Consider the following 144,179-nt stretch of genomic DNA (forward strand, 5'->3'; position numbering starts at 1 on the left):
GCACTGTGAAAGAAGAAACAACTCCCCAAAGTAGGGTCCTTTTTCAAAGCCTACACTTAGCAGTGTCCTATACAAGAAGTGACTCTGAGTTCCAGTTTCATGAAACTTGCACAAATCTTTTATATACATTTATTCAGATGAGGTCATTGATAAAAAGAGCGATCGGTTACACAGTAAAAGGGAGGAGAAACTATATACAGCATTTTACATAAGCGTACAAAGTGGTATCATATTAGAGACTAATGATTTGAGAAAAGATGATGCAGTGTGAAGTTGTACCTTCCGGTATATTTTACATCTAGGGTAAAATAAATAACTTTACTTCCACACACAAAAACAAGGATATAATAGTAAGATATTTAGGTTGGCTGTGTATTTACGATTACAAACAATTTCAGGGGACGGATGCCATAGTGCCTAACTGGAGCAGCTTCGATGCTCTCGGTGTATGAATGAATCGTGGCAAGCCGATATATTTTATCCTGCTCGAGGATAACATTTTTGGATTTTTTTTATAGTTATCAGATAAAAATTATTAGTAACCACCAACAAAAACAGTAGGTTAAATACCCCGGGAAGAAAAATGTGATAAATAAGATGTCCCTGCATTCAAAATGAGCAGTCCTTGGGAAATCAAATTCGGCACTTTACGCTAAGGTTTTCCTCGCTGTACCCATTTAATAAAAGTTGCTTCCAAGCAGATCCGACTGTCCGTGCTACATATACGTCACATGTCCCTTCTGTTGATGACTTGCTGAGCCGCCACGCGTGCCAAGACTGAACGCCAGGGAAGGCGCGCACCGTCAGCCACTCTTCTTTTTTTTTGTTCACGATACCGAACAACCTCATTTTCGTCCAGATATACAAGATGCACGCCTTTCAGTTTCTTTGATAGAACGCTCACCATTGTCCTGGCCGTCTGAATTGCGCTTACTGAACGTTCTCTCAGGTTGTTCAGCGTGGCCTGGTGCTTCACGAGTCCGCCAACTCTGTCACATGCATTTTTCCCATGTCCAGATGCAGAAAATAACCACTGGGCTTGTGGGCAATCGTCCTATGCTAATTAGTGAAGCTGGTAGCGATTCTTGAAATGACTGGCGGCGCCGTCACTTACGTACGTCACGTACGAGTATACCGCAACGTTGTCTTCAACCCACTCCTTCACTTTTTCTAGAGCCAAGCAAGCGTGAGCGGCGTCGTGACACAGGTCCTCACTGATGATGGCAAAGCTGTTTGTAGATTTTCTTGTCATCACTACACATGTAAATATTGAAACTTGTTTTTTTTTTTTTCCAGTGATATGCTTGCACTTCGTCAGGAAGCACGATGGTCCAGTTTTCAGCAAAGTCAAAATGAAAGACAATGCTCCCGCGTTGCATGCATGTTTTTCATCGTAGATCGCTTTACCTTGCGTTTGCCGGATATGGTTGTGAAGTACCCAACTTCCAACCGTCACTTGGATGACTTTTAGGAAAGTCTCAGGTTCCAAAGTTTTTTTCACAAGGTCGCCGGACTCCCATGTTGCAAGCACAATCTCTTCATCCTCCGGGATATCAAGTTCCTGGAGTGTAAGAAACTGGCCTTTTGGGCAGTGATCACAGTCTCCTTGAAGGCACAGTTCTGTTGCTGGGTCACACAGAAATGCCGAGTTCATTTCACCAGTGTTGAATGTTGAGCCTGTAACGTTCTCTAGAGCGGCAATACAAAGATAATAATTGGCGCAGCGCACATAAACGCACACTTCCTGGTGTGGAATACATGAGACCCATCTAGGGCGCAACGAATAAAATTTCGTTAGCCAACGCCGGAATCGGGATGCTTGTCTTTGTATATACGGAAGGCCTCTCGTATTGAGCGTGTCATGAAGCGCTTTGGCACGAACGTTTTCTCTCCGTTGAGCATGACAGAGATGACGTCCTTCTGGTTGGGACTTTGGCGCGAACATTGTAGCTCGTCTTTCGTGAACTACTCTAGGGCAGCAGACAGGTTCTCAGGGCTCACCTTGCACCTCGTGTAAGGATCCGGCTCATACCACACGCCATGCTTTTCCTTGAGTTTTCGGGATTTACTGATGAGGTACATTGAGGCCTGTGGAATTATCTTTTGAACCTCATTCTTCGTCAGTGTTGACGGCGGGAGTGTAAGCAGTTGACAACGTTCCCGGAGAGAGGTGGCGTAGAGTTCCTGTATAGGCTCCCTACGGGAGCCAGAGTTGCGCATTTGTTTTCCCCGCGCCGCCACGCCGCTATTCGCCGAGATCCATCACGTGAGGAGCAAAGCATCCGTTGACGTGCAAGAAAGCCACCTTTACGGTCGCTCCGCCGACGTTTCTCTTACCCCGGCGTATGTTTCCCTGCTTTCCGCCTCCTTTTCCTCCTCTCCTGTTTTCCATGCGCGGCGGCGCGGGCGGCGCCGCTTTTCGCCAAATTTAGTCACGTGAGGAGCAAAGCATCCTTCTCGTGCGGGAAAGCCGACGCTACGGCCACGCGCCGAGGCTGAATGCGCAACTCTGCTACCGTAGGTAGCTATACAGGAACTCTAAGGTGGCGGTTTCAAAGGCCTGCCGAAAGTTGTCCACCCACTCAGTGCATGTGGAGCATGTTGGTTCGGACGACCCCGATGGTGCGTCCCTGTCGTACGCAATACGTAGCCTTGAGCGTATATTCTTGACAGCAACCTGCTCCAGTTCTGTCTGCTTTCTCTTGACATAGGCAGGCCTGTCCCGACTTCTTACGACGCTTGGTTGTCTCAGCGGCGACACATCTGTAGGTAGTATGCTGCGATTTAGATCTTCAATTGCTTCTTCAGCTGGCACAAATATGTCAGGGCACTGCTCTGAGCTTCGCATCGAGATCTCCTTAGTGATGTGCATGAAGCAATGGTATCACAGGTAGTCCGTCGCACTCACTTTGGTGGAACAGTAAGGCGGAAGAATTTGCTTCAACGAGTTTAGGTCCAACTCTCCAACACTTCGAAAATTCCGCTGCTTTGGTATAGTCTTTTTGTGTTTGCAAAGTAATCTGCACAAAACACTCGTTCGGAGCTCCAGGACGTCTTCATAATGTATACATAAAAAATAGAAATTAAACCCCAACTGATGGCATATAATTGCCAAGTGAAAGAACTACTGGGTGCACAAGTGACAAGTCCGAGGCTGAGGAGCTCACTCACTGCAAACGTACATTTGAAAAGAGGTCACAACTGAGGCTGTCGGCAAAGCTTGATCCACGTCAAAGGAAGAAAGAGGGAAAGTCTCCAGACAAAATATTGTGGTCAGCGGCCTTCGAAAAAGACTTTCCAGAATCGCACTGTCGTCCCTCCACGCGCTGATATGAAAGCACCCGAGCTTCTACCACGTGGTTCATGACACAGCCTGAGCCATGTCGGCGACCGGTTCGCGAGGGGTTGGCGGTGGGGTTACGTTGATGGTCACTCGGATTAGCCCTTGCTGTACTGAGCTACCGCCTGCAGTGCCTTATCGCCGGCTGGTGTCAACAACGAGAACACACACACCCTGTCTACACCAAAACTACAAGCGTTCACCGCACACGCGTCGCCGCCGCTTTTAAGCTTTTGTGAAATTGCTTTCTTTTGCCGCGGAGAACCGCCTTATCTTAACTACGCGCCTGAAATCCTTCCAGGCGGGCGTACACAATATCAAGCGTTTCGAGAAATGCCCGTGGAGTAGAACTATGGGAAAATTCGGAGCCCGCGATGTCGATATCGTCGCCGTTGTGTTAGTACGCCGTCGCGTACTGCAGTCCCCCGTTGGGGGAGGGGGGGGCGGTCTTACTACAATAACATGGCGACAGCGTTTACACTCTATGTATTTACGCGAGGCTCGAGTATTTGGGGATAATGCTGCCGGTTGGTGTGCCCCTTTGTGCCTGATATTATCGCCCGTTACGCCAGCGAGTGAGATGGCGACAGGCATGACTGCTCAGTACACAGGCGTCGGCGGCCATGTTTTGCTGGGTGAAGCGAACCCCCTTGTCCTTGACAGCGAGCGGGGAAATGCGAAAAAAAGAATGTATCGGCCGTTTTGCCAGAACTAGCGACGAGTGTCGTCTGCGGTTTCCGGCAACTATTTTGCCATAATCGTGAGCTTAGCGAGGAAATGATTTTTGCTAGCCACAGAACACTACCACGCAGAAAGGGAATGCTTGAACATGTTTTTGTTCTGGATATATATCAGGGATATATATGAGAGAGAGAGAGAGAGAGAGATGAAGGTAGAGCGGAAGAGGGAATAGCATATAGTGTCGCAGGAGAATAAAGTAAACAAAGTTCCTAATGGCCGATGGCTGCATGATCTTTTCTCGGATCACTAGTCCGTAATATGATACCTCTTTGTACACAGTAGTTTCTCCTTAATTTAAGTGTGTGAACGATTTCTTTAGTTATCATTGGCCTCATCTGAATAAGAATATATAAAAGATGTGTGTTGGTCTCATGAAACTGGAACTCAGAGTCAGTTCTTGTATAAAACACGGCTAAGTGGAGGCTTTGAAAAAGGACCCTAATTTGGGGAGTTGTATCTTCTTTCTCAATAAAATGATGCAACATGTTTTTAATGCAAATGAATGCCGAAATAGAGTGTAACAGGTTACCTAAATTTAAAAAAAATCGAGGGTGGTGTTTTTGTTTTATTCGCATCGGAATTTTTCTTTGTTTGATTTTTTTTCCATGTTTGACTAAATATATCCTAACTATTGTATCACACAGATACCTTAGTTATTTTTTAAATATTAGCTATATATTAGTAGAATAATATCTGCAAATTATATCATAATGATTAAATTATTTCATGAGATACAGACCTCCAAATTTGCCATTTGTCGTTCGAGCAGGCATGTTTGTCAATTTTTAGAAAAATAAATAAATTTTAAATAAATATGATTACTTTATATTACAAGCAAGCTATACCCATAGTTTGCGCCTAAAACGTATTAGAGTTCTCCTAATGTTATCGCTTTAGTTATTCACTCTCAAACGGGCCCCCTCCATCAGTGCGCGTTAATGCAACTGTCCACCACCTCATGACTTACGATTTTTCCTGTCCCCAAGTATTTTTTCTAGTCAAAACTAAGTTTGGATTCGTTCATATCAGACACTAGACAATAACATATAAAAACATCAGTTGATTTGAAAATGTCGACTAGCCATCCTTTGGTCGATCTTATCTGAAATCACCCCACTTTGGTACTCAAAGTGTATTCTATTCGACAATAAATCAACGGACTACTACTTGGTTCGCCTTTGGCTTCATTGTGAAAATAATAGGCATCTGCGAATCATGGATTTTGGCTGAAAATGGATAATAATTTGAGCTTGTTATCTTTTCAGTTGAATGTCACATAGTTTCTGCACCTCTCTCCAAGCCCGTGAATTCTGGGTCCATTTACATGAAGTCATCCAGCAGCCGCTGGTTACCTTTTGGGCCACCGAGATTGCTCTTCTCTTGACGCAGACAGCTTATTGTATATTTTGTCAGAACACCTTTGTCTGTCACGGATTCGAGGGGTGCATTGAGGTGCAAACGCAACAATGTATCATAAATAGCTGTAGAAATATATTATCACGAGCACCTTTTAATGTGTAATCACCCCCTCCACCGTTGAAAACCGCAGCCGTCAACCTCGACACGCTGCATGCTGGATTTTTGCTGCACCGGTTGGTGTTTGGACGGGGGAGTTCATATGACCGGCGACTGTGCATAAAATGTAGCTCTTGAAAATTAATTTTTACAGCTACATGCGAAACATTTTTATGTTGGCTGTTTTCTGTAACCTTTATCTTTGGGTTTTTCAGTGTAGAGGAGGAGGCAAAAAAATTAATATTTGCCGAGAGACAAATGTTAGCATGTACCGTTATGGTCAGTTGCAGCCCTATACAGTTCATAAATGCAGGGTGGCGAGGTGAGAAGGGTGCGTCTGTGGCAAACATAGATTGTAGCACCTAAGCTCCCCGCCTTCTGTCGGCGTTTGTCCCTTTTTTTTTGCAACTTGACTTCCCTTGGCTATGTTCGCTGATACCGAAAAGAACCCATTATCGCACCCAATGAACGCTGGCGACCGATGACACCGCCTGACAAGGCGTGTCTGCCCAAACGTCCCTGCGTTTTGCCTTCTTCTTTCAGACATATTGTTTCTCATCTGTGCATTTGTTGGTGGCATCTTACCCATACAATAACCTCAAATTTACACAATAAGACTGCTGTCAGCGGAAAGAAAACCGGCCGCTGTAGAAGTTAAAAGTGAGAGCAAAGCAAAAAATCACTTATTGCAAAAATAAACCAGTGATGCGTCGAATTTTCGAGTGGCTTTTTTTTATCTCCAAACCTGTCACCTCATTTCTAACAATAAATGTAACAAGATACATAAGCCTAGCAGCGTATCATAATACATCGCAAAAGTACTTCACTACTGAAACAGAAATAGATTTCGGAAATGCATTTCGGTACAGAAATAGAGATGCTCACGAGTGCCCCTAAGACTACATCGCAATGCTTGCATGTTGTGACGTTGCCCCAATTGTAATTCTTCATTCGTTTTACATTACTGCAGACGCCGGTTACTTGTTCCAACATAAGCACTGTATGCTTCTGTGGAGGCTGATGCTCATGGCCTTAACTGCAGCGAATTATAGCAGTTGACAGGAGCAAACAAGTTTTGGCCTTCTACATTAAAATATGTTTTGCTTTATATTTTTACCTAACGCAGGACGAGAACACCCCACCGACACTATGTATCCTCTAAAACAAGCAAGAGCTGGACGATGCAGACTTTCTTCACCTTGTTGAGGATCGTGAGCGCTTGTTTTTCGTTTTTAATGCAGAAGGAAGGGGCTGTGCATGTTGTTGGCAGCATATTGGCTTTTCAGCATCCAGTACGAATGCAAGGCCTCCAACACACTGGTTGCTCTGGAGAGGATTTTCCTTGGCTTGAGCGACGCCGATCCAAGGACAGTCGTAATTAAATTTTTTAACAATGTTTTCAGAAAGGTATGTGGTTAAAGAGACGTTTTGTGAGCCGTTTTCAAAGTGTATAATCCACATTTCTCGCCAGTATTATCAGGTTAATTTTTATTTTGCTTCCAGAACGAATGATAGAAGGTTTTATGGAGGCATGTTTTTTTTTTCTTTCTTTAAATGTTGGGCACTTTCTGTGATAACTAATGCTGACCTCCTGTAGACGAGGTGCTTAGAATTTAGCTGTACGAGTTCCTTATCCATAGTCGTCTTCCAGAACTTTATAATTTCCTTTGTACGTGAGCAAGAGGATAGCGTGTTCTACTGAAACGTTTGCTGTTTCGCCGTAGAGTGCAAGTTCATTCTGTAATATTTTTCATTACATATTTGCAGATAGCATTCTTTATTTCATGGAATGGCATACATCGTATTTTCCATTTCTGAAGGTTCAATAAATGTTCAATTTAACACATTCTAATTTATGTCATAATGAGCTTCACCTAATGAAATACTGCTGTGGTTCAGTCAAGGGCTAAACTACCCCCCTCTACCCTGCTTCCAATTAGTAAACAGATGCGCGTAGGAGACAAGTGATAAGCGAAGCGTGTTGCCTGCAATCCTCTGAGACAAACAAAACATGTCACTTAATCTCCAAACAGGAAAGCTTTGCATGCTTCGTTTGTGGCACCATGATGTTCACAATGGTTCAGCCGTGCAGTGCGATGCTTGGGGCCACTGCTTGCTCACTTAGTGTTCGAGAAAGGGGGGTGCCGTAGCACTTCCCAAGTGCCCACGGGGTTATGATGTGGCTTGCAAGGAGCTCTTTTGTATTACTTCTTCATGAAGTGAGTTGTGTTTAGTGTGACTCATTATTTCTTTATCACGTGTCTCGTATGTGGTGATCTGGCAATCCCTCTAAGTGAAAAAAGTGTAAATGTGTTCAGTACACATGATAAGCTGTCAATCATATAATAATAATATAAGAATATGCAATATTATATATGATTTCCGTACAATTTACAAGTTCTGATATGTGTATTGGACACATTCCAATGAAATGTTCACTGGGGTCCATACTTCATTTCACCCTTCGTCCGAGCGCGGCGGACGCTACCAGCCAATCCAGCGTCAAGAGAGCGTCATGTGACCTTGAACTCCACATAACCAAAACGTCGCATGATACTCTCCCGGCGCCAGATTGGCTGGGGTGGCCCAGCATCCAATGGGCCACCCCAGCAGGTGCCCATTTCATGCCAAGCACCCTTCACCAAGGGTGTTAGCAAGCACCCTTTGTGAAGGGTGCTTGCCTGAACGCCATAAGGGTGTTAGCCCAGGGACAAGCTGATTTACACCCTTAAGTGTGTAAAAACCTTTACGGTGTACTCAAAGCTTCTCTTTCCCATTAGTGCCAGTAAGCTTGTGTAAAGGGAAAAATAGTGTAACTGAACAGTAGAGAGCTTTAGTAGATCGCTCCCATGACTCCGATAACGATACCCGATACTCCGCCACCGCCTCCCTTGCGCATGCATGGTATCGTTATCGGGGCTATCGGAGGTATCGGAACGATCTACTAAAACTCTCTATTGTTGCACTGTCCCTTCACCTAAAGTTACTTCTAATTTTTTTTTACTATCGGGGGATCTTAATGGTGGGACAACAAACCATCCCTGAACCTACGACGATCGGAATGGTGGTCGCAACCAGCGTCGTAAGACTTAGTACTCAAAAAGTCCAATAAATATTGAACAGCCTTGCAGCAGCTTCGCGTGTCATTACTATGTAAGAGTTTCTGGGGTTGAGTTATAAAACATGACCTCCCGAAACTCTTGACAGTCTTCTGAGGAACACTGAGGCAGTCTGTGATAAATTATGTATTAAGTGTATAACTACAGCCACTTTCGGCCAGTGACTGGAAGGAAGTCAATGGCCAGTGGCTGGCCGAAAGTGACTGGCCAAAGGTGAATGGCAAGTCACTGGCCTAAAGTGAATGGCTACTCACTAGCCAAATGTGAATGGCCAGTCACTGGCCAAAGGTGAATGGCCAGTCTCTGACCTAAAGTGAATGGCCAGCCACTGGACAAAGGTGAATGGCCAGTCACTGTCCTAAAGTGAATGGCCAGCGACTGGCATAAAGTGAAGGGCAAGTCACCAGACGAGGACGAAAACACTTCTATTGCCGAGCACTTTGGCCAAGCTTGGGCCATCGAAAATCTGGTTGGCCATAGTACACTTGCCAGCGATGGCCCATTCACAACGTGCTGCTTGGGAAGGGAGGAACGAGACGTTTTTCCCCTTCTCCAGGCGTACTTGATAAAGCTTCCGCCCTCCCGACTCATCGTCTTTCGGTTTCGTTTTCCCAGCACGTCGCGCACGTTATTTATTGTATGTTGTTGAGTTGATTGAGCTTGAGCGGCAGTGAATGCCGCCTGTAATTCCGTCTCCCAGTTCAAACATTTCGGTTGCATTGACGTTTTTACCACTAATTTTATCAGAAGAGCAAACGAAGCTGCTAGAAATAGCAAAGTTCCGGAGCAGTGCCAGCATCACTGGGCATCTCCGGATTGCGGAACCCACGATGTGTCTGCAGTGGACGTGTCGACGTTAACGACGATATGGAAATCGCGGAAACTGCGTCCAAGATAGGCAGGTTTTGCAGCCGGGTGCCTGGGTGCCTTCTGTGCAGAGTTCGGTTCTGTTTTCCGATTGCGAGTGCCAACCGGCAGTTAACGTGGTTCTCTATTTCTGCTTGTCAGCAACATAGCAGCAACATCGCGATGGCAGTGTTGTGCACTGTGAACAGAAGATTAAAATTATCGCCGATGTGACCGTGTGTTCGCGTATCAGTTGTGTAACAACAAGATGAGATGACGTAAATTGTCGGACATTGGTGCCGCTGGTCGGGCCGTGATCGGAGGGGGTGGGGTGTTGTAGCTTCACATTCCGCTTTACATTTGAAGAGTTGAAGACCACTTGAGAAATTAGGTGCAATCGACCGACGTGCGGATAGTCATGTTGAAACGCTGGTCTGAACCGTAGCTTCTATCGTACAGTGGCCATTGCGACTGTCGGTAGTTTCCTCCCCGGGAGCGATTGCGCTCTGGGGAAAGGAGTGAACACTATAAAAACGATACGGAAACTACGTATATTTGCAGTTTGGAATTTTAGCATTAAGGAAGAATCGTAGGCAAAATCGAAAAAAAACAAAAACGTTCAGCTGTTCCAGTCTCGTGAAGAAAGAAGACCAGCGGAGCTCTACTCGATACACTGCCTCAACGCGCACGCGCCCATTTCCCGTTTCTTCTCGTCCGATACGCCGCCGATCCTGGATACGTCTCCGGCGACCGAGAGTCGGCCGCATACGGCGCACGTGACGCCAAATGGGTAACCCACGAACTCCCTCCAGAACCTCGTTGTCGCGCCCGAGAACTCTTCAGCCGGCGTGGAGTGCAGTCGTCGCCGGGCCTCGCGCTTGCGCTTGGCTTCTGTGGTACGATCGTCGTCCGTGGCGTTGGCCTGCCGGCGCCCTTTACATCGCTGGTTCTGTTCTCGGCGGAGGCTTTCCAGGCGAGCGATGTTCTCTTCTTTGGCAAGAGAATCTGAAGCGCTGGACGCAGTGGAAGTCGAGGCGAGAGCGGCTTTGCGGCGGTTGTGGACCCATTCGCGCTGCTGCGTATGTCGCCGCTCCTTCCGCAGCCAGTCTTCTTTCTCCGAAAGGACGCGCGGCCAACCCATCCTAACTCCAAACCAAAACTGATAAGAGCGTAGGAAACGGCGCGCAAAACAGACGAGGACGAAGAAACACGTGACAAGCGCGCCCGTTACGTGTGCTTCTTCTTTGTCGTTGTCTGTTTTTCACGGTTTCCTACGATGAATTCCCACTAACGCGCCCAACTATTCATTCTTCTATGATAGCTGGAAAGGCTGCCGCAATCTACCAGCGACGGCAGCAACCAGACTAATTGTGTGCTTGCCGCCGTCGCTGATAGATGTCGGTAGCTGCCCAGGTAGGTTTGTGTCGACAGGCGTTTGATACTAAACACGATCCTGGGGAACCTAGCCCTTAACAGCTCTGCTGTAAAAAAGAGAAGCTATCTTCTATTTTGCTGCTTATAAATACTACAGTTCCTGAATAAACTGCCCTCCAAGCAGAGGTCGGCATTTTAGGTCGCCCTCACTCATCCTCACCCTCACAGCCACACTCACCTAAGCCCCGCACTCACCTTCACCCTCACAGCTGCACTCACCTTCAGCCCCTCACTCACCCTCATCCTCACAGTCACACTCACCTTAAGCCCTTCACTAACCCTCACTGAGCCTCACGGCCCTCACGCCCCTCACTCACTCATGGCCCTCACACCCCTCACGGCCCTCACGCACTCATACCCCTCACACCCCTCACGCACTCATGGCTCTCATGCCACTCACCGCCCTCACCCACTCATGACCCTCACACCCCTCACGCACTCACCGCCCTCACGGCCCTCACGCCACTCATAGCCCTCACGGCCCTAAGGCACTTATACCCCTCACGCCCCTCACACATTCATGGCCCTCACACCCCTCACGCACTCACCGCCCTCACGCCACTCATAGCCCTCACGGCCCTCACGCACTCATACCCCTCACGCCCCTCAGGCACTCATGGCCCTCACGCCACTCAGGCCCGCTTCAGATGGGGCAATTTCGCCCAGAAGCTTGACGTCGCAACACCAGCAACACGGGCCGCTCGCATTCACACGCAGCAACCAATTGCTGCAAATTACCGTCATCATCATAAAATTTTATTTTTCTCGCATTATTTAGACACACAATTACGCGCTATGAACGTGTCTTTCTGCATTTAAATCTCGTTGAGAATACTAACGCATCTTTCTGAAACAGTTTATTTCCAAAAGCGATAAACTCCAAACCAGAACCAAGTCCTTTGTTGTCATCATCAGCCGCATGATGTATCACGTGAAAACATCGCGTCCCTGATTAGATGCAGCCGCTTCAAACGTCTTCGAATTGCTCCGAGTTGCCCGCTTGTTTCGAGCCGGACCCGATCTCAGCAATTTGTGTCGATTTAGGGCACGGTGATCTAGGGAAAGCTAGGGAACAACTCACCAGCAACGCATAAATTGCTGAGGGAGTTGCTCCGTATGAAAGGGGCCTCACGCACTCACCACCCTCACGCCACTCACACACTCACTGCCCTCACGGCCCTCACACCCCGCACGCCCCTCACGCACTCATGCCCCTCACGCACTCACCGCCCTCAATGCCCTCACGCCACTCACCGCCCTCACGCCACTCACCGCCCTCACGCCCCTCACCACCCTCACGCCCCTCACGCACTCATGGCCTTCACGCCACTCACGCCCCTCACGCACTCATCGCCCTCACGGCCCTCACGCACTCACGGTGCTTACAGCCCTCACAGCCCTCACGGCCCTCACTCACCCTCACACTCATGAATTTTCCTGATTCAGAAACTCACTTACCCTCACCTCACCTTTGAAGCTGAGGGTGAATGAGGGTGAGTGAGGTCCCTCATGAGTGAGGTTTACCGAGATATGCCTCCGAGTGGCGCGCTAAGATGATCGCTAGAAGTCTTCGAGCTCGCCACGGCGTAGCTCCGTAAACCTAACACCTGCCGCAAGTCGTGGCTTTGACGGCATTCAAGTTGATCGAAAAGCGATTTCTCTGCCCGAGAAGCATCACTTCCAGCTGAGGAAATATCCGCTCGACAGAGATTAATTCAAATTGACAATTCCAGCCGTGCGTGAACAGCACAAATAGAAAAACAAACACTACAATAGAAATACTGGCTACAACGTACCTTGCGAGGAAACAAACACATAACTTGGAACCGCATGGGAGCGCCTTGGTTCATTGGTTTTCAAATAATGACGGCATGAGCGTTTACTTTTCAATAAAAGATTCATCCGCTGAGGCGTTCAGAATACTCTCGGAGGTGACATTGCTGGAAAAAAATCAACATGCTCGGAATATGTTTCATTGCTTAGGCTGTCACTGAGAAATTTCGTACGTTCAAAACCAGTATAAAAGACGGAAACGCAGAGCTCGGGTGTAGTGTTTCTGTTAGTGTGCCGTTGTATGTGTATGTTCAGTTGATTCTTTTAGTATGCTTAATGTGTCTACATGTGTGTGTAATGAAGGTTCCCGACGATCCCGAGGCGCAATAGTGGCGCGAGAAAATGAACTTATTTTTTGTATAACATGATTTGGGCGGTACCTAGCGCCGCCTAGCCCAGCTACTTGCAATTACTCTGCTTGTCCTGCCATCTGGTGGCAAGCGATTTAACTTTCTTTCACGCTACGCGATAACTTCTGGTTACCGTGCAACAGCGGCTTTTGGTTTCGCGAATTTAGTTTGCCATTCCTCCGTGATGTGGGGCTGACAAAGGAATTGTGACTCGAGGAATAGCAAGGGTAAGACGCAAATACCGCGAGGTAACTGGGTATTAGTTGTCTCCGTTTAACATCGCAGTGCTGACGACACAAAAACTGAGTAAACTTCTTGTGAAGCGCAAGTTTCCTTACCTGCGGAGGGTAGTTGGGTTCGGAAATAAACACAGTTCGCGGAAAGCTCCTGTTACGCTTTTATCTTCTGCTCTTCTCGTCTCGTACAAGAGGCGTAGCGTCCTCGTTAAGCCTTATTGAGCTCGATTTCCTCAATTCAGGGCCGTCATAATGAGATGCAGGTGACGGAGGAACTTGGTTCCCCTGCTTCAGGGACGGACGTTTCTCTTTCTGAAGCAACATAGATTGTATAAAAATTCAAAAGCGCAAACACCAAGGAGAAGAAGAAGGGACAGGACAGAGCGCTTACTCCAACTGGAAGTTTAATGCATTCCCCGAGGAAGACATAAAAGAAGAATTAGCCATGTGAAGGTAAAAAAGAAGAAAAATAAGAAAAATTATTATTATAGTTTATAGATGCATTAAAAAAATTTTTTAAACTAAATCTGACCCCTTGACACAAGCGAAAAAAGAATGTGATAAAAATTCAGAAGTATAAACAAAATCAGCAGGTCAAAGATAAGGTTAGAAAACATTAGAGTGACCCGCGTTAAGAAAAAAGGTCGAGGTATCTCATCTCTTTCTCGGACAGCGCTATTGACGGTGCGCTTATGCAAGCTTCCCCGAGAGACAATATTGCTTTCGCTTCATAGAGTTCTCGGGATCTTTTTTTGTGGTAATGCTTGAGGATCTTAGTCTGTTGGAATATGGGTGTGCAGTGGCAGTCGCCACAAAAAAAGATCCCGAGAACTCTATGAAGCGAAAGCAATATTGTCTCTCGGGGAAGCTTGCATAAGCGCACCGTCAATAGCGCTGTCCGAGAAAGAGATGAGATACCTCGACCTTTTTTCTTAACGCGGGTCACTCTAATGTTTTCTAACCTTATCTTTGACCTGCTGATTTTGTTTATACTTCTGAATTTTTATCACATTCTTTTTTCGCTTGTGTCAAGGGGTCAGATTTAGTTTAAAAATTTTTTTTAATGCATCTATAAACTATAATAATAATTTTTCTTATTTTTCTTCTTTTTTACCTTCACATGGCTAATTCTTCTTTTATGTCTTCCTCGGGGAATGCATTAAACTTCCAGTTGGAGTAAGCGCTCTGTCCTGTCCCTTCTTCTTTTCCTTGGTGTTTGCGCTTTTGAATTTTTATACAATGTGTAGCCAACTAGCCCAACAGTTAATTTTGATGCAACATAGATTACAAGACCGTTTCTCCATTTAGGGACGATTATAAATACCCTTCTTTCTATGATTGTATCTTAAGAACAACCGCTGCCAGACACTTGAATTGGTTCAAAAATCCCCAGGACGTTTCGGGTAATGAAACGATCACATAGTCTGCGCTCAAAGCAAAAAGACAGTGTAAGGGTTCTGGATAAGACGGCCGGTTTCTCGATCGGCCGGGCGACGGTCGTCTTGTCTGGCGGCGTGTATGATGCTCCCTCCCCGGTCGTTTTGTGTGGGTTTATTTCTCTTACGAGGGACCGGGTGGACCTTTCCGCCGACGCCCCCCCCCCCCCCCCCCCCCCCCCGGAGACCGTCTTCCTGTGTCTTTTCCATTGGGATGAACCCTCAGGAAAATATGTTGTTTTTCTTTTGAATCTGAAGGCTTGCGCATTTGACGGGAGTTCTTGGGTTTCAACCTGGGGGTTCCGGAGAGGCGACGCTGTTTCTGAAACAGGATGCATGCGCAAAGCTACGGAGCTGTCGGCTGTAGTCCGTTGGCAAGTTAACGAATGTGTATCGACGCCCTTGCCGACTATTGGACAGTGGATATCACGTGGCTCCAGCAAAACTTTAAAATGATTGGTAGTTCCTCGCCCAAGAGTGAGGGGCTCAGCGCCCTCAAAAAGCCCGTGACTGGGGAGTGAGAAGACTTTTCTGGCTTGGGCTTGGACTAATTTGGAGGACGCGGATTTTCCCTTGCTTTGCATATACCTTGTACAATAGCTCGTAACGTCTAAATAAACGGTTTAGACGAAGTCCTCCCGCATCTGTCGCACTCTTCCGATCACCCACCAAACCACCCTCATCAAACGCTTGGCCCCGAAAAACACTGCTGGGCAGTCATGATCTATTCACCCAAGGAATGAACCTTTACTGGCGCAGCTCGACAGGATGAGCGAGCCTCGGTGAGGATCGGAGGATAAAGAAAGCGACAGTGGTGGTCCAGCCGAAGCTTCCTGGCTGGCCAGGTGCTTGATCGGAGCGACCTACGGAATCCGTCGACAAGCAACGCTGACCGTCAGGGAGCGGCACTGCCGAAGCGGTCTGGCCGGTGGAAAGCGGCGCTTTCGGCACAACGACCGAGAGAAAACCACCTGGGTCTTCGGACAGTGACGCTGAAGGACCGGTGGCTGAAATCAGGAACCTCAAGGGTCAGGAGTTCCGGCGCCGAAACCAAGGAGGACCACTGAGGACGCAATATCCGGGCTCTAAGCGTCAAACTGCTGCAACGTTTACGCCGGCTGAGTGGGATTTATTGTGTTGGGTCGAGGCTGGCAGGGGTGTTAGCTGGCGGAACTTAGGGTTTTGACGCGTCAGATGCTAGCCGACATAAAGAACGGGTTAAATGGAGAGAACTCACAGGGGACAGGGGCCTCTGGTCAGGGGCAGGAGTCGCCACAGGGTGTGACAGAAAAAGAATCGGAGGCGGTCACAATTTGGAGGCTCGAACTAGAATTTGAGTTGCGCAGAGCGCAACTACAGATTGAGTCCGAAGAGCGGATCGCGTTGCGCATGGCAGAGTTAGGAAAAGTGGGTGGTCGACCTTCATCCTCTGGGTCGGAAACAGGCGATGAACGGCACGCAGGCTTAGACCCGGTTGCACAATGCGCAAAAGTTCTCAAAGGGTACAGCCTGCCATGTGACGCGGACGTTCCGCTATCGTTTGTTGAGGTGGAAAATTTGTTTACCACGCACTAGGTGCCAGATGCCCAAGCAGCACGTTGTGAGTGGGCCATCGCTGGTAAGTGTACTATGGCCAAACAGATTTTCGATGGACCAAGCTTGGCCAAAGTGCTCGGCAATAGCAGTGTTTTTGTCATCGTCTGGTGACTTGCCATTCACTTTATGCCAGTCGCTGGCCAATCACGTTTGGCCAGTGACTGGCCAATCACGTTTGGCCAGTGACTGGCCGTTCACCTTTGGCCAGTGACTGGCCATTCACCTTTCGCCAGTCACTGGCCATTCCCTTTTGGCCAGTCACTGGCCATTCACGTCTGGCCAGTCACTTTTGACCAGCCACTGGCCACTCGATCTTGGCCAGCCACTGGCTAGTCATTTTGGCCAGCCAGTGGTCATTCACGTGTGACCAGCCCCTGGCCATTCCCATTTGGCCAGCCACTGGCCATTGACTTTCGGCCAGTCACTGGCAGAAACTGGCTGTAGTTGTATACTTCATATATAATATATCTCAGACTGCCAGAAAATTTAGGTGTTCCTCAGACGATTGTCAACAATTTCGGGCGCTCAAGTTTGAGAACTCAACCCCAAAATCTTTTACATATTAATGACAAGCGAAGCTGCTGCAAGGTTGCTCAATGTTTATTGGACGTTTTGAGTACTACGTCTTACGACACTGGTTGCGACCACCATTTCAGTCGTCCGTGGTCCCACCATTAAGATCCCCCGGTAATGCAGCAGTAAAAAAAAAAGTAACTTTAGGTGAAGGGACAGTGCAACGATATTCAGTTACAATATTTTTCACTTTACACAAGCTTACTGGCACGAATGGGATAGCGAAGCGTTCATTACACAGTAAGTTTTTACACACTTAAGGGTGTAAATCAGTTTGTACAAGGGCTAACATCCTCACAATGTTCAGGCAAGCACCCTTCATAATGGGTGCTTGATAACACCCTTGGGAAAGGGTGCTTGGCATGGATGGGCGCCCGCTGGGGTGGCCCAGTGGATGCTGAGCCACCCCAGCCAATCCGGCGCCAGGAGAGTATCACGCGAAGTTTTGGTTATGTAGAGTTCAAGGTCACATGACGCTCTTTCGACGCTGGATTGGCTGGTAGTGTCCTTCACGCTCGGACGAAGGGTGAAATTAAGTATAGGACCCAGTGAAAATATTATAGGAATGTGTCCAATACACATATCAGAATGTGTAAATTGTACAAAAATCATATATGGTATTGCATCATCTTATAATATTATTATGATATGATTTACAGCTTATCACGTTTACTGAACACATTTACACTTTTTTCACTTACGGGGATAGCCACACCACCACGTACGAGGCACGTGATGAAGAAATAATGAGTCACGCTGAACGCAACTTATGAAGTAATACAAAACAGCTCCTTTTATGCCAGGTCATAACCCCGGGGGCAATTGGGAAGTGATACGGCGCCCCCCTTTCTCGAACTCTAAATGAACAAGCAGTGGCCCCAAGCATCGTACTGCAGGGTTGAACCATTGTAAGCATCATGGGTTGCCACAAACGAGGCAAGGGAAGCTCCTTTTAGGAGATCAAGTGACAGGTTTTGTTTGTTTCAGAAGATTGCAGGCAACACGCTTCACTTATCACTTGTCTCTTTATGAGCATCTAATTACTAATTGGAAACAGGGTAGAGGGAAGTGGTCTAGCCCTTGACTGAACCACAGCAGTAATTCAGTAAGGGAAGCTCATTACGGCATCAATTAGAATGTGCTGAATTGAACATTTATTGAACCCTAAGAGACAAATGAAAAATACAATGTATGCCATTCCATGGCATTAGGAATGCCATCTGCAAACATGTAATGAAAAATATCACATAATGAACTTGCACTCTACGGCAAAACAAGCAAATGTTTCGGTAGAAGACGCTATCCTCTTGCTCACGTACGAGGGAAATTATAAAGTTCTGGAAGACGACTTTGAATAAGGAACTCGTAGAGCTAAATTCTAAGCATGCCTTGCCTTCAGGAAGTCAGCATAAGTTATCACAGAAAGTGCTCAACATTTAAAGAAAGAAAAATAAAACATGCCTCCAAAAAACCTTCTATCATTTGTTCTGGAAGCAAACTAAAAATGAACCTGATAATACTGGCGAGAAAAGTGCATGACAAACTTTTAAAACGGCTCAAAAAACATCTCTTCGTCCCCATACCTGTCTGCAAACTTTATTCAAAATTTTGATTACGACTGTCCTTGGAGTTGTGTCACTCAAGCCAAGGAAAAGCCTCCCCAGAGCAACCAGCGTGTTGAAGGCCTTGCATTCGTACTGGATGCTGAGCAGCCAATATGCTGCCAACAACATGCACAGCCCCTCTTCTGCATTAAAAACGGGGAACAAGCGCTCACGATCCACTACAAGGTGAAGAAAGACTGCATTGTCCAGCTCCTGCTTGGTGTAGAGGACACATGGTGTCGGTGGGATGTTCTCGCCCTGCGTTAGGTAAAAGGATAAAGGACAATATATTTTAATGTAGAAGGCCAAAACATGTTTGCTCTCGTCAACTGCTATTATTCGCTGCCATTAAGGCCATGAGCATCAGCCTCCACACAGACATACAGTGCTTATGTTTAAACAAGTAACCGGCGTCTGCAGCAATGTAAAACGAATGAGGAATTGCAATCGGGGCAACATCACGACATGAAAGTATTGCTATATAATCTTCGACACTTTTCAGTATCTCTATTTCTGTAACACGATGCATTTGCGAAATCTATTTTTGTTTCAGTAGGGAAATACTTTTGCGATGTATTATGATACGCTGCTAGATTTATGTATCTTTTTCTATTCTTTTTATTCTTTCAATTTTATGTATCTTGTTGCATTTATTGTTGGAAATGAACTGACAGGTTCGGAGGTAAAAACGAAATAGAAGCCACGCCAAAAATCCGACGCGTCACTGGTTCATTTTCGCAATGAGAGTGGTTTTTTGCTTTGCTCTCACCTTTCGCCTTTACAGTGGCCGGTTTTCTTTCTGCAGACAGCAGCCTTCCATGTGAACATTTGAGGTTACTGTTTGGGTAAAAGGATGCACACCTGAGAAACAATAAGTCCAAAAGAATCAAAAGACAAAAAGCAAGGACGTTTGGGTAGACACACTTTGCCAGGCGGTGTCATCGGTCGCCAGCGGTCATTGGGTGCGATTATGGGTTCTTAAAGGGGTACGGAAACAAAAATTTAAATATACAAATTTCGTTCGGAAATGAGTCAAGCATGACGGATAACCGTAAATGATAATCGCACGGTTGTATTTTGAACTACTGGCCATATTAGGGAGTTTTCGTAGACCGCGTTTCCCCCTCCGCTAAGCGCTCCGCAACGAAGAAGCGGCTACTGCGCCGGCGCGCCCATGGCCTTGACTGTAGAGTTCCGGCTAGCTTAGCTGGTTGCGGAGAGCGTTGCGGGAAAGCGGAAACGATATACGAAAGCTCCCTATTTTTCGTTCTAAACAGTGCACTCGAGCCAGCGCTCGAGGAGAAGCAAACGGAGAGCGCGATGCGTCATGGGATATCGAGCGCAAACAAAAACGGAAAGAAAAGATTTCCCGCGGTCGTGGAGTAGCAAAGCAGGCGTGGTTATGAGCTTTGCCCTTGGTGGCGTCGTCAGCGATGTAGTGGTGTCAGTAGCGTCAAATGTAGCTTCCACAACAGTGTCAGCTTAGGGCTGCACGGGGTGGGGAAAGCAACTTTTGTTCGAGTTTTGAGGGAGGGGCTAATCTTCTAGGGGGAGAATGGCTGTGGTCCGGTTGCACGAACGAGGGTCCGAGAAAGAGGGGAGTCCTTCCTTTCCGTCTTCTCGGACCGTTTAATACAATGCGCGATTTGGGAGTTGAGCTATAGTCGGTTACAAGTCAAGAAGGTAGGAGAAGCTCCTCCCGCAAGTGTGATGCGCCCGTTTCAAATCTCTCCGCAGTCGAAAGAAGAGTTCACTGGAAACGCTCCTTGTTCCGCTTCAATGGATTCCCACTTGTCTCCGATCCCACTTTTAAGAAAGCGACCTTTGTATTCATCGGAGAGGGAACCGAGCCCCTGAAAGCAGCCTTTGTATCCATCGGGGGGGAAGGTAATCCCCGAAAGTCGTTTTTGTTTCCGTCGGTGGGGGAGAACTCTAATCTCCTCTCGTGGCTTTCACAATGCTAAGTCAAAGTCGAAAGATAAAGCAAATATGTACAGAAAGGCAAGGCCCTCCTCGCGCGTTGGCCGCGACGTCACGGAAACGGTGGGACGCTATTGGATGCGGAGGTGGCGGAGGGATATCCAATTCCCTTTGAGGGGCATTTGCCGCTACACTCTCAGAAAAAAAGGAGCCAAATGAGCAAAAAAGGGGTCTTTTCGCTAAACAAGATCCGACTTTGGGGAAGATCCTTTAGAAGCGTGCTTTCTCAACCAAAAGCACCCCTCGCAAAGTAAAAAAAGAAATGCAGAGCTAGTTTCCGGCCTGGAGAGAGCGAAAAGGGTTCTTGTTGCAGCCAGGAAAGAGATAAAGCGATCTTTGGAAAAAGGAGGTCACTTAAGTCTTCTACCGGATAGAGGGACACAATGACCAGGCTCGAAAGGCTTTGCACGCGAGAAATTGGGTGCGCCATTCTGTGGAAACAAAGCTGCCCGTGCGAGCTGTCAAGTCCTTGAAAGCTTAGAGAGGTGGAATGTCGTAGTTATTTACCAAGTCGCGTTGTGTTATTTACCAAACCGAGATAATCTTCGCCTCGGATCACAGATGAACAGGCTTCGATGCCTTTGACTCCCGGGCCACCTGCTTCAGCGGTTTGAACACTGGCGTTCGTTTGCAAGCGTAACTGCTCGCCGTGTTTTATTTAGTAAGAAATGTTAGTATAAAGCTACTCTTAGGTACTCATTTGTATAAACCAAACGGGTCATTGAATTAAAGTTTATTTGAAGAAATCTGTACCTCCGGAAATCGATTGTGTAGTTTATTTCCCCCCAACCCCCCAAAAATGCATACAAATTTTCAAAGGTGCAAAACTTCGATGAATGAGCAACACACACAAAAAAGTGCATGTTGCGATGAATGAGTGATACGGTGATTAAGCGGCGTCGTGTTTTTTAGTAAGAAAAGCTATTTTTTAACTTGCTTTCGTGTTTAAACAATATACGTATAACTGCGCGTATGAATGAAAAAAAAATAGAACATAGAAACGTTTTTTTTTTTTTGTTGTTTTAGTATAGAATGAAGTTGTCCTAGCTTGTGGTCATGAGTCATGACACCACCCGTCTCCCAATACGGCGCCTCTGATTGTTTCGCGGCACGCGTCAAGCCGCAAAAATAGAGTTGGGACCCATCCGCGAGGGGCATCAAAAATCCTGCTGCGCGGAAGGTTCCAGTGATGTGTTGCAGTCATCTTTATCTTCAAAAATAAATCAGTCTGTAAATGGTGGTTTTTCGATTTCAAGGAGCAGTTATGTCTAGAAGGATACCCCGAAATAATCCCATAGGCATATTCTATAAGTGCGTTTTGAGTGAAGCAAAACTAAACTTCGATATGTTGTGCGTTCAAATTTATGTGCAGTGTAAGAAATGAGTGCTCCGTCCGCCGTTGAACCCCGCTCGCTACTTTGAGGTCGCCCACCAAGAGTTAGGAGAATGGGATGGCATGAGGAAAAAAAAACAACACAGAAACGTGGTCGTTGCTGTTCTCGTAGTTTTCGCGAGCAATATGGCATGGTAGGATGCAGAACAAATGGCCTCGGACGAAATGGCCCTGGACGAAACGGCCCCGGACAAAATGGTCCCAAGTGCAATCCCGGAGAGAATGGTCCCAAGTGATTTTTAGACACTCATCTTTTAATAAGGTGCTACTCTGAAGTTCTGTTAAGTACATTCAATGCTCTTATAATGCAACCTTTGTAGAGACTATAAAAAAAAAGAAGCTCAATATAGACGCGACAATGTTGGAGAAACACACACACACAGGGCAGGCACCTGTCTCGTGTGTGTTTTCTTCGACTTTGTACCGTTTATTTTGCACTCTTTTTCATTATGCCGATCAACCAACTAGCCCAACAATCTACTTTACTGCTTGATACAACTCTTTCCGATCTCCCGCTCGAAGCTTTAAATTGATGCGGTACAGTTACATTTTGTGAACTTAATGTTTTACTTTAAAGGAGTTCAATCTTGTAGCTCTGTTCAACAGAGCTACAAGAAGACATTTTGAGTGAAGCCAAACGTAGCACACATTTACAACTAGTTTCTTTGTGTAATGAAATGTTTATTTCACGAAAAAAAAAGGTATTGCATTATACGAATATTTATCTTTTTATATGTTGGGATTGTACCAATTAAAGCTAATAAGAATAAGGAGCAAGAAAAAATACGAAAAAAATTTATTTGAACCATTTTGTTTTCGATTCCCATTTCTAGTGTAAAAGGGATAAGCGCCGCCTGCACGCCCAGCATTTGCGTGAGGTGGCGCTTAACTGAGCTAAAATTTGTTCAGAAATGGCAATCGACGGTTGGGAGGTGGCTCCGATTGGAAGAAAAATTCTTTGTCAGCGACATCAATTCGCTCTCTCTGATTGATTTATTATCACTTCTCCTTCGAGTTGCAAAATAGGCTCGATTATCATTCAATCTTGTTTCCAAGCCCTCTGTTTTGATAAATTCCTATAGAAAACACGTCACTGACCGGACACTGAATCATCGAATCTAGGTGCGTTGTCGTACTGCCGGCACAAAAGTCGCTCAGCCACCAAATAGGCCTACACGCGTTGCTCAACACGGTGTGTTGATTGTTTCCGTTGCCGGAAGGTGTCACGCCGAATCGAGAATTTCGCTCTTGTTTATTTTGTGTTTATTTTTGGCAAGAGAGTGAACTGCCAACAATTTTACCGGCGGCTGACGGACATGCTTGGTGACGTGATCGCCGTGTTTCCTGGCAGACAAGGACGGAAAAGCGATGACATCTGCATATTATCTTCGCCAGCGAACCATGGTTCAGGCAGCTCAACGGCACCCCAGAAGATAAGCCGTAATGTGTTCAAAAGCGACGTTTCGGGGGCTAATCTGCTAACCACTGGGCTCACAGTTCGTTGGGAACGTCATGCTCGTTTGACCAGTGAACCTTCTGCCTTGCACCATGTGATCACAACCGCAGAGAAAGGTGTCAGGTGATAAAAACCAGGCGACTAATTGGTCCGGCAAGCACGTAGCTTCCACCGCGCTGTCAGCTTAGCGGTGAACAGGAATGGGTCGCTGAAGGTCACTAGAGCCAACAGGATCTAGTTTCGTTGCTCGAGGGAGTGCCACACTCGCTCGTACGAGTGGCGGATCGGAACAATGTTTGACCTCCTCTCCCTTTGGGTTTGAAGCTCTAGAAGGAAGCACCTTCCTCCCTTTCCTCTTAGCCATCACTTGCAACATGTCAGCGGACGTGAGCACATGGACGATTGGAGACGTCTGCTGGTGGCTTTTTGAAAACGAACTGCAATCGGCCTGTTCACCATTTCAAGGTAAAACTTCTTCTAATCAGGCAATATTTATAATTTATCTTGAAAATTGTTATAAGTACAGTAGTGCTCAATATGGCCGGAAATTGTTTGATGCATAGGTAAAATAAGTAGGACAGGGGGCGGCTTCTTATTAATTAAGCTACTTGTCGTTTGAAATTTGTTTTTATGCTATTTTAACTTGGAGTTGTCCAACCAAGCACGTTGCAAAAAAAACATTATTTTACAGTCTTGTATGTTGAACTACACAAGAAAAAAACGTTTTTGAAGCGAACACTGATTTCATTACTACAATACTGACTATATATAATATGACAAAATACTGAGCTCAAGCTTTCCGCCAGAAAGATCTCAAGAACAGAACTTCGAGTTTACAGCGCGAATGAAATGAGCAATGATATCTCTTCGTAAATGTAAAAACGTATGTTACCGGGCTTTAATTAGCTAATGTATCCGTATTTATGGCCCCAATAAACGTGAGCGAATAGGTGCTGTAAACGTTTTTGTTTTTTGACCGGCCAGGGACATGGCACTCTGAGAGCTAATCACTGCAATTTACGGCACCGCTCACTAATGAGGATGCCGAACATTTGATTAGACCCAAAGATGCTGTCTGCGACATCAGGGAATGCAAAACGTCCCGCTTGCTTTGCTTAATGTAACAGCGCAGATTGCATTTCTTGGTCTAAACGTATGTTCCACGTCGTCATTCGCTGAGGGGACTTCGCAGGTTGCAACGATTGGCTCTCGGAGTGTTGTGCGGAAATTGACAGGCGCGAACTTTTTGTGTTGGCACAAATGTGGATGTATGTTTGATAAAAATAATTGTTTTACTTGGTCCTATATTCAGTGCTGCAACTATTATGTCAATAGCTTAGATGCGTAAACGACGCATAAACGTGACAAATTGCTTTTGTTTTAGGGATTCGTTGATACGGACAAATGTGAAGACGCCGTGAGCGTTCGCCGTCATGTCTTGCTCATGAAAGAAGAGATAACTAAAGTGCCCCTGAACGTCGACCTGATACAAGACCGCATGATGCGGACGTTTCAGTCTTGCCAAGAATTGATCCTCAGCGAGGCTGGAGTCCTCACAGTCCTTGGGGAATTTCCAGCAATGACGATTCCCGGAATGGTAATTCAATATTGTCTTCTCTATATTTAGACTTAAAGTTTCGCGATTTTTACAGGTCATCAGGACTTCAAAAGTTTCTTACTACCCGTTTTATCGCCTGTGAATGAGATAGGGGCTTTTGATACGTGCTAAATTAAATAATTTTACCTCGTAATAAGGCTAGGCAATCAATTAGTTAACATTCCGATTAGTTGACTATTGTTTTACTCTGAATCAAGTGAGTTTAACTGGCATATTGGTTGGATTTAGAGTTACGAAAAGTCTTATAAACAAAAAAGTAAAAAGAATATTCATTTAATTGTTTTTGTGTGTTTATAACACAATTGTCTCTCATGGCTACTTAAGTGTTTTATATGATTATTATCTAGAGTGGTTTTGAAGTTTAAATAATAACGTACAAATATTTTATTTTAAATGTTTTCCATGCTTTTCTTGTGTATGAGCATAGCGGCAAGTTGATATTTGAACTTGGTATTGTACAAATATGTACATATATTTTATTTTAAATGTTAGCCATGCCTTACTTCTGTATGAGGCGCAATGACAAGTTGTTATGTACTAAGCCTTATAAGACGTAGTAAAAACTTGTCAAAGAAAAAATCGGTTGTTCTAGGCCTTTTCTGGGCACAATATCTTGCCTCGAGATCAGCGCGACCTATAAATTGATTAACTAGTCAATATAAAAGAGAACGTAAATCGAAATTATTTTAATTGATGCCAAGCCCTACTCCACTATAGTGACAGTAAGTGGTCATTTAGTTAATATATATATATTTTTTTTTTTTTTTTGCGGGCGTTTTAGTTTATGGGCTAAACGGGCAACCCAGAATTCAGTCCCCCGTTCTCCACCCGACCTCGTCTTCTTCTCCTTTTCTTCCTTTTCCTTGTCCGTTACACTCGCCCCTCCCCGTTTGGAAGTCCGTCCCGGACGATGCTAAGATAGTCACCACGTGTGACATAAAGTTTCAGATGGCTTGAATGGGCTGTCAAAGTGCGGCGTCGCCCACGCTGAGGCAGGCTGTCAAGGTGTTCGAGACGGTATGTTACGGGTCCAAGTTGCCTGCTAATCTTGAAAGGTCCACAGTACCTGGGCAAAAGCTTTTCCGAGTGCTGTGGACATCTTAGGTTCCTTCGAAGAAGCACCACATCACCTGGTGAAAACGACGGCAATGAAGTTTCTCTGTTGTGACGTTCGGCCAACTTTGATTGCTTATTTAGAATAGCCAGCCGAGCCAGTTTTCTGGCTTCACTTAGTCGTTCAACGAAGTTCTCTCCATACTCTCGCGCCCGACGGGTCCATGCAGCGCCCATCGATGATTCCTGCGGAAGCGTCGGGAGTCTTCCGTAAACAAGCTCAAATGGAGATTTGGCGGTCACTTCCTGTTGTGACGTGTTCAAAGCGAACGCCGCTGTACCAATGAATGTGTCCCAGTTCTTGTGAGATTTATTGACGAACGCAGCTAATATATCTCCAATGCTGCGGTTGGTGCGCTCTACTAGGCCATTCGTTTGAGGATGGTAGGGTGAAGCGGCCGCATGTTCAATTCCGTAATCTCGCAAAGCACAACTGAAAGTACGGGACATAAATGACGTTCCCCTGTCAGATATTATCCGGCGGGGTGTGCCATGCCTCAATACAAGGTTTGTTGACGAAGGCGACGAGATGCACAGCTGAAGTGTCGGGGACCGCCTCCACTTCGACCCACTTCGTCAGGTAGTCTGTTGCGACAATGACGTACTTGTTTCCATCATCAGATTTTGGAAAGGGCCCCAGGTGATCGATTCCAACTACCTCAAACGGGCTGCCTGGAGGTGGTATTTGCTGTAGTTCGATCTTCGCCGGGTGCGGTGGTGTTTTCCGCAGTTGGCATGTTGCGCAAGACGCCACATCCGTCCTGAGGTGCGGCAACCAAAATCTCTTGGCGACTTTGTCGAGCGTCCGGTGTTGCCCGAGGTGACCCGCAGTTGGAGCATCGTGGCACATCTCAAGAACGTTCCGACGCATTTTGGGGGAACTACGGGGAGCCACGCTCCTGAGGGATGTGCTCGATGACACAGCAGACCGTCCCGAAGCTGGTAGTACGCTCGTAGACGCCGTAAGCGACGTTCTGAAAGTCGCGGTCTCCCGTTCACTTCGTCAGAAAGCAACTGGATTATGTTGTATGTGTCACATTCTTCTGCTTGCGCTGACTGCAAATCTAGGAGTGCGAGTACAGGAGCAACTCTGGCGTCTTCGATGGGGTGCCGTGAGAGGAAGTCGGCGTCTTGGTGCTGTTTCCCACTTCTATGAACGATCGAGAAGTCCAACTCTTGCAGTTTCATTGCCCACCGAGTCAATTTCGGAGTTAGATCGTTTTTTGACTGAAGCCAACGGAGAGCAGAGTTATCTGTCACGACTGTAAAATGCTTTCCGTAGATGTATGGACGGAACTTTTCCACTGCCCAAACAACAGCGAGGCACTCGAGTTCTGAAGAATGGCATCGACTTTCTGGTTCGCTAAGTTTGCGGCTTGCGTATAATACGGGATGTTCTACTCCTGCACTGTCTCTCTGGAGAAGAACAGCGCCAAGCCCATCGCCACTGGCATCAGTGTGAATGAACGTCGGTGCTTCTTCTGAAAAATGAGCCAGGGTTGGTGGTTCAAGAAGTGCTCTTTTGATATCAGCAAAAGAAGCTTGTTCTTTTGTGGACCAACGCCACTTGGTGTCTTTTTTAAGAAGCTCAGTCAGTGGAGCTGCTCTTAGAGAGAAGTTTCTTACAAATCGACGAAAATAGGACGCAAAGCCTAAAAAGCTTTTCAACTGCTTTGTGGTAGTGGGCTCAGGAATATTGGCTAGCGCTGCCAGCTTGGTTGGATCCGGGCGAATACCCTCTTTGTTGACAACATGCCCTAAGTAAATGACTGTGTCGCATCCGAAGAAGCATTTCGATGGTTTCAGACGGAGATGCGCATTGGTGAGGGCATTCAGCACTAGACGCAGACGGTGCTGGTGTTCTTCAAAAGTGTCAGCGTATACGATGACATCATCAAGATAAACTAACGCCATCGTCCACTTCAGGTGTCCAAGCACCCTATCCATGAGGCGTTGGAAGGTCGCAGGTGCATTGCAGAGTCCGAATGGAAGACGGTTAAACTGGAACAATCCGTCAGGAGTCACAAAGGCAGTTTTTTCGGAATCTTTCGGCTCCAGCTGCACTTGCCAATATCCGGACATGAGATCCAGAGTAGTAAAGTAGCTGGCACCATGAAGGCGATCAAGGGCATCATCAAGTCGTGGCAAAGGATACACGTCTGGTTTTGTTATGCTGTTAAATTTTCGGTAGTCCACGCAGAATCTTGTAGAACCGTCCTTTTTCCTAACCAGGACAACTGGTGACGACCAAGGACTTTTAGAGTTAATTATAATGTCCCTTTAAAGCATGTCGTCTACCTGGTGGTTTATCTCCTCCCGTTCTCTCATCGAAACACGTCTTGGATTGTGATGTACTGGAGCTGATCACCAGTATTGATGGTGTGGCGCACAAGTGGTGTGCACCCTAGCTCTTCTGGTGTAATAGCAATGCACTGTCGAAAGTCCAACAGCAGTTCTTGTATCTGTGCCTTTTGTTGTTCTGTTAAGTTGTGGCCGAAATTAAATTCCGACCATGGAAGGTCACTAGCTTTTTCAAGGCAATCTTGCGGGACAGACATTGTTGGTGCCGCACTAATTGTTGCGACAGTGGCATGTGACAGGGCAAATGTCACAGGTCCGAAGTCTTCACCGGATTTCAGGAGCAGGTCACCATTCGTTAGGTTTAAAACTGGAAGCATCAAACTCCCCTTTTCGCAGGAAACAAGGCAGCGAGGTATAGCAAACTCCATCCCAGGACGAGATTGTAACAGTGATTCAACTAGGATATCTCTTGACGTCATTGAACCTGGAATTATTGCTGTAGCCCAAACTGCAGATAACTTAGGTACAACAATGTCCGATGCTGCGACCATACGGAAGACCTTCTGTGGTTTTCGATTGACCATCGGTGCCATTAGTATAGACACAAATGTCGTAGCAGTTGCGACGGTAGAACACACTTGGGCTGCAGCGGTCTTCGTCAGGTTTTTCAAGCTGGACACCGCTAGGATAAATCCATCGAATAAGCTCTCAAAATTCCAGAAAATTGCTTCTTTGCTTCCCCCGCTATCTCCTTGAAGCAACTCTGCCGCAGAACAACTGGACTGATCGCCAGTGCTGAAAGTTGGTACGGCTGACAAACAATGCTCATCTCCTCGAAACGATAGGGAGAGTTGGACGTTTGAACACCAGTCACGGCCGAGTATCATTGACCATTGTAACTTGCGCACAATTACAAAGGGGAGGTTGACTGTTGTTCCTAAAGTTTCTACAGTCAACGAGATCTGTCCTTCTTGTTCGATTGTAGAACCGTCGGCTGATATAAGACAGACGGTACCAGGAAGTGTTTTGGGCGTGGTACACTTTGCTGATTGCAGTAATGCATAATCGATTAGACTTACTGCAGCTCCGGTGTCCACGATAGCATTCACATGTTGTCCCAACTCATGAATATGAACTGAAAGACATGGCGTTGGCGAGGTGCGCAGTGGCGTTGTCACCAGAGGAACATGATGCACTACATGAGACTCAACCTTGCCAGTCTCACTGTCACTTGAAACGTTTGGCGTTGGTATAGGTTGCATTTTGCACGGGGCCAAGTGATTTGGGCAGGATCGAGCTAAGTGCCCAATGTCACCACACGTGAAGCAACGACGTTTACTTGAACGTACCGGAGAAGATCGGTGAGCCACCCGCGAAAGCTTGATTCCAGATGTCGACACCATGTCCATTGCTTTGTTGGCTGCTTGAACTTCGAGTGCGCGGGCCAGTGCTGCACGAGTCGTGGTTGGGTGGGCGAGTCGTACAAGAAGCTGGATGTCGGTGTCTTCGATTGCGTCGATGAAAGCAGTGGTTACTATCTGCTCCAAGTCGACTTCCGTACATCCGACGAGCGCTCTTCTCGCCATCCCCTGGATTACGTCAGCTAGCTCCTGGAGTGTGTCCGTGCCTTGGCGGTGGTGCTTTAAAGCAGTCAGGTGAAATTGCTGGAGATGTTCATCACCAAAGCGGGACTTTAGAGCTTCTATGAGTAGTTGATATGAGGAACGACTTGTGGCTGACATGCTCTCCAAACATTCAGCAGCGTTCCCCCTTAACTGGGCCACCATTGCACGAGCTCTGGACGTTGAGTCGAACCCGTAAAAGTCCGCAACCGTTTCGAATTGGATGATGAAGGCTTGCCATGACGACTGCCCATCGAATGTCGGCAGCTTGAGTGGCGGTCCGTGGTGCACAGGCAGTCGAATTCGAGATTCTACGGACGAAAGGCCGTCATTTAGGCGTTGCCCTACATCGGCAACCTGACGTTCGACTGCAGATTCCAGCAGAGACAGACGGGTGGCGAGGCAATCGTCGAGGGTTCCAAGCGGGTTCAGAATGTCCGTAGCACTCCTTTCGGCGAGCAGATTAGCTAACCGCTCCGTGATTTGCATCGCCGCGGAAGTTGAGATGACGCCACTTGCCTCCGATCGGGTTGCCATTTCGTAATCCCACCGCTGCCACCAAATGTTGCGGGCGTTTCAGTTCATGGGCTAAACGGGCAACCCAGAATTCAGTCCCCCGTTCTCCACCCGACCTCGTCTTCTTCTCCTTTTCTTCCTTTTCCTTGTCCGTTACAATATATATATGTGTGTGTGTGTGTAAACAATCCGTGTGTACAAATTCATAGCGTATAAATGTACTTTTGTAAACCAGCAACACTGTCCATTCGTTTATTTTTCAGTTACTACAAGACGTTAAACTGCCGTTCGGCAAAGACATCCGGAGGACATGGGAGCCAAGATTGAGGCATTTACAGCTTCTACACAGGTGTTCCTCAAAGGAAAAGAACGTCACTCTGAACCTCGAAGAGCTGCTTGAAGGTATACTTTAGTTGGTGTTTTTGTAATCTATCACAAGTTTCAGACTGCGACGACGCAGAGGTTTACCTTCGTCCACCATAAATATGCTGGGTTAACTTACTACCTCATTACGAACTGATGACCGCTTATCGGGGCCATTCGTTTAAGACAGGGTTAACTTATACTCAGAAACAACTTTCTGTGGCGTTTCTGAAGTGAAGAGTGCGTGTGCCTAGCCTTGATTGGCGCTTAAGATGCGCGGGCGTTTTTAACTTCGACTACATAGCCAAAAAAGTTGCCCAAGTCACCCCCGAGTATAGTGCATTGTCACAGATGGTAATGCAAACTTGTCAGGGTTATATCTTCAATATACGAGCTAGTAATATAAAACATATCCTTGCTTTATTTTCTAAAAATAATATAGAGGAAATATAAGCGACTAAAGTCAATGACAGGTTAAGAAAAATCTAAAAGAAGAAAGCCGATGGACGCTTATAATGGAGAGAAGGTTTCTCCTCTCCGCTACAAGCTTCTGTCCGCTTCCTCCTCTCCAGCTCGTAGATTTTTTCTTAACCTGTTACTGACTGTAGGGCAAGAAGGATTAAATATGGGTAGAACCAACGTTTCTTGAAACATGCTTAAAATTCCTGTGCATCTACTTCCCGCAGAACACTCAAGAAGCCAATCACACCAATCCACGAAGAGAGCTCGGCGAATAAAAAGGCCAAAGCATGTTTAGACATATGAATGAAGCGAGAGATGTCACTGAGCATGACGGTTCACGTACTGACTTCACGCTCAGTGTCACGTTACAGACTTCATTTTTAAGTCAAACATATTTTCAGCTTCTCCATTGGCCGAGTTTTCTTCGTAGATTGCATTGATCGGCCCCTCGAGTATTCTCAAGGGAAGTGGACGCACGGGCATTTTTAAAAGCAGAGAAAATGCGGTGGCACGTTGGGCATTGTTTTACGTGTGTACCGCACATATATTGTAATTCATTGACTTCCGATTTTCTTCCTTTACTACTTCTTGGATGGAAAGGGAACGCTTGATGCTGCGTACCATTTTTCGCTTTTACACATTGTTGTAGCGAAGGGGGCTTCGAAGGGGACGCTTCGTCTTCCGCTGGTCGCGCTCTCTAGATGGCACTGATTGACACACTAAATGTTTTGAAGGAAATCATATCTGCGGGTATGTTTTAGAGCGTAAGGCTAAACGAGAAATAAAATGCTTAGTGAAACCTATACAATTATAATTGATCTGAAAGCGCGGCGAATGAGCAACTCGCAGCATAATAATACAGAGGAAAACACATGTGTTCATATATCTTGTTTTCTTGTTGTAGGAAGTCCGGACACTGATGCCACTCATCCATCTCCAGGAAAATGAATTTGACATCTTTTTGGACGGTGTCCTGACAGTGAGCGACATCAGAACGACAGTAGAAGCTGTGTGCACATTGCTGGCAGTGATACCCGTCTCGTCTTGAAACTGTTTCGAATTTTGTTAGCTTTTTTACTGCGAACAGAAGAATTAATTTTTGCTACTCCAATAAAGTATATGATTGGACATGATGTTTACTGTTCTGCCTGTCACCTAGTTAATTACGTACAGGAATGAAGTGTGTTGACTCTGGCCAGACTGATGTTTGTCAACCTGTCGAAAAGGCCAAATGCTAGCGATTAATGAACAATCTAAAGACACTTTGGTTGGTAGAAAAAAATGCACCTTGTGGAGCAAGAAATACAAAATACGATTTACTAAAAACTAACAAGGAATGTAAAAAAAACTCATTTGTCATAAGAGAGGGTTAGAAGTACAAAATATGGTTTACTAAAATAACGCCAACATAATCTAAAGAACTCGGGATTTATTGAAAGAACCAAGGAGGGTTCCGAATAAAACATGAAATAGGGTTCATAAAGAAAAACCAAAGAAGGATCCGTAAAGAACCTCGAAATAAGGTTCATTAAGAGCATGAAGAAGGGTTCTGGAAAGAACCCAAATGGGGTTCATTAAGAACCAATAAAGGATACGAAAAGAACCCTGAAATAGGGTATATTAAGAGCACCAAAAAGGGTTCTGGAACGAACCTGAAATAGGGTTCATTGAGAGCACCAGAAAGGGTTCTGGAAAGAACCCGAAATGGGGTTCATCAAGAGCACCAAAAAGGGTTCGGGAAAGAACCGAAATAGGGTTGATTAGGAAGAACCAAAAAAGGATCCTAGAAGAACCCCTAAATAGGGTTCGTTAAATAGAACCCAGAAGCGTTCTGAAAAGAACCAAAATAGGGTTCATTAAGAAGAACCAATGAACGATCCGAAAAGAACCCCGAAATAGGGTTCATTAGAAAGAACCCTTTTTGTGGGTTCTTTTCTGCACCTTTAAGGGTGCCGCCCATTGGACAAGCGAAAGAACCCTAAAAGGTGCTAGTTGGCACGCTTTTTTTTAGAGTGTACCTTCTTAACCTGTAACTGACTATAGGAGGAAAGCTAAGAAGGAGAATGTTGAAATTCCAAAGGGCGGCGCTGCTCCGAAGGAATCTGCTACGTCACGACTACGCAGAAGGTTCCACAACGTTGCTAGACTACCTCCCAAATAGGCTCCGCATGCATCCACCAGGTGCACATTGAAAGATCGTTTATTTAGCTTTACAATTAGTTTTCTTGCGCCTTTCAACAGAAGACTGGGGTTTTTGAGGTTAGGGTGCAACATGCAACAGATTAAAGCTAAATAACGAGCGCTGAAATTTCGTTTCCCTACCCCTTTAACGGTATCAGCGGACATAGCCAAGGGAAGGCAAGTAAAAAAAAGGACTAACACAGACAGAAGGTGGGGAGCTCAGGTGCTACAATCTATGTCTGCCACGGACGCACCCTTCTCACCACGCCACTCTGCATTATGAACCGTATAGGGCCGCCGACTGACCATAACGGTACATGCTAATATTTGTCCCTTGGCCAATGTTAATGTTTTGCCTCCTCTTCTACATTGAAAAACCCAAAGATGAAGGTTACAGGAAACAGCAAACGTAATGTCTCTCATGTGTAGCTGTAGAAATTAACTTTCACGAGCTACATTTTATGTCTAGTCGCTGGCCATATGAGCTCCCCCTTCGAACACCAACCGGAGCAGCGGAAATTTAGCGCGCAGCGCGTCGAGCCTGGTGAGGTTGACGGTTGTGGTTATCAATAGGGATGTCGCGAACCACCCTAGGTTCGATTTCGAAAGGTTTCGTTATTTGCGAAGCGAACTGAGGTTCGATTTCGAAAAATTTCTATATTTTCGTACCGACCGAGGTTCGATTTCGAAAAATTCGCAACTTTTGACCACAGCGGAGTTTCGAATTCGAAAATTTCGAAGCTTTCACGGTTTCCAAAATTTCGAATTCGAATATTTCGAATATTTTTTTACTTCAGGTTCGATAAATTCGAAGATCTCGAAATTCTTTGTAAAAAAAATTCGAAAACTTCGAACGCTTCGAATTTTTATAGACATGAAGTTCGAACAAATCGAAGATTTCGAATTTCTTTTTACATAAAGTTCGAAAAGTTCGAAGGTTTCGATTCTCTTTTAACGCTAAATTAAAAAAAAACAAAAAAAAAAAACTTCGAAGATTTTAAATTTTTTTCTAATCCAAGTTTTCAAAGTTCGAAGTCCGATTTTCAAGTTTTTCCACAGTTTCAGTTTCAAATAACGTTTTCACGACTCACTGGTTTTCACAAAATCAAGTTTAGAAAAGTTAGGGTGTGATATCTAGATTCTGCGAAGTTGGTCAGGCAATTAAATGAGACGATGAGTGTCCCGGACGTGCTAGAATATTTGCCAGTGCAGAATTGTGACCGCCAGCCCCGGGGGGGGGGGGGGGGGGGGGTTTAACCTGCATCACGCAGTAGTGATTGCACGAACACACTGTTTTACGAGACTCATCCAGTTCGAAACGGCCAGGGGCGAGCAGGAGGTTGAGGCTCAGAAAAACCTTGAAGCGAGCTGGCAAACTACCTCGCCACCCCTTGCACGCTGGTAGTAATCCGATCCGGTGAAGTTTATAATTGTCCTGGAGGTTTATTTTCTGGGACGGAGGAATCGCCTCGCAGAAAGCACAAAAGCCGACACAACTCGAGGTCGAGGAGCGTTCTACCATACAAGTGGCGTCGGAAGAGGAAAAACGGGGGGAAAGAGGGTAGCGGGGGGGGGGGGGGGGGGGGGGGGCTTCAGCCTCCTTCTCCCCCTTGCAGGAATTTCGATCTGTTAAAGAAAACAATACGGGGAAAGAGGGCGTGGTCGAGCTTATTTTAATCTGAAATTATTTATGCATATGTATAGCTACTGTCGCTCTTCACTGCATAAAAGGTCATTGTTAGAAACTCGTTGTCAGAAGGCACTGCTCGTCACATGCTTAGTGGTTCAGAAGTTCAAAGCTGTCTTTTCGACCTAAACACCTGTGCCGATAGTAACAAAAAAAAAAAAAAGAAGAATAAATGCGGAAATAAAAAGCAGGAGAAAAAAAAAAACTATCAAGAATTCGTCGGAAGTGTTCTATTCTTGCATATTCAGAGGTTCAGAACTTCGAAACAAGTTTCTTTTACCAAAATGTGTACAGGCTAAAAGAAACACGTCCAAGGAACGTGAAGCGAAAAAAAAAAAAAAAAGTTTTCTTTTAATGACGTGTTGAACTTGAACACTATTAGAAATCTTCTCCCATGAGTTAATTTATTCCTTAACGTGAAAAAACAATAAATATATTATTTCGTATTCTGCAGATGGCAATGATATGTACTGTCTGTGATGTTAATTTAAATGCGATACCTCAAACAACTTAGACGAAAATAAATATCAAGTTTAGGTTATAATTGCATGCAGATACATGTTTGGACATTTCTTCGAAACTCACGTTGAATAACAATAATCACATCTTAAGACGGCACTTACCTAGGCTATACATAGATCATTCTTAAAAAAAAGTATAACATATCTACCATAAATAGCTCCGGCTGCAGCGTGCTTCAAATCTGGCATAAACGATAATCGTCAAAAACCCGTCGTCCTTCCTCGCCCCTTCGGAGATTTCTTTCTTTAAACCTAAGCATGCCAGAACATTGAAATAAACGACATTGTCTTTCGTAAGGAACGCAGCACCGCGTGTAAAAGTTCGAGAAAAAAAAATTACGAATGTACCCCACTACTTGAAATCAAATGAAACCGTCCGCCGGTCTTTCGAAGTTCGACGAACGTCGAACTTTTACCCTAAAAGTTCGAAGTTCGTCGAACTTCTGACTTTTCAGAATCCGAAAGTTCGAAACTTTTCGAATTCTCTTGATAAATAAATTCGAAAGTTCGAAATTCATCGAATTTTTTTGTCAGTCAAGTTCGAAAGTTCGACAAGCATCGAACCTTGCAGCGCAATAAGTTCGAAAGTTCGAAAAAGATCAAATTTTTTAGCGTAATAAGTTCGACGGTTCGAAAAGCGTCGAACTTCTTAGCTTAACAAGTTCGAAAGTTCGACCTCCGTCGAATTTTACGATATAGACAATTCGAAAAATCGAAATCTTTCGAACCTTTCGAACCGCTTGATTCGATCATCGAAACTTCGATTCGAAAAAAGTTCGCGGCATCCCTAGTTATCAACGGTGGAGGAAGTGGGGGGGATTGCACATAAAAAGGTGCTCGTAATAGTTTCTTTCTACAGCTGTCTATGAGACATTGTTGAGTTTGAACCTCGCTGCACCCCTTGAATTCGTGACAGACAAAAAGTGTTTTGACAAAATATAAAACGAGCTGTCTAGGTCAAGAGAAGAGCAATCTCGGAGGCCTTAAAGGTAACCTGCGGCTGCTGGATGACCTGCTGTAAACGGACCCAGAATTCGCGAGCATAGAGAGAGGTGCAGAAGCTATGTGATACTCAAGTGAAAAGTTAATAAGCTCAAATCATTATTCAGCTTAAGCCCAAAATCTATGATTCGCACATGCCTATTATTTTAAGTATGAAGCCAAAGGCAAACAATGTAGTTCTCTGTTGATTTATTGCCAAATATAATACATTTTCAGTAACTGGATGGTTGGCTTATGTTTCAAAGGTTGCGATAAAAAATACAATACTTAATTGGGTGAAAAGCAAACCATTGTAACAATTGTGTGCATGATCATATTCTACAAGTCGTTTTACATGCATACACAGCACTCTATTTGAAAGCTAATAGAATTTAAAAAAAAAAGGACGTGAGAGTTACGTTGATGCCTTTTTCACTGCGTGTTCGTAAGACTCGGCGGACATTAGTAAAGTGAATAATTGTCACAGTATGTTGACTAATGGACGATAATCTGTTAGCTTTGAAATTAATGGCTTCATGGACCATGTTGCAACTAGAGTGTTAAAAGCCAGTCAATATGAAAAGCTATACCGATTCAAATCAATCACGAAAAGCCAAGCGGCTTCGAGGTATTCATTGTCAAACTTTTGCATTTTTAATGTCGGGTGCAAAAATCGCGCTCAGCTTTAGCTCAAGAATTCGTGCCGTTAAGGGTGGGTAGAACAGTGAAAAAAGTCGTACCGGGAGGTACGTCGTCACTATCTCGACTGTGTGTCCTTAGTGGAAGCATCGGCGTCATACTTCCAGAATAGTGAAGGTGCGTCCGAAGCAACCACGTCCGCACGACATCCTGAGGCCTTCTGAGCGCAAGAGTTTTAGAGCGCAGCTCTTAGGGGCCCGTTTCCGGCTTGAGCGGCGTCGGCGTCGGCGTCGGCGTAACCGCGCGGTGCATCATGGGAAATGTCCCATAATGCACCGCGCGAGCCCCCACCGGGGTCACGTGACCTCGTGGGGGGCACGTGACCCCCCCCCCCCCGAGGTCACGTGACCCCGGTGCATCATGGGAAATGTCCCATAATGCACCGCGCGAGCCCCCACCGGGGTCACGTGACCTCGTGGGGGGCACGTGACCCCCCCGAGGTCACGTGACCCCCCGAAGTCACGTGACTCCCCTGAGGTCACGTGACCCAAGCCGATGTTGCGTGACCCCCCAATGCCGGTGACGTCATCGTCACTGATGACGTCATCGGCATCCACATCGTCATCGCCATCATCACTGATGACGTCACCGGCATCCACATCGTCATCGTTATCATCACTGATGACGTCACCGGCATCCGCATCGTCATCGTCATCATCCCTGATGACGTTACCGACATCCGCATCGTCATCGTCATCATCACTGATGACGTCATCAGTGACGTCACTGATGTCGTCACCGGCATCCACATCGTCATCGTCATCGTCACTGATGACGTCACCGGCATCCGCATCGTCATCGTCATCATCACTGATGACGTCACCGGCATCCGCATCGTCATCGTCACTGATGACGTCACCGACATTCGCATCGTCATCGTCATCATCACTGGTGAAGTCATCAGTGACGTCACTAATGACGTCAGCGGTACCCGCATCGTCATCGTCACTGATGACGTCATCAGCGACGTCAGTGATGACATCATCGGCATTGGGGGTCACGTGACCCCCAAGGTCACGTGACCCCCCAAGGTCACGTGACCCCCCCCTGGTTAGTTTAACCCCCCCCCACCCCCAGTGCCCTTCCCTCCTCCTCCTCAAGAGCTGCGCTCTAATTCGGCGTTACAGGGAGTTGTAAGCAGCTTTCATTTTTTTTATTGGGCGACAAAAAGGCAGATGTTTAGGATTGAATATCTCAAAATTGTTGCCACTCGCAAATTGTGTCAATTGGGTGAGTGTTCAATATTCACTGCCTTTGAAACTAGAATTGAAAAATATCCCATAAAACCATTATTTAAAAATATTATTAAAATTTTGGTTAAATAGTTTTGAATAACATACTGCGAACGGTTTTCCCCTTATGTAATGTCCTCAGAGCCCCACAAAGATACGGTGAAGGCGGCATCCAAGTAACACTCACGCCGTTTATTTTTTTCTTTAATTTTGTTTGAATTGAAGTAGAAAGCTTTGTATATATGTATATAAAAATATATATTAATTCCGGGTGCATGTGCATGCAGCCGTGCTTCATCAAACTATAGAGGTCAACTTTTTCGTTAAGAAACACTGGATCAAAGCGGACAAGGCCAGTTTACATAAACCCCCAGCACAGCATGTGCCATGGACCGCTAGAAATGATCGCTCACCTCATAGAACACTCTGCGCGTCTTGAAGATAGCGGCTTGCGGTCTTTGACGGTGAGTCTACTCGCTTGGTGCAGCTGGGACCTGCAATAAATTCAATACCGCTTGCCATATCCCACAAAGTAACAAAGAAAAGCCAGTAATACATAAGTCTACAGCGCGACATGTCCCAAGGACCGCTAGAAAGTCTCACTTGATTCATAGAACACTTCATGCGACAAAACCCCAAAACCATTGAACTTAGTAAAAATGTTGCAGAAAAGTAAGGATCTGTATTCAGCTGTGTCAAAACACGTGATCTTATGTAATAAGTGTATGGCCTTATAGAACACTACTTAAAACATTTTGACTAGCGAGAGTGACCACAAGTGTATACTGAAAGAATCAATAACAATGATGAAACCCAGATATTAGTCGAATGCCTTCCCTGTGTTTTGCCATCGAGTGGAAGAAGTTTCTTGGCCTCTATTTTTCATTAGAAACAGGTGTGATGTCCGTCTGTGTTTTGAAATCTTCATGTTGTGCTTATCCTTTATTTCCTGTTGAAAGCTCAAGGGCATTTCCTGTTGTTTGTTTAATCAGACTTACCCAGATGGTTAGTAGGTTGCTTCTTTGCGTTTACTGTTTTTGGGTATGTTAGGAGTTGTGAACAGCATTACGCTCTAAGGTCCACGAGGGAATTCCCCTTGTAAAGTGGTGGTAAGCAGACGACAAAATTGTAAAGGGTGACTTCATGTCTTCCCTTTTGTTTCCTCTTTTGGGTCACCTATTCATTTTTTGTCAATTAAAACTCAGCTGTGATGGACACTTTTCTGCGTTTGTATTATCTTCCTGAGAACCCGTCTTGAATAAGTTGTTTGTGTTTAGCCTGTATAGCTAGCTTGTCCCTCGTTTTTATTTTTGTTCATTAATGAATGACTAGGATTCAAGTGTAAGCACAGTGTTAATGCATACTAATAAATAGCAGCATACTTTTATTGAAGATAGTCCATAAAAGCACGCTGCTACTGGCTACCAACTAGTTCAAGCATCAGCACTATAGTGCTGATGATTGAATTAGTTGGTAGCCAATCATTAAAAGAAATTATGAAGAATATGGAAACACAGGATACCAACACAACACAGCGCTGTGTTGATCTCCTTCTTGTCCGTGCCCTTCACACTCCATGTTTTTAATAATACATTTTTCAATAATTGTTTGCATGGCATAGGGGTTCACTGGAACGGCCCACCTGCCAGTGCATTCACTTTAGGGCAGTTCCCCGTTCCTCATGGTGCCATCGTTGAGGAAGTGCAAGGCGGATGTCACTCTCACTCTTGTGGTTCGGTTCCCCAGGTTCCCATAGGTCTCATGCTGCAGCTTGCCAAATTGAGTGAGGCCTTCCAGCCCTGCAGGTAAAGTCAATTCCACTCTTTTAGACCTAGGCACCCATATTTTGTGTATACCTGAAAGAAGCTCTAACAGAGAAGAAACAAAATGATTGGCGCTTTTTGAATGCATCTTTTTCTTTCGCTGAGAACATACATACAAGGCACATGCTATTGTACATTCAGGGCCGGTTGCACCAACGCCGCTTAGCGTAAAGCGGAGCTTAGCCGGGAACATAAGCTTAGTTTCGGTTTCGTTCGGTTGTACCGAAATCGCGTATCGCTAAACCTAGCACTAAACTACGCTTAACTTGAGCGCTCAACATTGGGCGCTTTGCTTTTGGTTGTTTCTTAATCCTGGATTTAAAGCATGGCGGCTGGTTTGTCGCGGTCGACGCGGTGGACGAAATTGGTAGTGCAAAATGTTTTATTTATTTATTTTATTTCAAAATACTATCAGTCCCTACATGGGACTATGAAAGGGAGGGCATGAAAAAAAAAAAACTTGATAAACACTGAAGGAACAAAATAAAAAGAACACAGCAAAAACTTCACAACTGCAACAACATCAGCGTGAAAGTCTCGACTGAATGACCTTCGATTGTGACAAGGATGCATAATATTGTCGCATGAAGTGTTTGGCTCTCCACTCTCAGGGCGCGTTAGCCCTAACCGAGATACGTACGGAGCTGTAGGGCTCACGTCTGTCTTCCCGTTTTTTCTTCTCTCAACGAGCTTATTCGTATGTACTTACTAATTTTCGCATAACTGTAACGCATTGTTATTTACCACCTTGTTTATTTACACTTGCAGCGCGTATCCTTCAATCCGATCAGCGCGTTGAATAGTGGCAGTACATGATCTCGGTGATCAGCTGATTGTCGACACCTCTGCCGTTTGCATTCGATTGCGGCGCTTTTAAGTAATAAAACAGCAAAAATTCAATTTCTTTAGTTTTCTGAGTTTTGAAACAATCTTCAGTGAATTTTTCTAATCTCGCGAATAGAATCTTGGCTTCAGGAAACTGTATCGTTCCACAACCGTAACCTTTTTAGTGATCGCGATTTTTTAGGAATATTTTGCTTTATATCTTTCATTCGTGGCGACGACAAATCGTAACGACTACTATGCTAGATTTGTCTATTGCTGTGTCGGGGCAGGCTGGGGCAGGTGATGCGAAGAGACGACCGTTCTTATCGGCACGATGTGTTGTATTAGTGGGAGTATTTTTTTTTAACTCGACAGTGTGAAACTGATGTCCGCTTGAGGCTGCAGCGGATGTTTAACGACGCTACAGCGCAGTTCTGTCACCTTGCTGATAACAACGAGTACCGTCGATGCAAGGTCTCGTGACCTGACCTCTCGACGACTTCTATTCGACGATTTCCGGGCATTTTCGCAGCTGCCGTGGCGAGTTCGTCACTGTTTTGTACTTCATCGGTCTCAGGCATGACTTGATTTTAGTAGTCATCTTACCTGCCTACTTATTCTCGATGATGTTTTGTCTTCAGCGAGTAGAGTGTCCTTCTCGCGTTCGGTGAGATTTGGGGCCCCCGATGGCTCCTTCACCTCAAAACGTGAGCACGAAAACTACTGCCACTGTCAAAATATCCTGTTATCAACCGATATTAAGCAAACAATCACAGATGTAAAGAGCATTCGTGTTTATTTAAAGCTTTGACTTCTGTTATTGAAAGTTAAGCGAAAAAAATGACTGAATTTAGAGACCTTTAATTTGTTAAGGCGCGTTCCCACCGGCGATGCGATCTAGTCGCGGAGCGGCTGAGCCAATCAACGGCGTTCGGAGCGAGAGTTTTCGAAAAACGACTCGCCAACGAAGGGATTGGACTCGCTCATCGCGCACGCCGGTGTGACCATCTAACTTTCAATTCGTATCGTGCGGCTGCTTACATCGCCGGTGGGAATGCGCCTTTAGTCACCGAAGAAATACAGTGAAAAGCAGACGCCGACGACGACTACTACGGCAGTTTTTTTGTTTACATCACGTGTTTCCTCTCCGCCAATCGTATTCGTCCCTCTGAGCGTTCCCTAGTTTGCTCTGTTTGTCCCTACATTCCCTACGCAAATCCAGCGTTTAACTAGGGACGCGCCTGTAAAGCCGGGTTTACGTTGGCGCAACCGGAATTTAAACCCGTGCTTATCCGAGCTCGGTTTAGCACGCTAAGCCGACTTAAGAAAGAGCCGCTTTGGGTTAAGGTAAGCGACGTTGGTGCAACCAGCCCTCAGTGGTGCAGCTTAATTCATGAAGAACACTTTTTTATATAACTTCAAGCTCTTAGAGAAAAGATTCAATATAATGGGTCGGACATAAATGGTTGCTAAGAACTGTCCTATACATTTACACATTATCTGATATCAAAAAAAGAGTAGCGCAGGGTAGGGCTGCACTGCATCATTTACGATTTTTGTAACCAATTAACAGTTGGCATTTATTTATTTATTACTATTGGCTATTATTGTTTGACAGAAAGAATAACCGGGCGAGTTGGTACGATGGTAGTCTTCCGACTCCACGCAATAATCAGATTGGACATTAGACGTTTAAGTTCATTCTTTTCTACATTTCTTTATGTTTTTGCTATGAAGAAAGCTATACGCACTTCGGAGTGCACTTCCGACGGGAATGGCTATACGCACTCCGCTAATCTCGTATAGAACAAATGGTCACAACGAGTTTTTCTGAGCGGTGGCATAGCATAGGGTTCCACTTCCGGCTTTCAGCCAGAGCGGACGGCGCTATGAATCGCTCCCCGAAAGAGGCGATGGGGCCGCGGTGAAACGAATGTTTCTTCTCTGCCAAATGATTACCGTCTACTTTTGCCTGCTCTGCCCACCGGAGATGCTGCTAAGCTCAGCGTGATTCTTCAGGCTGATCTTCAAAAAAGACCCTACGGATTGAAGACTTCCGTGAACCGTTAGACAAGGTGGGAGTTTTGCCAGGCTTGGCTGGTCTGGGGGCCTTCCAGATGAGCCACGTCTGGCTGTTGAAACTTCATTGACTGGAAGCAAAGACCATGCTTTTGGAAGCAGGCAGCTTACAAGTAAAGGGCCGCTTTTGCCATCTCGTAGACCCGAGTCGGAGGGAACTGCGCATCAAGCTCCACTGGGTCACGTTCGACGTCCCAGTGGACACGGTGCGTCGTGCCTTCGAGCCCTTCAGCTTGGTCAAGGAAATCATCCGGGAAAAGTGGAAAGTGCCAGGCTTTGTCGGCGTCGAGTCCACCACGCTGGTGGCGCGGATGACGTTGAAGGACGGCGTTTCCCTGGAGAACCTCCCACACCAGCTGCGGACCTGCGGGGGGAACGTCCTGGTCGTCGTCCCTGGTCGTGCGCCGATCTGCCTCCGGTGCCACCGAGCGGGGCACATACGCCGAGACTGCAGGGTGCCCCGGTGTAACCTGTGCCAGGCCTTCGGACACGAGGCCTCGTCGTGCGTGAAGACGTACGCCCGCGTCACTGGCAACAACACCGCCGTGGCGTCGGACGACGCCGAGTGCATGGACGTGTTCGTGGCCGAGAGAGCAGCAACAGCGACGACGCCGACAGACCAGCAAACCCAGGGTGGGCCCGCAGAGAACGACAGAGTCTGTGATGAGGCGAAACCAAGACCCTCGCCCTGGGCATCACAAGTAAAGGCGGCCCCCGAGGTACTCGAAGAAGTCGCGGCTGAAAAGGTGACAAACACTCCAGACCTCCCAGCGGCAACCGCCGTGCCGGGGGACGATGACGGCAAGGACCATGTCGACGAAGACGTCGGGACAACCGTTCACGACGAAGTCAAGGGCCAGGGTGACGACGACGGCAAGCCCGAGGGCGAAGGTGGCGTCGACGCCAGGCTCAAGGACGCGGAGACTGGAGCGGCGAGGCGACGGCACGAAGGCGTAAGCTCCAAGATCGCCGACAGGGAACTGCGACGCCTCGAGCGCGTGTGGGCTGGCAACGGGGGACTTAACCCTCAACGGTTGAGGTCTCGCCAGCGCAGGGAGGAGCAACCGAAGTGAGTTGTCACGTCTACTGTTGTAAAAGGTTTCTTCACAGTTATTTTTTTTTTCTTTTTTTTTCTAAACGCAGTTATTTTCCGTTGGTCCTACCTAGTATTTAAGCATGCTAGAAAAGTCTTTGCCCGTAGGCACTTCAAATGTACGGGGACTGTGTTCAAGGCGCCGGCAGTGCCAACTAAGCCGCCTGTTTATTGAGCACGACCTCGATATTGTGGCGGTTCAAGAGACAAAGATGGAAGGCGAGAGACAGACGGAGAGAATGGTGCAGATGTTTGAGTCGCGGTACGACGTTTGTGTTAGTCACGCTGTCGGAACGTCTGGCGGGTGTCTTTTGTTTTTTGCGCAAGGGTTTGTTTACTGTAGTGCAGTTTATTAGTGATGAGTCAGAGCGTTTTGTCCTTTGTGATTTTTTTTTCTAGTAACATTTTCCGTGTTTTGCGCATTTACGCACCGAATAGAATCGATGAAAGAGTGCTTTTTTTTAAGAGTTTTGAGAAGTATGTTCGGACCAATCGGCGTGTCATTTTGCTTGGGGACTTTAATTGTGTGTGCGCGTCGCGTGATCGGTTGAACAGCAGAAGGTTTCATGATGAAAGTGCTTTACTTTTGGGGAGTATGGTCGAACGCTACGGCTTAGAAGACGTTGCCAACCGCGTGTCTGGTGGAGGGGTTCTGCTCTTTACACACTTTCAAGGAGCAAGTCACGCTCGCCTTGACAGAGTATGTTTCTTTTGAATTGCTGAGAGTGTGTAAAAAGTATGCTGTTGATCATGTGTCATTTAGTGACCACTGCCTCGTTTCTTTTATGCTATGGGCATCTAAGGAAAAGCCGAAAAAGTTTGATTGGAATCTTTGGAAATGTAACACTAAGCTCCTTGGCGATGAATATTTCGTTAATTTAGTTCGTCAAACTCTAGACGAGTTGGCAAGGGCCAAGGGGAACGATTTTGGTGTAAAGTGGGAACTTTTTAAACAGGATGTAAAAATGATAGCGCTTGAACGCTCAAGTATTTTGAAACACAAGAAGGAAAAGGCAAGGCAGGAACTAGATGGCCGGCTGAAAGAGTTATTGCACGAAGAATGTTTATCGCCTGGGCTTTTCGCTGATGATATTGTCAGTCTAAAAAAACGTCTAGAAGCGCTAGATACTGATCAGTATCAGGGGGCTGTTGTACGGGCGCGTTTGAAACGCATATCTGATGGGAAGATTCCCACCAAAAGGGCAGTTGGCATTGAAAGAAGATATGCCGCCAAGAAATAGAAAAGTGAAATTCAGTATCGGGGTACGTTGTCTAGTGACAAGGAAAGCATCGAAAAAGCGTTTGTTGAGCATTGCGAAGGACTTTTTAGTTATTGCGCACGCAAGAGGAACGATTTTCGGAGTTTTTTTTTACCGTTCACGACGAAGCTGGCAGACGGGCTTAAGGAAAGGCTAGAACAGCCTATCACGTTAGGTGAGGTCGAAAAGGCAATAGACGATTTGAAGGGGGGAAAATCGCCTGGGGGGTCCTGATGGTTTCGGAGCGGAGTTTTATAAAGCGTTTAAAGATCGTGTAGGTCCTTTTTTGCACTGTGTTTTTTTCCGAGGCGTTCCGACCTAATGTTTTACCCCCATCTTTTTTGTTTACTCATACTGTTTTAATCCCCAAGAGCGAGGATCGAGTTAAGCTACGCACGGTTGGAGCGTACCGCCTGATTACTCTGTCGAATGTGGACTATACGATTTCGATGAAGGTGCTGGCGGAACGACTACAAGGTGTGATCAACCTTATAGTCGGTCCTCACCAGACGTCTGGTATTAAGGGGAGGACAATTGTTACAAACGTGCATGTAGCGCGAAGCATCTTGGAGTGCTGCGACGATTTCCAACAAAAGGTTGCGCTGCTACAGATAGACCTCGAGAAAGCCTTTGACCGCGTATCAGACGAAATTTTTTTTTCCATCTTAGAACATGTTAATTTAGGTTCGGTGCTGTGCGATGGGGTACGCATGGCTTACCTTAACTGCGCCACCCGTCTGGTTGTGAATAAGAGTGTGAGTGAACGTATCCCCCTTTATTCTTCTGTGCGGCGGGGATGCCCGCTTTCGCAGCTGCTGTTTTGTATTTTTCTAGAACCGTATTGTATGAGTGTGTTACGTAGTGAACATATACGCGGCTTTAATTTACAAGCGACCGAGGGTCGTTTTTTGGCATATGCCGATGATGTGGCTATTTTTTGTACTGACCAAGAGAGTGTAAAGAAAGCTGTAGAACTAACAGAGAAGTTCTGCGAGAGCACGTGCAGTGCTGTAAATGGGCAAAAGTGTCAGGGGTTTTGGCATGGAGACTGGCCCGCCAAGCCCACTGTTTTTGAACGTGTCACGTGGTCTGACACGCCGGCGCGGTATCTTGGAGTTCCACTGGAACAATACCGCGACAGCGAGGAGTATTGGAATGAAGAAGCTCAAGCGCTGCGCGCAAGGGCGGATAAGTGGGGGGGGGGGGGGGGGGGGGGAGAGGCTTTTCAATGTTTGCACGTGCCTCAGTGTGCAACGCCTTTTTAGCTGCGAAGGTCTGGTACGTGCTGCAGGTACTGCACTGCTCGCGGGTCAACATCCAGCGCATACACCGTGTTATTGCTGTGTTTATTTGGAGCTCGACTTGGGAGAGAACAAGCCGAACTAATCTTTTTCGGCGTGTCAAGGATGGCGGGCTGGGTCTGTCGCATCTTTTTGTCAGACAACTCCTTAATAGGTTTTGTTTTCTAAGAGACCAGAAGGACCCTCTACTGCGTTCAGTCATTTAGGTGCGGCTATGCAGAGCATTGCCCGATATTATTGTCTCGACTGATATGCATTCCAGTTATGGCATACACGGTTTTCTGAAGGAAGTTGTGTCTGCTTATCGGTTCTTGGCAACGCGGTCTTCGCTCGAGTATTTGTCCAGTGTGTCGCGAAAATGTTTGACCAAAGACTTGGTTGTTTCCCTTTTTCCCACTCCACTGTACCGTTCCTTGTACAATGCGGAAAGTGGTCAGGATGTTTTGAAGCATGTCAAGCAAATGAGGGTACCCGCCTTCACGAAATCTTTTCTCTTTAAATTACACAGTGAAACCCTGCCGGTCAAAGTTTTCTTAGAGGAAAAAGGTATTCCCGTCGCATGGTCTGTAAACTGTTTACTTTGCAAAATGCCAGAGACAATAGAACACGTTTTTCTTAACTGCTGGGACGCAGTGTTCCTTTGGGACGTCCTTCAAAGGACCCTTAAAAAGGACCTACCATTAACACCTCACGGAATTCGTTATTTGCCTGTTGATGTAGGAGACAACATTGCACCATATGACATGATCATGCTGGTCGGTCTCCATGGCTTGTGGCGCTGCCGCATGGCTGTAAGACACGCGGACGTCGACGTGCGTCCCGCACAAAAGTATTTTGTTGAAATGATGTGTTTTTTGAAAGAAGTGTTTAAGGTTCAGCAGCCACCCCCAGATTTTTTGCCACTTCTTGAGGAGCTGGCGACCATCACTGGTCTGTGAAGGTGTTTGATGAGTTTGATATATGTATGTGCACAATAGCCTTTGAGGCTTTTGTTTTGTTTTTATTGTATGTGTGATCTGTTTGTCGCCTAAGCCAGAAACAGGCAATAAAGAAAAAAAATAGTGGCATAGCATAGGGGTTAAGGTGTCCGCTTATACGCAAGTGGACGCAGGTCGATCCGCGGTAGGCCTACTTTTTTTTTCGAGCGTTTTGTTTTTTCGAAGCATTTCACGATATTTATGACATTTTGTTTTTACAATAAACACTGAGAAAAAAAACGAATGTTGTCGACGAAGTTTTGCAGAACTAAATGGTATGGGACTCCCTTTCGGAGGTGCGATCGGGGACAGCGGGGCTTGGGTTGCCGGCTGGACGCCGCGAAGCGGCGTGTACTGGTTCACTTTTGTCATTAGCAGCCGCATACTGCCGCCGCGAAGAGGCGTGAACGCAGGCAGGGGGCTGTGTTAATGAGCTCCCCAGTGAATACACGCGCCGTTCGAAAAGGGTGGCCCGAGCGGCATGAGCTCTCCGCGGAGTGCGTATAGCAATTTCAATTCAAAGTGCACTCCGGAGTGCGTATATCTTTAGTCTTTTGCTTTTTCTAGCTCCTCTATTTTTTGTAAGGAATTTCGCCACCACTAAAAAAGGTGACATCTGAACTCTTCTTTTTTTACATCACACAATCCTAAACTTGGAAAATGTGCCGGTTCGGCAAACGCGAAGAAACCGCGCGTCTCTACGGCACAGGCGTTAAGCTTAGGCCAAAAATCATGCTGCTCGCTCTTGTAACGTTTTTCTCGCTCCCGCTTTATGAAACAAATCGGTGGCGAGCTGCTGTTCGGACAAGACGTCAGAACTAGCATGACCTGTGATTAACACTTTGGGACGGCGACTGAATGCTTGAACTGCCGTCAGACGGCACTTGAACGCTCCACAAAAGCGTCGTCGGAGGAGCGTCGGAGGACGGGGACGGCGCCCAGAACATGCCGACAGTTCCGCTGCACGACAGTCCTTCTCACACTGCGGAGAGAGCCACAGGTCTTGAAAAAGGTACGCACTTTTCAAATAACGAAACAACACATGGCAGAAGCTTAGTTAGAATAAAGCATAGCTTAGCAAGCACACGGTACACGACAAAGTTTGAAACAGCAGCCCACTTCGCAGAAACAGAAGAAAGTTGCTTACCGGCGTTTGCACGAGTCGTCCATGCTGTCCTAAACTTACGGGCGTTGGGACGAAGCAGCGTCTCCCAACTCTCAGTCATCGCTTGTTATTCTTGAACACGGTCCTCGTAAGGAAGATAACTAAAATATCCGCTAAAACGGCTAAAACGTAAAAAGAAAGGAGATTTCTGAAGCCACTGCAACTCCAACGGCCATTCAACGTCAGCCCCAACGTTACTAGAACACTCAGTTGGGAAACACCTGGGCCGCTGGCGTCCACCGAGACCGAGCTAAATACAACAACAGCGCCATTCTTTATCATTTGTCTGTACTGTGGTCACCTTGAGCTTTTAGAAAGCATGTTTTTGCGTAAAAACAAACGGAAAAGTCTCTTTTTGTATGAAATTTGTTGGAGTTTAGTACAAAAGGAAGGGCGCGTGATGTTTTTATAATTTTTAGTTTGTAAAGTTTTGCGGAACAATTAGTATTGCTTTTATACAACCATGCCTCAGCGGTCCTTTCAGGTAGCGCGTCCCGACCTAGGTGCATTTTAACTTCGGTAGAAACTCGCGGCGCGTCCACTGGGGAGATGGGGGTGGCACCCCTCTAACCACTTCCGCTGTATTTGTTTCGGCACCAAAGTGGCCGATTGAAGCCAAAATAGAAGTAACATGCGGTTCCTCGAGTGGCCGCTGTGGGAGACATGGCGGCGTTGTGTTCGCCTTAGCTCGGTTCTGGTGGACAGATTGGGGCCACTTTTTCCGAGCAGTCTCCATGGCAGTTTCCCAACTGAGTGGTTCTAGTAACGTTGGTCAGCCCCAACCGAAACTATTTGCAATAGCGATGGTCTTGCGCAGTCTTCAAGAGACTTCTTTTTTCTTTTTTAGAACGTAAGGAAGCAAACCATGATTATATTAGTAACAATAAGAATTTCACTACAATACTAATGTAAAATATTAACAAAATTTACTAAATATTAGGTTTTATTTAAACTTTAGGCTGTTTTTTTTTTGTGCAAAACCGAAATTAACTTAGGCAACGTTTCCTTCGTCGTATTAGTTTGCGTGCATGTGTGAGCGCGCGCTCGTGTATGCGTCCGCGTTCATGCGTGTGTGCATCTGTGCTTGTGCATGCGTGTGCGTCTGCGCGTGGGCGTGCGTTTCCGCGCGTGCATACGTGTGTACGTGCCTGCGCGCGTGTATGTGTGTGCCTGCGCGCGCAAGTGTTTGTTTGTGCTTTCTATTGAACTGCGCCAGCTGGCCACTGTTAAAAACGCACTTATTTATTATTATTATTATGATAAAGAATACTGTCGTTCTGATTGAAGGATGGCCCTGATTTTTAAGACTCAGGACCGTAGAATTGTCTATAGGCGGGTAAAGAAAATTTATTGGTTCCGTGGCTTTGGACACAGGGCCCTAGACTTTTCTATAGCTGGCTGTAGCTGTATTTATAGATTTCTAAGGCCGACCATACAAGGCTATAAGAGGTGATAGCCTGTCTTTTAATTTTCCATACACGACCAGAGACCATTTTTTTATGGGATGTCTCGGACTCGTTTATTATGAGTTCTGCCCCTTTATATCTGTGATTTATTGAGTATGCAATCCTATGCTCAAATGAATATTTTACCTAGGTTGGCATGGTCATGTGACAGGTTTTAGCAGCACGTGAAGAATATTTGTCGAACATATTTAGTTTATTTTAATTTCATGTCGTGTTGTCAGATATAAACTCGAGACTAACTGTATTTCTTACTTATACACTTCCATCAATAAATATTTGCAAAAAACGCAATTATTGAGCATTTCTCCATGGTTTCAAATTTCTGAGTGCGGAGTAATTTGTAAGAAAATTAAGTATAAACTCATGTATAAAATTTTGTTGGCAAACATAAAAATTCTATGCAAAAAACGCACTTTAATATCAGTTATTTGCATGAATTAAAACTGACATAATAAAAAAGAAGACCGCTAACAAGCGTTGGTGTTAAAGCAGAAATCTAACCTGTACATTTTAAAGAGAGCCATCTATAAGCTTTCCAAAACCTTTTCGTATTATTTATTTAGCACCCTCTTCTACGCCCTTCTTACGCCCTTCACTAAAGGGGGTGTAACATTAAACAGCGCGCCTTTTGGTAAAATTATGAGGGTGTATTACTAGATTTAAAGGTTATCAAAAAGTGTAGCCCACGACGTAAGTTCTACAACACCCCTTTTACACCCTTCAATGTGTGAAAACTTGTACTGTGTAGCTCCGGTACGGTGTCTGATACTCCCGGAATGTAGTCGAAGCGTATGCGTTAAAGTAACATGAAATAGAAGAATCGCGACAAATTTTCAACCTCAATATTTTCATTCGATGCTTTTCAATCTGAGCAGCTTGCAAGCACTGCATGTGCTCCCTTTAGACAATGAAAATTACTCATGTGCATTGACTTCTTTGTACTATTCCAAAATAAAACAAGAAAGAAACTTGGATCAAGGAAGGGTTCACGTCATTCTTAACGAAGTCAAAGCAGCTTGATTTTTTTTACTGATACTGCTATTTTTTTATAATTGTAATTCAAGTGCTTGTTTGCAGCCCGCAGCAAGAGGAACTGGTACAGGGCAGTACATGCAATTACAGTAAAAATGGCATTATTGGAGCCCCTAGCTCATTACGAAGTTAAAAGTAATGTTGGAATGAACGGTTGCTTTCCCTTTATTGAATGAAGTTGAAGCAAAACAGAAATGAACGCAATTGCTCAAATAAGTATCAGTACTTCAAAATCACTTACCCAAGGTACCGTTTACCTATTAAAAAGTATCCGCATGCGGGTTGTCATCGAAAAAAATATGCCCGCATACACACACGCATACCGCTCTCTCTCGAGCATTGTTTGTAATCCAACTCTATCGATGACTCCAGTTTTCTTCCGCATAAGTTGACGACGTCCAAGGTTCTACATAAGTTCACTCGTTTATCTATCATCGAGATGTTCCCAAGAGCTTGGCTCACAATAGGCTAGAAATTTTTCCGTAACCTCAACCCAGTGTTGTCCACGTTCCTCAAAAAAAGGTACGAAAGCTCGTTCCTCGTTTCTTCTGATTTTTGGAACGCCTTCCCGTTACAAGTTCCATCTGTGAGAAAGGAACTCGTTCCCGTTACAGTTTAAAAAAATAGAACGTATCGTTACATATACGTTACATTTGTATTTTTTCCTAATTACCATATTTAGTTATATCAAGCAGAGTTTTCTTATTTTTTTATCTATCCCGTTAATAGTCAACATGCAAGTTTGTATGTCGTGATGGAAGGGCACCCGGAGAAGAAAACACGTGGTAGCAGGGTTTGATTTGTTGATATATTCATGTTAAAAATCTCAGCTATTAACCATGTCCATGCTTCTAGTGCACAATTCAGACGAGCCAAATGTACTTTTACCCAAGATTGCACGAGCGTTTTACAACAACCTCACACGTTTCAGTTTAACAGACTCCCCTGTTAGAACTTAAAAACAGTTGCTTCTCGATGTTGCTGTTCGCAAGACGAGCAAGTAAAGGAGAGGGTAGGGCTTTTCGAAAGTCAGTCTTCAAAGCTACAAATACTTCGTTGTGAAGGCTGGATTTGCTGTTCAGTTTGAAGGTGGGGGACAAGAGAAGGATTAAAGGTTATTTTTTGCTTATCTTTGAAGTGACCAATGTTCGGGATACAAGGGTAAGTCCGATAACTGGCAATCTGTGGTTTTGTAATTGTAGGTCTCGTTATTGAAGTTCAGAAATTGTTTTAGTCGGAATACGAATTCTGGGTGTATAAGGATTCGTGGAACCAAAGAAAGTAACTGAGTTGAAAACAACTCTCCTTCTTTGTCTTTTCCTACTACTAAAAGTTTTGCGTTTCGTACCGCACTTTCGGGCACTCGAAATAGAATCAATGCCCACCAGCTCTCCTGCACCCTTAACTGTTAGCAAGCGAGGACCACACAAAATAATTTATAAGATTAGTAGCCAAAAAGTTAACGAGATCCTGCACTTCGTAACGATATTGTTTTTGTACTCTCATACTTTCCGTGTTAGAAATAAAATAAAAATGACCCGACTGGACGAAAAGGAACGCCGTTACTCTTTCCGTTCCAGTAAAATGTAACGCGTTCCCGTTCCAGTTCCAGTAATGCAAAATGGAATGGCGGCGTTCCTTCGGTCCTCCTAAAAGGAACGCGTTCCAGGAACGCCGTTCCTTGGAACGCCGTTCCGTACAACACTGCCTGAACGTAGTCGTCGTGACGTCAAGGATGACTGGCCACCATCAGCTCTTTCTGAACTATGCAGCTGAATATATGACGCAAAAGCAAATGAACAGACGCGATCAAGCCACGAAAGGCAGGGTTGACTCACTCGCTCTAGCAGAAGCATAGCCGCGGCATTCCCTTCGCTGATCAATGCTTGTTGAAATAAATCGCTCTCAAACTAGAATCTACCACCCGGGCTAATTATTCGTTAACCCTAAATGGGCACCATCTGGAAGGTTGGATATCTGAAACTTATTAAAGATGTCCCGAACTGAATTAACCTATTTAAAACATGAAGGAAACCCGTAAAAAAAATTACTTGCGCAGGTGTTCGTAAACGGGCAGGAAGACAGACACAAAAGTTTGTTTTCAAATCTCCTAGAAGTTTATTACGCATAGCATATCCCATAGATAAGTACAAACTTGGAAGCGCTCTGCGAAATGTAAAAAGGTGCTTCTAAGCTTTTATACAGCTAAGAAGATTGCAAAGCATGCAAGAACAGGGGTAATTTTAAGGTATGCATTGCCTATTCTCCCGGCAGCTGGAAAAATATTTTCCCCGAAATTCTACTTGCAAACGCCTCTCATTGGCGGTAAAAATCAGTTCGTCGAAGGATGTTTCATCGACAGATTGTTTTATAAACAGCTACTATGAGTAGCCTTTTTTTTTTGTAAGAAGTCACCCCAGATTGTCGCCGCAAATTTCCTGTAGGATAACGTTTCTGTAATGAGCCGTTGCAGAATGTCGCCGCGAAGCTGCGTTGAAACGGACTGCCGGCCAATGATCGATACACCCGCGAAAAAATGTCCCCGCAGTGTGAAATTCGCGTAATGAGTGTCGGTGATATGTTAGTGTCGACAAAACGTGTCCATCAAACGTGCATTCACGAAAAGTCGCCTATGACACATGTTTCCACGAAATGCCGAGAAAACAAGTAAATAAGTATTGTCCGGTGTAATTGGCGCATGATTTCAGCCAGCTATTTGGAGGCGACTGCGGGCAGACTTTCGGGGAAATTATTGTCCCGTCTGCCGGGAGAATAGACAGTGCCTGATGCTATAAATAATCTTGAAGAGTACCCGCAGAACAGCGGTCACTCGTTTCCAACAACTCGGTTTCAGTACGCTTACCATAAACTTAGCGGACTTGAAAGATGTATTCCGAGATATATGTCGATAAGGGCACTGCAGAACCACCTCACAAAAACGGGAAGAAAGGAGTCCGTTAAGATTCATTTAGCACGATGTGGCAGAGGCAGTCATTTGCCGAACGCACACTAAACGCGTCACAAGGATTTCTTAGGCTTCTCTGAAGAAATCGCTTGTTGCCGTTATACGCAAAGGACTTTTCAAATACTGGTTGCCTTGGATACGTTGTCACGGACGAAATCTACAGCAGCCTCGCAGGTCGCAGCATAGCCCAAAAGAGACTAGGCCAGGAAGCAGGCATTCCGGGATTGGAAAAAGCTACTGCGTCATCCGGGATACTTTCACAACGTGATCACGCTCCGGAAGTTACCCGCGCCCAGAGAGCGGAGTAAAGTGATAAAAAAGTCTCCTATTCACTGGTTCGGCGAGTTCGCACATTCTTCCACCCTTTCAGCTTAGGAAGAGAGGGGAAAAAAGAGAAAGGATAGGAAAGTAACAGCTCCTTCAAGGTCAAAAGGGGGTTGCGCTAACAAAGGCTTATCTTCAGGGGTATCCCATCAATGAACACAACGAGAGGATTTGTGACATATTTTCTTGAAAGTTCGACCCAAAGTTGAGAGTGCAGTGGATGTTATCCGTGGCCTTTGCCTTCGGGAGGTGCCGTGCTTTTTCTTATCTCTTTCCCTTGGAGTCTGTGGTCACCCGGAGTCACGATTGGCCTAAAACAGGCATAGCGTCTACTCTGCTGTCAATACCGAGTGAACAGGACAGCTCCATACTTCCAAAGGAACTCCGCAGCCCGAAACTGGCCCCCAAAACGGGAAGCTTGAAGATCTTAATATAAAATGAAGAATTAACTGAGACCACGTCGACCGCGACTACGTTGACTGACCGCGTTCGCTCTGCGAAAATTTGAGCGTGGGACTCTCGAGCAGCGTTAGCTTGCTGTTGATTCTGTACGCTGCTTTGTCGTTGAGAATCCTTTGCCGTGCGAACGCAAAAACGTTCTCGTGCCGGGCTTACCTTACGCAGCAGTGCCTGTTAGCAACGGCCCGCGCAGCATCGCAACCTTATTCTATAATCAATATATGAGAGACGTCATGTTTAGGCTCATCCAAAACACGAAGCCCGAAAGATCCAATCTTATCCGATCCAAGCACAAGCTGATCGGGGCGCCTGGCTAGCGTGGCGGTGTACTAAGCTGGGCGCACTTATACACCTATAGGATTTTAAGGTGGAGGAGGGGGCTCATGGTCGGTGTACAAGTACACTGGTTGGGTAACGAAGGGTGCATCTTCCAGCAAAGGGTGCATGTGCGCCCGATGCACCCGACTACAACTTTTTTTTTCTAAGGGTGCAGTTGGGAAGTAAATATGCGGAGCACTAACCAAAACATCGCGGATGTGGTATTCGCGCTGAGAGTGGGGCGCAGAGACAGAGCGATATTATTAGCGCGAAGATGACATCGGCGCTGTTTTCGTATTTTATTTTCAAAGAACAACGGGCTAAATATTTTCCCACTTCTGGTAATGTCCCAAAAGAACATATCACACGACAGTGCTAGTTAAGAGAATAAATAGCCTTTCAAGTCTAACGAAAAACAAAACTGAATAAGACGGCGAACGTTTGCTTGTGCTAACAGTGTTCGCGCGATGCACGCACTACAATCCTGCCAACCACTCGCTTATGATGCTTCTGTCGCTGCCCGTCGTCATGCCAAAGTTTCGTCAGCGTGATGAAAGTTATGGTTATGGGTGTCCCTTCGGCGAAACTGAAAAGGAAGACTTCTGGCCAGACATCTGCCGGCCGTTTTTATGACTTCGGCGGCCAAGCTGAAAATCAGCACTTCTGGCCGAACACTTGCCGGCAGTGTTTATGTCCCCGGCGGCCAAGCTGAAAATCAGCACTCCTGGCCAAACCCCTGTTTGGCCGTGTTTATATCCCAGGCGAACAAGCTGAAAACCAACATTTCTGGCCAGGCGCTTGCCGGCAGTGTTTATGTCTCCGGCGGCTAAGCTAAAACAGCTAGTTTGTGGCCGGTCTCTTGCCGGCCTTGTTTATGTCTCCTTTGGCCAAAAACTTAAAGTGGCCAAGCTGTCCAGACACTGGCCAACCGTCGGCCGATCGAAAGTCAATTCTTGATGCTGCTTGGGTGGTGTCACGGTTATGGGACAATAATTCCTAATATCAGACTTATCTCTTTTTCCCTTATATATCATACTCATCGACTCCCGTGGTTCGAAGCGCCATCTAGATTTTCATTTACGAATTCTGAGTTTTATAGAGTTCGGTTGAACGCCATGTACACGCTGCGCTTCGACACGTAGGTATCTCATAGAATACACTGCAGTTACCCAAGCAGCCGTCCGGCGCGTCGAATGACGGGAGGCGAGTCGTGGTGAGTGAGGGAGGGTACTGCTCGTGCATGCTGCATCTATGAGCAGTTTCGTAACTGACCTAATTAACGTTGGCCAGAGCTGATTGCCGTCGGTGTTCATAAAGGAAGAGAGAGAAAGAAAATTTTTATTTTAACACTTCTAGTCCGGCGCTTTCCTAAAGGGAGAAGCCACTTTTGCGTCTGCGAGAAGTTGCTTTACTTTGATAAGCGATATGACTAATATAAAAATTTGCGTTGTTGTTCGTGGTGATGGCTCGTTCTTTTTTTCTTTTTTTTAATTTCAAAATTGCGAAGAGTGTTATCTGATACTGCGAATAATCTACTGCGAATAACGCACTCATTAATTACCACGTGAAAACGGTGCTAGATAGGCATCTGTACTGTTAGTATGAATAGTTGGTCTGTTCGCACGGCAAGCATACAATTCCAGATGTGATTCGGACGTGTCATGATTACGGAAGAGTCGTAAATTGCGCTGCTAAGAACAAGCTCGGTTGCCTGGCTTCGAGCTACCTGTTACTCGGAGGGCTTCGAGGCACGGGTGCCATGCCAAGCTCAGTCAGTGTTGCCAGACGGAGAAAAAAAAAGTCAGCAGATTGATCCCCAAAAAGTCAGTAGATTTGCACAAAAATCGGTAGATTCTACGAAATCTGCGTTTTGCCATGTTTTGCAATTTCCATTAAACCATACTTCATAGAAATAGTATGGAGTAACAAATAACATGGTAATAAACACAAATAAAAATGAAAAAAAATACCGGTTCTCGAGTAATTCGTTATGAAGGACAAAATAAAATGGCACCGCAAATGTTTTTTTTGTTTTTTTTTATTAGCATTGATTAGTTTTGCGACTTCGAGGATTATTCTTTGAAATCGCGATTAACAGATGAGGGTGACAGTGCGACATTCACTTGTCGCTAATATTAAAACGAAACCAAAACAAGACGTTCCGGCAAGTGCGTGCGTGCATGTCCAATGGAAGTCCTCTGCAAGCTGTCATTTTTCCTTTCTGAGCTATGGAAGGTTTTTGACGCAACGCTGTCGGCGCGGAGCACTGTTGAGGGTACGCATTGTCGGCTACGGGCATATTTCTTTTTCGCCTGACTCAAAGTTTGCGTTCAAACGTAAAGATACTTAATTCGTTAGCTTTTTAAGCCACCGAGAAATAACATTATATAATTTTCTTGCCAGAGCCTGCCAATAAAAGTAAAGAACCGAAATTTGGATGTCGATCCGTTGCATTCCGCCGGGCGAATGAATGAAAATGGCAGCCCTCTCCGTTCAGCTGGGAGCAGCCGAGAGTTCACGCGCATGCGCTCACACCTCTCGCTCTGCGCCGCAGGCTGATTGGCTCACTCGGAACAGGGACGTTACGGCGGCGAGTTCAAAATCTGGCCAAACTCTCCCCCTATATGTCTCTGGCCCGGAATCTCTATGGGTCCGGATGACACCGTCAAACCCGCTCTGGGTGAATAGATAGATGAATATACGGCTAAGTCACTCGAATAGGACGGGCTTCTGGGCCATCTAGCCAGTGCTTCATTTTTAATTCTGGGAGAATATGAGTTTCCTTTGATGGGCGACCCTGGGAACTGAAGGGGCCAAATAATAAATTTTAATATGTTTACTCAAGAAAAAAAAAGTCAGTAGATTTTCCTTTTTTTCAGTGAATCAGTGGACCCGGAACGAAATCAGTAGATCTACTGATAAATGAGTAGACCTGACAACACTGGGACCACGGGCAGCTGCGGGCCGGTTGGAAGACCTCTGCGGGCCGGATTCGACTCGCAGGCCGAGGTTTGGAGAACCCTGATCTAGAGCAACGAGAGTCCTTTATCACCCGCATGCGTGGCGGAAGAACACGGGCAAGGCCCCTGAAAATAATCTGCCCAATGTGTAATGTACACCAACAAGCATGTCTTGATTACTTTAAAGACATCAGAAGCCTTGTATGGATACTCAGCACTTGAACTATGGAAGCTACCAGGGCAGGCACATGTGCGAACGATTTACGAAACGCAACTCAAATAAAAGCACGTCCCTCCTCATCTGTACGGCATGTAGGACGGGGGAACAAAGGCAAGGCCTCGGGAAACATCATCACATGATCCTTTGAAAATTGCTACAGGCTTTCTGTAAACCGAACTTACGTGTAGAACAAAGCAACTATAAGAAGGCTTTTTTAAATAGGATGGGCCTTTGTTTTGTTATGCTTGCATTTACTATTTGTGTATGCATTTTGAGAACTGTCAAAAAAGAAAGAAAGTATTAATAAGCAATTCAAGAGTACACAATGAAGAATATATAAAGCTAAATTAATTATTGTGAAGGTGAGAACCTTGGGGCGAATACCACGCACTTTGACGTGTCCTTTGGAAAGGTCATACGGTACTATGGGCACAAACATCGGAGTTCGCTAGCGGGTTGTCGTGTGGAATTGTTTTAGAACCCTGCGCACTTTTTTCAAGTTCGAGAAAAATAAGACACAGAAACGCTACTTTATTGGAAACCACACGATGAGATGTTTCTCACCACGCCCGACAACGTGGATGCTTTGATCACAAATTAATATTTAAGAAGTTATCTAATTATCTCTGTTAATAGGCCAGTTTGGTGGATCGCAAAATATATCGACTTGCTCAATAAGAATAATCAATACTGCGTTGGTTCGACATCCGTAGTCAAGGACAGGTCGAGAGACCAAGGTAAGCTCCTCCCACAAAGTCATCCCCTATTCTTTACACTCTAACAGGCCAAACGCCGGTGAGAAGGCGGGCCCCTCTTCGTCTTCTCTCCTTCGTTTTTTCTGCTAGAACGGGAAAGAGGGAGGGCTTTGTGAAAGGAGCTTACCTTGGTTTTTTAACCTGCAACCACCGCGAGTAGTATGCATGTTCACCGTCCTCAGAATGAGTGCAAAGTGTTCGACTGATGTGTGAAGAAACCTTTGAAATCAAACATGCTACGACTATTCAAGGATAATGAACAGAAACAAAACAATGGCACAGAAATAAAGCAATATTCATCTCTTGTCATGTCACAACAGAGAGATTGTTATACAATATGTTTGACTACATTCACTTTACTGAAGATAGAAAGCATTAACAGAAGCGAGCAGTATATTTCGAGGTTTTTCAATATCTGATCGCTTATTAGCAATCATGATACACTAATACAATAAATGTCCTTATCTTGCAGTAAAATAATTTTTCTGACTAAATTAATGTAAACCTTTTAGCCTGCCAGTGCATCTTCATTAAAAAAAAACTGATTCTGCAAAACTATATTGCATATTTGGAAGAATTGAACATGCACTCATGTGATATAGTTTTCTAACTATTTTAACTGACAACAATTCCGTCACCCAAACATTTGGATAATGCTGAGCAAACCATGACAAGACAGTACCTTTGAAGAATGTCAAGAGTGAGTGCTCCTCCGTCTGGGCACTTCATGTTGAATACGATGTAAGCACCCATCAGTAAACCAAAATCTGCCTCGATGCTGTTAGTTTCGAGCACCACAGATCGGTCAACAATAAGCTCCACTTCACAGGACAAAAACTATTGCACGATTCTTTAAAACCAAACAAATATAACCTAAACGCTTATATCAAATATAGCATCGTGAAATTCCTTAGAATTAATGGCTTATCATCGAGGCACAAAAACCTTCTAATTGTCGTTTTAGCACAAAATATACCGTGAATGCAGGAGACAGTCGAACAGAAAAACAATAAAAAATAAAGAATCTTAAACAAAAATAAAATCTAATGGTGCAGGTACCAAGGCATTATATGTTAACTGTAAATTGGAAAAAACAACATTGATTCGTTTTCTGCTCAAGGCCAATATTATTGTCTATACATGTGAGCTTTATTTCGTTCTTGTATTGAGTAAATGATAACGAAAAGTCGGCATCGTCGAAAGAAATTACAAGCAGCGCAGAACCCTGATAAACTAGTTTTATTTATTACACAACTGGCTAAACATGTGGTTCCCACATATCTCTGTTTTATATCCACGCGAAGCGACTAGTAATAAATAAATTCTGGTGTCAAGAAAAAATAATTTATCGCGTTGAATTTATATTCGTTTCAATACATACGTTAGGCAGCATACGAAAAAAAAAATAATTAGGGCAAGCAATAAAGCAAAAACCTTCAACATAAAGCCAAATTAAGAGACTACTTACAAACATCCTTGCACCCAATACAGCGCGTGTTGTATTTTAAGACCCATTTGTCCATAAAGTGGAGTGGCATGGTTTCGGTTTCGACCGCCCAGTTTACGAAGTAGTGCATCTCCGATCCGCATGAAACTAAACTCAGCGTTCACTTGCATTGCACCCATTCATCTTCGTGAGAGGCCCATTAAAATACGGTCCTCCAGCGGCGGTATGGACCTGGCTATAGTTAGCGAGGAGTAGTAGCACGGACGCCCTCGACCAATATCCCTCTGGCTGATTTGCTACCACTCCAGTGTGCACAGCCGCACAGCATGACCCTCCCGGCTGACGGGTAGTGTAGGAAACCTAGGACATTGATCAGACGATGGAACAGGAAATCGGCTCAATATACTTCGTCCTCTTCCATGTGCTACCGCTGTCTAGTGTTTATCTGAGCTCAAAGTCTTGCACCTCGGGATACCAACGCAAACGTGCCTCCGCTTTCTGTCCTTATTGGTGCATGCAACACTTACAGCACTATAAGTTTAAGGGAAGTCAGATATTAGCACTGTATTTGGTCGTGGCGGGATGTCTTCAAGTGAGGTTGGCAAACCGAAACCGGAACACTGGCCAATGGGCTTCCCAGGTGCTTTGAGTTCTATTACTGTGGTGTAGCCTACCCGAAGTTGCAGGTCAATTTAAGACGATACCATTGCACAAAGTAACCGATTCCGAGTCATCCGGATGTTGCCGAAAGTCGGTTAAATATATATATATTCGATCTTGCTTCCAAAATTACAACATCAAAGATTGGACGGACCTCGACCTGTTCACCACACGGAACACCTCTGTTCAGGATTCATGGGAGAGCCGGCGGAGCACTTGAAAGCATGAGCAAAGTTTGCTTCGTGCCTGAGGGGCACGTTGCACTTTGCGTGTGAAGACAGGCGGTCCTTTTCAAGGCCCTTACTCAGCTCGCACATCTTGGCGCAGTGGGCCACGAAGAAAATCTGGCTTGAGCTGAACTGTAATCCCGGCAGCACCACGCTCCTCTTGAACGCGGGAAGCCCTAGGTGAGCTTTGTAAGCCACGCTCAGCGATGCGATCTCAGCCAACAAATCTTCGAGAACACCCGCTTCTTGATGCTGGACCTGAAATTGGGAATGGCTTTCATAAGAAAGGATGTGTCGTGCATATGGCTATCGCATGTGTGCGACGGGACTAACAAATATGCTACTATTTTCGACACCCCTATGTTAACGACTTGCTCTATTGACAAGGTGTTTGTTATTCAGTGGTCACGGAAGGTCGGTTGCGGGGGATCTGATGTATCTTCTGTTTACTATTGGGGTTTTATAACCTTAAACTAATGGAACTGTTAGGCTGTAAAAGCAGTGTAGTTTGCGGAAAGAAAACCTCTCGAAAGTGCGGCAACTTCTGGTAAACTAAAAGGTCCGAAGCCTTAAATATTTCAGTGCATTGCATTTTACTCTTCCAGCTCTTGCCGTAAAACTTGTATGGTAACGTGTGTCTCAAAAACTTATCTGATGAAGTATTCTGAGCCACATGTTCAAAGATCTTGTACTCAGTTGCGAAAGAAAAGCCACATATATAAAACAAGTGTGCTGCATTTGAAAAGCTATTGCTGCCTTCTTCCGTAACCAATATTACGTAACTCTGACAATGAATAATAATAATAATAATATTAATATTATTATTATTTTTAATAGTAAAATAGTTATAGAAATATTATAATATTAATAATAATAGAACTATTAATAATAATAAGCGAAAAATGAGGGTGGCAAAGAGCTAAGTAATCTAGTGGATAGGGTAACTGTAAAACATTATAGCATATGCCGTATACTTCTGTATGATGGCTTAACTTCAGAACGTAGATGGAAACCTTAAATGAAGCGATTTTTGTACAAACAATGCATACATTTGTGTTCAGTCCAAAGGGGACTTCATCGAAATAACTATGGTGTATGCCGGGAGAGCAAGGGTGCGGGGATGTGCACACCAGTGATGTGATTGATGGGCTGTACACCATTTCGGAAATACCTGGCGCCCCTATTGTCGGCTTGGTGCACTATAAAGAACCGATGTGCGGCGCGTGAAGGATTACCGGGAAATCAAAGACAAAGTTGAGTTTGCTTAGCATTTTAAGATTTCAGAACGGGAAGAGGGCAGAAGGAAACAAAAATGACCTCCCTTCGCGTCCATTTTATATTTTGTGAGTTCTGAACTCGCAATGACAAGAGAGGTCTACTTGTGAAGCTTCCAGGATATACGCAACGTTCGCGTTGACCCAAGAGTACATCGGAGGAGCCCCACAGTTCCCCATGCCGCGGAGTGTAACTTGGGATAGGCGCGAAGACTCCCGAGATTTGCCGTTACCCCAGATGTGTATTTTCACCATCCTGAACCGAAGTGTTACATTCTACAACATTTCACCCCAATCTGAGAAATTTCTGCAAACATTCGAATTAAGAGTAATTTCAGATTATCAAGTTTGAAAGTAAAACCCATGGGAAAGGAGGGGCTCCCCCTCTCACTTCTACGCCTCCGTTTCTTAGTTAAGGCAGGCAAGTGAAAATTTAAGAAGGAAAAAAAATTTGATTATCGAGTGCGATAAGGTAGTAGTCGACTAGTCCACCATATTCGCTCTTTTTCGCGTGAGTTGAATCGGGGAGGCGCCAGTGTGCAAATAGCCGCCCACCTCTTCCGGTTCTGAACCTGACAACAGGTTTGGCAGTATTTGCGAAATCAAATATACATTCTATCTTCTGGAAATGACTACGCATGGTATTGTCAGATTTAATCCACTCATATGATCAAAGAATGATGAGCACAAAATCAGAAAAAATACGCGAACCGGAAGTGTGCCGGGCAGATGGCGCCACTGAGTTCGTTGCCCAGCAAAAATGTCCGAATAATGTGCCTGACTGCACACAAACTCTTCGCAATATCTTTTATCTTGGCGGTGGGAGGCACACAACGCGTGCCGCTAACCACCCTCAGTGCAAGCTATGGAAAACAAGAACAATGCCCTTGCGCGGGGCAAGTGGTGCTGGAGTCGCCATCTCGTTGAACTTACTGAAGATAAGATAAATTTAGCGAAAACTGTCCTGTCGAAATTGTTTAGACAAACAAACACGCAAATATCATATTAATTATTCTCGTCGTAGTCTTAAAATTAATATAGAAAACTGCTCTAGTCCGTACTACCACATGTTTTGTACCATTCATCTTTTAATCTAAAAATCGACTCAAACCTTGCTCAAAACAGTCCAAAGGGTAATAGTTATACATTTTATTAACAATAGCGAGCGCTTCCAAGGCAAAATCTAAGGACAGTGGGACCTTTATTATGTATTCGTAATAAACTTCCAACAAAATCAGTACTATGGTGCATTTTTTAAACTCATATTTTTGCAGCGAAATTTGCTTAGAGGGCATGAGGTGAAAATACTTTTAGAGGGGTACGGAAACGAAAATTAAAATATTCAAATTTCGTTCGGAAATGAGTCAAGCATGACGGATAATTGCCGTAAATGGTAATCGCACATTTGTTTTTTGAACGACTGGCCATAATTTTCGGTCCAAACCGTGCACTCCAGCAAGCGCTCGAAGAGAAGCGAACGGAGAGCGCGGTGCGTAATGGGGATACCTGGCACAAACAAGAGCAGAAAAAAAAAATTTCTTGCATTCGTGACGTAGCAGGGCTGGCGTGGTTACGAGCTTTGCCGTTGGTGTTGTTGTCAGCATTGTGGTGGTGTCAATAGCGTCAACACGTTCCAACCGAGCCGTTCGAAGTACCTGTGGCGTGATGAGCGTGTGGCTAGCCTAAGGAGCACGTAGCTTTCACACCACTGTGAGCTTAGGGGTGAACGGGGTGGGAACAGAAACTTCTGTCCAAATTTCTAGTGACGGGCTAATATTCTAGGGGGAATGACTGTGTCCCTGTACACAAACAAGGGTCCCAGAAAAGGGGGAGTCCCCCCTTTCCGTCTTCTTGAACATTTTGGTACAATGCGCGATTTGTGAGTTGAGCAAAGCTAAGAAAGGAAAATATTGAATTCCAAAGAGCGGCGCTGCTCCGATGGAACTTAGTGCGTCATGACTACGTACCAAGATCCCCAACCTTGTTAGATTACGTGCCAAATGGGCTCCAGATGCATTCACCAGATGCACATTGAAAGATCGTTTAATTAGCTTTAAAATTAGTTTTGTTATGCCTTTCAACGAAACACTGGTATTTTTGAGGTTACGCTGCAACATGCAACACATTAAAACTAAAAATGAGCGCTGGAATTCGTTTTCGTACCCCTTTAAAGGGCAACTCCGCTCAATTCTGAACATTTCGGGATAATGAGTGATTTCGCATCAAAAAGCCCTAGTAAAAGACACTACGTCGTTTGCTCTCGAAAAATGGGATATATATTTTTAAATCTAATTTTAAACACGAGCCGAAACCGAAACCGAAACTTCGGCTAAATCCGGCAACATTGGCCTCGGGCCGCCAAGAACATGGCCATCACGTCGTACGAGACGTCACGTAATCCTCTACGAAACGACGGGCGGGATTGGGACGGGCGTGTGCCAGGAGCAATCGTCGTCTGCTCCGCACACTTTACTACGTTTCGGTGTCTACGACATTCGACGTCGTCTGCACAACTGCGGCATAAGTCTGCACACGTAGTGTGCGTAGTGTGGACGAAACTTCGAGATACAATAACCACAACCGGTGAGACGACGACGGCGGTTGTGACGCGGGAAACGGCAGACCACGGCGGGGCGGCCGGACGGCTCCCATGAAGCGCGCTGCGCAGACGCGTTACACCAGTCACGTGGACGCCGCTGAGCGCCGAGAGGAACCGTTGGTAACGTCATCCGCTACGCTCGCCAGGACAAGTAAAAACAAGCAAAAAAGGGGCGATGGTGAATTTAGTGATGGGACAAATCTTTATCCGAATCGAGATTCGGAGCCGAACCTGGAGAGACGGGAAGATTTGGGAAGATTCGGAAGAGTAGCCGAATCTCGAGCGATTCGGAACAGTTCGGAAAGATTCGGAGCGTTGCAATTGTTGCTAGATCATGTGAATGAGTGTTTCAAATTTTCGTGATATTAAATTCACTAAATTCTACGAAGCGCACAAAATCATATTGTAATATGTCATATCATATTAATAAATAAAATATTCTGCTTTGTTTATATTATTTTGGATGTTTGTCGAGAACGGTAGCTAGATATCAAGGGAAAATTGGCCTCGGTTCCCGATTACGACCAACGTGCACCGTGCTTGGTGCAGGTAGAAATACAAGTGCATGTTTTCATCGCCGCAAGATATCAATGTCGTACCTGCTGTTCGGTACAGACACATTTCGTGCCCACAATTACGGTCATAGTGGCACACACCACAGAAGTGAGTATATTTCATTCGATTATCCTCAACGTGCGTCCACTGAGGTATTGTTATCGGAACACGGGAAACAATCTGAAACTCCTTGGGCCGTACTATTACAGTCTCATGTACTGCATTTTTACCTTTCTGGTTAAGGATATCCAATTTAGTTAGTATTTTTTTTTCCGAACAATAAAGTTGCGTTGTACACCCCTGTGTTGAGTTCCTTTTTCATCAAATAAGTTCAAGTACGCAAACCTTGCTCCCGAGAACAGAGAAATGACACTGTGACGTTTCTCCTCGCCACCGGTGCCGGGTCGAAGTTGTGACGAGCAACATTCATCTCGCTCTCGCGCCTTACAGGTACAGACATACGCAGCTCTAGTGAAAGAGACGAATCATTTCCTTTCCTGAATATATTTGCTGTGCATTGCACCGCATTATGAATAATACATGGCATTTCGCTACATTTTACCGATCATCGCGAAACCGCTCAGAAACCGATACTGTGCATACTAGCGCCAGTGTCAACCACATCGATCAGCTCAGTTGGACCTGGGCCCATGCCTGGTTTAGAATGACAGAACAGTACATACCATACGTTGAAATGAGCAAGACGGAATCTGGTTATAGGCAGCAAAATTACCTAGAAAAAACACAGCTGACCGCATTCGCGAGGTTTAAGACAAGGTTCACGCCGCCCGTCTGCAACCATCGACGAATCTGACAAATCTCCCAATCTGCCGAATACTCGTCGCGGGAAGTTCGAAAATTTCTGAATCTGTCCGAATTTGAATCTCTGGTGATTTGTTTAATTACTAATGGTGATGACGTTTAGGTCAATGTTGGCTACGCCCGTGCCGCAGCCTTGAATTCGGCTGAATTCGCCCACTCGATTTAGTCGATTTCGGCAACTTGGCGAGTTGCAAAGTTTGCTGGACCGTTTAAGAAACATTATGACCGGACTGCGTCATAATATTTGACGTGTGGTCTTTTTAGTTGATACTGAAGAGGACTGCATTGTTTTTCCAAAACCAAAAATGAAGCGGAGTTGCCCATTAAAGGAACAGTGACAGGGTACTTAAGCAAGCCGACGTTTATATTTGAACGTGACCTATGAGAGCCTAACTACACAGAGCAGAATCAGTGGCTCGAAACTTGTATTATTTCCGCCCAAAAACCGCAGGCCGAGAATTGTCCGGTTTTAGGCGCGCTCACTCTTATCCATGGTCACGTGTCGCCCAAACTGATGCGTACCGAAAATATTGAAAGTCGTGGGTCATCTAAGGTACACGATCAATTAAAAAAAAAAGAAGAGAATATGAAATTTATGTTTTGCGTCTTCCGAAAGGCTGCAAATATGTTGATCTAGAAAAGCTGTTGCACAGATCACTGGAAGTAGATGTACACGTCATTCTCAATACGGCGACGCGCAAGGCGGGCTGCACGCCGCGACGGCGGCGCACGACGGACGACCGTTGCGACGGACGGGAGCCCGCTACTTCGGAACTGTGATTCGTGGTAGCGGCTAATCGATCTTCAAGCACAGAACAGCGAGGGGGAGGGATATAAATGCGAAGCAATCCCACGACAAACGGATCGAGCAACGTCCTCAGTGTCGTCGTCCGAGAAGCGGAGGAACGGGAAAGAAACTCGGTAGGGAGCGAGAGTCACGTGACTTCCGGCATCTCTTTCCTTTTAGCCTCCGTACACTTGTTTAGGTTTCGGTTTCGAGCAGTTGCGTTTTTTTTCTTTTTGGAGGGGGGGGGGGGGGGGGAGGGGGGGGGTTTAGGTGTTAGTATCCCTTTAAATGAAAAAGTGGACACAAAATTGTCAAGTTCGCGCTTTCAGTCGCCTGTGGATCACTGTCCCAGATTTTAGAGATGGCAGTAATGACACTACTGCAATAAAACTACTATAAATAAATTGCATTTTGCTGTAATGAGTAATGTAATTGATTACTTTTCAGTGCTGGTAATTTAGCAATGTAAGGAATTCCTTTCAGGCAGTAATTTTTAAAAACATATTACTCATTGCTTTCGTCATTCCTTTTTTCCGATGCCCATCTGAGAACAAAATATGTGACGCGGGAATCGAGAGTGACGGGGTCGAAAGGCGAAACGGATGAAGAAAGGCTTTTGAGTGAACACATAGTTGGAAGGCCACAGTTCACAAAACTCCAGTCAGTACGGATTCACGGCGAAAAGTAATCGGGAGACGTTCCAGGCTACAATATGGAGGTCACGTCACTACGAAGATCAACACATTTTAAAACCTGTCACCAGGAATCGGGAGATAATCCTAAATATTTTGCCAAGGAATCCAAAACTTCTCGTGAGTTGCCTTGTTCTTCGTGGGTATAGGTGATTTTTTTATGCTTCGTGCCCCGTTCACTCCTAAGCCGACAGTGCGGTGGAAGCCTGCACACTCGTTCACTCTAAAAAAAGTTTGCGCGTCTACTTTCGCGCACAACGCTCGGAGAGCCAATCACCGCAACCTATAGAGGCAGCTCAGCCAATGACCATGCCGAAACATATGTTTAGACCAAAAAACGCAGTTTGAGTTGTGACAGCAATGCAAACCTCACGCTTGCATCGCTTAATGTCACAACTCAGACTGCGTTTTTTTTTTTTTTTTTTTTTTTTTGTCTAAGCATATGTTTCGGCATTGTCATTCGCTGAGCTGCCTCCGTAAGTTGCGGTGATTGGCTCTCCGAGTGTTATGCAGGAAAGCAGACTCACGGGCTTTTTTTAGAGTGTTGAAGCAGTCTTGCGTCGATCCTTTGCCGCTTGATTACGCCCCGCCAACAGCCACGCGCAGAGAGCGAAGTCAGGTGGTGAAAGGGAGGCGGTTGTCTGCTCTGACGAGCGCGTTGCTACCACTGCACTATCAGCTTAGGGGTGAAAGAAATATAGCTGTAAACTGCAAAACGCGAGCAAAGCAGCCTCACCGGGGAAGTTAAGTCAGGGAAAAGCAAACGCGCAGATAGAACCGCGGTTTTGTCGGGAAAGGACACATTTCCGGAGGCGGCCTTCACCCTTTTCCTCATCTGATAGCGCTTCTCCCTAGAAAACATTCGGCCCCCATGCGTGACAACGCACGATAATTTGCGCTCTCCTGGTGTCATGGAACAATACCCATCGAGAAGAATGTCCGAGAATGCACCGACCGCAGCCCTTGAGAAAAAACGATTCCACTGCATTCGATTCGTTGTGCAAAATACATTCGGGCACAATGGAGCTAAGGCCCCATAAAGGTCAGTTTAGAACATCTCACAACAGTCGTTACAACTTCATGTAAAAACGAGCTGACGTGGCTCGAGCAACCGAAGTGGACGACTTTTCCAAAATTAGGAGGACGCAATCACATCAGCAATTAACCGATCAAGTTCATTGTTGAACGAACAGCGAAACCGGTGAACTGTGTTTTAATCCTATCTTAGGACGCTTTACATGGCGTTTAATAATTCCATCATCACGGGCACGAATTACTGCCTAAAGGAATTTAAGGGTAATTTCGCGGTAACTTCATAACATTTAAAAAGTAATTGTGATGTAATGCAATTAAATCTAATCTGCGTTAATTTGTAATGTTATTTATTTACAATTGCGCATTTCTGAGGAAAGTAATGAATAATGTAATTTAATTACTCTTGAAAAATAATTTTGCTATCTCTGCCTTAAGGCTCGTTCACACACGTCGGTTGCATGCGACTGCGTCCGTTGCCACCGGAGCGACCGGAACGACCGCTCTGCGCCGCGCGTACACACACCTGCAACCACTGCACCAAGCGCAGCAGGTCGTCAGCACGGCGACCGCTTTTACGCCGCTGTCAGCTGTTTCAGCGGTGCCTCTAAAAAGGGGACGCACTGTTACTCAATGCCGTAAAATAATATAAACAGGCAGTTCTCAATAGGCTAAAGCTTTATTATTTTTTTTTTTTCATGATAGGCTTGCAGGGTACAGTGGACGAAGAAAAGAAAAAAATATGCCGTACGCCGTCTTGGACGATCAAGACTCTAATAAACGACTTTGCCAATAGTATAAATCACACCACACGCCTTTTCTACAATTATAATAGACGACTTAATCTTATCAGCTATATAGCAAAGTAAAAATATGATTTTGTGATCAGATACACGTTGCGAGCGTTCAGGATTGCTAACATTAATCACTTTTCTCCGGTGATGACAACGCGTGAAAATTCGCACCCTTTATACGGTACGCGCCAGTAATACCAGCACACGCATGAAATGCGCCAAATAAGAAATCCGGGCGATGTTCGAGGACACAAATGCTTAGAAAGTATCACTGTAGTCGAAGTAAAAAAAAAACGACGGCATGGGCGTTTCTGCTGTCTTGAGAGTGCCGCCACGACATCGCCGCACGAGTAGGTAAATTTTCCCTCCAAGTACGTGCTGGGTTACCATAGCGACACACGACGAAAATTCACAGTCAAGGATAGCACTTTCCGCGGAACGATGAGCTTTCACCACGCCGTCTACGTCGACGATCACCACCGACGCCATGTTGGCAGATAAAGGAGCCCGGCACGACCGTCATGCAACGCGCGCGACCAGTTCTCCTCGACCTGCGATTTGTCTGTCGTTGCGGTTGTTTCGGTTATTTCCAACGCAGCGGAAAAAGTTGGGCTCGCTCCAACCAGCACCTCCTAGAAGAGAAGGCCGTAGCGCTCTACTCGTGACGTCGCGAGGGAAGGCCATCGGGGGCGCGCAGCGAAGCGAAGGCAACGCGCGTGGATCGATCGTCGTAACGTGCTTTTAGTCACATAAGCGTGTCTTATTAGCTAAATTGATAGCTGCACATAGCAACAGGTCTCGAAAACATTTCATTACACGGGCAAAATATTACACCACTAACTCTAAGTGATGGGTATGGAATGGTACGAGGAAGGCGTATAAGAGAAAACATTGATTCACGCAATTATTGCTGCAGGAATGCATATTTTACACAGAAATACTTCGATAAAATGGCAAGACACGCAGCGATTGGACACAGCAAAACAGGTCACATTGAAAAATCAGGTAGACGTAGTCAACGCGGACACGGCTAGAGGAATGTCACTTACGGTCATGTAAGCGATGTTATCGCGTGCAGTCACTGAATTCTTGCATCATGCCCCGGCCACATGGCAAAAGTAATGTCATTTCGATCGAATGAAAATATGGGGCCGACAAATCAGCTTGCGACGCTCATATAATCACTCAAAACACCGAGCTAATTAAATCCCGTATTATTTAATCAAAATATATTAACGTTTCCGTGTGGCAGGGGTACCAAGCTTACCATTTACAGTCAACTAATTTAATTCTCCCTATGGGCTCGATAAGCCTAAGAACAAAATATAACCTATTCTGTATACAATAATACTATTACCTTAAAGGGATACTGAACCAAGGAATTTGGTGTCCATAATAAGTGGCGCACGTTCTTTCCACGAGCCAGCAGCCGCCGGTGTGCGCGAGCACAGGCAACAAAAATGACGTCACAGACCTCCATTCGTGGTTGAGATGACAGTGAAATGTATGGGCTTCGGACCAAAGGAGAATAAAGACAAGTTTTTCATTTACACAGTGGTGCCTGGTGTAAAAAGTAAGCGATGAATTGGTCTAACAAGCACCTAGCTTTCACTTGTAGAGATGAAAAGCCTGTCTTTATTCTCCTTTAGTCCGAAGCCCATGCATTTCACTGACATCTCAACCGCGAATGGAGGTCTGTGACGTCATTTTTGTTGCATGTGCTCCCGCACACCGGCGGCTGCTGGCTGGTGAAAAGAACGTGCGCCACTTATTATGGGCACTAAATTCTTTGGTTCAGTATCCCTTTAATACAGTTAAGATTCTAGTATAAACGCGGTAAAGGCAACAAAATAACATTAGTATAAATAAACGCATAACCACAAACAACGCACTTTAAATAATCACACAAACTTGTTATTTACCTTCGAGTAAAAACTAGAATTATACCAGGCATAATTATAAATGTCGACGCAATAGCAAACGGGTAATGAGAGAACAAAACTCCATTCTATCACAATATTTTAAAAAAATCGACTGGAGCATTTTACTTGCGTCTTACATGACAAAGAAAGCCCGTAAATAAGTTGTTCCTCACCTGTCGATCGTATCCATACGTCCCATGCGATGCATTACTAAAAAAAGTTTAACACGAACTACAAGAAGTCTCTCTCTGTCGAGAGAGGTCATCGACCAGTGTCATCGTTGACTAGTTGCCACACACGTCAGTCAAACCGTAGCAGGACTTTGTTTCGCGAATCCACGTAAATGCGGTAGTGTCAAGCGAACACACACACAAACAAATGTCTATACCCAAGACTGCGGTGACGATAAAAAAAAAACGATGGGTAGGACAAAACCACACACACACACACACGAGAGCAGCACGAGCAGTGTGGGACGAGAGGCTTAACATTGTCGACCCATCTCTTCCTCGTGTGCGCTCCCTCCTAGCGGCGATGAATGGATTTTTTTTTCGGTTCCTTTCCCTTCTGAAATGTCTCAGCGTACCTTTGCATGCAGTCAGCAGCTCACACGCAACGTAAATTTACCAGAATCAGAGCCCGTACGAGGGAAGATGTCGCATCGGAAATTCGGAGCCAGTTCATTCGAAAAGTGTGGGGAGATGCGGGACTGCGCTTAATCCCACGGTTACGGGGATAATCAAAACGATAAATTCGGTACTTTCAACCTTGGTAACGCGTTGTATATCGCGTTTATATTATATATATAATAAATTGTACACGACTGCGATTTTAAAACGTGTATTAATCTCAGATAAACGCGCACGAACATTAGTACGCCGATACGCGTCGACAGCGGCTTTTTCTTACGTAGTTGCGCCATGGCCTTCCTTCCTCCGCCATTGCGACGTTCCCACTCAGAGCGCTACGGCCTTCTCTTCTAGGAGGTGTTGCTCCAACTCCTGGCGACGTGAACGACACGTGCGTGCATCCTTCCGTCGCTATGGCAACTGACGGTTGCAGACCCTTGCAATGGTCGTTTCGGTCGTTCCCGTCGTTGCGGTCGCTATGGACACATGTTTGCAAACCGGCCTTTAGATTGACATCCTCTTACCTCACTTTCAGACGTCCGCAGGCAGTCGAGTATCCTCGTATACCGCTCACGCGTGGAATCCGTCCACCAGGGCTTCCACACACCTGTCTCGTCGATCTTGCTGCCTGTGGCACCATAGCCACGCATCAATGCGCTCACCACCAACTGCGTTGATACCATGAGCGAAGTAGTCAGGGCGAGCAGTGGTAATAGACTCCAGGTCGATCCTCTCCGTTTATATAGGGTAATAAGTAATACTTTTAACACTATAAAGACTCACCGCATATGTCAAAAGCGGATCATATACTCGACTTTTATGCTTCACAACTACTCGCACCAAGTCATACTTACTTTCACTTAAAGGAGATCAAAACCATTAGACATTTAGCTTTAGGTTCTGGGCTAGGAATAATAGAACATTTATGACACTGAATCATTTCCTCTCGGACGAAACCAACCTAGAGAAATATTTATGCTGCGAGACACACTTTAAGTAAGGTGTGCTTCCAAAGCTAACCTTAATTTTTAAATCAAACTTTCAATATAAGAATATTGTGGCGGAGCAACTTGTTTTTGAGTGGGGAAGCAAACCACACCCGACCGCCCCCCCTCCACCCCCCCCCCCCCCCCCCCCCCCCAGGGCCGATTGGTATCCCTTGGTAGCCGCCGGCCAGTGTTTGCCCAGCCCAGTGACGGCTGTTTCGGGGGGGGGGGGGGGGGGGGGCGAAACATATGCCTTACCCCCCCCCCCCCCCCCACACTCTGAGAACTGGGGGGGCAAGCGCCCCCTTGCCCGACGGTTGGTACGCCCATGGAAGAATATAATGCTTGTACTATTTATCGTAGCAACGAGAACCAGCCAACGCAAGTAATAGGACTCCAAATTAAGCTTCCAAGCAGACCGCACTAAGCACGATCAAACCACGCTCCGCTCGGCTCGGGAAAATGGGTTATGCTAAGCGCAAGTTTGTCTGCTTCTTGCCCAGGGATGGCAACGGCATCAAAACGACGAGCTCTGATTGGTGTGTTGGAAGAATAGGGGGTAGACTCAAGGCATTTAGCATTGAGGTCTTCCCCCAGTTCTTCCAATCAGAGCTAATGAGAACTCGGCGTTCTGACGTCACCGCAATACCTGCGCAAGAAGCAGCCGAACTCGCGCTTCGCATAATCTAAGCCCGAGCTTGCGCCAAGCCTCGCAGGAACCCTCAAAGGTTCGGCAGGTGACCGCCTCCTGCCCTCAGCGTCGACCGCCGCGTCCGGTTTTGGCTAGCATTGCGTGTTGGCTTTAGCAGACGATATTCGGCAAATGGCGTGAGTTTGTGCTGGCTTTGGACCCTGGGCTCGTTTGTGCACCCATAAAGAAAACGCTTCGTGGCCATGGTGACGGTGGCCATAGCAGCCGGACTTTATCGTGTGTAAGAACACGGCGGTGTGGTGAGATCATGTGCCTGCATCGGTCTTCTCGTTATTGAGCGCAACGCGAACAAAAATATTCAGTATGAGGAATCAATGGGGTAGTGCAACGATTTTAATGTTGAAATAATTGGCAGTTTGTATTTTTGTATAGTGTTTACCCAAGCTCAAGTGACCAAAAACGCATCACCTTGTCCTGATAATCTGCTATTTCGTTGAATAATTGCAACAAAAAAAATGTTTTCCCGATCTGCAGTTGCATGTGGTGGTAACGGTAATTACAGTGACAGCGTTGCTGGGGGATAGGCGGAAATCAACAGAAGCCTGTCCCGCTCCGTCCGAACCGTCTTCTGTGTCGATCGCTCGCCCCGACCTTTGACGATGCTAACCCTTTAAATTTGACCATCGCGGAGGAACCCGGTGGTGTCTCTGAAGAGGTAACCCATGAGGAAATAATGTGATCCCTCAGAGTACGTCACTCGAAAGGCCATTTGAAGTTTTGAGAAGCCCTTCGACCGTCAATTTGTTTCATTATTTTTTTTTTTTTAGTAAAACCAGCGCTTTTAAGAAAGTACGGTTTTCTGCTGTTCGTTCCATAGGTGATACAGATTAATTTCCGCAGTTAATTGGTTGAAGTCCGAAAATCATTGAAACGCCAATTTAATGCTGATTTCTGATTTTCTTCGCGATGTAATATTTTGAGAGGCCTCACAAGAAAGCACATGTTTTGCTAAAAATTAAGCTAAACTTATATTTTTTAAGGAAGTAGGAGCGTCGTCCTGCCAGGGGAATTATTTTTGTAAACCTATATACGGAACTTGTGGGGCGCCAAAACACGAATATTTTCTTTAGTGATATGACGTCACCGGTGACGCATTCAGGGATTCGCAAGCCGCAATCAGACTGGAAAATATTTCAGCTTTCGGCGCCCCGCTATGACCAGACGTGAAGGGCGTTGCTCGCTTTTCGGGAACCCTCTCAAATGGACAAAGGGAGGCTAAGATGCAGTAACTTTTGCAGCACTTTCCTCCTCAAAGTCGCTCAAAAATCCCACGAAAAGGTATTTTTATGCCTCCCCCGCCCTTGGCCACCGCTGCGCCACCGCTGTGCGTCTTTCTATTTCCTGCTGGGGCCAACTTTTTATTGGAAGGATCTAACTCGTTCGCTTTTTAAGGAAGCTTAACCTTTTTCTCACAATCACCGTGATGCATCCAAGTGTGGGAAAACGACAAAGCATTCATACACAAAACCAGCGGCGTAGACTCCATTTTCCCCGGGTGGGGGGGGGGGGGGGGGGGGGGGGTGCTTTTCTGCGCATTTTTTTTTTACACCGGCAATTAGCAATACCTTATTTTAGGGGGTACATTTTACAGTATATGTATATCGCCATGTGTCTGTCGCTGTGTGTCAATGTCAATCACCGTGCGAGCGCAGCTTTGTATTCATCGCCGGTATTACGGTGCACGCGCTGGCGAGCAAAAATCTGATATCTTTAGCAGCGACTCCTTCGGAGTCGCTACTGAACGGACTTTTTGAACAGCTCCGAATGGAGTAGGCGCCCTCTATATAAACTTCCGTTTCTTTTTTTTTCTTTTTTGTGGGAAATCGCAAGATGGCAGGCTGCTAAGGAAAAAGACCAAGCGGACGTAAAAGTGATGAATGCCGCGTTACCTTCTCGCCAGAACTGGAAATTGAAGCTAACGAAAGCACGCTGGCATTCCATTTCCCATTCATTTGTCAATAAAGGCAACGTGGGCGTTATTTTGTTTACATGTCACTTATAGAAGCTCGTTACATGGCACGTGAACAGCGTCTCGGTATGCTCGGTAAAGATCATGGCCCGGGGTGGGGCTCTCCCCCCCTGGATCTCACCAGAGGGGGGGGGGGGGGGGCATGATCTCCGCTGCCCCCCCCCCTCGTAGTCTACGCCTAAGCACAAAACAATACAATTGTCTACAGAGAAAAGCTAACACCACTCTGGTTCTCATCATTACACAAAACCAATTTACTTGTGCTGAAGGCACACACACACAACTATAGACAGGTGTCATCATTATACATGCCTAGTTGAGTCTGAGGGGGCTGGTACACAAATCAGAAATAACCATCTATCTGTAGCACAAAAAAAAACAAGAGACAACAAAACATGCATGTTACACAACAAACAAATATGGCGGGTAAGAAGCCACATACCTGCCCCACGCCCCCCCCCCCCCCCCCCAAAAAAAAAAAAAAAATCTATGGGGGAGCCGGGAAGATAGTTTAAACACTTCGATTTGTCCCCCGCATGAGGGGGGGCAGGCTGTGCTTGTACGCCCCCCCCCCCCCCCCAATCCCCTTTTTTCTTTTTTTGTTCCTAGTTTGGGTGTTTGCAGTTCACCTGGCAAGGGCCTTCGGCCTATCTGCTGCACCCCGTCTCTCCTGAGCCGAAATAAGTTAAATAAAGATGAAAATGAAAATTAGAGTGAAATGACGCTTCTATACATGCTGACCTACCGCCCTCCTAACCTCCGCCAAACACAAAAAGCACCGGGGCGACGGAGAGGCTTACTTGAAAAGTCAAAAACACAAAAAAATGGCAGGCAGGACTTGTAAGACTGACTGACGACAGGTTCAGAGCGAGGACAGATGGGACAGAGATATTAATGGAGCCCGACAAAACGAGGTCGGCGAGTGTCTGCTTCCCCTGTGTGGAAGCTGGAAATCCAGAAGGTGGTGCTTCAGACCCACGGACAAAACATAGGCAGGAGGGACTACCGCGGCGCTTAAAGGCCATCATTAGGAGAAGGATAGGGGGTGGGGGAGGGGGGGGGACGGGTGAGCTTGAGCCGGGATTCGGGAGTACGTAGAAGAGGCGAAAATCTACGAGCTCCCACATTCGACAAGGCGCCTTCGATGGCGAAAGCTTTGCGCGCATGCGGCGTCCAGCCCGGAGGGTGTTGAGGAATGAGGTGAAACATGTTTACAAACTCAGGAGAAATATTAAGAAAAGCCGACAGGATAGAGAAATTTGGTAGGTGGTCGGGAGCTCTCTGAGTTCGTAACTGAGAGGCTATTATTCCGGGAGATCATTGTGATATAGCTTGTTTATCTCACATAACAAGCATCCATCGTTTTTACTCGGTTGTGTCCTTTTTCGGTGGATGCATGGAAATGCCATCTTTAGCCGCACTTAGCCGCTGCGCAATGACAAACTCTTAGACGCTACAAAGCGTTTCGAACCTACCCGATGTGCACGAGAAAGGTAATTACTAATTTATGTAAGCCAGATGAGGACGTAAACAGTTAAAAACTGTGGCCCACGAGTATGTGATAATCTGCCTCTACGGTGACTATCCAAGTCTAGCGCTATCACTTGCAATCGCTGCGCGGCGTTGATAAAAAAAATCGGTGTGCGTGCCAATGGGCAGGGGCAATGAGAGTTGTTAGGTATGCATAACACGGGTTTATTTAGAAGGCCGAATTTGGCCGCGTACAAGAGTCGAAGAGGTAGAGAACGGAATGGCGAACAGTGAGTCCTTCCGCGTCCGCCTACTGGAGGATGGCGCTGCTATCGCTCACACTTGCCCGATCTGCTGCATACACAACATCCCTTCCACCCTGTGGAACGTAGTCCTGGTAACGCCGTGGGGGTCTTCTCTCACGTTGAGGGTACCTAGAAGCTCCTGTTGTTGCAGGTTAGCTGGGAGAGCTCTGCTCCTGTGAAAGGCTTCCAGGCAGGTTAGGACAGTCGGGTCTAGGCAAGGAGGTGGTGGGGCTGGCGGGTGGACTTGGACTTGGAGAATCTTCATTCACCCCCGGCTGTTGTGGGTCCTGGCCAACCACAGGGGAGTGATCACCATCGGTCGTGTCACCACAAGTGTCACTGGCAGCTCCACCAAGGTCTATTGGACTGGCACGGTTGCGGAGTTGATCAACATGCCTTCGCCAAACGCGACCGTCGGACAGACGAACTCGGTACGACAGGGGTCCTGTGACTGAAGCGATGAACCCGGGAACCCACTTGGTGCTTCCTTGATAGTTCCGCGCATACACCGCATCGCCGGGACAGAACTCCCGAACTCGTTGAGAACCGTCTCGGAAGTAACGCTCCAGAGATGACCCATCCAGATGAAAATCGAGATGCAGACGGTCTATGGCAGATCGCAGTCGTCTCCCCATCAGAAGTTCAGCCGGACTCTTCCCCGTAGTTGTACTGGGTAAGATGTGCTGAGGGGGGGGGGGGGGGGGGGACCCAACAAGAAACAGGACAGCTTTGTTGCCCAGTCTCCTTGAGACAACTTGCGTAGCACTTGTTCTGTTTCCTGCACCATCCCCTCAATCTGCCCATTGGAGGACGGGTGATAGGTTGCGACTGTAATGTGCCGTATCTGATTCTGGGTTGCAAACTCAGCAAACTCTTCTGACGTGAACGCAGTTCCATTGTCCGACACTAAAACTTCGGGAATGCCAAAGCGAGCAAACATCGCTCGAAGTTCCTCGACATTGATTTAGTCAAAGAAACTTCCAACCACTTGGAATGCGAATCGACGACCAGCAGAAAAACCTTCCCTTTGAAGGGACCGGCAAAGTCAATGTGCAAACAAGACCAAGGGTTCTTCGTGAACTCCCATGGGTGCACCGGTGCCTTGCTGGGAGCTTGTCGAGTTTCTCGGCACATTTGGCAGTCGCGTCGAACCTTGCATTCGACGCGACTGCCAAACTGTCGATGCCCGGCCACCACACTGTGCTGCTTGCAAGACCTTTCATCAGCACTACTCCAGGGTGCGAGGTGTGTAGGGTGTCAAGGACTTGAGCCTGTGCGGGACCCGGAATCACAACACGAGATCCCCAGAGCACACAGTTTCTGTAGCTGGACAGTTCGTTCTTCCTGGCCACAAAGGGGCGGAATTCCTCTGGCAGCTTCCCTGAAGGCCAGCCTTGCAAAATCCAGCGGTGCACACGCGACAGAACCGGGTCAGTGTGTGTTAATGCTGCGATCTTGGTAGAATCTAGAGGAACCTCCGGCGCTGCCTCCAGCAGCAAGATGTCTCCCAACGGTGGCTCGTGCTCATTCTTGACAGGAAGCGGAAGACGACTCAAAAACGTCGGCATGTGGCAGCTTGGAGCCAGGTGCGTACAACAGTTCGTAGTTGTATGCAGAAAGTTGCAGACTCCAGCGCAACATCCGAGGTGACAAATCGGCAGGAACAGGCTTGGCCTGATGCAACAGGCCCAGAAACGGCTTATGGTCTGTCAAGAGTTGAAACTTCCGACCAAAAACGTACTGGTGGAATTTCCGAACACCAAATAGCAAAGCCAGAGCCTCCCGGTCTATCTGCGCATAGTTACGTTCTGCTTTTGTCAAAGTTCTCGAGGCAAAGGCCACTGGTCTTTCAACGTCGTCTTCTCCCATTTGGCTCAGCACAGCACCCAGCCCGCACGGAGACGCGTCACAGGCCAGCCTTATTGGACGTAACACATCATAGTGTGCTAAGACGGCTGATGATTCCAGCAGGCTCTTGGCACTCTGGTACGCCTTTGCTTCAGTCTTTGTCCAAATCCATGCCTTGTCCTTGTCCAGGAGGCGGTAAAGTGGCTCCAACACATGTGAAGCTCCTTTCAGGAAACGGCCATAGAAATTTAAGGCTCCCAAGAACGACTGTAGCTCCTTCTTGTTCCCTGGTTCCGGAGCTTGCTTGATCGTTTCAACTTTTTCAACCAAAGGGCTTACTCCGTCCATGTTGATACGGTACCCCAGGTACGTCACTTCCTTGTCCCTGAATGCACACTTGTCGGCATTCAGACGAAGCCCATCGTCTTGGATGCGCTGCCGCACCTTACGCAACCGTTCTTCGTGATCGGCGACTGTTCTTCCAGCAACGAGGATGTCATCCAGAAAACACTGAACTCCTTCGAGTCAGTTTATTACTCCTTCCATGTAACGTTGGAAGATGGCTGCTGCCACTGCCACACCAAACTGCAATCGCGTCACCTTGAACAGGCCCTTGTGTGTTGTCACAGTCTGCAGCATGGCGGTGTTCTCGTCGACACAGAGCTGTTGGTAAGCTTGATCCAAGTCAAGCCGGGAAAACACCGAGCAACCTCCCAGTCTTGCGAGCAGTTGCTCTGGAGTGGGCAGTGGGTAAGTCTCCTAGTTGACGACTGGGTTGAGCGTTCCCTTGTAGTCTCCGCAAATCCTCATCTTTCCATTCTTCTTTAGAATCGGAACAATAGGCGTCGCCCAACGAGAATGCTTGACCGGAACATAAATCCCTTGCTCCACTAACTTCTCTATGTCTTCGTCTACTTTCGGCAGAAGAGCGAAAGGTACTTGCCGCGACTTGTGAAACTTGGGTGTGGCTTGCTCCTCCACTTCAATCCGCACCGGAGGACCTGTGCTCTTCCCTAACCCAAGCTTGAACACATTTGGGTAGTCCTCCAGCAGAGTTTTGACACTCGTCACCACATTGCGTACCGCTGGCTGGCCTTCTCCGCTGGAACTCTTGGAAACTGGAGCTCCGTTGAGCTAGTGCAGTCCTTCCAGGGATATGCATAACGGTTGAAACCAGTCTCTCCCTAGGATGCTGATTCCAGACCCTTTTGTGACGAGTAGAGGTAGCTTGCACTCTCCACCGTTGTACTTGACAAGAACTTCCACTTCACCCACGATCCGGACAGGCTGTTGTGTGTAGGTCCGCACTCCTCTGGAACACGGTCGAAGTGCCTTCCTCGAGATTCCCAGCTTGCTCAGTATCCCCAGGTTGACAATGGAACAGACGGATCCAGAGTCCACTTCCATCGATACCTCCTGTCCGTTCACGGTGACCGTTGCCATGAAAGCCGGCAGTCCACTGGCGATGTGGTAAAGTCCGTGCACTCCTGAGCGTCCCAACTTGCCTGGGCGTTTATTGTCGCTCTTAGCCCTGCTCCTTGCCTGTTGCTTTTGACGGCAGGCTCGAACGATGTGCCCCTTTCGCTTGCAGAAATGACGCTCTGCGTTGCGGAATCCACAGCTTGTAGCGTCGTGGTCGCCGTTGCAGCGAAAACACCGCCTTGTTCCTGTCGCTTTTGGCTCTTTTGAGGGTTCTTGTTTTCCACCCGGCTTGGCACCCTTGGGCACTTGATCCATCCAATGTAAATCGGACGCCGCAGGCAACGCTCCTCTGATGTTTTCCGTTTGCCGCGTGGCATACTCGGCAGCGACAGCCTTATCGTACGCTTTCTTGAAGTCCAACGTAGTCTCGGCCAGGAGACGCCGTTGCAGCCCTTTGTCCCTAACGCCGCAGAGGAGACGATCGCGGAGCATGTCTTCCAGGAAGACGCCGAACTCGCAGTGCTCGGAGAGTCGGCGCAAGTCCGCGACGAATTCCGCGAGGTCTTCACCAGGCTGCTGACTTCGTTTGTGGAATGAGAAACGTTGTACGATTACCGAAGGCCTTGGCGTGAAGTGGCTTGTGAGCTTTGAAACGATGTCCGCGTACGGCGTCTCTGCCGGCGTCGCCGGCGAACACAGCAAGCGAAGGATAGCGTACGTAGCCGGACCGCAGACGCTGCACAGCACTGCTCTCTGCTGCTGCTCCTCTACCACGTCGTTCGCCGCGAAGTAGTACCCCAGGCGTTCCTTGTACGTAGGCCAGGATTCCGGGTGGTCCGGCGAAAACTCTTCCATGTGGCCCAGTCGACCCATGAAGACGTTCGAAACGCTAGGCTTAGCTTCCGAAGCCATCTGGTTCTGCCCGCTGCCGCCGCCGTTCCGCAGCCGCTCGCCCTCGTTGCCTCGTGTGGAGTCTCGCCGCTTGTTTTTGCTTCTTCATGCGGCCGCCGTCGCTTACTGTTGGTCTGTGACCTCGTCGCCAAATGTTAGGTATGCATAACACGGGTTTATTTACAAGGCCGACTCTGGCCGCGTACAAGAGTCGAAGAGGTAGAGAACGGAATGGCGAACAGTGAGTCCTTCCACGTCCGCCTACTGGAGGATGGCGCTGCTATCGCTCACAGTTGCCCGATCTGCATGCATACACAAGAAGAGTTCATGATTTTATAGTATTTGTGTTTCGTCTCTATGACCTCACTTTGAGATCCTATCGGGAAAATGCTTTTAAGGCAAAAAATCAGTAAATAGGTAAATGGTTGGAATGATCCACTCTCTCGTTGCAACCGTCGGATTTTTTTTTTTTTTTTGCCGAAGACGTTTTCTTTTATTATTCTCGCCAAGCGCTACATGTTTTAACAAAACACAACTTACAAGGAAGGAATACGAATAAAATATTTGGCAATGATAGCACTATAAAAAACAAAGCGCTCACTTCAACAAAGGGAAGGGGGTTCACTAACCAGAAAGCAGGGCTCAAATAAAAGTTTTATGATGATGATGGTTACGTAGAAATTAACCGCTAACAACCGAGAAATTGTAGCGAATTACTAAGAGTGGGTAAAGATTAAACTTCGCAATGCCCTGTACGCTGCGAAAATGAGCATGACGTTTCCCTTACATGATTGTCATATTGTGGCTTTGATTTTTTTATATCTAATTCTTTATATGCCTTGCACGTGACGTACGATGTTCTTTACCAGTGTACCTTGGTACCAAGCGCCTCATTAATGCAGTGGAAGCTATGTTGTCACTTGCCTCAACGGGCGTTTCAAATCATAATACATTTGCGCACCCAACGTCACTCTGTCATGTGTGAAGGACGCCTGTTTGCAGTACAATGTTACGTCAATGCAAGGCATCCTTTCTGTTTTGTTATTTGCGCAAATTCCTTCGTTGTTCGCTGCGATTGGACGAACCTTCTGTTTTTCAAAAAAATTAACGCGGAGGCTTCTAAACTGTACTTCATGAAGCACAACATAAGGGGAGATTTCCGTGCGCACGAAAGTCAAAGGGTTTTGGCTTTTCAACTATGAATTGAAACTTCGCAGGAAGGAAACTGGGTGGTACAGCCTCTCCCAACACTAACGCCGCCACGAGAGAGCCTTTTCTGCTGACGCTCTGACTTGTCGAGGACTACCCTATCCAGGTACGGCAATAAAGTTTGTTCGTTGTCGGATTTATCTCTTAGCAAGCGGCAATAGCTCAATATCTGAGAAATCAAGGGATGTTATTAAGGTTGGAAAAGACCACTGTATATACCTATTCTCATCTCGACACCCTTTTTCAAACCAAAGTATTAAAAGGTGGCTGTTAAAAGCTGACGATATTGACAGTATTACTTAGCGCCGTTAGCGTCAAGATGCGTGATCAATGCTATTCGTGTATCGTGGAATCTGGAAGCACGAGGTAGGTGCAACCGGTTCAGTCAGGCTAAAATACTGGCAGATAGTGATAAATGAGAATAAAATAACTAATGAAGAGGCAGCTAAACGTGATGGCGACACGTCAAAACCGATTTGGATGGAAAAACTATTTTATTTTTCGGGTTTAGACCGTCGGCTTACCTCGGTGAACAATTTACGAGCGCAGCTTTGACAAGCTGTTGTAGCTTTCTCTTTATCAGATATAATAATAGAAGTGCTCCCAGAAGCAAACATGTGTCTCCTGTAAGTTTGTTTAGATGGGCGCCCCTGAGTGAACTAAAAATGCAAAAAAAAAAACAAAACAAAAAAAACAGAAACTATACATAGGTTGCATTGGCGTGATTTGGTCATCATCTCTAATCATGAAGCGTAGCCTTTACTGTACTAATTCTACAAACAAGAAACAAGCGTTGCAAGCGAGCGTAAACGAGTCATTGCAGCTTCCATTGCATTAACTGCAGGCTTCCACTACCAGCAAGGAGGACGGCTTTGACGGCACGTACAAGCCATGTACAGGAACTTTTATATGCTTTAAATGAGTACTAAAATAGGCGAATCCTGGAGCCAGAAAACACTGCCACACGCCCATCGGGGGCATTTTGAAAGCAATTCTAAGATGTGCTCGCTTGAAGTTCTTTTTGAGATTTATTTTGATGGCACTTAATATGAACACTGACGGAAATCAACGTCCAATCCTCTGCTTACCGCATTACCGATAACTTTCACGACATAAGCATGTCGAGATAATGCTGTCACCTCGATGGGCAAAACTGGGACCAGTATGAGTCTTTCACTGCTGTCTTCACTGACAGTCCGGTACATCAGCTCCTCGAGGTTTCATGTCGTCCTATCCTCCAGTAGTTTTGCCTTCACGGAAGCCTGCTGATTGACCGCGCTCCTGATCCAAATACTCCGGAGACAGCATATTCCTGAATGCAGCGCAGATGTGGACACCTCGCGGCAGACGTCGCCCAGGAGATTACGCTGAGGAGCTGGAGGAGCTTTTGGCCAGCGCTGTGGGGTCTCTTTTAACTACCTGGACAAAAAACCGGAAAGGCATCAGCTCGTCTTGACTTTGTCGAAACCACAGACTGCGGCGTATCAGATAATCCAGGTAGCTGGAGAGAAAGAGTGGTGGCAGACGGCGCCGAGGAGCTTACGCTCAGAAGCGTCTGACTATCGCCTCCATGTCAACTGGAAAGGCCTCACTAAAGGATTCTGAAGCCGACGGCTCGCGTTTCTTACCGAAAGAAGGCCCCCAAAATTTTTGAATAAACTGGGCGGCTTGTGAAGACGAGAGATTATGTTTTATCTTCGGCAAGGTCACCATTTTCCGAGTCAACGAAGGTGATCGCAGCTTTGCCGCTGAGTGATGTTCGAGTGTGTGCAATGTGGGACGAAACAGAGGCGGAGCCTGATGTTTTGGAAGGGCCACATTTACAGGCATTGGCTACCCTTTCCATAATGCAGATATCCTACCTAGGGCCTTGGGGGAAACCTTCCCTTCAATAAGGATGGCGTAAAGTGTTGACTTGTGCCCTCTGAACTGAACATAGGACCGTATACGAAATATCAATAGACAGCACTTTTTAATCGGCAGACCCGTCTCTCCGGCAGGACGTTCCTCTTCGGAGTACAGCCCTTGTCCTGGCCTTAATCGAGCTGATCCAGCAGGACAACCGCTGAATCCAAACACACCGATCCTGGTCTCTACATATTTATTCGCAGCTTTGCGAGCACGAATTTGGTGAGTGTTTTTTTTTTCTCGCTCCTCTTCCAAATGGGTGCTGTATGTATTGCGTGTGCTCCGATATGCAGTAGTTTCTGCGCCTTGTAATTTAATTTTCTTGAAAGAAGTTACTTTATGAGAGACATTGCAATCAACGGTCTGGAAAAGTGGCAACACGTCATTTGGATTTATATTGGTCAAAATTACCAAACGTCATTCTTTTTTTCTCTTTGACGATGCATAATACCCGAAAAGGTAAACCGACGTAAAAGGCAGCCGAGTCCTCTGAAAACTTGAAGTATTAGTCCTAGCCGAAATCATGAAAATCGAGTTATTCTAAGTGGCGAAAGATTCTCCCGTTTGATTCTTTTTTATATTAAAAAATGAGTTGAACATGCGCGACTATGGTTATTGCTATGACTTCCGGTAACGCAAAGCAAAGTCAGAGGGTAGATTTTGGCCTCTAACGTGATTGGACTTTCCAGTCGCGTTGAAACATTGGATTTCTCTGCGTTTCATTTTTTTCAACGACATCCAATTCTATATTAGAACACATTTTCACAATTATACACGTATGAACATATTAGTGCGTAGGGGAGAGTGGGGAAACATCGGCCTATGTTTTACTTTCTTTCTGTGGCTATAATCCTTTATTAAGCTTTCCTCAAACTATTCGCAGAGTTACTGGCCAACAGTCTGGTATCAGTGTGTCGTGTCTATGTTAATACTTTTTTTTCATGAAGATATTTGTTTATATAAGTAAATTTTATACATAGCAATACCATAAAATGAATTTTTCAAAACACTTCACTGTCTGAGATTACCCCACGGTGGTATTTCCGGCCACAAATTAATAACATATAGACTTAATCTTACGTGCACTGGTGGACGCATCTTGGGCTAGCTAGTTCCTTTTCTCAAGGAAGGCACTGCGCATGCAAAAAATTTACTATTTTATTAACTAGAAAAATAGAAGCTCAAAATTTGCTTGGTAGTCGTCTCACCTCAAAGTCACTGAGCACATGTGTTTATTTTATTTTATTTACCAATATTACTGTCAGGTGAATCTGCCTGAGAAAGTGTACAAAGCGGGAATCCTAATTATGCGTACTTGCAGAAAGAAATTGTAAAGTGGTCTAGGCGAACTTGAAAATTATACTTTTTTTTTTTACTTTCAGTACTAGCGCTAGCTCTAGCGGAGAAGCTGAAATAGGTTATCCGTTAAATTGAAAAGCTAGGAAGTCTGAAGAGCCGCATTTAGACGCCGTCGCGCGTTGTGTGCTGTCGCAATCTACTACTTCTGTTAAAGAAGTGTGGCGGTCCACCGGCCTACCAAGCAGCAGATAAAAGACGACGACGTTACTCGTCGATACGAGCCCGGTGGCACGAGAGAATAAACAGAACGTTTTCACCTAAGCTCGGAGTCGGTCGCACCATCTATTCCGTCTGCAACATCGAGCGCGCTACAAAATGGTGACCCGGACGTGATGATCGGCTCCGAGCACCTGCCATCCAGGGGAACGTTCTCCGCGGCACGGGTCACGGCAGCGGCTTGGGATTTGGACGATTATGCGGGAACACATCTTCCTCGGCCCCCGCATCCGGATCCTCCGACACTGCCTCCGCCCCGTCGCGTCTGCCGCCGGCATCTCCCAGCAACGGGCTGCGACCACCTCGCTCACCCCGCCGGCACGGCAAGTCTACGTTCTTTGGCATTTCCACCACTGCCGCAGCCCCTGGTGTCACCCCGGCAGTCGTGCCCATCTGCGTGGTGTGGTGCTGGCCTGGCACGGTCGCGTGCTGCCACAACATGTGGGGCGTGCCGCACCGCGCCACGCTGGGGCATGGCAAGTCACGGCGGACCATACTGTTCTTGACAAGACACTTCGCTAACCGACCAGGGCCTCTTTATCGCTGGTCATGCATTTCCCTCCGCTCGGTGCGTCACCTCCAGGGATGACGCTGTATCGGTCCCACAGCTGACCGCCATGTCCCTTGGAGCCCGAGCTGCGACGGAGCCCACTCCACATTGGCTGCACAGCACGAACGCATCGCTGTGCCCTTTCTCTGCTGCCGCATTGCTCTATAATAAGCCTGACTTCAGCGTCAAGTCCCTGCGTGGTTTGCGCAGGCTGTCTTCTGCACCACTCTCTGCCACGTCGTCCGGCTCGTATCACTAGCCAACGGCAACAGCCCAACTCACTTGCTGCTGCCGCAACCACTCAATCGCTCCGTCCCCCTACAGCCTGCATAGCTGCAGGCGACGGCTCTAGGGGGGGAGCTCTGTGGCGGTCCACCGGCCTACCAAGCAGCAGATAAAAGACGACGACGTTACTCGTCGATACGAGCCCGGTGGCACGAGAGAATAAACAGAACGTTTTCACCTAAGCTCGGAGTCGGTCGCACCATCTCTTCCGTCTGCAACATCGAACGCGCTACAGAAGCATTGGGGAGTTTTAGCCGACCCCCTTTCTGCTCTGAAATTGACACCGCATAACGACGAGGAAAAGAGCCGCAGGGTTATCGGAACGGCCGGCTAAAACTTCCTATTATCTCTCCCATCATATTACCATCCTGTTGGTGGTTGGCATTACACCCTCACGAGAAAAGCCACGAGCAAAAACGGCTATCGCGCAACTCCAATATACCAACGAATATGCGAGTAAGATGTTGTGCTGATGAAGAGTATATTTTTAAAGTTATTTCACTTTAAAATCTCTCAAGTCAAAACATTATAACACAGTTTTGAAATTAATATGGATTCTTTTTTTTTTTTTTAGAGATCGAGTGAGTTGTGTGTACCTACATGTTGTCCCTTTGATGAGAAACTGTGCAGGACAGGCGGCAATACCTAGTTCGATAAGTGAGAAATATGTGTGGCCAATATTTTCCGCCAACCCCAGTATTAACCCCCTCTCTCCTACTGCATCAATATCATATCCGGGGTCTAAGAAAAGAAGTTGGGAATGTAGTATTTTAAGCTTTTGATATGATACTTAATTTTCAAAGCATTTTTTTTATTACGTGCAACTGAATAATCTTGTTTTGTACTTTTTCAGAAGATTTCGGACCACTATGGAAAATTGCCTCATTAGATAGCGAAAAGCTCCCGATATCAACTGCAGGACTCCAAATGCTTGCCCAGCCCTATACAGTGATTTCTCAAAGAAGCCAACCGTCGGTAAGGCTCAAGATAAGTGCACTTTGGCGAAAATGCTGCGACGAGCTGAGGAATGCGCTAAAAGAGTTTTCTGCGAATTATGTCGCGCAGGTTGAGCACTTCTTCGGATGTTGTATTATAGAAGCTTCCTTCGTTCCTCATTAATTTTGAGAAAGTTGTGGATTTTCCAATTCAAGATAATTATGATCAAACTGTCTTTGAATGTGGTAGCAGCTCATGAGCGATAAACGCGCTTCTGCGCGCATGCCGGGCAGTCATTCATAAGAAAACTAAAACAACATCAGATCGTCATATGCTCTCTTTAAAACATCTTAGTGACGCGTCTGCCTGTAGCAAGAATTGCTTATTCATATTTTGATCAAATTGTTTCTTGTTTATAAATTCAGACAACACCGACAGACCTTCTCCTAACCCTGACTTCACTGACGCTTTGGATGATCTTGAACGCGTGGAGGATCCTTCAACATTATGTTTGCCGGATGAGCAACGCCATCATGGGAAAGATACTGCAGCCGCCGGCAAATTTGTGCCAGCAAAAAACTAACGGTTCAAAAAGAGCAAAGGTAACAGGTCCTGCAGCATGCATAGTTTCAAATGTTTCATTGGCTACACTACGTCACTGATCGGTATGTCGCTCTTTGTCACGAATGCAGTATTCCGTTTAAGAAAAGAGAGGTCACTATCCCGGGCTTAGAGCTCAGCTTTATACATATTGGGTTCTCAAACAGGAAGAACGCGCTTGAGAAGTTTCTCTGGCATGAAAATAGCACGTATCACCTCGAAGCCGTGCAGTATCAACTTCAGAAAACAAAAGGTGCACGTGCTGTTGAGCTCCTTTCAAGGAATTCTATGAAGCAGCACCAAGAGTCCAGGGACGCTTTTTGCGTCATTGTGAGGTCTATTCGGAACCTCTTCCGCACAAGTCAGGCTCTGCTTGGGCACACTGTACAGGACGGCAACCTAGTTGATTTATTAAGGAACGCTCCCAGGATGTGCCTGCTCTTGAGACCTGGTTAACTCGAAGAGACAGGTAGCTGAGCAGTGACATCTAAAATGAAATAATCAAAATCATGGCTCCCACACTACAACACCACAATGTAGAAGAGGTGAAAAGGGACCTTTTTTCTGGAATCATCGCCGACGGGACCGGCAACATCACCGATGATGTTCCCGGCAGAGGTCGGCATTTTAGGTTGCCCTCACACACCCTCACCCTCACAGCGACACTCACATAAGCCCTTCACTCACCCTCACCCTCAAAACCACACTCACCTTCAACCCTTCACTCACCCTCATCCTCACAGTCACGCTCACCTTCAGCCCTACATTCACCCTGACTGAACCTCATGGCCCTCACGCCCCACACGCACTCACCACTCTCAAGGCTCTCACGCACTCATGGCCCTCACCGCCCTCACAGCCTTCACGCACTCATACCCCTCATGCCCCTCACGCACTCATCGTAGCCCTCACGCCTCTTACCGCCCTCACTCACTCATGGCCCTCACGCCCCTCACCGCCCTCACGGCCCTCACGCACTTATACCCCTCACACCCCTCACGCACTCATGGCCCTCACGCCACTCGCCGCCCTCACCGCCCTCATGGCCCTCACGTCCCTCACCCCCTCACGGCTTTCACGCACTCATAGCCCTCACGCCCCTTACGCACTCACCGCCCCCATGGCCCTCACGCACTCATTCCCCTCACGCCCCTCACGCACTCATGGCCCTCAAGCCACTCAGGCCCGCTTCAGATGGGGCAATTTCGCCCAGAAACTTGATTTCGCAACACCAGCAACATAGGCCGCCCGCGTTCACACGCAGTAACCAATTGCTGCAACTTGGCTTTATCATTATGAATTTTTTTTCGGACTATTTAGACACACAATTACGCGCTATAAACGTGTTTTTATGCATTTAAATCTCGTTGGGAATACTAAGGCGTCTTTCTGAAATATTTGATTTCCAAAAACGATCAATATCAAACCAGAACCAAGTCTTTTGTTGTCATCATCACCGGCACGAGGTATCACGTGAAAATATCGCGTCCCTGATTGGATGCAATCGCTTCAAACGTCTTCGGATTGCTCCGAGTTGCTCGCTTGTTTTGATCCGGACCCGATCGCAGCAATTCGTGTCGATCTAGGGAAAGCCATGTAACAACCCGCCAGCAACACCAAAAATGCTGAGAAAGTTGCTTCGTCTGTCCTTACGCATTCACCGCCCTCACGACCCTCACGCACTCATGGCCCTCACACCCCTCACGCACTCACCGTCCTCACGGCCCTCACACCCCTCACGCACTCATGCCGTTCACACACTCACCGCCCTCACGCCTCTCACGCACTCATCACCCTCACACCCCTTACGCACTCACCGCCCTCACGGCCCTCATACCCCTCACGCACTCATGGCCCTCACGACGCTCACCGCCCTCACGCCCCTCACGCACTCACAGCCCTCACACCCCTCACGCGCTCACGGTCCTCACAGCTTTCACGGCCCTCACTCACCCTCACACTCATGAATTTTCCTGGTTCAGAAACTCACTCACCCTCACCTCACCTGTGGAGATGAGGGTGTGTGAGGGTGAGTGAGGGCCCTCATGAGTGAGGTTTTCCGAAGTATGGTTGCCGGAGACGAGCAGTTTAGTCTATGGTTGCGTTGGGTCGAAAATGTGTTGCTGAAGATCAAGGAAGAGTTCCAGACTCTAAGGCTAACACGCTGTTCATAGAAGTCAAGGATATGCTTGCTCGTCTAGTGCTGGACGTGATTAGTTTGCTAGGGACACTGCTTTGATGGTGCAGGAAAGATGCGTGGGCGTTTCTCTGGTTTTCAGAAGAAGATAACCGACATTCAGTTGAAATTCGTTTACGTGCATTGTGTCAGACTTTTTTTTTTAATTTTGGCTCTGCCGGAGGTTCGAGGGAAGCAGCAGAAAAGTCGCAGAAGCGTTTACTGTAAATTTTTGTGTCCAACATCATTCCAGCGTCCTCAAAACGGTAGAACACATGCATAGGAATAGTCCTCCCTTCATTCGTGGACGCGTCACAGGAAACGTCCGTCAAGGCAATTAATCTTCTGCCACTCTGTCCAGCGAGGTGGACAGTGCGAGTGAATTCCGAAAACCGATTTCTGCAGAACTACGAGGGGGTTCAAGTTATGGTCTACGATCTTTTGCAACGCCATGATTCAATAAAGATGATCGAAGAGCAATCGTGAGAGGGTACGAAAAACTGCCCAACAAGTTTGAAACACTTTTCGGACTGACCATGTCAAAGGAACCTTTCGGCCCATGTGAACAACTTGTCAGGGTTCTTCAGAGTCCTAGATACAATGCAATCGGAACTATGCAAGCGGCTGAAGCTCTGCATCAAACTATGATGAATTTGAGAACAAATAAGGGTATGATAGAGCGTGGGCCGAACACAAGAATGACTCTGTGAAGCTTGGCCTTAAACAGAGGGAGACCACAGCCACCAGAACTGTAAAGCCACCCACAATATTTGAGAAGACGCGGATGCCCACTTCCCCAGCGGTGATGGATGCAAAGGCCAACCTTGGAAAAAAAGGTTTTTTTTTTTTTTCTTTTGCGGCAGTTGACTGCGTAGCGTCTGAAATAAAGAGCCGGTTCGACCAACCTGGCATGGAGCTGCTTGTAAAGCTCAAATGCACGCTTGTCAGCGGTGCACGTGGACAGCAATTGAATACGGAAAAGTAAAAAAAAAAGTGCTTGGCGTCCGTGGCAGCGACTTTGATTTAAAAAGGCTAAATGTACAGCTTGTACTCCTCCCAACGGTTCTTTCTGGCATAGAGGTGAGCGTAGCCGATGATGAGGCGGAAGCATTGAAAGCGCAGTATTGAACTGTTCTGAATATCTTGGACCAGGTTGTCAGTCTTGTGCAGCTGTGACTAACGGTGCTAGCATAGGCGGAATCAGGGGAGCGTTCTTTCAGTGCGCTGAGGCGAGTAAAAACTTACCTACGGGGTCGCATCACGCAGACCCGCCTCACGCATCTCTTTCTTCTGCATGCCCACCGACAAAGAAGTGGAAAGCTGTGCCTCAACAATTTCATGATTGGATTTATCGTCGAAACATCGAACGCTTAGCTACGTGGGACTTATGTTAGATGGATAGTTTATTTTTTTCCTCTTTCGGCAAAGTGTTCGAAACGAGCAGTTTCATGTTATTAATTTGACTCACCGACCACTGTCCCTCGATTTCGCTCAAACGCCCGCAGCAGGCTGAACGGCCGTTCACCGACATTCTGCATTCGCTGGCAGTGTAGATTTTCGCCGCTTTCCTCAACCTGAATATGCTGAATGTTGGTTTGTTGCCTCGCCCATACGTGTTAACAATTATTAAATATAAACGCCTGATACAGTTTATCAATTGTATAATCGATTCGTACTAAGTACGAAATGCACGCAAGTACTACGTATTTGCCTTTATAGGAGACAATTAACACACCCTTGCTGAAAACTTTCCATTAATGATTTTTGCCTTGCCTTTTTTTGTTTTGCGTTTTGTGCATATAATTAATTTGCGCACAAATGAAGCTCTTGTGTCACCTTCTCGTCATTACGTTTTTTTTTTTTTTCAGACAGTGCTCAATTATTAGTGTCTCAATATATGGCGTGATGCCTGGGGTATCTTTCCGTGAAATGTTCATGTGTACATATTTGCGACGATCCTTTTGTTTTGTTTGATGCGGCTTAATTTGGCATCGTCATGTTTTTTTTTTTTTGTTTTTTTTTGATGAAACAGTTTTCTCGCTGGACAGTGTATGTATCCACTCTGTTGAATAAACGAAACATGTATGTCGAATGTATCGAAACGCGTCAGCGTATTTTTTCCTTTGATAGGTTATTTCTAATTATCTTTGCCACACGTTAACTCAACTAAGTACGATCATTTTGGTAACATAGGCCACTACTTAAGGTTCACAATCTGAGAGCAGGAACGGGATACAACCGCGTTCACATAACTGGAGAAAGTTATGTTCTGATTTCCGTTATGTGTTCTTCCTTAACGCTTTACAGTCGCAATCAGTTCTCCCTCAAAGCCGTAGTTAACCTAAAAGAATATGGCTGTGCAATGCCACCTTCGACATTGTATTCCAATCACTTTTAACACTTGTGTGTCTACGTCTGCGTTAATACATCATGGTTCCCCGAGATTTCCTAAATGAAGGGATGAAGGGACGTTTTCATTTTCAGACAAAGCCAACTAGGCATAGGCATAGCTGCGGTTGATATGTAATATTTGGTCAAGGAAATTTAAAAAAAAAATAAGAGAACACATGGTGCGGTTGTTTTTAGTGGTTATCGAATCATATTGTATGAGTCTTCAGTGTCAAGATGTTTAATGTTATATTACAGAACCATTGTTTTACTTTGTTTTACATGTATTTGTGCATGAATATGTAAACGCGTTGCAATAATAAGTTTCAATAAAATATGGCAATTAATGTCATCTTGCAACCAACCTAACTTTAGGGATTTTAGAGATGTCGAGCCCCCCCCCCCTCCCCCCCCCTTCTCCAAAGAAAGACTTCCGGTGCCTCTGTGATTGCGCAAGGAGCATACGACATCCATGCTTGCCCAGTTTGAAGGGAAACGATAGGTTGAGGCAAAGGCAACTATAGTTGATGGCAGGTTAAAGGTAAAGTGGAAGCTCCTCCCACTTCTTTTCGCTGTAGCAGAAGGGACGCTAGAGAGGAGGCGACGTCCTCTCGTGCGTTCGCTCTGCTAAAGTAAAAAGAGGTGGGAGGAACTTCCATTGTATTCTTAACCTGTCACCGCCTCTTGTCTTTGAGTGTCTCCAGCATCACCTGCCAAGCAGTGTTCGGTGCTTTGACGTCGCTGTACCTCCTGCGCAATAAGCAGACGAACCTGCTCGCCGTGCACCTTTCGGCTGTTCGGCGTTTTTGTTGTGTTGACATCCAGTGCGATGATGCCATTACCTGGCCAAGGCTGCCGTAGTTGAATGAATCCGGTCCGTCCTTGATGAAGAGCGGCGGCTGAAGAAGAGCGGGCCCAACAGCGGCCCAGCCGGCCCACATTCTGTAGGACACCCAAAGCGCTCTCACATCGAAGAACACGTTCTTCTGCTCGTATATCAATGATTGATGCCGTGCGAAGGCACCAGTTTTCCAGTGTTTGAAGAACTCTCTGTCGTCCCACTGGTACTTCTCTGTGGAGCATGAATGCAACAAAATAGATTGAGACAAATAATTTAAGGTTGACTTTTTTATTTTAAGCGTAGGTTTTTCACTTCCAAGCCACCTCGCAATAAATGAGAGGTTATACTACGGATCAAAAAATATTTTCTGAGCTTATTGTTTTCTTAAAGTATATCCAGAGTCATTTCCTGCCTGTGTGTGACATGCGGTATACATAGCTTGCAATTGTCGGCAATGCTGAGTACTGACGGTAATTTCTACTTACTGCTTTCTTCGAACTACGACTTGCGCGCTGTGAATCCCACACGGCGAACCGGATGGTCGCACCGCATAGAATACTGCCATAGCAGCGAACGACGTTACATGTACGCTATGTATAAAGTCGGTATCGGATTACTTAATTCGTTCTATGTCCTATTTTTGTGAAGATAACGTTTATTGCGTATTGCTGGTGGACACTAGACACAAAAAAATACGCCCCGTAAAAAAAAAAAACATGTTTTGCAAGCTTAATAATTATGTATTGGGGTGAGTAAAAACAGATGGCAATCTTAAAGGGGCCGTGAAACAATATTGGGTATGAATGTTTTTAACCTTACACAATCATACTGTCACTAGTGAGACCCAAGTCTACTCGTGCGCAACGTCACGTACCAACAAGCACCTTTGTCGCCGCGTAAGTTTGAAGAAAAAGAGGACGTTATTCTTTAGGTCCCTACTTATCAAAACTTGATGACAAAGTTGTGGTGATCGCATTATCATCGACATCAATGCAATTCCTTGGGTTTTACCATCAATGTTTGCAATTCCGGTGGTGACGGCAATTAAATACAGCTCATACAATAGACACCAGCAATGCGCGAGCATTCGATTTCGGATTGTGACAATCAATGCCTCGACATGCATTCGGGTAGGAGCTCGTGCCCAATAAATTCAATGACGAGAATAGTCGAACCCTAATATTTCGGGGAACTCAGCGAGTGCCCGGTGCGTTGCCAGCCCCAACGAGTGGCTATGAGAAACGCTGGTGGCATATAGTCTGCTCCAGACCCTGTAGCCGCTTGTTCTTGCTGCGAGTTGAAGAGGCGAATGCTTGTCTTTCTTCATTATATATATATATATATGTGTGTGTGCGCGCGCGCGTGTGTGTGTGTGTGTGTGTGTGTGTGTGTGTGTGTGTGTGTGTGTGTGTGTGTGTGCGCGCGCGCGCGTGCGCGTGTGTGTGTTAGCGCTGTCGCAAAAGAAGACGACTGACCCCAAGCTCGCGCCATTACCCGCGTGGCGCACTGTTCCTTTTGCTGGGGAGGCGTACCCGCCGGATGTGTATCAAACGCTCCCTTTTAAACCTTCACTGGTTCCCGTTTCCCATGTCGAGGCTGTAACGTATCAGAATCGGGATGGACCAAGCCTGATCCACCGACCATGACCGAGCGCAAGTCGAATCCTGTGGCCATGAATCGTCAAAGAAACGGCACCAACCAGCATCTCGACATGAACGAGGAAGGGCGGCGGCGGAGCGAGCGGAACCGAATACGACAGACTGCGGCGGCGGGCCCTCTCCGACTTCCAGCAACCGTTGCGACTGGAACAAGGTGCACGAGCTTTGGCGGTAGCGACGACGCAACCACGAGTCAAGGTGGCGTGGCAGATCAAAATTCGGAACGCTCCGACACCGTGGGGCAACGAATACTGCTGGCAGGCCCAGCAAGCGTTCCGCCAACAATCCAGACTGGGTTGTATGGATCAACAGGTGACCTGTCTGAGCTTCCGACTATTGTACAAGAGGCTGTACAAGCCGCCGTGCGAGGAACGGTCGTGGGCATGGCTGACCTGCTTCGTCCCACAACCCAGCACACGCACGACCCAAGACGACCTGCAGAGTCCGGTAAGCTGGTACCAGTGTTCAACCCCGTCAAGAACCCGGTGCAGACAGCTGAACATTGGATACGGAACGTCGACGAACTATCGGCGATATACTCGTGGACCGAGATACAGACGGAGTGTTTTGCGCTAACGAAGCTAGAAGGAATCGCCAAAACGTGGTACGACGGCTTCGTCAGTGTCCAGCATTGTGGCTTGAATAGAAGCAGGAGCTGAAAAAGGCTTTTCCACCAGTCGTAAACCTACAACGCCGACACCAGGAAACGGAAGCGAGGCGAAAACTGCCGGACGAAACCGTGAAACAGTATTTCCATGAGAAACTCAGCCTGGCGCGCCTTTGGCCACTTCCGGAAGATCAGATCATAGACTATGTCATTACAGGCATCAGTGACGAAGCGCTCGTTCGGGGCCTGAGCGTTGTCAAGTTTTCAACCCCAGAGGATCTACTGGAGTGCCCCAAACGTTTGGACGACCGACTCACCGCCGCCGGGGAAACGTCCCACCGATCCGATGTGGTTACTGGCTCAAGAGCAGGAAAGAACGATTCCGCCCAGCGACCAAAATGCCCACAAAGTCTCGAAATGAAAACCGCCATTCAACTCTAATGGTGAACCGCGATGCTTCAACTGTGACGAATACGCACATATGTCTGTAAACTGCAGTAAGCCAAAGAAGCCAGAACACTGTAGCAAATGTCACCGAACAGGACATAAAACAGCTGACTGCAGATCCAGCGGCAGAAAACGTGTGTCCGTAGAAAATTATCACATCGAAAACAAAGAGCAAGTAAATGCACAAAGCGAAAAGTATTTTCAAGATGCTCTCGTAGACGGGAAGCTTGTCCGAATTTATATTGACCTTGGAAGCCAATGCGTTACGCTGCGCAAGGTGAATGTCGATGATCTGGGAATCGACTATAACCAGCCGTCCCGAGGATGTAAGAGTGGAGGCTACGGTTTTGGTCAGGGCCTGCCATGCGGAATCACGGAAGCAAGCGTCCCCCTAGACCAGGCAACAGCCCGCGTTCCAATCTACGTTGTTCCCAGTGAAGCGCAAGCGATTCCTCTTCTTGTTGGACAGCCGTTTACAAAGCAACCACATGTTACAATCGTGCGAAGAAGGAACGCGTTTCGCATTTTCAAAGAACAAGGCAGTTTTATTTATAATGATGACCGGCTCCAACACATTCAAGTCCCTGATCTTTCACCACGCTCTCTAGTGACATGAGCCAAAGAGTCTGTCGTGATTCCACCGAACTACGTGGGGTTCATTCATCCAACAACCAATGAGTATGCGGCAAGACACGTCTTTGTTGCCACACAGTTGCGGATGCAAGAAGGCAAGAAACACTGTTTACCTGCTTGTGTAATCAACGTCACAGAAGGTGGCGATACGGCTTTGCCAATTTTGAACATATCCAGTTCCAACCTCAATATTTCAAAAAGCGATGTAGCAGCCAGAGGCTCGTGGTGTTCGGAAATGTCTGAAACCGCCATCAAGCGAACGACAACGGATCTTCTGGAACCGATCAAAGCGGAAGATGTACGAACAGGACCTCAGCTTTGTCCTGATCTGTGGAGGAGATAACAACCTACAACAAAGGACGGTCCTATCGTGCGAGCGCCTTTCAAGACGTGGCTAATTAGGGAACGCTACCGCTACAACTGCGCAGGCCAAGGCCACTTTGGTCAACAATGCAACATGAAGAAGAAGGGCAATCCAGGTACGGCCTACATCTTTTGTTACGACGACCCTTACGAGTCTCAACGTCAGAGTAGACAGTCAGAAGGATATGGGCGAGCACCACCGAACAAGCAGAAAGGAGGCAAGGGCAGCCGCGAATGGGTGCGCAGCGAAGACGCGTCGGCAGAAAGACAACCAAGGAAACGACCTCACCACAGTACGATTCAACAGCACCAAAACAACGACGGCGGCTACGACAACAGACCTTCCGCGAGAAACGGCGGTATCTCGAGAAACAAGAAAAAGAACAAGAAGTCGCACTTGCAGCGGAAATACGATACTACATTCTAATGAGACCTACCGCATTGAGGATATATCTGGACACCAGCGGACTCAACGTTTCTACACGTCGGCAGCTAATGTCGACAAACTGAGACGATTCAACACCTTTGATGATGACATTGAAGGAACATCAAGTGAGGACACTTGAATATTAGGATGGCCGAGTGTTAGCGCTGTCGCAAAAGAAGAGGACTGACCCCAAGCTCGCGCCACCACCCACGTGGCGCACTGTTCTTTTTGCCGGGCAGGCGTACCCGCCAGACGTGTATTAAACGCTCCCTTCTAAGCCATCACTGGTTGCCGTTTGCAACGTCGAGGCTCAAGCATATATATATATATATATATATGTTTATAAATATATATATATATATATATATATATATATATATATATATATATATATATATATATATAGTTATTGCTACTGCGTGAAGAAAAAGGAACTAGCGTGTGTTTCATAGGTTATGAATGCCGAGGAATAAATACTGAGCTTTGTTTATAGAAAGTACATAAGTGTTAACATGGTACGTTAACACTTATGTGCATGAAAAGACTTAACCAAGAAGTTTCACTGAGTGCCACGGGGCAGCATTGCAGCATGACCTAACAGGTTTTCGACCTGTCGTTCTTTTTAGGGAAACAATGCAAGCATTTTTCGAACTCTGTTCAATTATTGCTGTGTAATTGTTCTATATGTCACCAATGACAAAAACAGGAAAAAAATGTTTTTTGTGCGCGCTAGTGTGGAACTTAAAATTCTTTTTAACAAAACCCCCAATAATAAAATTGAGCCCGTCAGTCTGTCCAACCGCCCGAGACCTACAAATGATTTCAGTTTCCCGGCTAAATTCTGCATGGGAATTCACGCCCCGACACCCAAGCACTAAACACCAAACAATTCAGTTTCTTCGTGTTATTTAGCTTGAAACTTTGGCGCGTGGCCTGACGTCGCGAGATCTAGGCTGATTCAGTTTTCTTGCTAAATTCAGCCTAATAGTTACGTCATAACCTACACGCCGATTCAGTTTTCACGCTCAATTTATCGGGAAAATTGATGTTAGAGGATATTATGTCACCTGATCTATACTTTACCTTAGTTTCCCCTTAATTTATTAGGAAAACTGAAGCCACATGACGGTCAGTCAGGTTAGTTTTTTTGCTACATTTACTAGAAAAATAATAAAATAATAGGTTTTTGAATAGGAGAGAATTAACCGTCCCATGTAGCAACGCCGGTGTTCTGTCAATGCGCTATCTGTAGCAGCGAAAAACGGCACCTAAATTCCTACTATCTCAGCGAAACGGGACCAAATTCCCATTGGCTGTGCGAAACGGTACTTGAATTCGCGCCGGCGGGGGCGCTAAAGGTCAAAGCGGACGCGCCTCAGAAATAAAACACCAAGAGAAGTACAACAGCGCAGATGTTTCCTCACGGAAGCCGTCGTGAAGCCGGCGGGGTTCGCCGCGCCTGCGCAGTGGGGGACCGTGATGTCACTGCCGGAGCGCCGTGTGAAAAAAGGAAGACGTGGCGCGCTGCTTGTAGGAATGCGCTCTGTGTACGAATGCTTTCGCATTCCTACAGGTAAGCAGTCTTAAGTGTCTCTGCTTAACTTTTATTTTCACTCCCCGAGCCGTATGTTTTATATCTCCTAGATAAATTGAGACAATTTTTCCAAAGATACCGTATTTGATGAATCATAAGGCTTTGAAAAGAACAATTGTTGTCATTTTCTTATTAAAAATATTAAACAAACCGAACGTTGTAGTACTCCTCAACTTTCACGCCGTCCTTCGAGTAACGTTCCTGGGACGAGCTCCACCTGGTTTTATGTTGCATTTTATCATCTGAGCTTCTAGCCACTTTTTCCGCAATTCGCGAATTCTCAAGGATTAGTATCCCGCAAGGACGCGGCGAGCGGTCGAGACAAATGACTTGTTCGCCACGGGGCTAAGAGCGAGTGTTGCAGGGATAAGAATCTGGTTTTATTGACTTTTGGGTGCTCCCAATGACCAAGGAAGCTATCAAATCTTCCTCAAGCAGTAAAACTTTGAGAACATTCAAGACCAAGGCTGGCCTATTTAAACGTTCCGCTTTTTCGCAAGCAGGAGACGACCGTGAACCTTTCGCGCACGTTGTTTGAGAGTTATAAAACGGCTCGTGACAGGAAACCGAGCGGCGCTGTCGCGACATACCATGGGGCGACCACCAAGGACGGCGGCCACACGATGGCTGTTGATATTGGCGCTAAACAGCAGTTTTGGCGGCAAAGGCAACCAACACCGAGCGGCAAAGCGCTAAAAGCATTGCCTCGTGACAGTAACCGCGCGTAGAAAGCACACGCGAAGACGAGTCGGTTCCAACAGGCTCCTAAGTCCTGCAAGTATACCTCCTAGGCACCATCCTCTCCCAGGCAGCGGCGTTCGTGTATCCAAAAAGGATTCTGAACATTAATCTTTAGGTTGAAACTGTTTTTATAGAGTGCACGAGGTTGTTTCTTTTTTTTCTTAATTTTTGCAAGGTATAAATTTTGTAATCTAGCAAGACGAAATTGTAATTCTAATCTCAAGAAACGTTTCCCCGGTGTGATGTATCACAAGTAAGAACCCAGTGGCGGCCGCTAGTCGTTCGACGCGATTGTTTCAATCATTCCTTCCGACTGACCGAGACCCCTGCTGTTTCAAACCGCGCGCTTTCACCACGCGGTTACCGCGCGCTCCCCAACATGTGTCGCTATATGCTACCATAAGCGGATGCATCACATCTTCCCCTCACTTGGCTGTGGTCCCGTATTGTAGAGGGTCTTCATTCCCGCGTACCTGCCCGAGCGGGCATAGCCACAGGTCCGGACACTTCGTGACCTTCTGTACTATCGTTTCCGCTGGTACCTCTTCGGCCTGAGCGTCCAAGCCCCAGGCTATTGGTGGTGTATAAATCGACCGATGCGCAGCCAATAACCTTGGTCGTATGTGGTTCGTGTGCCGTCGAACTCGTCCGTCTTCTGTCTGGATTATCCGTGACAGCGAGCTTGGGCGCTCTGTGATGACCCCCAAGATCTAAGTTCGTCCGTTTGAGAAATTTAGTACCCGTACGGATTGTCGCATCATAAACTGACGTGGATTTGCGGTTGTCGCTGGTACATCGTCCTTAGGTACGGGTACCAGTATCTCAAGTGAAGATGGCAACTCTCGTTCAAACATCCTCCACGCTGGTGTCTAGCCTGTCGCCCCCGTGTGTACTGTGGTAAGTTGCTCGTAAAGGAATCGTGGAAGAAAGCACTTCAATTCCTCCCTTTCTCTTTTAGCAAGCGCCTGCTTCAGATGCTGCACCATTCGTTCAAATTGGCCGTTGGTTGCTGAGTGGAACGGCGCACTTGTGACCGCGAAAACTTCATTTAGGTGATAAAGTGTCTTTATCTCATTGGAAACAAAAGCCGACCCATTATCCGATACCACCTTTCCTGGTACACTTAACGCCGCAAAAACGTTGCGTAACTCCCAGATAACGGAGTCTGAGGTCATACTTGAAATAACACGTTCCTCAAGCCATTTAGTCAACGCATCCACGATGACCAGAAACACTTTTCCGTCCACCGATCCCGCAAAGTCTACATGAAGGGTGTCCCACGGAGTCGACGGTCTTTTCCATGTTCGGCTGCCCCCTTTGGGGATTGGCTTCTGGTGTCGCTGATACGTGTCGCACTGGGCCACGTTGGACTCGATTTACCTGTCGATCTCTGGACATCAGAGGTAACTTCAGGCGTAAGCCTTCATGGTGACCACTCACCTGTGTCCTGCATGTACCAAGGCTAACGCCTCTGGGCTCATAGAGGTAGGAATAACGATCCGCGATCCCATATCAGGCAACATCGGTGTATCGATAATTCCGTGGACTTTGTCTTGTAGGCTTCGAAACGTTCGCCCGCTAGCTTCTTGACCTCCCCATTCTTGACAGATTGTAGAACTTCAAAAAGCGTGGGATCCACAACAGTCTGGTCAGCGAGGTCTTTAGCTGTCATGGGAGCCTTCGTCATAGCTTCCAGCACAAAAACGTCCCCTGGTGGTCGCGGCTCGTCTTCACTTTCTCTTGATGGTAATCTGCTCAACGCGTCTGCGTTTTGTTGTGTTCACTCTTCTATAAACAAGTTTGTAGAACTTGTTTATAGAACATGGTCCCTACTCCGTCATCTAATACAACCAGGCCAAGCCAAATCGGACAGGGCCAAGGGCATTTACAAACTTCTCCACGCCAGTAACCTAACAGACTCCGAATGCCTCTCACAGCTACGACAGCGTTACCTTCCTCCTCCCGACACTCCACGCTACGCGGACTACACGGGTCCCCCCAACAATCTTCCTTATCTTAACGCGCCCATCACGGACATTGAGATTCGCGCTGCACTCACCGACATTCGCCGCAACACATCCCCTGGTCCTGACAAGATTCGCTACTCTCTTCTGCACAACCTCTCTGATTCTGACACCACTAAACTTACTACATACTTGAATGAGGTGTGGGAGTCAGGTACCCTCCTTAAGGAATGGAAGGAAGCCACAGTCGTTCTGATTTCTAAGCCTGGCAAAGCCCTCTCAATGCAGAACCTGCGCCCGGTTTCCCTTACCTCCTGTCTGGGCAAGCTGCTCGAGAGGGTTCTACAGCTTCGCCTACACGAATTTTTGGCCAACACCTCCGCCCTTCCCCACGCCCTCTATGGCTACCGTAGTGGTATTTTTACTCAGGATGTACTGCTCCGCCTCAAACACGAAGTTCTAGACGCTCCGAGCACTGCTCAATATCGCTCTGTCCTTGCCGCAGATCTTAAAGGAGCCTTCGACAACCTGTGAACAGTTGGCAGCCACTGGCTGCGTAGCGAAGGTGTACAATTACATTCGCAATTTCCTCCGCGACAGGTCTGCCAGCCTCTTTCTTGATCACCTTCGCTCCCTCTCTGCTCCAGCGGCAAACCGTGGTACTCCGCAAGGCTCCGTACTCTCTCCCCTTTTTTTAACCTTGCTATGCGAGGTCTCCCTTCCCTTCTGGATGAGATCTCGGATGTCCGTCATGCACTTTATGCGGATGACATTATTGTCTGGGTAACGACAGGCTCCCTCGGACACATCGAAACTCAGTTACAGGAAGCTGCTACTACCATCGAGCAATATGCCCGGCGGGGGGGCCTCACATGTTCCCCCACTAAGTCGGAGTTACTAGGCGTGACAAAACATGCTCGCGGACAAACCGATCTTCCCCTCACCATCACACTAGATGACGAACCCGTCCCGCGTAAATAGGCCACACGGGTGCTTGGCTTCACGTTGCAGTCCAACGCTAAAGTAACACAAACCCTTCACCAACTCACCACCCAGTGCAACCAAATCATGCACATGCTACGCCGCGTCTCTAACCGCCGAAATGGCCTTAAAGAGGCAGATGCCTTACGCCTTGTCCAGGCCTTGATTCATACACGCCTACTCTACCACCTACCGTACCACAACCTCACCCACACCGAACACAAACGTACGTCTACCCTACTACGGAAGGCGCAGTAACTGGCGCTCGGCCTCCCCGTTCGCACAACCACCGTTTGCCTAGAGCGGCTTGGGGTGACCAACACCCTAGAGGAACTTATAGAAGCGCATGAGGCTGCCCAGTTGACGTGCTTGCGCTCGACGGCTCAAGGGCAGAGTCTCCTTGCCACCCTTGGTTTCCCACCCTGTCCTGCTTCCCTTACCGCTGCGGGTCTCTCCCACGCTGCTCGCGCCAAGCTCATTGTGGCTCCTATTTCCCGCCATATGCATCCTATCCGTCACTCGGCCCGGCGTGACCATCGCTCGCGCTACCTCCGACGCGCGTGTACTGAAGACTGCGATACCGTTCGTGCCCTCTTTACGGACGCCAGTCCGCAGGATGCACGCGGGGGGATCACAGTCGTCGTGAACAGTGATCTCAGGCTAGTCCACGCTGCCACGGAACGTGGTCTCACTGACGTGTCCCACCTGGAGGAGCGTGCCGTTGCAAGGGCAATCATTTCCACCTCCACTCTCTCCTCTTCCACGCCCACTCACATTCTGACTGACTCCCAGACGGCCTGTCGCCACTTCCTTTACAACACCCTACATCCCGACACTGCGTCCCTATTTGACTCTTTCCTATCCTCCACCTCCCACACTTTCCGGCTGGTATCGGTGCCTGGGCACGCAGACATCCCCGGTAATGAGTGCGCGCATGCGCTTGCCCGAGAGCTCTCAAACCGGGCACCTGGGGAAGACTCTGCTACCATCCGACCTGCCCTTTTTTCATACTTAACTCACCTAGCTGAGTTGCGCCTCGCTCGACAATATTATCCTCATCCTCAGCCTTCCCTTACTCGCAGACAGAGTGGCGTCTACTCCAAACAAACACCTTCCCGACGCCCCTTTTCTACTCATACGTGTACCCCTCCCGCGGTCCACCTGAGTGCCCGCACTGCGGCGATCGTCCCACCCTTCTCCATATGGTGTGGCAGTGCCAAGCCATTCCCTTTGCTTGCCTCTTCCCAACCCCTCCCCCACTTCCTGGGAGGAGCGGCTGACCGATGACACGGCCACCGCCCAACAATGGCTGGTGGACCGTGCCGAGTCGGTGGCCACCACGTATGGGGCCCCGGACTACGGGCTCCAACTGGGTGTACTAAAACCCATACCTGCAATAAAGTTTATTCATTCATCAATAAGTTTTAGTTGTATGCAGCTAACTTCACACACCATTATGTCATGCGCGATGGCAGAACACCTGGAACTGGAGCTTTCGGACTCATAATTCCTATCAAAGCTGGTGGATACTATCGCGTCACGTCCGGCAAGATATCGGTGAAAAGGTTACTTGGCAAATACAATTGCCAGTCCCTCTCGATCCAAATGCCAGTACTTATTTTCTGCGTCTCGTAAGCTTCTCGAGCTAAACAGAGTGGGTGCTTCGTTACCGTATTTATCTAGCTGCGCTAGAACCGCCCCAACTCCATGCCTTTCTTCTCGTCATAATATGCTAACACCGTTTCCTGGGTAATGGCTTGTTTCGATTGTTGGAAAGCTTCCCGGAACCTTTGGTCCCATTTCCATGGAGCGTCTCATTTTTCGAGGAGAGCGTAAACCTCCTTTGCAATTGCTGCTCGATATGCTATAAATCGGTCGTAGAATGCCAACAGCCCGAGAAACGACTGCAACGTTGTGCGGTCCGATGGCTCAGACATCTCCTTGGTGGTTTTGAGCTTGTCGTCGGTAGCATGAAATCCTCCCGCATCTATAAGGTGTCCTAGGTACCGCACTCGATCAACTGCGAAACGACACTTTCCCTTTTGAGACGAAGACCTGCTTGGAAAAGTCGCGATAGTACCGTATTCAGCATTTCCAGATATTGCCATGGTGTTGACCCGCTGATAATTACGTTGTCTAAGTATATTCCGATTCCAGAAAGGCATGCTGCCGTACGACTCAGGGCACACTAAGTCAGTGAAGAGGAGCGTCGCCTCTGGGTGCGTCTGATGGTCCATAAAGAAATCATGTCACCATAGGCTGCCAGACGGCCTATAAAGACAAATCGCCCGACTACAGGCAAGCGGCTACCCAGAACCCATGCTGGTAGCTGTGGCAAAAAATGCATAACAACACTCAGAGGCAATAAAAAAAACAAAGGAAAAGGACGCGGACAAAAAGACACTGGTAGTGATGCCATACATACGCAAATTTTCGCACAGGCTGGTAAAGATAGCTGAAACACACGAGGTCAAAGTGGCTCTATCCGCCCCCTTCAAGCCAAAAGGACTGTGCAAAAAGGTAAACAAAAAAGAAGGCGACACAACGGGTCAGTCGTTGAGTCGGGTTCAACACAAATGCAAGTTCGTTGAATGCGTAGAAGGGCTAGTCTATAAAACACCATTGACCTGTCGTAAATCATAAATCCGCCAGACGGGGACATGCCTAAATGAGAAACTTTGAGAACATAAATATGCATGCGGGCAATCGCAAGTACCCGGCAGTCTGGCAGCGCATTGTGCAAGATGCAGCTGCGAAGCGCTATTTGGAACTACCTCAGTCTTGGATAGATCAAAAGATAGGAACAAGCGCGAAATCATAGGCGCCTTCCACATAGCATCAGCAAAGTACGCGGCACGTCCGTCAGTGATCCATCAATTTCACTGAACGAAAAGGAATAAAATTGCACAGACACTCCACAGCCATAAGCTCCTCTATACTCACAAAGCCTGTCAGTTCGATGGCGAAGACATAGAGTGGCCGTGTCGCAGATTTGGAGCGAGAGGATCTGGTAGCACAGAGCGTTTCTCAGGGAGCCTATAGACGCTTAACACACGCGCCAGATTACAGCCGCCATTGCTGACCTTCTCTTGTCTTACCGAGATGTCGAGCCACTGAGGCGGGTGTTGACGAGCCTCCACAAAGGTCAATGCTGGGGAGAAGGACATTATAAAATCTAAGATGGCAAAAACCTGGTCTGTTGCGGTAATGACCAAGTGAAGTGAACGGAATAAGAGGAAACCAAAACTGAAGGTCGGTTATGGCAGCGCCCACTGCACAACCGCTGCAAAGCATCTATAGTCAGCGCACAGCTTTTGCAGTTTTGAGTGCTCGAAACATGGTTTTCAAACGAGACAGGAAAGGAAGCTGTAGGCCGAGGAACGCAAAAAGCACGAGCAAATATTCCATCACTCGGCACAACTGTGTTTTGGCGTCTCGCCGCAGCGGCGCACCCGTTACATGCCTCTTGTCTGCCGCTCTACCATTCCACTTTCGGCGGCCGCCTCTCCTGGCGATATGCCAGGTTTTTCTCAGTATGGAGGAGGCTACGCCACAGCATAACGATGCGGATTCCAGCACCAGCCTCAAGGTCCCCTCTTACACCACAGAAACCGAATATATATCAGAAGAGGAAACAACACCACAAATATCGAAAGTCCAAGCATCTTCATGATGGCATTTTTCATCATTTCTCAAGTTTTCGTTTTTTCCAAACTCACCCATGCATGGGAAAAAAGAAAAAAGAAAATAATAAACAGTTGTTATACCCCTGTCAGACGGGCTAAATTAGTGCACTTCAATCAAGTGCACCTCGCTTTTAGTGTCATTTCTGTAGTGGGCCACACGGTAAATTTTTGAGGAACACACTTGGCTTCGAGTGAGTTTGACGATCTCACTCCACTCGATCGAGTGCGTGGCATCGATACAAGTGTTTCAATAAAAAACTAAAAACGCTGCGTAAATTTTATCCTAAAAAAAAAAAGAAATTCGTGAAAGAGAGGACAGAGAAGAGTGTCATTGCAAAATAAATTGTGGGGTGGACTCGGAGTTTAGGCCGATCTGTACCAAGATTAGCGCCGCGGTGAATTGATAAAAAAGGACGATAAAGTCTGTCATTCCAAGGCTATCTTAGTTAGCACAGAAGGATAGAGTCTACTTTTGTTTCAGCATGTTTTTCAGCAGTTTCAGGGCCTCCTCATAGACTTCCGCGGGACAAAGCGGAACGACAAAGTTGAATAGGCTTCTTTCTTTATCTTGGTTTGCGATGATCGACAAGAATCATTTAATTGTCGTAAGGGTATTTTAGAGCACAGCTCTTAGGCGCCGGTTTCCGGGTTGAGCGGCGTCGGCGTAACCGCGCGTTGCATCATGGGATGTTTTCTAAAATGCCGTCACACGTGACGTCACGTCTGTAGTCACTTGTGGCGTCACGAGGGTAAAAGTTTACCGATAACTTTGTTGGGAAAAATTTTCGAAAAGTTTGGCGGCAAATTTTTTGCTAAATTGAGCGGGAAAAAATTTACGCTTGTGACGTGACGTGTGACGTCACGGGACGTCACACGTGAAATTTCACGTAACCTGTCATGTGATGTCACACGTCAATTTAGCGGAAAAGTTTCCCGACTAAATTTAGCGGGACATTTAGCAAACAGTTTTCTGCTAAATGGGAGGGGAGCAGGAGAGAAGGATGAAAGGGTACAGAGGGGGAACAGCTGCATACCCTCCCCTTCGTACCCCCCCTTCCTTCTCCTCAAGAGCTGCGCTCCCATTCGGCATTAGAGAGTATTGTAAACGTTTAATTTTTTTTAAACGTGTCTTTATTAAGGGGTATCGGTGACCGAGTGGGCTAGCGCACACCAGATTGGAGTACATGGAGAGAAAGCTCGCGCTGCAGGACCCAGTGATCCTGAGCTCAATCCCTAGCCCCGCCCGAAGAACACACTTCCGTTGAAGTGAGTTCGGGGAGTACACTATACACTTCCTCCGGTAGACCGAGTGTGTAATCTCGACAGCAGTGTTCAAGGAGTAAGAATAATAGAAGAAAATAACGCTGCGTAAAATTATTATTTCGATAGGAGTAATATTAGATGCCCACTTGTTTTCTGTTGGCAAGAAAGTAGTGCGTTGTAGAAAAAAACAAGCGGCTAATCTACAGGGCGAAACAAGGAGACGCCAGGCTCTTTAAATCGACCGGAAAATTCGGTTTCTTAACCTATCGCGCTGCGACTTTATGCAGCGTTGCCCACAGATGGTGCTTTTTTTTTTTTTTTTGTAAAGTTTGCGAAGAGCGAATTTACCTGAGGAAAAAGTAAAGCAAGAAAAAGGCTTAGCTCCTATGGAAACGCAGCGACGCCACCGGTCTGCAAACAACACGGCGCCGATTCGCACGGGAGACGAGATGGCGCAACAAACGCCGCCAACGAACGAGCATACGGCGCCGAGAGCAGGCCTTTTTAGCAGACGATCTTTTCGACTCAAAAGCGGCGCGCGTTCCGCAGGCGGCGACAGCCGCAGAAACAAAAAAGACAGGCGCGGTAACAGCATGAAACTGCAGTTCCTTGTCTGCAAAAGGGCCGGCTCTCGGCGTCGTCTGCTTGCGCCTTCTCTTGTCTCCCGTGCGGAACGGCGCCGTGTTGTTTGCAGACCGGTGGCGTCGCTGCGTTTCCATAGGAGCTAAGCCTTTTTCTTTCTTTACTTTTTCCTCAGGTAAGTTCGCTCTTCGCAAATTTTACAAAAAAAAATGCACCATCTGGGGGCAACGCTGCACAAAGTCGTAGCGCGATAGGTTAAGAAACCAAATTTTCCGGTCGATTTAAAGAGCCTGGCGTCTCCTTCTTTCACCCTGTAGTTTCCAACCTTAGCTCCTTCGTGACGGCCAGCGACGGCCAAGAGGCACCTGCAAGACTCCACCAGGAATCTGAAGGTGGCAGGAGAGACGCGAAAGGCTTGCTTGAATCGGATCTCCCCCAAATGGGGCAAGGTGTCTTGGAACCACCGTTCGTTCCTCTGGAAAGTCCACCGTTCTGGACTGATCACGGGTAGGCTGTCGGTCATGAGAGTGGCTATGGTGAAGGCGTTGGCCTGCAGCTGGCTGATCGATGTCATTCTAAATTCTTGCCTGTGCGTCGGCATCCAGCTCTAGCTGCCTCTTATTTGAAAGGCGTTGGGCTCTCACCGAGAAAAGTGCCACCACCACGCTCTTCCACTGTCCAACATCGCAGATATCGCTCTCCAGCTCGTCCTCCTCGCACTCCATGATGTTTTGTTGTGGCGAATGGCAAGTGGCTGAGTGGTTTCGCGCACACCAGCTAGGAGCACGCGGAGCGAAAGCTCGCGCTGCAGAACCAAGGTGTCTTGGTTTCAACCTCCACCCCTGCCCGTTTCGATCCGGATGTCAAGATTTTGGATTTTCCAGGCTATTAATGGCTGACCATACCATAGTCATCAAATTGGACTTAAATTTGGATTAAAGCTCGTGACTTAGAGCAACAATGCGTGGTAATGTGTTTTAATAAGACCACGAAGTTATTTATGAAACTATGCGTATGTACTTTAATATTTTGCGTGCCAACTACTTTACACATCGTCCTTGCTCTCATTTTGGAGTGACACTAAGATTTCCCGTGTGGGACCAACACGCTTGGAGTGTGTTTCGGCGGGTTGAAGTGCACTCGCTTGAAGTGCACTAAACTATCCCGTCTGACAGGGGCATTAGTCTTCGCCAATCCACGGACCTTGTGTTTCTCCTCATCTCCATATAACTCATTGTTTTCCTTTCATTTTTTGGTCACGCGATTGTTCTGTAGAGCTTCACAGCGCAGCAAATTTAGCAAGTTAGACTGGAATCCCTCTTAGCACTGTCTCCATAAATCATTGAAAAAACGCTGGAGCTACTGAAATATTGAAGGCATCCTCTTGACCCTAAAGAGTCTCTTTGCTGGCTTGATGCTTAACGGGTTCAGTTGTTGATAGGCCTGAGCAAGATCCAGAGTTGAAAACACCGATGCGCCCTGGAAATTTGAAATCATAGGCCCCAGGTGCACCACTGTCCTTGCTTCTTTATTGACCGCGCTACGCTAATCACCACAGAGTTTGATAAAGCTATCTCTGTTCCGTACGACTACGACCGGCGTGGCCCACTCTGAGTATTGAGTTGGCTCGAGGATGCCTTGATTTTAGAGCATCTGAATTTCGGCCTCCACTGCTGTCCGCATCGCGAACGGCATTGGTCGTGCCTTGAGAAAATGTGGCTTGGCATCTTCTTCCAACTGCAGGTGCTAAGGTGGGTTATTGTGTCCGGTGATTTTGTTGTCGAAGACTCTGTCGTGTGTGTTTAGAACGGTTGCAACGTTGACGTGGGTGTCCACGTGATGTATTTGCTCACTCGGATCCTTAGTGCGTTGAACCAGTTCCTTCCTTGTAGGTTGCAGGCCCTTTCTCCCGTCACAAGAAGAGGTTGTACGTAGTCTTTGGACGAGTGTCGTGCCTGGACATCCGCTGTACCGAGCACCTCCACTCCTTCGCCTGACCGGGTGTGTAGGGTCACATCTTTTTGGTCAAGCCTCGGAGGGTGTTTTGGTCACATCTGACAATGTGTAACCTCGCTGATGGTAGTACAGGACGCTCCCGAGTACACCTCAAGATCCATGATTCGATTTTCAATCTCAAGCTTGATCATGAACTTGGGCGATGTGCTTGATGCTCGCAGAGCATTAAGCTTGTATAGATGTGCTTAAGTTCCAGGGGTATCATCCTCGGTTTCAGATGCATGATATTCTTTTTTTCGATCATAAGTGAGGAGTGCGGGTATTTCTTGATTCCTTTTTTTCCGAAAGCTAGCCTTTTCAATGTGGTCCGTTTTGTGACAGAAATTACATCGTGCGTTGCGGAATCTGCTGGAAGCGGCTGAATGATGTTCCTGACATATGTAACATCTGGTCGATTCGAATGTTCTCCTTTCCTTAATCTCTTTTCTACAGCGGAGTTATCAAGGGCTAGTTTCCCCAGTATCCTGTACACGGTAAAACAAATGTCGACACAAAACTCCGGACAGCTACTGCCATCTATGAGCGACGGCGGCAGCCAGACAACCGGCATGCCGGTTGTCTAGTTTTTACCTTTTTCTCCTAGAGAAATTCCACTTAGAGAAATTCAGATTTTCCACTGATGAAAACCGGAATGGAAAGGCAGACTTTTTCTAGGCGTCGTCCTAGAAGTCGTCCTTGAGGTCATCCTAGATATCGTCCTTGAGGTCGTCCTAGACGTCGTCCTTGAGGTCGTTCTTGAGGTCGTCCTCGAGGGCGTCCTAGAAGTTGTCCTTGATGTTGTCCTAGACGTTGTCCTCGAGGTCGTCCTGAGGTCGTCCTAGACGTCGCCCCTGAGGACGTTTTAAGCGTCATCCTTGAGATCGTCCTAGACGTCGCCCTTTAAGCATCGTCTTCAAGGCGTCGTCCTTGAGGTCGCCCTAGAAGTCGTCCCTTAGGCGTCGTCCTAGACTTCGTAATGTCAGCTTCGCTGGTCCTCCTTCACTTGAAGGGGCTCTACATTTTTTATAGTGTTGTGCTATTTTTTCGAACTTTGTGCATTTCGGAAATGTCTGCTTTAAGATCATTTCGATGTGCTGCGCTTTCTGTCCACAGCGGCATGCCATGCGCCTTCTGAAAAGTTAGTTTACTTGTGCGAACAGTCGCTGTTGTAAATGTTTGTTGCGCAGGCCGCACGCAAAATGATCTCTCAACATTACCTCGAGAGGCAGCAACGTTTGGTTCAGTTCTGGCTGTCATGCAGGAGATTGTCATTCGCCTGCGGAACCTTTGTGCTGGTGCTAGCTGTGACCGCCGCTGGGCGTGCCGTCAGAACTCCGAAATTGCAGTTGACAGCGAGCTTCTTTGAAGCTGCGACGTTGCTCGATATCGACTCCCCCGCCAGCTGGTCCCTTCGTTGAAATTTCGTTTCCTCGAAAAGCTCCGAAGACCGCGGGTCGTAGTGTTTCTTCAGTGTCGTCATGACCTCGTCGAAACTGACCTCACCAGGAGACTTTGGTGCCGCGAGCGCTCGTGCAACATCATGTTTTTGCTCCGCAAAGGCTCAGCAGTAAAGCCCTCTTTGTAGGCTCCAGCACTCCGTTTGCTTTGCAGTAGAATTCAAGTCGCTCTGCCCAAGACGGCCACGCTGTAACATAAAATTCTTTAAGCTTTATGCTTGCCCTGGGTCGCCATCGTTCAGTCGCCCTTGTGGTGTCCATTCACTGACCTCCTCGCCTAAAGTGTGATGTATCGCGAGTGAGAACCCAGTTGCAGCCGTTAGTCGCTCGACTCGTTTGTTTTAATCATGGCTCCCTGCTTACCGAGACGCGTGCTGTTCCTAACCGCGCTCTCACCACGTGGTGACCGCGCGCATCCCAACATGTCCCGCCATCTGCTAGCATTAGGAGATACGTCACACCCGGCATATTTTTTTAAAAAATCCATCTGAAATTGAATTTTGATTTGTTAACAACAATTAACTGCCAAAATAATGCGTACTCAAATTACTAAAGCTACATTGTTGCTTCTTTTTAGGAGACGCGGCATGTAGGTACCCACATGTCTGTTACCAAAACCGACCACGTACCGAAACATCCGCACCGAATCGTCCGGTACAAAAATGCCCGGTAGCAATAACACCCGGTTTCCCAAGGGAAGTTCTTGATGAGCGAACATTTCTAGAGCGCAGCTCTTAGGCGCCCGGTTCAGGCTTGAGCGGAGTCGGCGGCGCCGTCGGCGTCGGCGTCGGCGTAACTGCGCGGTGCATTATGGGACGCGTGGCGTCACTGATGACGTAATCAGTGACGTCCCTGATGACGTCATCGGCATTGTCATCGTCACTGATGACGTCATCGGCATCCGCATCGGCATCGTCACTGATGACGTCATAAGTGACATCACTGATGACGTCATCGGCATCCGCATCGTCATCGTCATCCTCACTGATGACGTCGTGAGTGACGTGATTGATGACGTCATCGGCATCGGAATCGTCACTGATGACGTCACTAGTGATGATGACGTCATCAGTGACGTCATTGTTGACGTCACTGATTACGTCATCATCATTGTCACGTGACCTCATAGGGGTCACGTGACCCCGGTGACGTCACGTGACCCCCTGAGGTGACGTGAACCTCGTGAGGTAACGGCGACGTCGCTCGGAGGGAGGAGTACCAGACAGGATGAGGAGGTGAGGAGGAGGGAGGAAGGATATACCTTCCCTTCAGTACACTTCCCCCCCCCTCCTCAAGAGGTGCGCTCTAATTCGGCGTTACAGGGAGTTGTAAACGGCTTTCACTATTTTTTTCTTTTTTTAGAAACGGAGTTTGTTGGTATTTAGACGGTTTAACCCTTGGAGATGTTCGTCGGTGCTTTTCAGTTAAAGCGGAGAAGTCTACGACCTAGTTTTACTACGGCGTCCTCAAGTGCTTGAGAAAATTAAGAAAGGACCGATGTGTGGTTGTCAGCATTCCTTCCGGGGAAAATGTAAACGAAGTTACCCCTTCTAAGCGTCCAAAAGAGACAAAGATCTCTAGCCACTTTCCAATCACAATATCTAGCTTTTATTTTTTTTACTTTGTAGAGTTAGCGATTACCACTCACCGTAGTATTTGTTCAGGCTTTTCTCGTCGGTAACAGCATCGGGGAAGCCCGTGAAGATGTCCATGTTGTCAAGCTTACGCAGCGCACTTTTCCGGGAATCGGCGTCCATCCAGGCGGCCTTTTCCAAACGGCTTCTGAGCGCCCGTCTGAGATCGGATATTGTCAATTTGGCTTTTGCGACAGTGTCAGTCCAAGTCTCTGAAAAATATTAACAGGCTGATTTGATGATGTCTCCCGCAGAGGAGACGAAACGTCTATTTATAAATTGTTGATACTGTTATATAAGTCGGAGGTATTTTGATTTCTAATCATAAATCCCCGGTTTTTGGAACATTTTTGCATTTATTAAAAGTAAGTAAGACGAAACAATAAATAGGCAATTAGAGGACTGCACAATGTGCGTATTACGTGGAGCCCAACGCTCTATTGTAACCCGCAAAATGTACGAGATATTTTACGTGCCTAGCTTTTAGAGGGACCTAGAGAAACAAGCAGCATCTTTACTTGGGTCAAGGTGATTTTCGAAGGTCCTGTTCATTTCACACCAGCCGAACTACAAAATGCCCGCAGTCTTCTCAAGTGGTCTAGCTATTGAGTCAAGCATGTGTGACCAGTGGAGCTGGTTGAGCTTTTGCTCACACACCCCTGACTCAAGCCGTGCGCGAATATGGACTTCTCCAGTCTCCTCTAGCACTGATTAGGAATCATTATTATTCAGCAACCAGAATATTCACAGTGAATTGCTTTTTTCAGCATTTTCGCTTTTTAGGTGGCAAGGATTAAACATAAGTTATTAAATTGAAGCTGACACAATATCATGACTCCTAAAGAGTTTTGCCAAGTTTCTTGGGGTTTGAACAATGAGAAAAAATGCAGTTAGCGAGGATCGCGCACTTATTTTTCTATCCGATCAATTATTTGGGAGTTCAGTTGCGTAGCACCAACAAGGCCCCAGTACAAAATTCGAGGCTCCCACCTCTCCACCGAAAATCCTAAAGGCACGAGCTTTTCTAACAAAACATAAAAAATGCCAAAATCAAAAAATATAAATGAGTTTTTTTTTTTTTTTTTTTTGTACCAGCATAGATGTTTTTCGAAAGTCACATGCCGGTAGATAGAAGATCAGATCCACAACACGATGGCGTAACAACCGACACCGCAGAACATGCAAATAGCGCTTGCGGAAGAGCTATGACTTGTGCTCCCACCGCACGAGGATTCGTGCACCCGAGGCACAAGCAAACGCTATTGTACGGAATGGTGTTCCAAAGAACGAGATTCCGGTAATAATTAAAGGCCAGCATATTGGTGAGTGGGTACGAATACACGAAATGATAAAGCATCGAGGACGGAAACGAAAAGGGGACTTTTTTTCATGGATGAAATAGGATAAAAGATGTCCTGTTTCCGTACCGTTCCTCGATGTTATATCCTTTCATGTATTCGCAGCGGGATTCCCGGAACGCTTTCGCTCGAGAAGGAAAGGAGGAGCGCCACCGTTCCGTCTTAAGTCGTTCAAACGGCAGGAGGAACGGCGCTTTTTTTTATAATGCGTAACAATTTATTGTTTTGGTGCACGCAGCCGTCTGCGATGCCTAAAGGGGGCGCGTCGCTTCACTTTGGCAGCCGGTGGGCAGCGCCACCCATCACCGCGTCCGCTTCACCGTCGCATAGTGAAGCGTTGCCCACTCGTACGTCCGCAGCGTCATGGTCCCATCTGGGCCTTCCCGCTGCAGCGTTTCTCGATATCGCTCTCTAGTAAAAGTTTGGCACCTTCACAATTCGCAATCTAATCGCGTCCATCCTTCTCTGTTTGGGTTTGCACGTCATTTGACCCAGGCGAGTTGGTCGGAGCTCAAATTCAATCATGTCCTCCCAAGTTGTAAGCGGCGACTAGGGTAACATGCCGCTATTCTTTTTGTTTGCCTGCGCTGTGAAATGCCACTGGAAAGCGCCTGTGTGTTTCACAGTCCGGAAATCACTGCGGGATGTCATTCACCAGTGCCAGTGATTTGATCAAAATCAACGCGAGAAGAAATGTTTCGGAGCTCTCATTACCAGATTGCTCTGCGCTCGCTGGTGGATTGAGTAGACGTACAGGGATTGAGATGATCACCGCGGTTGTCTCAACGCATGGAGGAAATCCATTTTCTCGGTTTTCAGGTATTGTGTAAAGAAGGTTAGTGACGACTGTGAACCCAAACCTTGCGTATGCCAGCTTACCTTTGCTCAGGTAAGCTGACATTAGCCAGAAACCAATGTTGGCTTTTAAATAAAATGTCTACACAAGTCCTGCCACGCTCGATGCAAAATGCTTCTTGTGCTAAGAGCCGGACGGGGGGCGCGAGTGTCTATTCGGATGCTTCCAATAGGACAAGAGGCTAACGTAAAGTGGCTCAACAATTTTAGTTGTAGATCATGAATAAAGTTGTTTGCTTCATAAGTGTTATGTAGTAATGCCTCGTTAACATTGTTACTTTCGTTCCCACCACAAAATGTCCCGTGTGTGAGTTGTCCATAATTACGGAACAAACATGCAAGTATTTACCCTGTTTGTACCGAAACTATTCTGTGTATAGCGGGCTGTTCACATTAATGGGCTCCGCATTAACCAAAGGTAACTTCATAATATTTCATTTGTCTTCATGCAACACAATAGCACCTTATAGTATATTAACTTCTGAGTTGAGTTATTTTTAATTTCACAGTAACCTTCACCGTCCTCTACACTTTCCAATACAAAACTCGCTATGAAATTTTATTTGCAGAGAGGCAAGTTATCTTATTAATAGAAAAGTTCCACTTTGTGCACAAAAAGCGAGTTTCACGGCATTAAATTTGCACGCATTTTTTTAATCTCCGCCATGTTTGAACCAAACTAATCGAGCCGATTTTTTTTTTTGTTAAACCAAAGTACAATCACCGCGACAGCGGCGACACGTGACGGCGAAGTAGTCGGGCGTCAGCGTCGCGTTTGACAGACAACGCTTTTGCTCACGCACTACGGTGCGAAAACAAGACCATTTTAAACAAAATAGACATCTGACCATTTCGTTCCGAACGCGTTTTTTTTTTTCTTTCTTTGTTTTGTTTTGTTCCGGAGCGCGAACATGCGCGTCTACCAGCCCGAGCTCTTTCTACCGACAGTGCTACAACGGAAATTCGTTATCGCATATATATATATCGGTGATTTCATCTCAAATCGGGCAAGCTAAAAGGGTCTAATTTTTCATTTTTACGAAGAAAATATATGTTTTGGGGGCATTTTTCAGATGAAGTACGGCGCAAACCGCATGTTTCCCATATTTTTTGTTCTTCAGTTACGAAGCGTAGAAGCCGCAGTGGCAGAAACTAGTGTTTTTGCCTGCCGTCGGAGGTCGCGTGTTTCACACCCTCTGCTGGCGCTAGTGTTTTTTTCTACACACTTTTAACTTTTCCCCCTAATTTAATAGGTATCTTAAAAATACCTTGATGTATCCAAATATTTTTAGGAATTTGATTGTTTTTTAAAACACATGTCAAACTCGTCACTCCGGTCGCTTTTTGGTGAAATTTGACAGGTCATTACTTTGTCTGTTCTCAAGGTAAATTTTCTCTCTTTGGCTCTACGGAAAGCCCAAAGCAAGCCCATTATAAATATAATAATATCATTATAATCTGTCGACTAGCCGCTACGCTACCTTCACGTAAACGTTGTAAGAAATAACAAATGTTGAAAGTTTGAGGTCGATTTTTTCAAAAACCATATTTTTGTAAATTTTCATTTTTTAAATTGTTTTAGAAATATGGGTCGACTACACGAAAAAACAGTCTAGAAATGTAATATTTTGGTTGTATGTCCTCTATTTGAGCCGCAATCGCGTGAAATGTGTGAACATTTGTTATTTTTCACAACGTTTACGTGAAGGTGGCGGAGCGGCTACTCGGGAGATAATAATGATAGTATCATATCTATACTTGGCTTGCTTGGGGCTTTCTGTAGAGTCAAAGAAAGAAAATTTACCTTAAGTACAGACAAAGTAATGACCTGTCAAATTAGACCGAAAAGCGACGGGAGTGACGAGTTTGACATTTGTTTTTAGAAAACAATCAAGTTCCTAAAACTATTTGAATACATCAAGGTATTTTTATAGTACCTATTAAATGAGGGGTAAAAGATAAAAGGGTGTAAAGGAAACAATAGCGCCAGCAGAGGGTGTAGAACACGCTACCTCCGACGGCAGGCAAAAACACTAGTTTCTGCCACTGCGGCTTCTACGCTTCGTAACTGAAGAACAAAAATCTGGGGAACGTCAGGTTTGCGCCCTCCTTCATTTGAGGATTGCCCCCAAAACATATATTTTTTTCGTGAAAATTAAATATCAGACTTTTTTAGACTGCCCTATTTGAGGTAAAACCCCCCCCCATATCGGGCAGGTTGAAAGGGTCCAGTTCTTAATTTTCACAAAAAAATATATGTTTTAGGGACTTTTCTCAAATGAATGAAAGCGCAAACCGCATGTTCCCCAGATTTTTTGTTCTCGAGTTACGAAGCGTAGAATCCGCAGTGGCAGAAACTAGTGTTTTTGCCTCCCGTCGTAGTTCGCGTGTCTGACACCCTCTGCTGGTGCTAGTGTTTTGTCTACACCATTTTAACTTTTCCTCCTCGTTTAATAGGTACTATAAAATACCTTCACGTGTTCAAATATCTCTAATAGTTTGATTGTTTTCTAAAGAAAATGTCAAACTCGTCACTCAAGTCGATTTTTTGTCAACATTGACAGGTCATTACTTTGTCTGTGCTTAAGGTAAATTTTATTTCTTGGGCTCTATAGAAAGCCCTAAGCATGCCTAGTATAGATATAGTAATATCGTATTGAGCTGCGGAGTAGCCGCTCCGCTACCTTCACGTAAACGTTGTGAAAAATAACTAATGTTCACACATTTCGCGCGATTACGGCTCAAATAGAGGACATACAACCAAAATATTACATTTATAGATTGTTTCTTCTTGTAGTAAACAAAAATGTCTAAACGAATTTAAAAAATAAAAATTTACAAAAATGGGGTTTTTGAGAAAATCGACCTCAAACTTTCAACATTTGTTATTTCTTACAACGTTTACGTGAAGGTAGCGGAGCGGCTGGTCGACAGATCATAGTGATATTATTATATCTATAATGGGCTTGCTTTGGGCTTTCTGTAGAGCCAGAAAAAGAAAATTTACCTTAAGTACAGACAAAGTAATGACCTGTCAAAGTTGACCAAAAAGCCACCTGAGTGACGAGTTTTACACGTATTTTAGAAAACAATAGAATTCCTAAAAATATTTGAATACGTCAAGGTATCTTTATAGTACCTATTAAATGAGGCGAAAACGTTAAGAGGGTGTAGAAGAAACACTAGCGGCAGCAGCGGGTGTCAAACACGCGACCTGCGACGGCAGGCAAAAAAACGCGACCTGCGACGGCAGGCAAAAACACTAGTTTCTGCCACTGCGGCGGCTTCTACGGCTCGTAACTCGAGAACAAAAAATCTGAGGGACATGCAGTTTGCGCCGCCCTTCATTTGAGAAATGCCCCCAAAACATATATATTTTTCGTGAAAATTAAAAATTAGACCCTTTTAGCCTGCCCGATTTGAGATGAAAACACCCATATATATATATACATATTTATTTATTTATTTATTTATTTATTTTGTCAGAGAGCCCATGCAGTTGGCATCGGATACAACACAAACCCTAAGCATTAACCCGGTTGTTAAACGCCTCCCCTTCGCACGCTGCGGGCCAAGGCTCCGTTCCCGTGGGCGGCGGCCGATCTTCTTCAAGGACGTAGCAGCATTGACGACGGAAGCCCCACGCCCTCATACGCCAACTGCAACAACTACATTATCAACAACAGACGTCGTTTCCAGTGGCGGGAAGGGCCCATAACAGATTTCGGTGTAAAACAAACAACCTACCGTTGAAAAAGTAGGGTGCCCACAGTGCTGGCTGCATGATGGCCTCTACCCTGGCCACGCATGCGCGTGCTGAGTCTGAGTGCTTGGACGCAAAAAAATTTCCGTTGGCAAATGGCACCAGCAGTCGCAGCATGGACCATGCCAGTAGATAGTGTACGTCTTTTAATTCCATGTCCCTCAGCAGAACATTGATGGCGACCAGTGCACTTGTTTGAGCGTAGACGCGATCTTCTCCGCTGTACACTTTGCCCGTGAGGCTGGTGATGGTCGACAACCAGCTGCCGGCTAAAAAATAAGTTGTTACAAAAACAAAACTGGTTGAATATGCGGATGAATGAATCACATCGCTATATCGGAAATGAAATTTAGAACCAGTGGAAATACCAAAACTTGGCGGAGACGGAATTCAATTTTAGAATTTCTCTATCTCCAGTGATGAATGAAATGCACTCCATTACTCAGAAACCGATTTTATTTCTCCTGATTAAATTAAGAGGTATTTCTACACATATAATGCTATAAAAACGTGAGTTTGGAAAGCAAAACGAATTGTATATGTACAACCTACTGTGCGCTGCGCATTTGAAGGTGTAATGTGAATCCTTCTAATGCTCGTCGGCTTTGGCCCAGCCCAGAGCTCAAGACAATACAATGTGGTGAATATTATCAAGAGATTTACTCAAGTGAGCGCCCCGTAAAGAGTGTTATTTTCTTGACACCATTAAAACTCAAATGAAACGTTTTAGACTTTCAGCCACTATATGAAATTATTTCTCAAACTGTCGATTCAGCACTTTAGACCTCAGACTGCTGAGATAAATGCCTAATTTACTAGTATAATTTCCATGTTTCTTTTTCTTTTATCAGTTCTCGACGAAAAATTTGAATATGTAACAAAACGAATACGCATGCCAGGAAGACTGAAATGTGAATCAATAAGAAAAAACACCAAAAAAAATACCGAATGTCCCCCATATGGAATCGGCGGTCCAAAACATTTGAGGCCGTCCCCAACTTTTTTACAGCCATTTTACAGCCATAGATAGCTGTTAGGGGGACACTTTGCGTTTTCGCGCCGTCGACCACGCTCCATATCCACACGGGCCACGTTCGACACTCCGCCAAAACATTCCACGTGTCGCTGATAACAAGATAACGAGCAAGCAAGATAACATGCATGGTATGGCATGGTAGCAATATAACGTACATAGTAAAACAGTCCGCGCCGGGCAATCTGGCAGTGCACTGATATATGGGCCCATGTGACCAAGAATTAACACAAACTACAATTCTTGGGGAATACGCATTTAAAACTGGCTTAGGATTTCTGATGCATTCTGTATCGGAAACCACGGGGAAAATAAGCGCGCTTGTGCCCAGTCAATGCACCTAACAAATACAGAGTTTTATTTCTTAAACGAACCATCAGAATGATGATTATAATAAAAGTGCTTTTGTTTTTTAATGAATCTTAATTTGAGTGCACTTCGTCTTGTCTACTTCCTTGTCCCTGCTTATTCGGCGCTTTTCGTTTAGTACGTGTGACTATGTGCACCGAATTGGAAGTGCAAAAACACAGTACGCTCTTACGCAGACAGTTGCAATCTCATTTACCTAATCCACCCTCATTAGTTCCAAAACGCTACATAATTTTCGTTCGGTGTGTTATTCGGTTTAACACGAATAATAAAAAATGCCTATGTGGACTTTATGGTAGCTCTCGCACCTTTACATTTATTCAGTCCAACTGCTCCGAAATGACACCTTAGCGGCTCCTACAACGCATCTCCCCAATTGCTGTCTTTCACCTTACGGGTAGCGTAAGTGTTGAACATCTTTTTTTCTTCATCGGCGCCGAGGGCAGACTTGGGAAGCGATGGCCCTTAAATGGGAGAACACGTCTTGCGACGACGGACAGCGCGGAACTTACAAATAGCGCGAAAAGGCGGCTGCGAATATTGCGCCTGCTACCCGAGAGCTCGTACATAAGAGGCTCAATCAAACGCAAGAAGCTCGTTCTTGCGTCCTCCGATGTGCAGCTGTTCCACAGCTTGTAACCCAGTTCTTTTTGTTTTTTGAATGCGCAGTGCGCAAAAGCGTAATGCTCGAAGCTTCTAGGTTTGAGATACAACCAAATCAGATCCGACCTCGTTTATGTTTTCCCCAAATCTCGTTTACCTACCCCTTTGTGCGGGAAATGATTTTTTATTCTGAGTTTGCGAATTTGTATTAACCCATTCAGACTTATATTCACACGAGGTGGCACACGCAGTTACACTGAGGCAAAGAAGACGAAGACGCTTTTTATCGCGTGTTAGGAACAAGCTACAACAACAATCATGGCGTCCTCACTTCGTGAACCCATCATTTTCAGTGAAATGCTTTGCCATTTTTTATGCAAATAAATAATTTTGTCTGTGGCACGAGCGGCACGGTCCAGCACGACTGGCATGGACTCGTTCCGCAGCAACGTAGGGTTTGTTTGAAAGAACCGCGGTCCTAGAAGGGCGTTCGCACGTTTGAGGGAACGACGATTCAATTGTCTGCCTCAAACGCGGACCAGATTGGCTCATCACCAAGGTTTGTGACTAGAAATCGAGGAAGTGCTACGAGTATTACCAAATAGTGCTGTTAAATGACTAAGACAAGCCTCGCGAATGGGTTGTTTTCTAGCCACTCAATCTCAAACCAAATGTACCGATAGACAGCAGCACATATTGGAAATGTAGGGTGCCAACATGTCTGTCTGTCTCAGGGTGAAGGTATCCTATGCTGCACTGAGCGTGACAGCGCGTGACGGGCTGGCGCCCTCATTCCGCGACTTGTGGAGTAAAATGGCGTCTAAGCATTCGCCAAGGCTACACGCTCGAGCAGAGTCACTCCAGATTCCGCTCAGTTGAAAAGGCAAATAAAATGATAGTATGAAAAATGGCCGAGACGTAAGTACTTAAGCAAAAGCACGTTACTGTAGGTATGAAAAGGTGGACTGAGGGCGCACATTTTACTTGCTATGCCTTGACTTGCAATAGAAAGGACTGGACTGTAGTGGACCTTTCTGACCGGAACCAGCGGCAAACAGAAATTCAGAATGTTCGTTGTTCCAAGAAGAAGCCGGAAACCATTAAAAAAATTATTTGGCTGGGGACAAAAGTGCAAGATGGCTTTTTTAGCATCAACCTACTGTCGAGTGACGGTTTGAGGTTTGTACACTTGCAGGGTATTTATTATCGCCGATGTTTTTATTTATACATGACACTTGAAAGCACAGCTACCCAAAACACGATTTGCGGCCCAAAAATTCGTTTTTTCTTCTTCTCCCCCCAAAACTCGCCGGTCGAGAACTGGCAAGGTTGAGTTGTGCTTATCCTCTTCTTCATGCTCACGTGTGGTTCAGATAGACGTACCAAATATAATCAAGTTCGTGGGTCATCCATACCCCATTCACGTTGCAGCATAAAGGTACCTCTAGCTAAGGCCCCTTAGCAAAAAGTATATTTAGTAAACGGTGCTCGGTATCACACGGTTAATAAAGAGAGGATAAATTAGCACGGCCTCTACATATAGGTTGATTGAAAACAAATGTTGCACAGACCACGAAATGTTCTATATCTACTACATCATTCTCAATATGGCGACGGACCGGGGGCTGAACGACGCGACGCCGGGACTCGACAGACCAACTTTGCAACCGGCGTGGAACCACAGCTTTGGAACTGCAGTTCGCGGTACCGGAAAATCTATCAAGCACGGAATAGTGATTGGAACGGTTATAAGTGCGAAACAATCGCGCGACCAATGGTGCACGCAACGTCGTCGTCCACCTCGCAGGGCCGGAAAAGCGGGGAAAGAAAACCTTGAGGTCGGGTATAGCCACGCGACATCCTGCACTTCTCTCCTCCTCTACATTTATCCCTCCTCCTCTGTCCACATTGTCCATATGCAGCGGCCAGGGGCCTCCGCGCAAAATTTTCGGTTTCGGTTTCGAGCAGTTGACTTTGTAGCAAAACATGAATTGGGTAGTCTCCCGATACCATATAATTCTCCAGAAAAAAAAAATTAAAAAAGACTTGTTCGAAGTGTGCCTGTGGTTCATTAATCAGAAAACACAGGCCTTCATAAAAAACAACGTCTAATTGATGTTGTATTTTGACGTAGAATGCAGCTAAGCACCGCAGAAACGCAGTCACGTTTTTAGACAATTGGGCTAAAAGTTGATATCAAGATATGGTTCAAACTCGCTGAGCATCAGGTGATATTGATGAGGTGCTTCTCGCCTTAAACGTTTAGTTGGAATGCCATTGGCCATTGGACTTCCTATGAATAATTTGAAACGGTGCACCCTTATAACAAGTTGCTAAAAAATGGTAGCCGCAGCAGCTACTACCTCTCTATGGCCCTTGCTACGTTTTTACTAGCTGTTAAGCCTCTTCTACGCCACTCGCAGTAAGTGAAATCGTTACTACCCAGGGAAGTCGGGAAAGTAATCATTACTGCTTTCTGGGGCTATGCAATCCCAAATATGGGCGCATGGGCTTTCTAGCACTTCGAACACGGATCAAAGCTGTCCACGAGCACTCTTCACTTTTGTAATGCCACAGAAAGTTGTCCACAAGTGGTCGCGATTTTCATCACGTGTTTTGGACCCTACTGTAACGGTTTAGTCATTAGACCCCCTGGCGTTATGAATATTTTATGCTCTCGAGAACGATGGCAAGCGAACTTGAAATTACAGCTTTCTGTTTAAGCCGATAGGTACCGTCAATTTCGCTGGAGTTACCGCGTGGAAGCTGCGAAGCAAAAGCATTTGCGAAGCAAAAGCATCCATTGGTCAAAATTATAGCTAACTTGTAGTAGTGATGCATAATCATATTTATTTATTCATTTTTATATATCATTAGACCTTAGTACAGCTCTTATATGGGTGAGATAAAAAAAATTTCAAACAAACATGCATTGGTACAAACATTCGGAGACCCACTCCTGCGTATACAGATTACATTTTCTCCAAATCTCAAGAATCGCACTCAATGAAGAAAAATAGTTATCTGAAACGCTACAAGGTAAAGCACTCCCAGACAACGATACTTATTGGCTTAAGTGCATAACTCATTTAGTACACTAAATATTTTTAATATGCTTTTTTGCTTTTAAAGCACGATGGCTCCCTTGAAATTATCTTTCGCGATGTCTTACATTTCTACTTGAAAATATTATATTGACTTAGTAAGAGTAATTAATTTGAATACATGCATTATATCAACTAATCACACAGTAAGAGTGATGGACAAGAAGTTTATATTTAATATGTTTTCATTCGCAGCCAGATGTAAAGAATACAAAAAAAAATAAAAAAAACATCCTAGCTTCATATTGCACAATACATCTGAGGTTCCGCCATTGATTCTCAATAACAAAAAGGAATACACGAGACGTGAAGAAACAGTTGCCCGAGAAAATAAAAGAAATGGGCTTTGGATAAAACATTTTTACATGTTAGAAAAGATAGCCGAGAAATATCGTAGGGCAAGAGATAGCATGATCCAAGACATTTTCAGATTTCAAGTGATTACGACTGCATAACCGTGCAGTGTATATATTTAAAAGTGACATGTCACCTGCTTCTGATGGGGATCAGAAGCTCTAAGAAATTGACTTGAAGAACGATCAGGTGAAAATCCTCGAAACACGACTGCGTCCTTATGAGATGTCGTACAAAAAGTTCAATAATTTTTATGGGTAGGATTGAGAGAACTGACAACATTTATGCCCCCATGCAGTTCATGGGAAGTAAAGATGATATCTACGAGTTCTTTTTTGCCTAGGTGCTGCCGAACCCTCGATTAGTGTGATTGTGATCCAACAGATGGTGATGGGATCTCCTTCCAGCTCTCCAAATGAACGCGAAAAATCAAGTGGGGTCACTTTGGAAACGGGTTGATATTTTGGTATTTTTCTTTCTTCTAAAATTGGCATCCCTGGCCTTCACTTGTTGCTCGAAGCGCGAGTGTTCTGTGGAAGGCGGCCCGGCTGCATCAGGTATCGCGCAAAGGGAGCAGTTGATTACTCTATGAGCCCGCATTTACAGCAAATGGGGTAAAACGAAACGCGAAAACCATCCTGAGCTAATGGTAAGTCAAGACACATGCACAACAATAAAACCTACGCGTCAAAAAAAAAAAATTTAGCTTAACGGTGCGAATTTATTAGGACGTAGATTTCGAAGGCAAATTGCACATATTTCAACGTGTTCAGATTCGTATGAGGGTCGGCCGCTTTGTCGTGGACGTATTTGGCGCTCCTTAGATGCCTACAATAACAGGATGCCGTGATCGACGTCGGTTTCTGAAAATCTAGCTTGACGAATTCAAAACCTAAAGAAGTAAAAACAAACAAATTTTGTTTCCTTTGATCAGGTGTCTCATTATGGGAACGCGACAGAACAGCACACGACAAAACAGCACGCGACAAAACATCACGGTCAAAACAGCACGCGTCACAAGAGCACAGCGTCAAAACAGCGCGGCGACAAAACAGGACGCGTCAAAATAGCACGCGACCAAACAGCACAGCGTAAAAACGGCACAGCTACCGAAAAGCACGTCTAAAACTAGCGCGGCGTTAAAACAGCGTAGCGGCAGAACAGCACTCCTCAATGTTGTTGCCGTACAGCATGGCCTGAGCTCGCCGTTGCCCAACACGCTTTCTATTTTTTTCTTTTAACAACTAGCGACAACACATTGCCGTGTGATTAGTTCATTTATTGTAGGCAACATCACCACCAAACTTGCGCGTCAAAGTTAGCAGAACTGCTTGAGAATACAAACCAGCGGGGGTTTCGGTACTGCCCTGGGAGCCTACGTGGAAGCATCGAGTGTACTCCCCACTCCAAACTTGCTCCCAAGAAAACGGATTCGACAGATTGGCTTTCGACAAGCCGGCTTTCGACGAATTGACCTAGACGCTTCATTCCTTTACAATGCCTACTTTGAGACATCTATTTTTAACTCCATACGCTAAATCTAGGGTTCAGCGTTTGCGGCTTAAACCGAATAAAATTGGTAAAATTACGCCGAATTCATGTTTCCCAATTCGGGCTGTGCACATGACTCATTACTGACCGTATGACCACTGCCTTTCGCAGTTTCCAGCTTGTATTTGAGATTGGTTCAACTTTCAACAAAAGCTTCCGGAGCGCAGGGTCTTGAGGATGAAATCTAGGTTTTTAATCTGATAGGGATTTGTGTGCCAAATTCTTTGTTCAAAGAAGAGAGTTTGATCGTGAACTGAACAGTGAAAATCAAGGGCGTCCGCAGATGCCGCTGATTTTTTAACACCCCTAGCTTTCATCTATTACAGGAGGGCATAAATACGATTTTTTTTAATTTATTTTCTGTGGTCTCTGTGAATTTACTACCTGTCGCCGTCGTAAAAATGGGGAGAAAACGCACTGAGTGCAATGCAATGGTAGTGAAGCTGATGTTCGTCCTTCGTATAAATAAAAGCACACGACGATAATGTCATATCACGGTAGGGCCCCAGTACGTCTTGCAGAACAGGTCGCGTCGGCTTTCACAGACAGCAGCAAATAAAAAAAAAACAGTACCTGGTGTACTCCTTCTACGTTTTAAACAAACGCTTCTAAATATTGCCTTTACGTAAGTATACTGGTTTTTGTCAATAAACCGAAAAGAACCGAGAAGTTTGTGTTTACAAATATTCATCGTAATAAACCGAAAACTTATGTTTGGAATAAAATCGAAAAAGTACGGCGAATTTCAAAATAATAAAAACCGGAAACGCCATATCCTAGCTGTATTGTCAATGTCCTGTTTGGACGCTGTGCTGTCTTGACATGGTGTTGTTTGGACGCCGTTCTTTTCTTTCGCTGTGCTGCTTCGTCCCTGTGCTGTTTTGACGCCATGCTGTTTTGGCACGTGTTCTTCTGTCGCTGCGCCGTTTTGACGCTGTGCTGTTTTGTCGCGTGCTGTTTTGACCGCGCTGTTTCGTCGCGTGCTGTTTTGTCGTGTGCTGTTCTGTCATGGTGCCCTCATTTTAGGCCACTGCAATTTTTATTATAACCCTGAGACTTGAGAGCACAAAAAATAAACCTGAACTGTGGTAGATATTCCGTTTAGTAAACACAAAGTAGGAGTGTCACAAACGTTGTATGCTTACAACATAACAAGTGCAATTCCAACGTTAAAAATTTCTCGCACCCTGAAATTATTAAAATTAGTTTTAGCACCGAGTGCTTTTTATGCATGACGGAATGCATGCATTCCGCTGCATTTTCTTTATAAAAACAAACCTTTGGTGTTCCGGAGAAATAATGACTTCAAGCATGGCATGCCAAGTTCAATCTCGAACACGTTTTATTCGGCTTTGGTCCCCCGCATATTCCATGACTAAAACCGCGTACTCAAGACACCTACCAATGTCAGAAAGACTCTAATTTAGAAGTGAAATAATAATTATGTTATTGTTTATTGTGCCTAGCTCGTTATTAGTATTGTATTAATGTTTAAGTTTTCATCGTGCTCGCTCCTTCTGTAATAACTTTGGGCCATGGGGAATCAATTATACACATAAAACTAATATAATTTCTATTGCTCTACCGGATATGAAAATAAAAAGGGGCTGCTTAGCCACTTGTTAATTTCGTAAATTCCGTTGTGAAGATCACGCCGCCGGGGTCCGCTGACGCAACCCTGTCGGCTGCGCCAGTAAAGATGTTCTTTCTTCGAGATTGCGCCGTGAGCCCGACAGGGTGACGATCGTGGTGGGCAAGACCGGCGGTAACAACTTGGACCACCAAGGTCAGAAGAGGTGGGACCCATCGATCCGCGAGGAGCCTCAGATTCTGTTACAGGCCGACGACACGGAGCGGTCGTCGAAGAACAATCGCGGCTGCGTGTCTGTGCAGGCGGACGTTGACGGCAGAAATGAGCTGAACGTCTCGCGTCCCTGGAGGACGTCCCAGCGAGCCGAGGATGGCCACGACGAGCAGGTGAACGTCGACGACGAAAGGCCGTGCACTTGGCCTGGGCGGCAGGCATCCCGGCGATCTGAGGACCCTATTGAAAAAAGACCTTTCAGCCCTGATGTGTTATGGGACCCTAATAGACCTTCAAGACTTCAGCACTTCAAACTTTAGCCCTTCATACTTCAAGACTTCAGACTTCAAGACTTCAGACTTCAAGACTTCAGACTTCAAGACTTCAGACTTCAAGACTTCAGACTTCAAGACTTTAGACTTCAAGGCTTCAAGACTTCAGCCTTCAAGACTTCAGACTTCAAGACTTCAGACTTCAAGATTTCAAACTTCAGACTTTATCCCTTCGGCCTAACCCGTTAGCCAACATACCTTAGAAATGCAGCTTTCCGGAAAGCCGCGACATCATCAAAATGTATGTAAAGCGTTTACTCAAACCCGCGCGCAAGCAGCTGCAGACAAGTGATCAAACCAAATAAGGACAACCGAGTTGTTTTCCGCAAAAAAAAAATATATTTCGAGGTACTCACAATGCCGCTGGGTAAATTCCTGAGACGTGTGGAAGTTCAACTAATAAAACCGAACAGATGCACCGCTCGAACTCAACGTCGACCTCGAGGGCCCGAAACACAAAGAGCGCTTCAAGGGATCGGCGCGATGCTATACTGACGAGTCCGTCAAAACCAACCTCGAGGGCCAAAACCACAATGAGCGCTTCAAGGAATGGGCGCGATGCTACACTGACGAGTCCGTCGACCACGACGCACGCACAGTAACAGCCGCAGCACGGTGTCGAGAAACTTCGGAGCACAAGCAGCGGAGCGCCACCTCTTTGCACGCTCGGCGACCGCCGAGCTGGCGGCGCTTCGCCGGGCCCTGTCCTTGGCTGAAGCGGAGAGTGCGCCTGACCGCCCGGTAATCCTGAGCGACTCGAAGGCGGCACTGACCCAGCTCGCCAACCTGCAGCGTGCACCACCGCTAACCCCGGAGAGTTGGCGAACGCGGCGATCATGTTGCAGCGCCAAGAATGTAGAAATATCTTCCAGCGGCTGTCGGCCCACTGCGGCATTCGAGGGAATGAGAAGCCGGATCACTTGGCGGCTTCGGCCCAGGGCGACGACGCTTGTCCGACCTCCAGCGTGGCTGCGTTCTCGGACGCACGACTCCTGGTGAGTAGGGCCATCCGTGTGTACCACTCAGATATCGAAAACAGCCCCGTGCCGCCCAGACTCTCGAAGAACCTGCCGAGGAAAGTCACCGCAGGAGTGCACACACTTCGTTCGCACAAACAGCTCCTTCACACGAGCTCACCGAGCGTCAATAGCCAACACGAACAAAGACTTTCCCGCCGACATACGACCGTTGCCACCGGCAGCGAATTGACCAATCCGGGCGCGGGGTTGTTACAGCGACTCTAATTTCAAGGCGCTTCTCCCAGTCGGGCGCTGGTAAAAGCAGACTAGTTTGCTTTTCGGGGCACTCCACATTCAGGATGCCGTGGTCTGCGTAGTCAAACACCCTCTCCCAAAAAGAATGAGAGATATTCGCAGTGCGGGGGTGCAGCCGGGATTTCCTTCAGCAGCCCGAAGACACGCTTGGAAGCCGCGATCTTATGCCGGCTAAAATGCCGGCAACTTCTCAATAAATCGCATTTTCAACACTCCGTTTCTGAAGCAACAACCAAGCGCTGGTGGGCCTTGAATTTGTAAATATTGAAACGTTGTATACACGCAGACGGTGCTAGAAAGTGTTAGTAAAAATAGGCAAGAGGTATAAGTCCGTCTGCTGTCCGTCGCATATGTCACACATTTCAGACCGGCTTGGCTTACTTTTGTTGGGCGGGCGGCTGGGCCGCAGGGTGGCCAACTCGCACCGCCGAATTCTTGGGGAGAGATCGTACGATAAAACTAGCTCGATAGACTTCTATCTGTTCTCAATGAGCGGCAATATGTGTTCATCGTTTGCACTCAAATAGGTTCGATCAAAGCAACATTTGCTTGCAACTGCGTCTACATATTGCACCAATATAAAGAGCGAGACAACAGGTTTACGCACTCGCGTCACCGAAGCGGTCTGCCAATGAATACAGCACGTTTACGCACTACCGTCTTCGGATGAATTCTACGAGGTCCTCCCGATAATCTCTGGTGAGTTTCACAGACCCTTTAGAACGGCCCTGAAAGGCCACACAGACCTTTTGGGACGATCCTGAAGGAACGCAGACCTCTCTGAAAGAAGAGTAGTAAGTTGGGCGAGTTGGTAAACGTTGAACATGGTTAAAATCGCGCACAAAGAGACAAGGACAAACGAGGAAGGAACACAGAACACAGACAGGCGCGCACTCACAACTCTAGTATATTAAGTGAAGAAGAGAAAGATGAAGCACTATTTTTTACAGTGGACAACGTCACCAGGGGGAAACAGATCATCCGCAGTCAAATGATCGCAAGAAGGCAACTTCTTTTTCACTCAAAGCAACCGACGGCTGGCTAACGCAGCGATCGCTCAGGCTCAAGATGGTGAACGCCTCGAGCACCTCGCGCGTTTGTTTTTCTTTGAAGCGGCCAATGATTGATGTTTTTTCTAAAGATGGTGTGCACATACAGGTTTTACAGTGCACCGAAAGGTGACCTCCTACATTAGATGTTAAAGAAAGTTTATGCTCTCGTAGCCGGTCATTCAGACACCGTCCCGTCTGACCAACATAGCATCTTCCACATGAAAGAGGGATGCTATAAACAACGCCCGATGAATAATAAACAACGCCCGATCCAAAAACACGTGCCACAAGAAACATGTGCGGCCATTTGTTCCCTGTTCATCGGGCGTTGTTTATAGCATCCCTCTTTCATGTGGAAGATGCTATGTTGGTCAGACGGGACGGTGTCTGAATGACCGGCTACGAGAGCATAAACTTTTTTTAACATCTAATGTAGGAGGTCACCTTTCGGTGCACTGTAAAACCTGTATGTGCACACCATCTTTAGAAAAAACATCAATCATTGGCCGCTTCAAAGAAAAACAAACGCGCGAGGTGCTCGAGGCGTTCACCATCTTGAGCCTGAGCGATCGCTGCGTTAGCCAGCCGTCGGTTGCTTTGAGTGAAAAAGAAGTTGCCTTCTTGCGATCATTTGACTGCGGATGATCTGTTTCCCCCTGGTGACGTTGTCCACTGTAAAAAATAGTGCTCCATCTTTCTCTTCTTCACTTAATATACTAGAGTTGTGAGTGCGCGCCTGTCTGTGTTCTGTGTTCCTTCCTCGTTTGTCCTTGTCTCTTTGTGCGCGATTTTAACCATGCTCTCTGAAAGATATCTTGATGGGTCCCACAGACCTACTAACGGAGTCTGGTGGGCCCATCAGACCTTTCAGGATATCCTAAAAGGCCTCTCAGACCCTCACAGAAAATCCTAGTGTGCCTCACAGACATTTTTTCAATAGGGGACGACCCATGTGCGAACTTCGACAACGTCGAGGCCGGTCCCGACATCTTACCTGAATTGCACAAGTTCCTACAAGCCAATAACGACCACGTTGAAAACATGGGCGGCGGTTACAAAGAAGAACCGAGGGTATCTTCCGAGAGGCGGAAATGCCGGCAAGCCGAAGATGACGACGGTGAGAACGTGGACGACGACGGGCTAAACTTATCGCCTGGGCTGCAGGCGTTTCGGCGAGCCGAAGACGACGATGGCGAGAACGTGGATGACGACGAAGGACCGAACTTATTGCCTGGGCGGCAGGCGTTTCTTCGAGCGGAGGATGATCACGACGAGAACGTGAACGTCGACGACCAGAAATGACCGAATATCTTGCTTTGGCGGCAGACGTTCTGGCAAGCTGATAGCGACCACGGCAGGGAAGTGGGTGTCGACAAGAAGTCGGACATCTTGTTAGGGTGGCTGACGTCACAGCCGGCCGGTGAAGAGGACAGGGAAAGCGGGGACAGCGACGAGGACACCGTTTTCGAGATGAATATGTCCCAGAATAATGCTAGGGACGCCGATGAAGACTCGACCACCTGCCAGCCGGCCACGTAAGAGAGAGCTGGGAGTGCAGAAGACGTCGACAACGGCGACCACCTGCGAGGCCCCTTCCTGATTCGTAAATCGAGACAGAGTATAAACTGTCGTCGCTCTTGCGCGGAAAAATTCCGGAACCAGCTACACACCGTCCGATTCAAGCCCCGCCGAAATCTGGGTGGCTTGAATAACCTGTCGACAAAGATGCCTAGGCTAGGAGGCTGGATGCTGCGCTAGTCTCGGCGCGAGATTTGTCACTGCTTTGGAGCCTTGTGGGGCAGAGTAAGAATCACTTTAATGGCGTGTGATTTGCATTTTGGTGTAAATTTTTTTGATAGTTTGGATTCTGACGGGTTGAGTCGCAATCTCTGTGTAAGGTGTGTCTGATATGCGTACGCGTTTGAGTTTAGTTGTTATATATAATTTTTGACATTTTGGGTCTAAAAATTATACTTAGTCGGGAGGTGTGAGAATCGGCCCGCCATCACCGTCAAAGGACGCGGGAACAGACTCTTCTCTTGGCGTGTTTGCGTTTGCACGTGTGCCACGGTGTGTGGGTGAACTGGCGGCGCTCGTGCGAGCTGGGGCAAGGGACATTTTGAGAAGAGAAGAAGACGAGGACAGCACGTGGTGTAACCTTCTGGAGACATTCGGAAATTAGCTTGGCTTGTAAATAGACGTGTTTTTTTTTCTTCGTCCTATCCGCGGAGTCCTGTCTGGTTTTCTCTATCGTCAGCGACCATCAGCTGCCTCCGTCGTCGGGTCCCAGCGCAATCTCCAAGAAAGAACATCTTTACTGTCGCAGTGGACAGGATTGCGTCAGCGGACCCCCTGCGGCGTAATCTTCACAACGGAATCGGCGGACAGCGACTTGACGCGGCTCTGGTGGAGCCTTCTAAGGAGAAGACTGTACCACCGAGCTTCTTGAAGACTGGACCACCGACCTACTTCGTGGTAACAGAGCTACCTCGGACCAGATGCCGTCCCACTCCAGCGAGGAACGCCTGAGTCTACAGCTCAGACATCATTTTCGTGCCCGACTATTCTGAGCAGCGGGCTGCGTCTGTGATGCAGCGGCAGTCGTTGACCTTGCGGTAAGGTGATTCTTTGACGTGTGCCCGCCATGGATACAGACAGTGCAGAGCGGCGGATGCCGGTTCTAACGCCCGAGCAGAATAGGGGTCGGAATAGGAATGTTGACGGGCCAGGTGAATCGTCACCTTCGAGTGGATTAGGGGCAAACTCGCAGACACAAGGGGATGGGAACGGAGGAGTCCGATCACACAGCTCAATCGAACAGGAGATTGAACTAGTAAAAGCGAAAGAACGGCTGTTACGCCTCGAACTAGACTAGAACATCTACGCTCAGAAAACCGAAGGCGAGCCAGTGGAGGCGGCATGGAGTTCAACCTCCGAGATGAAGTTTTTCGCTTTTCGAGATTGATGAAGGGAGTGTTGACTCCCATGGCCGTCGTCCGACATATTAGTGCCGAGCTGGTTTGATGGCGTAGAAAACGTGTTCGAGACATGTGAAGTCCCTGAGCGGCTCAGAGGATATCTTGTGCGACCTTATTTCACGGAGAGCATGCGTGCACTAGTGAATAGGGTGAACACGGGTGAGAGAAGTGGGTATGGTGCGGTCAAAGAACGGGTCTTGTTAGAGCTCGGACTGTTGCAAACTGAGGTCTGGAGGAACTTTATTGAAACCGCCACTTCTCTCAAGGAAAAACGCGAGAGCCCAAGGCAGGGCATCGTACCTGAAAATTATCGGGTGAAGTGTTTTAAATGCAAGGAATTGGGCCACTATTCCCGCGAATGTCCCCGGACGAAGACACCAGACGAAGAACTTCTGTTTCAAAAGAAAAAAGTAGACGCCAAGAAAGTCAAAGTGGAGGAAGATTGCAGCCGTGAGCCCGACAAGGTGACGATCGTGGTAGGCAAGACCGGCGGTAACAACTTGGACCACCAAGGTCAGAAGAGGTGGGACCCATCGATCCGCGAGGCGCCTACTGATATAATAACTTATTTTTATTTCTCTAGATTTTAAAGTGCGCAGGAACATGGCCCAAATCGATCTCAATAACTGCTAGCATTTGGTTGAAATGCATTGAGCAGTTACAATTTACGATTAAATATTTAAGTAATAAATTGGCTGCATATTTGGCCATTCTGTCAAAAGCGCGTTTAAATGCGGTACCTTTATAGCAGGGGTCTCCAATCTTTTTGCCTAAGAGGCCGGATCAAGCATCTGTTGCAGTGTCGAGGACTTGACAGTAAATACGTAAATGTATAGGGAAAATCAACTTAATAAATAATTCTAGATCATCACTTTACTAGAAAGTTCAATATTTATTCAATATTTAGCTAATTCAGATATTACAAAATAATCGAAACAGAAAAAATTCACAAGGCATAAATTAAAGCACATTTTGTAACGAATAAGATCATGAACTTGATTAACAAAATTTAAAGTTTTTTGTGGCGAACTTGTGCCGAAAAACCTAAAAAACAAAGCCCGTACAGTCGAGAGCAAAAGTTTGCGGAGCACGGCAGCGCGTGCCGAAATGCATCGCCGCGCCGTGCAACGGCGCGCCGCCGTATTAAAAAGCCGCGCTTTGCGCATACGCGCCCTTCATGCTGGCAGTCATGTCTCTTTCGCTCGTCTCTGTCCGACTCATTCCTGATAACCGGAGTCGGCGACAGGGGCGCAAGTGGCCGTTTCGCTGGCTGTCATGCCTTGCAACCTCTTCAGCTACCTCAGCAGCCACGCTAAGTGACAAAGCGCCTGGTTACCCCACCCCGCGTGCTCCGTCACAAATCGCGGCGGCCGAGGCGGCTGAAGCAGACGCGCAGCATGACAGCCAGCGAAGCGCTAACTCACGCCCCTGGCGCCGACTTCTGTTATCAGGAGTGAGTCGGAAAGAAACGAGCGAAAGTGACATGATGGCGAGCACGAAAGGAGCGCATGCGCAAAGTGCGGCTCCTTAATGCGGCGGCACGCCGTTGGATGGCGCGGCGATGCATTTCGGCACGCGCTCCCGTGGCCCGCAAACTTTTGCTCCCAACTGTACATACCGTATTTACTCGAGCAATAGCCCCACTATTCATGAACAAGGCCCTTCCGCCTACTTTCCCACAAAGCATATATGCAGCCAATCATCTCGTTGCGCACAAATAACGTAGCAAATAACTGGATCGAGAACAGGAGTCTCCGTACAAATGCAATCTTCATCGATGATATCTTTGCGCGAACACTTTATCTCTGTCCTGTAAAACCCTGGAATAATGCTGTCGATCGCGGTGATTGGCAATCCGCGCGCTCCGCGGAAAAGCGAACCCTCAGGATTGCTAGATAAACAGTGCGGCTATTACTCGAGTAAATACGGTACTATGACGGCGACAGAAGGACGGCTGACTCCAGCAGCCTTGCGATGCTCCTTTTGTAAGCGCGTGAGTATCTAAACTTTTCCGAGCTCGAACAAACAACTAGATTCTCGAGTCACCTGAAACATTCCTGTCATGCAAAAAAACAAAAAAAAACAAGGAGGACAAGCGCTGGCGGGGATCAAACACCAGCCAGCGCCGTAGGAGTCGAGCACGCTCCTGACTCAGCTATTCGCACTCGGCAATCTAAGCTTTGGCGTGTTCGCGCAGGGCAGAAGACTAATGTGAATGATAAAACTGATGCTGAGAATATGCCGTGAATACCGACAGAGGACGCAGAACACAATATATATGGAAACGGAAAGGAATTTTAACATACACAGTCACAAGGATATAAAACAGGACACTAAGAATGGTGATGCTGGTGATGAAAATCTCTAATGAATAATATGACGAGAGGACACGCCTCATCAATGGGCACATTTTCTTGATTTTTACGGTGTCTTCATTTACGCGGTTGGTGCGCGTTGCGACGCCGTCTCCTTGGCGTGCGTTTTTTTCCCTGTAGCGGCAGGCTTGCTGAAAGCGAGCCGTGGGCCGGATTTCACTGGACGTACCACGGTCGGCCACGGGTCGTCCGGAAGACCTCCGAGGGCCAGAATTGGCCAGGGGGCAGGGCATTGCAGACCACAGCTTTACAGAATGGGTGAAGCCCTTAGTTCTGCCGGATGGTGCCTAGGACAGAATGACTTTTAGTCTTCCAGTGCCGGGAGTGGGATGTGCACCTAGTTCACGTAATACCTAGGGCAGTTTTTTTTTCCTTTTTTTATGGAAACAGATAACGTCACGTTAGCTTTACTTTGTGACGCTGCGCGCGCTTCTCTTCAGCAAAACCCGGATACAAAGCCATTGCGCTGAACTTTTGGGGCCGCAAAGAAACAGAAGCGCGCTTTACTCCCCTTTTTACTCCCCCTCGTTCTGCGCGGTTTTTCTACACCACCTGATTCTTCTCCTGTTTTATTCCCTTTCCAACCCCCCCTGCTTCGTGCGCATTCTCACATCAGCCGCTTCTAGTAGTCTGGTTCCCGCGTGCTGGGCCTGTGGCTGAATCAAGAGCGTACTCGGCTTTCATGCCGGTGAACGGGGTTTAACCCTAGCAAAAATAACGATTTGAAATCAGTTCGGAAAGTGAAATCCGGACTAAAATCAAACCGGAGTGACACCGGAAAGGCGGCTTCCGGTTCGCACAAACAGTCAATTTTCAAATCCGGTTCAAAGTCAAATTGAAGGAATTCCGGAGAGGCGAATTCCGGTTCGCTCATACCGTGATTTTCCTAATCCGGTTCAAACCAAATTGGAGGAATTCCGGACAGGCAAATCCCGGTTCGCTCAAACCGTGATTTTCCTAATCCGGTTCAAAGTCAAATTGTAGGAATTCCGGAGAGACAGATTCCGGTTCGCACAAACCGGGATTTTCCTAATCCGCTTCAAAGTCCAATTCGAGGAATTCCAGACAGAGAAACTCCGGTTCACACAAACCGTGATTTTCCTAATCGGTTTGCACAAACCGTGATTTTTGGAGTCCGGTTAAACGTACAATTGAAGGAATTCCAGACACACAATATGCGGTTCGAACAAACCATTCCTTGCCAGATTCGGTTAAAAGGCAAATTGGACAAAGTCTAGACTGAAAATATCCGCTTTGCACAAAATATACTTTGCCATTTCTTGTTCAAAAGAAAATCGGATAAGCCTCCTGATGCCGGAGACTTTCATGCGTATGGTTGAAACATCAAGTTGCAAACAATCCATCCTGATACCGTACAGGCTGCGTCGATCAGAGCTCAGACCGCAGAAGACAGCGAGCTGATACGTGGCGCCAAAAAGTGACATCAAGGCAATTTTTGCGCAAGTCATCGCCATATAATTCCATCTAGCTTTTTTTGTGCACTCTGCAATACTTGTTCATTATTATGCTTAAACTACGTTTCGTTATTTTTTAATTATTTTTAAAAATAATTGCTTGATAACTGTCAAATAACCTTTTTCACATAATTTTCCCCACATAAAAACAAACAAAAACAAGAACTAATTGATGCCACGGCTCGATTGACACACAATCGGAAACTGTCATTTCAGATCTTTGATAGCTTTCCTCCGGTCTCCTTGTTTATGCCTGCATGCTCAACATTCTATTATGGTGCATATGCAGGCAATTTGAAGAGCTTTCATCAATATAGGTACGGAAAGCAGGGACTCAAACCGTAACCGTAACCGAAACCGAAAACCATTCAGGAACGAAAATTTTCAGTAACCGTAACAGGAACGAAATTGTTGTTTGAAATTAAAAAAAAAAATACATAACCGTAACCGTAACCGTAAAGTATTTACCGGTAACCTGTTTTAACCAATATGAGCCGAAAAATAAATAAAAAAATAGTTTTTCTCAGGTATGACCTGGAGGAGGGATCATGAAATATCGTGGCAATTTGACAGAGTTACTTTCAACGAGTGGTGCATCTGGTAATACATTTCCGTTCAATCTAACTTTAGGACTAAGGATACTTAGTTGGAATCAGTGGTCGTGCTTTTAATAAAAAAGTCTCTATTTATAAATCAATCACACTCCTACATCGCTACATGTATCAGTATGTGTCACCCTCAGTGTAATAACTAATAAGTTAGAATTCTCAGATGTCCATCCAATTCGGTTCTATCAAAACCACCGATGTTCCTGACACGCAGTAGCCAGTATGAAGAAACGAGGTAAATTGACCGTCATGCAGAGCTGGCGGAAAAGAAAACCTGGTATTCATTTTGTCTGAAACGTGTCGCTAGTGACGATTTTGAGACAACATAGAAAAAAAAATGTGAGAGGTTTGACATTGGCGTTAAGTGTATGTTTCATATTAACGTGATCCAAAATTTATCTGAACAAAAAACAATCACAAAAATTAAAAGTATTTTGTGAAGTGAAAGCTAATATATCCTTTGAAGTTCAGTGACTGGCCGGCATCTGCGCTTTGCTGTTCAAACTGGCGAACCCCGCCATGGAAGATCAGTTTACTGACGGGCATCGTTTTATTTTTTTTGTCTTTTTCACTATGCAGTCAAGTCATTGAGATTCTGGCGAAGTGCGGTAATTCATGAATAGCGAGTGGAAATGTTTGTGTTGATCAATCCTTCCTAAATGACTGCCGACGCTCGGGTATTTTATCCCAGCATGGCAAGGCTGACGTGTTTTATCGCAAAAACGCAAGAAAAACAATGCGGTGAAGAAATTTGCTACCCAGGATTTCAGAATATGACCGCCTACGCCACGAAAAATAAATTTTACAACGTCGAGCATTACTTTTTTTCGGGAAGCTAGATTAATTTTTAGTTTTTCAGGAAGCTGATAAAAAATAAAAACGGTATAGCAAAACCTAAAAATGAAAAAAAAAACAAAAACCTGGCATGATTGAGCACGCGCTTTGAGTTACAAAAATAATAATAAACATTACTTTCCAGACAATAGAAAAGTAAGAGATGTGTTTATTGCTTTTGACGCTACGAAATTGAGTGTAAAAATATGCTATTTCAGGCAGGAATCAAATGTTTTCTGTGATAGTTCCGATTATATAACAGAACTATTTCAAATGTTCCCATAGCCAAACGATATCTGTCTTTTTGATAGCTTATGTTATACGAAATACCGTACCAGAGGAACACGAATATAAAAAAACTTCTTTTTGTAACGCAAAAAAGCGAGAGACACCACTGCGTTGTGGATGTTCACACTACAGGGTTTGTGAATCTGACCCCTGGACGGCTACGAAAAATAATTGTTACAACGCCGAACGATATCATTTCTGATCTACCAGAACAAATTAAATACTACTTTCCGGAAGTCAGAATATTAAGAGATGTGCTTAATACGTAGCGCGCTATGTGCTCAGCTTAATTACTGCCTTAAAATGGCGGTATTTTTTATTCAATAGTGGGTAAAGATGGCCGCTTTCAGAAAAACTTCGGCTGCATTACTGTGGCAGTTTTACGCATTACACATTTTCCCATTTTGCTCGCAATATGCTCATTATTATTAGATTGCTTTCTTCTTTGAAAGGACTTGTGCTGTTTGCCTACGGTTATGAATTATCCAGGCAAAACAAGAGGGCCACGGTTTGTGCATTGCCACGATTCAAACTTAGGCTCGCACTTTTTATTTTCTCCTTCTGCGTGATTATTACTCTAAAGAACGGTGCCGACGACTGCAAAAACATAGAAAATATTTAAAATAATAAAAACTAATACAAAAACATGGAAAAAATATTTAAAATAATAAAAACTAATACAAAAAGGTTGAGAAAAAATATTTAAAATAATAAAAACTAATACAAAAAGCTGAGAAAAAATATTTAAAATAATAAAAGCTAACACAAAAAGGCGAGAAAAAATATTTAAATTAATAGAAACAAATGCAAAAAAGCGAGAAAAAATATTTAAAATAATAAAAACTAATACAAAAGGTAAAAAAAAATTAAAATAATAAAAACTAATACAAAAACATAAAAAATAAAAAAATGTTCACCGGGATTTCAACCAACGTCCGCACGCTCAGCAAGAGAGCGCGTTAACAGACTACGCTACAGTCGCCCGGTTGACCTGGTGTGTTTTCTAGAAGGATACATCATTGCTGAATTCGTTTCGAACCATTGACAACTTAGTTGAGCACTTATTATTTTGCTACGTGTTCAGGATTATTCATAATATTATGGCAATATTGACGTGCGCAAAAGTTTATTATTACTGTGCCTTTTATGAGTTTCATAATGCGGTTTGCTTATCCTCTTATTTGAAACGTTTTGAAGATACGAAAACAATCTCATCGAATCAACAGCCTATGTTTAGCACGGTTTGCCGGCCGTGTAGGCCGTGTCGGCAGCCGTGTGCAACCGTAGCTTCCACCATGGTACGGCGAAACTAGCGCCGCTAGGCGCTGCGGCAGTCTCGCGAACTAGGTCTGGGTTGTAAAGTACTTCGCTATAGTGGCGCCACGGCGCCACTATAGCGAACAGCTATCATCATCATCAACGTGCTCACCCTTCTCCTTTTCCTCTCCCCTTCCCTCCTGTCTTTTTTCTTTTTCTTTTTTTTTTTATGTATGCGTGTGTTTTACCGTAGGAAACAGCGCGAAAATCAGACGAGGACGAAGAAGAAACAGACGGGACGAGCGCTCGTCCCGTGTGTTTTTTCTTTGTCCTCGTCTGTTTTTCGCGCTGTTTCCTACGATGAATTTCCACCAACTCGCCCAACTATCCATTCTTCGTGGTGTTTATCGCGCGTGCGTGTACGATGATGGGTGGTGAAGCGTGTTGAGATTTGGCGTGCGGCGCGCGCTCGTGCGTCTGTGTTAAAGCATCGCTTTTTCACACTGTAAACACGGACGTCGCTTGATACGGACATCTGTGTTTGCTGTTTTTTTATCGATGCCTAACAACAAGCACACTGCACACAACCTCGCCAAAGAAACGTTATAAAACCGGAAGATTGAATAAGACGCATTTTATTTGAAGTCATTTCACGTTCTAAAAATGCCTAGCTATTTACAGAATTGAGAGAAAGTTTACAGGAATACATAAACAATAAATAAGTCAGCTTTATGACGAGATCAAGAGCATAGATATACAAACATGTAACATGTGACATCATATATAAATAATTGCGTTCACTGGCATCTCGCCATCTTTCACTTAGTCTTTACATATTTTACATATTTAGTTTATTACTACATACGTCTTAAACAAGCATTTTTCACAAATAGCACATCCAATTTATTTAAGCTCCTACCCATGACATTCAATAAAACATTTACAAGAAATTTTAAATTACTTTTATACCCCATAATGCCGTCCTAGTCATCACAGGAAAAAGCATACTAAAACCCCAGTGCACAGCATTCGAATTTTTTTTACAATATATGAGCAACCTTAGAACGACAATATACAATATGCAGGGAAGTATTTACAGGATTTTAAGTGACGAATATATGCACCAAGTTGCACACAGCCAATAAAACGACTCACACCTCGAGCAAGAAACAAACAAGCCGTTCGCCGCAGAGACGACGTTCGCGGAGTTTGCTCAACGGCAGCAACTTCAACTCTGGGCAATTTCCATAGCAGATTCATTTCCTGGCTCTATTTGAAAAAGTAAGCGTAAAAGAAGAAAAATAGCGCGCATAACTTAACGCGTTCACTTCTTTCAGTATCGCGCGTACGAAGTTTGTATTCTCACCTGTTGTCCGTCGCAAAACGAAAAAAAAAAAAAACTGCAGTCAGCGGATTTTGTCGTATGCTGGCACCACTTTGCTGCACAGTAATATCCAAAGACAGCAGCAATCCCGCCGAACTGAAAGCTGAAAGAACCATCTAACGCGCAGACCCCCACCGCCGAAGGTTTCGGTTGCGCTCGAGCGTTTCGCGCACGCCGCACGCCACTCGCCCGACTCGCCCGCTCGCGCTTCGAAAG

The 144,179-nt window shown here is 46.3% G+C and overlaps 2 protein-coding genes across 2 annotated transcripts; one reads left to right on the top strand and one right to left on the bottom strand.

Annotated features, from left to right (window-relative positions):
* Positions 1–34,012: 34,012 nt before the first annotated feature.
* On the top strand, positions 34,013–44,548 carry LOC115311799. Its single transcript, XM_040220884.2, has 2 exons — positions 34,013–34,018; positions 43,799–44,548. The coding sequence occupies exons 1-2, from the start codon at positions 34,013–34,015 to the stop codon at positions 44,546–44,548; spliced, it is 756 nt and encodes a 251-aa protein (XP_040076818.2).
* Positions 44,549–62,040: 17,492 nt separating this feature from the next.
* LOC120848850 (neprilysin-1-like) lies at positions 62,041–115,443 on the bottom strand. Its single transcript, XM_042293210.1, has 4 exons — positions 115,327–115,443; positions 95,282–95,511; positions 73,734–73,877; positions 62,041–62,361 (listed from the first exon to the last, which is right to left on the bottom strand). The coding sequence occupies exons 1-4, from the start codon at positions 115,433–115,435 to the stop codon at positions 62,041–62,043; spliced, it is 804 nt and encodes a 267-aa protein (XP_042149144.1). The 5' UTR covers positions 115,436–115,443.
* Between the last annotated feature and the right edge of the window lie 28,736 nt (positions 115,444–144,179).

The sequence above is a fragment of the Ixodes scapularis genome, unplaced genomic scaffold (genome assembly GCF_016920785.2).
Source record: "Ixodes scapularis isolate PalLabHiFi unplaced genomic scaffold, ASM1692078v2 PGA_scaffold0__279_contigs__length_252992795, whole genome shotgun sequence".
Classification (NCBI taxonomy): domain Eukaryota; kingdom Metazoa; phylum Arthropoda; class Arachnida; order Ixodida; family Ixodidae; genus Ixodes; species Ixodes scapularis.

Excerpts from the sequence above, each read along its gene's own strand:
- LOC120848850 (XM_042293210.1), bottom strand. The coding sequence starts at position 115,435 with ATGGACGCCGATTCCCGGAAAAGTGCGCTGCGTAAGCTTGACAACATG. Across the intron at positions 95,512-115,326 it reads AAGCCTGAACAAATACTACG|AGAAGTACCAGTGGGACGAC; the intron begins GTGAGTGGTAAT and ends CATGCTCCACAG. Across the intron at positions 73,878-95,281 it reads ACTACGGCAGCCTTGGCCAG|TTGGTGGTGAGCGCATTGAT; the intron begins GTAATGGCATCA and ends GTATCAACGCAG.